Genomic DNA, 144,179 nt, shown 5'->3' with positions numbered 1-144,179 from the left:
CAGAGGTCATCCCAGTTTCCTGGAGCGCCCTCCAAATCCTCTCCTTCCTTCGCTTCTCCGCCCTTCTCTGGCGAGAAGGGGGACCCTTCTTTGCATTCTTCCCTTGCCCCTGTGCCCCATCGTCCCTGCCCGCACCCTCACCCACGGAGGCCTCCCTCCTTTCATCCTCCGCAGGTTTGGAACAGGCATTGACAACAGAGCGAGGACACCGACTGAACGGGTGACCTAAGTCACCACACAGGTTGCAGCGAATACGGTCACACGATGCGGCTAGATGACCAATCCCCCCACAATGAGCACACTTCTGCACCTTGCAGCCTGCACTCAAATGTGAGGGGTCGCCACACCGGTGACACAACTTCGGCTGCCCCTGGTAGAAGACAAGGATCCGATCTCTTCCCAGGAAAGCAGACGATGGTATGTGGGACACCGTCTGTCCCAGACGCTTTAGTTTAACCATGAACGTCCAGGCCCCTGACCAGATGCCAAACTCATCCATGTTCTTCCGTGGCATCTCTACTACCTCTCCGTACCTTCCCAACCAGGTCATGATATCAATACAAGAGAGTGACTCGTTACGGGTAAGAACGGTCACTCTCTTGGGACCACTTTGGCGAGAAATTGCTTGTGCAGCAAAGTCTCGCCAGCCAGGCTCGTCCTTCATCAGCTCGTAGTTCCCCCAGAAGACCTCAAGGCCCCCTAGGTGAACAAAGCTGATGTCAAACTCGACCGAGCCATGAGGATGTATCAAGGCAAAGATGTCACTCGCCTTGAAGCCCATCCCCAGCAGCAGCTCCACCACCCTCTTTCTGGGAGGGCACGCATCATTGCCACGCCACCGGAGACGGACCACATTCCTCCTGGCTACAGCCTGCCCGGCTGTTGGGAGCGACCACTGATCTCCTCGTTGCTCTCGGAAGGCATTTAGACCATATCTGTCTATCCAGAAAGACAGGTCCTTCTGCACTCCCCCTATGGTTAGGGTTTGCTTTCCCTCTCTTAAAGCGTCCAAGAGACGTTGTTGCAAGTTACCGTCCCCGGACCTTGAGGATGAAGATGGGTGGGCCCGCTGTCCCCCCGCTGCCACACCAGCATAAGACCTGCCGGATGTCACAGCAAGAGGAGCGCCAGGCCCATTGCCCCTGGTTGATACCCCATCCCCACCACCCACAGACACAGCACTCAACACCCCATTACCAGCAGACACTCCAGCAACTTTATTTACAGACACCTGCATACCCCCAGCAGTTTCCACATCCACAGCTGCAACTTTTTCATTTAACCCACCAGGTCCCCCTGCAGTCATCCTTCCGGCCAGGCCTGGTTCTATGTTATGTATTTTTTCTGTACATTTTGTGTGGGTAGACACTGCTTCAGTCTCCGCATCATCAGGGACCTTTGCAGGGACGCCACCAGATGTTATAAGCGATGTCCCCGCTGTGCCCTCCGCCTCATTAACCTCCATCTGTTCTATGCGCGGAACATTTTTGGGAAAGGGGCCACCGTCGCCCCCGACGCCAGCAGCTCCCTTCTCGCCTACACCACTTTTCAGCGATGCGGACGAAGGAGCCACTGACGTCACTGGAGCCGCCTCCGGCGCCGGACCACTCCCCCCTCCCACAGAGGAGTGGCCAACAGAGCCGGAGCCCCCTCTGTGACCGCCCTTGTCCGGAACGTATGACGGCTTTACTGCGACACCGACAGACTTCCGGCTTTCAGACACCACATCCGGTTTCTGGTTTACCCGTTCTCCCGACCCCTGACTCGCATCAAAGACCAGTTTCCCGGGCTCGCCATTCACCGGACACGGGGACACACCCCCTGGCGTCACCAGGCCACCAGTACCGCCCCCTTTGCAGGGGTTGGCGTCCGGCGCCATTTTGACCACCACGTGTTCTAATGCCGGACCCGTAACACTCTCCCCGCATTCCCGCTCCAGCCCCACTGCAGAGGCTTGAGCTGGGGGTCTTGCGGGACCTGCGCCCTGATCCTGACTTTCATCTGGCTCAGAGCACAGGAAGGATCTTGCTGTATACACCAGTTTAAATGAACCTTTAGCAGATTTTTTTTCCTTTTCCTTTTCCTCCTCTGCGGGTAACTCCGCACCAAAACAAAATCCCTGGAAGGATACCGGCGACTCCACGTTACGGATCTGAGTGAGTAATCCTGGAGGCCGCTCACTGTCAGTTTCAAAACACTCCTGATTATTCCCAGCTGTGTGTCCACCCTCCTCCTCCTCACTGCTCCTGGGTGCATCAGAATCTGTGCCTTCTCTGGACTTTACATTTTCATGCTCCATTGCCTCCACCACATTTTCCTTTGCTGTGTCTTCCTCCATAGTTTCTATTTTTATAGGTGCTGCCATCTCGTCAAACCTCTCTTCGTTTTTTAACTTTTCTCCAAACACCCCTCCGCCTGCTAAAATCTCCTCACGTCTCTCTTCCACTTCTTTTATTTCCTCCAACAAGGATTTCACATTTAGGCCTCATTTACACGAGCGTGTGCGTTTTGCGCACGCAAAAAAACGCTGCGTTTTGCGTGCGCAAAAGGCAATTGACAGCTCCGTGTGTCATCCGTGTATGATGCGCGGCTGCGTGATTTTCACCCAGCCGCCATCATAGAGATGAGGTAGTCGACGCCCGTCACTGTCCAAGGTGCTGAAAGAGCTAACTGATCGGCAGTAACTCTTTCAGCACCCTCGACAGTGAATGCCGATCACAATCTACACCAACCTGTGAATAAAAAAAGACGTTCACACTTACCATGAACTGCCTGCTTCCTCCAGTCCGGGCTCCCGGCCGTTGCCTTGGTGACGCGTCCCTCTCTTGTCATCCGGCCCCACCTCCCAGGATGACGCGGCAGGCCATGAGACCGCTGCAGCCTGTGATTGGCTGCAGCCTGTGCTTGGCCTGCGATTGGCTGCAGCTGTCACTTGGCCTGAATTGTCATCCCGGGAGGTCAGACTGGAGGAAGAAGCCGGGAGTTATCGGTAAGTCAGAACTTCTTTTTTTTTTTACACGTATATGTATATTGTGATCGAAAGTCACTGTCCATGGTGCTGAAACAGTTTAAGTCTTTCAGCACCGTGGGCAGTGACTGTCTCCTGACGTCGCGTACCCGAACATTTTTTGCCGGGTTCGGTTAAAACGAGTTCGGCCGAACCCGGTGAAGTTCGGTGCGCTCATCTCTAATTTGACACTCCGTTTGGATGTTTGTAACCAGAAAAGCACGTGGTGCTTTTCTGTTTACATTCATCCTTTTGACAGCTCTTGCGTGATTTTCGCGCATGCAACGCAGGACCGTCAGTGTGGCATGCGTTGTTTTCACGCACCCATTGAAGTCAATGGGTGCGTGTTGCGTGAAAAACGCAAGAATATAGAACATGTCGTGAGTTTTACGCAACGCACTCACGCTGCGCAAAATTCACGCATCGTCTAAACAGCCCCATAGACTATTATAGGTGCGTACGACACGCGTGAAAAGCACGCGCGTCGCACGCGCGTATAATACGCTCGTGTAAATGAGGCCTTAAACGGTATCGGGACCTCTTACCTCCTGTGGCTTTTGCAGCCCTTCCTCTGGCGACCGCCAAGTCCGCACGGAGCCGTTGCAGCGACTTCCTGAGGTCCCGATACTCCTCCAACCGCATAGCCAGCCGGGAGCTGAAGTTCTCCACCGTCTCTCCGGTCCTCAGCTGTCCCCATTCCTCCACACGACCGTCATCCAAATGTCCAGACAGTGCTGGTCCTTCTCCAGACGACAACACCTCTATCACCATGCCGGACCGCGTCTCCATACCCTTATCCAGGGTTCCAGCCTCAGGGGGAGCCAGGACAGCCTTGCCCCGAGATGATCTCCTCACCCCCGCGACCGTTTGCATATTCCCAGCCAGCTGGGATGACCCTCTACCCCCCGCTGGCATGCTCCGGGAGGTAGAGGTCTGAGGCTCCATCCTAGGATGGAACCCCCCTCAGGGTACTTTCCAAGCCCAGGCAGATGGTATGAGGCCTGGGCAGATAGGATAAGGAAAGTCCCTGGATCCAAGGCCTGCACGGAAGTCTCAGCAGCTCTCTCCACACGTCCTACTCCACCCACTCCAGAGCTGCACTGACTATTCTGCTGGTGGAGTCACTGTGTACATACATTACATTACTTATCCTGTACTGATCCTGAGTTACATCCTGTATTATACTCCAGAGCTGCACTCACTATTCTGCTGGAGGAGTCACTGTGTACATACATTACATTACTTATCCTGTACTGATCCTGAGTTATATCCTGTATTATACTCCAGAGCTGCACTCACTATTCTGCTGGTGGAGTCACTGTGTACATGCATTACATTACTTATCCTGTACTGATCCTGAGTTACATCCTGTATTTTACTCCAGAGCTGCACTCACTATTCTGCTGGTGGAGTCACTGTGTACATACATTACATTACTTATCCTGTACTGATCCTGAGTTACATCCTGTATTTTACTCCAGAGCTGCACTCACTATTCTGCACTTATCCTGTGCTCCGGTATGGCCCGGCTCTGCAGACGTTACACATTTGTTCTCTAGGATTAGGACGTTTCTTGCGGTCAGATCTGAGTGATTTCATTTATTTCCATGTGACCCACACACCCCACGTCCCACATGCAGCACAGAGGGGCGGCTGGCAGGTCGTGTGTGGTTTCCCTGTGGCGAAACTTTGTAGATGGGCGATTGTAAATTTCGTAATCTCCATCATAAGGATTGAACGTGATTCACACAACGAGCTCTTCAAGGTCACGGAGGACGTATAATCTCTCTACGTCCTAAATATCAGTCCTTGAGTCGTCCTCATATGGGAATGAATAGTCCGCCAGTGAGGATGAGGGTTATCACATGCACCCAGCTTTCCACAGACCCTGAATGGCATAGAAAAGCCACATTATGTACAATTACATCCTTCCCTCCCACCCTGACTGCTCTGCCTCAGTGTCATTCTTCACTGTAGTTCTAGAATTCTATTCATGAACCAGAATTCTCTTGGATGATCAAAGCTCTAGATCCCTTCCAGAGGAGATAAGACGAATCCATGATATAAATACCTTATCTGTGGCTGTGTCAGTCTTCACTGTAGTCCTGGCATTATATTCTTGAAGCAGGAGCTCAGGATAAACAGAACTATAGCCCCCCCCCCCATAAATATATTTTGTTGTTAATAATACCCAGCAGACCGTGCACTGGAGTGGTCTCCATTGGGAGCCGCACGTGAGGATTTCACACCAGGATTTCTATACTGAGGTCATGTGACCGCGATGAGATCCTGCACGGCTCGGCACAAAAAACACAACGCTGGAAACTGTTACTGTAACAAACCGTCCACCTATAAGCCCATAACATGACCAGGACAGATTTTCATCCAGTGTAAATAATGAATGTTCTAATTAAATGACAGCAAGCAGAGATCTTGAAAACGATGAGGAATTGAACTTGATTTACTTCTCATTATACAATGTAAAAAGCTTCTTTGCTTACACCGGATTATTCCTGATCTGTTATTACACGACAAATCAGACACGATCAGGTCACGTCACGACTTGTCACGAGGATCCGTCATAGTCACGTCTTCCAAGAAAGCCGACGATTCCTGACGGCTGACGTGTTCTTACCTGTTCTCCTGAATTGTCTGCCCATCCCCCAAATATGGGAGCTCTTCTAGGAAACCAGCAAAGCAGGAAAATGTCCACTAGGCGGAGCTGCTGCATATGTATTTATACTGCTCTCGTTGACTTTAATATCCACAGTAAAACTGGATGCGATGAGCGCCCCCTAGTGGCGGCAGCAGGCAGGCAGAAGTCTATACGTTTATGACATGGCTGCATAAAGGGAGGCACTGCCGGCAGTATTGTTTTCTGGCACTGTGTATGGGGCCACTGTAATGTTGCTGTTACTAGAGGGTTAGATACACTAGGACGTTATCCGATCCAACCCAGGGGCCAGGATTTTAAACGAAAAGATTTTTATTCACTTCAGTCAAACAATATCACACATGATAGGATTAGATACACAGCTCAGCAGACAGTATCACACATGATAGGATTAGATACAGGGCTCAGCAGACAGTATCACACATGATAGGATTAGATACAGGGCTCAGCAGACAGTATCACACATGATAGGATTAGATACACAGCTCAGCAGACAGTATCACACATGATAGGATTAGATACAGAGGCTCAGCAGACAGTATCACACATGATAGGATTAGATACACAGTTCAGCAGACAGTATCACACATGATAGGATTAGATACACAGCTCAGCAGACAGTATCACACATGGTAGGATTAGATACAGCAGCTCAGCAGACAGTATCACAAATGATAGGATTAGATACACAGCTCAGCACACAGTATCACACATGATAGGATTAGATACACAGCTCAGCAGACTGTATAACAAATGATAGGATTAGATACACAGCTCAGCAGACAGTATCACACATGATAGGATTAGATACAGCAGCTCAGTAGACAGTATCACACATGATAGGAATAGATACACAGCTTAGTAGACAGTATCACACATTATAGGATTAGATACATAGCTCAGCAGACAGTATCACACATGATAGGATTAGATACACAGCTCAGCAGAGAGTATCACACATGATAGGATTAGATACAGCAGCTCAGTAGACAGTATCACACATGATAGGAATAGATACACAGCTTAGTAGACAGTATCACACATTATAGGATTAGATACACAGCTCAGCAGACAGAATCACACATGATAGGATTAGATACATGGGTCAGGAGACAGTATCACAAATGATAGGATTAGATACACAGCTCAGCAGACAGTATCACACATGATAGGATTAGATACACAGCTCAGCAGACAGTATCACACATGATAGGATTAGATACACAGCTCAGCAGACAGTATCACACATGATAGGATTAGATACACAGCTCAGCAGACAGTATCACACATGATAGGCTTAGATACAGAGGCTCAGCAGACAGTATCACACATGATAGGATTAGATACACAGCTCAGCAGACAGTATCACACATGATAGGATTAGATACAGAGGCTCAGCAGATAGTATCACACATGATAGGATTAGATACACAGCTCAGCAGACAGTATCACACATGATAGGATTAGATACACAGCTCAGCAGACAGTATCACACATAATAGGATTAGATATACAGCTCAGCAGACAGTATCACACATGATAGGATTACATACCCAGCTCAGCAGACAGTATCACACATGGTAGGATTAGATACACGGCTCAGCAGACAGTATCACACATGATAGGATTAGATACACGGCTCAGGAGACTGTATCACACATGATAGGATTAGATATACAGCTCAGCAGACAGTATCACACATGGTAGGATTAGATACACAGCTCAGCAGACAGTATCACACATGATAGGATTAGATACACGGCTCAGGAGACTGTATCACACATGATAGGATTAGATATACAGCTCAGCAGACAGTATCACACATGATAGGATTAGATACAGCAGCTCAGTAGACAGTATCACACATGATAGGAATAGATACACAGCTTAGTAGACAGTATCACACATTATAGGATTAGATACATAGCTCAGCAGACAGTATCACACATGATAGGATTAGATACACAGCTCAGCAGAGAGTATCACACATGATAGGATTAGATACAGCAGCTCAGTAGACAGTATCACACATGATAGGATTAGATACACAGCTCAGCAGACAGTATCACACATGATAGAAATAGATACACAGCTTAGTAGACAGTATCACACATTATAGGATTAGATACATAGCTCAGCAGACAGTATCACACATGATAGGATTAGATACACAGCTCAGCAGAGAGTATCACACATGATAGGATTAGATACACAGCTCAGCAGACAGTATCACATATGATAGGATTAGATACACAGCTCAGTAGACAGTATCACACATGATGGGATTAGATACACCAGCTCAGCAGACAGTATCACACATGATAGGATTAGATACAGGGCTCAGCAGACAGTATCACACATGATAGGATTAGATACAGTGGCCCAGCAGACAGTATCACACATGATAGGATTAGATACACAGCTCAGCAGACAGTATCACACATGATATGATTAGATACACAGCTCAGCAGACAGTATCACACATGATAGGATTAGATACTGAGATCAGCATACAGTATCCAACATAATAGGATTAGATACACAGCTCAGCAGACAGTATCACACATGATAGGATTAGATACACAGCTCAGCAGACAGTATCACACATGATAGGATTAGCTACACGGCTCAGCAGACAGTATCACACATGACAGGATTAGATACACAGCTCAGCAGACAGTATCACACATGATAGGAATAGATACACAGCTCAGCAGACAGTATCACACATGATAGGATTAGATACACAGCTCAGAAGAGAGTATCACACATGATAGGATTAGATACACAGCTCAGCAGACAGTATCACACATGATAGGATTAGATACACAGCTCAGCAGACAGTATCACACATGATAGGATTAGATACAGCGGCTCAGCAGACAGTATCACACATGACAGGATTAGATACACAGCTCAGCAGACAGTATCACACATGATATGATTAGATACAGCGGCTCAGCAGACAGTATCACACATGATAGGATTAGTTACACAGCTCAGCAGACAGTATCACACGTGATAGGATTAGATACAGCAGCTCAGCAGACAGTATCACACATGATAGGATGAGATACACAGCTCAGCAGACAGTATCACACATGATAGGATTAGATACACAGCTCAGCAGACAGTATCACACATGATAGGTTTAGATACACAGCTCAGCAGACGGTATCACACATGATAGGATTAGATACACAGCTCAGCAGACAGTATCACACATGATAGGATTAGATACACAGCTCAGCAGACAGTATCACACATGATAGGATTAGATACACAGCTCAGCAGACAGTATCACACATGATAGGATTAGATACACCGCTCAGCAGAGAGTATCACACATGATAGGATTAGATACACAGCTCAGCAGACAGTATCACACATGATAGGATTAGATACACAGCTCAGCAGACAGTATCACACATGATAGGATTAGATACACAGCTCAGCAGACAGTATCACACTTGATAGGATTAGATACAGCAGCTCAGTATACAGTATCACACATGGTAGGATTAGATACACAGCTCAGCAGACAGTATCACACATGATAGGATTAGATACACAGCTCAGCAGACAGTATCACACATGATAGGATTAGATACATGGGTCAGCAGACAGTATCACACATGATAGGATTAGATACACAGCTCAGCAGACAGTATCACACATGATAGGATTAGATACACGGGTCAGTAGACAGTATCACACATGATAGGATTAGATACACGGGTCAGCAGACAGTATCACACATGATAGGATTAGATACACGGGTCAGCAGACAGTATCCCACATGATAGGATTAGATACACAGCTCAGCAGACAGTATCACACATGATAGGATTAGATAAACAGCTCAGCAGAGAGTATCACACATGATAGGATTAGATACACAGCTCAGCAGACAGTATCACACATGATAGGATTAGATACACGGGTCAGCAGACAGTATCACACATGAGAAGATTAGATACATAGCTCAGCAGACAGTATCACACATGATAGGATTAGATACACAGCTCAGCAGACAGTATCACACATGATAGGATTAGATACACAACTCAGCAGACAGTATCACACATGATAGGATTAGATACACAGCTCAGCAGACGGTCTCACACATGATAGGATTAGATACACAGCTCAGCAGACAGTATCACACATGATAGGATTAGATACACGGGTCAGCAGACAGTATCACACATGATAGGATTAGATACACAGCTCAGCAGACAGTATCACACATGATGGGATTAGATACACAGCTCAGCAGACAGTATCACACATGATAGTATTAGATACAGCAGCTCAGTATACAGTATCACACATGGTGGGATTAGATACACAGCTCAGCAGACAGTATCACACATGATAGGATTAGATACACGGCTCGGCAGACAGTATCACACATGATAGGATTAGATACACAGCTCAGCAGACAGTATCACACATGACAGGATTAGATACACAGCTCTGCAGACAGTATCACACATGATAGGATTAGATACACAGCTCAGCAGACAGTATCACACATGATAGGATTAGATACACAGCTCAGCAGACAGTATCACACATGATAGGATTAGATACACAGCTCAGCAGACAGTATCACACATGACAGGATTAGATACACAGCTCAGCAGACAGTATCACACATGATAGGATTAGATACACAGCTCAGCAGACAGTATCACACATGATAGGATTAGATACACAGCTCAGCAGACAGTATCACACATGATAAGATTAGATACACAGCTCAGCAGACAGTATCACACATGATAGGATTGGATACACAGCTCAGCAGACGGTATCACACATGATAGGATTAGATACACAGCTCAGCAGACAGTATCACACATGATAGGATTAGATACACAGCTCAGCAGACAGTATCAGACATGATAGGATTAGATACACAGCTCAGCAGACGGTATCACACATGATAGGATTAGATACACAGCTCAGCAGACAGTATCACACATGATAGGATTAGATACAGCAGCTCAGTATACAGTATCACACATGGTAGGATTAGATACACAGCTCAGCAGACAGTATCACACATGATAGGATTAGATACACAGCTCAGCAGACAGTATCAGACATGATAGGATTAGATACACAGCTCAGCAGACAGTATCACACATGATAGGATTAGATACACGGCTCAGCAGACAGTATCACACGTGATAGGATTAGATACAGCAGCTCAGCAGACAGTATCACACATGATAGGATTAGATACACAGCTCAGCAGACAGTATCACACATGATAGGATTAGATACACGGGTCAGCAGACAGTATCACACATGACAGGATTAGATACACAGCTCAGCAGACAGTATCATACATGATAGGATTAGATACACAGCTCAGCAGGCAGTATCACACATAAGATTAGATACACAGCTCAGCAGACAGTATCATACATGATAGGATTAGATACACAGCTCAGCAGACAGTACCACACATGATAGGATTAGATACACGGGTCAGCAGACAGTATCACACATGATAGGATTAGATACACAGCTCAGCAGACAGTACCACACAAGATAGGATTAGATACACGGGTCAGCAGACAGAATCACACATGATAGGATTAGATACACAGCTCAGCAGACAGTATCACACATGATAGGATTAGATACAGCTCAGCAGACAGTATCACACATGATAGGATTAGATACAGCTCAGCAGACAGTATCACACATGATAGGATTAGATACAGCGGCTCAGCAGACAGTATCACACGATAGGATTAGATACACAGCTCAGCAGACAGTATCACACATGATAGGAATAGATACACCAGCTCAGCAGACAGTATCACACATGATAGGATTAGATACACCAGCTCAGCAGACAGTATCACACATGATAGGATTAGATACACAGCTCAGCAGACAGTATCACACATGATAGGATTAGATACACAGCTCAGCAGACAGTATCACACATGATAGGATTAGATACACAGCTCAGCAGACAGTATCACACATGATAGGATTAGATACAGTGGCTCAGCAGACAGTATCACACATGATAGGATTAGATACACGGGTCAGCAGACAGTATCACACATGATAGGATTAGATACACAGCTCAGCAGACAGTATCACACATGATAGGATTAGATACAGTGGCTCAGCAGACAGTATCACACATGATAGGATTAGATACACGGGTCAGCAGACAGTATCACACATGATAGGATTAGATACATGGGTCAGCAGACAGTATCACACATGACAGTATTAGATACAGCGGCTCAGCAGACAGTATCACACGATAGGATTAGATACACAGCTCAGCAGACAGTATCACACATGATAGGATTAGATACACAACTCATCAGACAGTATCACACATGATAGGATTAGATACTCAGCTCAGCAGACAGTATCACACATGATAGGATTAGATACACAGGCTCAGCAGACCGTATCACACATGATAGGATTAGATACACAGCTCAGCAGACAGTATCACACAGGATGGGTTTAGATACAGCAGCTCAGCAGACAGTATCACAATGATAGGATTAGATACACAGCTCATCAGACAGTATCACACATGATAGGATTAGATACACAGCTCAGCAGACAGTATCACACATGATAGGATTAGATACATGGCTCAGCAGACGGTATCACACATGACAGACTTAGGCCTCATTTACACGAACGTAATATACGCGCGTGCGACGCGCGTGCTTTGCACGCATGTCGTACGCACCTATATTAGTCAATGGGGCAGTTTAGACGATGCGTGAATTGCGCTCAGCGCGTGTGCGCAGAAAAAAACTCACGACATGTTCTATAATCGTGCGTTTTTCGCGCACTCACGCACCCATTGAAGTCAATGGGTGCGTGAAAACCACGCATGCCGCACGGAAGCACTTCCGTGCGAACTGCGTGATTCGCGCAAGAGCTGTCAAACTCCTGAATGTAAACAGAAAAGCACCACGTGCTTTTCTGTTTACAAACATCCAAACGGATTGTCAAATTCGAGATGAGCGCACCGAACTTCACCGGGTTCGGCCAAACTCGTTTTGACCGAAACCGGTAAAAAATGTTCGGGTACGCGACGTCAGGAGACAGTCACTGCCCACGGTGCTGAAAGCGTTAAACTGGTTCAGCACCATGGACAGTGACTTCCGCTCCGAAAATCCATGAACCTGTAAAAAAAAAAAGACGTTCTGACTTACCGATAACTCCGGTCCGACCTCCCGGGATGACAGTTCAGTCCAAGTGACAGCTGCAGCCAATCACAGGCCAAGCACAGGCTGCAGCCAATCACAGGCTGCAGCGGTCTCATGGACTGCGGCGTCATCCTGGGAGGTGGGGCCGGATGACAAGAGAGGGACGCGTCACCAAGGCAACGGCCGGGAGCCCGGACTGGGGGAAGCAGGAAGTTCTTGGTAAGTATGAAAGTCTTTTTTTATTCACAGGTTGGTGTATATTGTGATCGGCATTCACTGTCGAGGGTGCTGAAAGAGTTACTGCCGATCAGTTAGCTCTTTCAGCACCTTGGACAGTGACGGGCGTCGACTAGCCTCATCTCTATGATGGCGGCTGCGCGAAAATCACGCAGCCGCGCATCATACACGGATGACACACGGAGCTGCCAAGTGCCTTTTGCGCACGCAAAACGCACACGCTCGTGTAAATCAGGCCTTAGATACAGCGGCTCAGCAGACAGTATCACACGATAGGATTAGATACACAGCTCAGCAGACAGTATCACACATGATAGGATTAGATACACAGCTCAGCAGACAGTATCACACATGATAGGATTAGATACATAGCTCAGCAGACAGTATCACACATGATGGGATTAGATACACAGCTCAGCAGACAGTATCACACATGATATGATTAGATACACAGCTCAGCAGACAGTATCACTCAGGAGAGGATTAGATACACGGCTCAGCAGACAGTATCACACATGATAGGATTAGATACACAGCTCAGCAGACAGTATCACACATGATAGGATTAGATACATGGGTCAGCAGACAGTATCACACATGATAGGATTAGATACATGGGTCAGCAGACAGTATCACACATGATAGGATTAGATACACAGCTCAGCAGACAGTATCACACATGATAGGATTACATACACAGCTCAGCAGACAGTATCACACATGATAGGATTAGATACACGGCTCAGCAGACAGTAACACACATGATAGGATTAGATACAGTGGATCAGCAGACAGTATCACACATGATAGGATTAGATACACAGCTCAGCAGACAGTATCACACATGATAGGATTAGATACACAGCTCAGCAGACCGTATCACACATGATAGGATTAGATACACAGCTCAGCAGACAGTATCACACATGTTAGGATTAGATACACCACTCAGCAGACAGTATCACACATGATAGGTTTAGATACACAGCTCAGCAGACAGTATCACACATGATAGGATTAGATACACAGCTCAGCAGACAGTATCACACATGATAGGATTAGATACACAGCTCAGCAGACAGTATCACACATGATAGGATTAGATACACAGCTCAGCAGACAGTATCACACATGATAGGATTAGATACACAGCTCAGCAGACAATATCACACATGATAGGATTAGATACACAGCTCAGCAGGCAGTATCACACATGATAGGATTAGATACACAGCTCAGCAGACAGTATCACACATGATAGGATTAGATACACAGCTCAGCAGAAAGTATCACACATGATAGGATTAGATACACAGCTCAGCAGACAGTATCACACATGATAGGATTAGATACACAGCTCAGCAGACAGTATCACACATGATAGGATTAGATACACAGCTCAGCAGACAGTATCACACATGATAGGATTAGATACACGGGTCAGCAGGCAGTATCACACATGATAGGATTAGATACATAGCTCAGCAGACAGTATCACACATGATAGGATTAGATACACAGCTCAGCAGACAGTATCACACATGATAGGATTAGATACACAGCTCAGCAGACAGTATCACACATGATAGGATTAGATACACAGCTCAGCAGACAGTATCACACATGATAGGATTAGATACACAGCTCAGCAGACAGTATCACACATGATAGGATTAGATACACAGCTCAGCAGACAGTTTCACACATGATAGGATTAGATACACAGCTCAGCAGACAGTATCACACATGATAGGCTTAGATACACAGCTCAGCAGACAGTATCACACATGATAGGATTAGATACATAGCTCAGTAGACAGTATCACACATGATAGGATAAGATACACAGCTCAGCAGACAGTATCACACATGATAGGATTAGATACACAGTTCAGCAGACAGTATCACACATGATAGGATTAGATACACGGGTCAGCAGACAGTATCACACATGATAGGATTAGATACACAGCTCAGCAGACAGTATCACACATGATAGGATTAGCTACACGGGTCAGCAGACAGTATCACACATGATAGGATTAGATACACGGGTCAGCAGACAGTATCACACATGATAGGATTAGATACACAGGCTCAGCAGACCGTATCACACATGATAGGATTAGATACACAGCTCAGCAGACAGTATCACACATGATAGGATTAGATACACAGCTCAGCAGACAGTATCACACATGATAGGATTAGATACACAGCTCAGCAGACAGTTTCACACATGATAGGATTAGATACACAGCTCAGCAGACAGTATCACACATGATAGGATTAGATACACAGTTCAGCAGACAGTATCACACATGATAGGATTAGATACACGGGTCAGCAGACAGTATCACACATGATAGGATTAGATACACAGCTCAGCAGACAGTATCACACATGATAGGATTAGATACACGGGTCAGCAGACAGAATCACACATGATAGGATTAGATACACAGCTCAGCAGACACTATCACACATGATAGGATTAGATACACAGCTCAGCAGACAGTATCACACATGATAGGATTAGATACACGGGTCAGCAGACAGTATCACACATGATAGGATTAGATACACGGGTCAGCAGACAGTATCACACATGATAGGATTAGATACACAGCTCAGCAGACAGTATCACACATGATAGGATTAGATACACAGCTCAGCAGACAGTATCACACATGATAGGATTAGATACAGTGGCTCAGCAGCCAGTATCACACATGATAGGATTAGATACACAGCTCAGCAGACAGTATGACACATGATAGGATTAGATACACAGCTCAGCAGACAGTTTCACACATGATAGGATTAGATACACAGCTCAGCAGACAGTATCACACATGATAGGATTAGATACACGGGTCAGCAGACAGTATCACACATGATAGGATTAGATACACGGGTCAGTAGACAGTATCACACATGATAGGATTAGATACACAGCTCAGCAGTCAGTATCACACATGATAGGATTAGATACACAGCACAGCAGACAGTATCACACATGATAGGATTAGATACACAGCTCAGCAGACAGTATCACACATGATGGGATTAGATACAGCAGCTCAGCAGACAGTATCACACATGATAGGATTAGATACAGCAGCTCAGCAGACAGTATCACACATGATAGGATTAGATACACAGCTCAGCAGACAGTATCACACATGATAGGATTAGATACACGGGTCAGCAGACAGTATCACACATGATAGGATTAGATACACGGGTCAGTAGACAGTATCACACATGATATGATTAGATACACAGCTCAGCAGACAGTATCACACATGATAGGATTAGATACACAGCTCAGCAGACAGTATCACACATGATAGGATTAGATACACGGGTCAGTAGGTTCCTGGGACATTATGAGACATTTTTCGTTTCCTGTCTGGGGTTTTCAGTGGTTTATTTTGGGACATTCCGTTTCTTGGGGTTTCTTATAATATCTGGGAGACATCGGGGTGAGTATTATGATGTGTCCGGGCGTCTGTACTCCGCAGGTAATAATCATTATTAGGGCAGGAACACAAGACGCGGATACACTGTGGATTTTCCGCAAAGGATTTCATTGTAGAGAATTCGCAGCGTAATACGGCGGCGGCGGCGGGGAGGATGAGATCTGAATAAATCTCCACACGCTGCGGAAAAACTCTGCCGAGAAAACGTTCATAAATTGAGCTGCGGCGCGGTTTTTTATTCCGCAGGATGTCAGTTTATGCTGCGGAATTGTTGCTCTCCTGTTGCGGTTTTTGAATTCAATGGGGAGATAAAACCCACAACTCAGAGCCGTGCGCTGCGACTATTGTGGCGGGAAAGCTGCGATTACGCTGCAGAAATCACAAATGAGGGGAAAAAAGTGTTTTTTTAATTTAAAATGAATAAAAAGTTGGTGCTTCCCCCGGCCGCAGTCACAGCGACGCGACTATTTGTTCTGAGCGCAGTCCAGTCGGATGTGGTTTTATTCCGTGTGACTGCTGCAGCCAATCAATGATTGCGGTGATATGGACTGCAGCGTCATCCGCGGAGGCCGGGCTGCGCGCGGACCAGAGGGACGTGTCGCCATAACAAGACCCGGGTGCTGAGTATAAACTTTTTTTTTTTCCCCGCAGCGGATATTCTCCCTGAAAAACTGCACCACAACTTGTACAGTTTTATCGGGTAGAATTCCCTGCGGTTTCCAGGATGTATACGATGTGTACGTTTATACAGCATATCCATCCTGTGTGTCCCTGTCCTTATAATCACTCAGGGGGGTGACAGTTATATAATCACTGGGGGCGTCACAGTTCTATAAACACTGCGGTACCGCCAGTAATCCTGTCTTCTGTGTAGTCTGGTCCTGCAGTCGTTCCTCCGCTGCGTCCTGTTCTAATAAAACAGGAGGCCATTTATCCCTGAGGAGCTGCATCACCTCCCAGAAAACCCAGAGTGTACGTCCCGTGACAGTGTGAGAGGAAAGACAAAGGACAGGGGAGACAGGAGAGACAGGGGAGACAGGGGAGAGACAGGGGAGAGACAGGGGAGAGACAGGGGAGACAGGAGAGAGACAGGGGAGAGACAGGGGAGAGAGACAGGGGAGAGAGACAGGGGAGAGACAGGGGAGAGAGACAGGGGAGAGAGACAGGGGAGAGAGACAGGGGAGAGAGACAGGGGAGAGAGACAGGGGAGAGACAGGGGAGGCAGGGGAGACAGGAGAGGCAGGGGAGAGGCAGGGGAGAGGCAGGGAAGAGACAGGGGAGAGACAGGAGAGAGACAGGGGAGAGACAGGGAGAGACAGGGGAGACAGGAGAGAGACAGGGGAGAGACAGGGGAGAGAGACAGGGGAGAGACAGGGGAGAGAGACAGGGGGGAGGCAGGGGAGAGACAGGGGAGGCAGGGGAGACAGGAGAGGCAGGGGAGAGGCAGGGGAGAGGCAGGGAAGAGACAGGAGAGAGACAGGGGAGAGACAGGGGAGAGACAGGGAGAGACAGGGGAGACAGGAGAGAGACAGGGGAGAGACAGGGAGAGACAGGGGAGACAGGAGAGAGACAGGGGGGAGGCAGGGGAGAGACAGGGGAGGCAGGGGAGACAGGAGAGGCAGGGGAGAGGCAGGGGAGAGGCAGGGAAGAGACAGGGGAGAGACAGGAGAGAGACAGGGGAGAGACAGGGAGAGACAGGGGAGACAGGAGAGAGACAGGGGAGAGACAGGGGAGAGAGACAGGGGAGAGACAGGGGAGAGAGACAGGGGGGAGGCAGGGGAGAGACAGGGGAGGCAGGGGAGACAGGAGAGGCAGGGGAGAGGCAGGGGAGAGGCAGGGAAGAGACAGGGGAGAGACAGGAGAGAGACAGGGGAGAGACAGGGGAGAGACAGGGGAGACAGGAGAGAGACAGGGGAGAGACAGGGGAGAGAGACAGGAGAGAGACAGGGGAGAGACAGGGGAGAGACAGGGGAGGCAGGGGAGAGACAGGGGAGAGACAGGGGAGAGACAGGGGAGAGACAGGGGAGAGACAGGGGAGGCAGGGGAGAGGCAGGGGAGACAGGAGAGACAGGAGAGGCAGGAGAGACAGGGGAGACAGGAGAGAGCAGCTTCACAGAGAACACCCAGTGAGCTCTGCACCTGCAGCCCCTCAAGCAGACACCTCAGTGTGAGAGAGGGAGGGGAGGTTTTCTACAAGATTTTGGGATCTGTAGGAATTTTTTCTCCTTCATCCAGACGATCATTTGTGAGGTCAGCCGCTGACATTGGGGAGGGGGCCGGGCTCGTAATCTCCGTCCTAGTTCATCACAAAGATGTTGGATGGGGTTCAGGTCAGGACTCTGTGCGACCAATCAAGTCCTTCCACCCCGAACTCCCCCGACCAACCAGCCAACTGACCAACCATGTCTTTATGGAGCTTGTGTACTGGGGCTTCATCCTACGCTTGGCATTGTGTTTGGTGATGTTAGGGTCAGTTCACACAGAGTTTTTTGGCGCTGGCCTTGACGTGGAAACCGCATTGGAATCAGCTGCAAAAAATGGCCAAAATTGCCCCCATTGAGTTCAATGGGAGGCAGAGGCGTTTTTTTGTTTCCCGGGCGGCTTTTGGTCGCTCACAGAAAAAAAAAGCAGCATGTCCTTTCTTGCCGCGGTTTCCACCTCTGATCTCCCACTGAATCAATGGGAGGCAGAAAAAACCTGTGGCGCTCGTTTCCGAGTGTTTTTTGCAGCGTTTTTCGTCCGATGTCTTTGCATCAGTTTCAATGGCCGTGGGCAAAAAACGCTGCGGAAAACGCTGAAAAAAAACTCTGTGTGAACAGGGCCTAAGGCTGCAATGCAGCTGCTCGGCCCCCATGCCATGAAGCCCCCGGGCACAGTGTGCGGATGGTAATACCAGAGGAGGTCTGTACTCTGCAGTTATGGAGTCAGCGGAGAGTTGGTGACTTTTCTGCACTTGCTCCTCAGCACTCGCCTCCCCCCCCCCGCTCTGTAACGTTACGTGTTCTGCACTTCGTGGCTGAGTTGCTGCGGTTACTTCCACTTTATAATAATATCAGTCACAGGTGATGGTGGAATATCCGGGAGGGGAGACATTTCCATAACTGACGTGTTACCACGGTGACGTCCTATTACAGGACCGCGCTGGAGGTCACTGATCTCTTTACTACGACCCGTTCTACCACTGATGTCTGTAACGTGACTGCAGGGCGAGCGCCAGATGTTATACACCGGGGGGGGGGGGGGGGGGGGGAGGGGATGGGGGAAACACACGAATACAATGATTAATTACATGATATTACATATGATGGATATTCTGTGATCCTGAGACACGTGTGATGGATATTCTGTTATCCCCAGACACATGTGATGGATATTTTGTGATCCCCGGACACATGTGGTGAATATTCTGTGATCCCCGGACACGTGTGATGGATATTCTGTGATCCCCGGACACGTGTGATGGATATTCTGTGATCCCCGGACACGTGTGATGGACATTGTGTGATCCTTGGACACCTGTGATGGACATTCTGTGATCCTTGGACACATGTGATGGATATTCTGTGATCCCCAGACACGTGTGATGGATATTCTGTGATTTCTGGTAATGTGTGATGGATATTCCGTGATCCCCGGACACACGTGATGGATATTCTGTGATCCCGAGACATGTGTGATGGATAAGCTGTGATCCCCGGACACGTGTGATGGATATTCCGTGATCCCCGGACACTCGTGATGGATATTCTGTGATCCCCAAACACATGTGATGGATATTCTGTTATCCCCGGACACATGTGATGGATATTCTGTGATCCCTGGACACGTGTGATGGATATACTGTGATCCCTGGACACGTGTGATGGATATTCTGTGATCCCTGGACACGTGTGATGGATATACTGTGATCCCTGGACACGTGTGATGGATATTCTGTGATCCCCGGACACGTGTGATGGATATTCTGTGATCCTTGGACACCTGTGATGGACATTCTGTGATCCTTGGACACATGTGATGGATATTCTGTGATCCCCAGACACGTGTGATGGATATTCTGTGATTTCTGGTAATGTGTGATGGATATTCCGTGATCCCTGGACACACGTGATGGATATTCTGTGATCCCGAGACATGTGTGATGGATAAGCTGTGATCCCCGGACACGTGTGATGGATATTCCGTGATCCCCGGAAACTCGTGATGGATATTCTGTGATCCCCAAACACATGTGATGGATATTCTGTTATCCCCGGACACATGTGATGGATATTCTGTGATCCCTGGACACGTGTGATGGATATACTGTGATCCCTGGACACGTGTGATGGATATTCTGTGATCCCTGGACACGTGTGATGGATATACTGTGATCCCTGGACACGTGTGATGGATATTCTGTGATCCCCGGACATGTGTGATGGATAAGCTGTGATCCCCGGACACGTGTGATGGATATTCCGTGATCCCCGGACACACGTGATGGATATTCTGTGATCCCCAAACACATGTGATGGATATTCTGTTATCCCCGGACACATATGATGGATATTCTGTGATCCCTGGACACGTGTGATGAATATTCTGTGATCCCCGGGCACATGTGATGAATATTCTGTGATCCCCGGACATGTGTGATGGACATTCTGTGATCCTTGGACACCTGTGATGGACATTCTGTGATCCTTGGACACCTGTGATGGACATTCTGTGATCCCTGGACACATGTGATGGATATTCCGTGATCCCCGGACACATGTGATGGATATTCCGTGATCCCCGGACACACGAGATGGATATTCTGTGATCCACGGACACATGTGATGGATATTTTGTGATCCCCAGACACGTTTGATGGATAATCTGTGATCCTTGGACACGTGTAATGGATATTCCGTGATCCTCGGACACACGTGATGGATATTCTGTGATCCCCGGGCACATGTGATGAATATTCTGTGATCCCCGGACACGTGTGATGGATATTTTGTGATCCCCGGACACATGTGATGAATATTCTGTGATCCCCGGACACGTTTGATGGATATTTTGTGATCCCCGGACACGTGTGATGGATATTCTGCGATTTCTGGACGGGTGATGGAAATTCTGAGATTTCTGGACGGGTGATAGATATTCTGTGATCCCCGGACACGAGTGATGGATATTCTGTGATCCCCGGACACACGTGATGGATATTCTGTGATCCCCGGACACACGTGATGGATATTCCGTGATCCCTGGACACACGTGATGGATATTCCGTGATCCCTGGACACGTGTGATGGATATTCTGTGATCCCCGGACACACGTGATGGATATTCCGTGATCCCCGGACACGTGTGATGGATATTCTGTGATCCTTGGACACCTGTGATGGACATTCTGTGATCCTTGGACACATGTGATGGATATTCTGTGATCCCCAGACATGTGTGATGGATATTCTGTGATTTCTGGACATGTGTGATGGATATTCAGTGATCCCCGGACACACGTGATGGATATTCTGTGATCCCGAGACATGTGTGATGGATAAGCTGTGATCCCCGGACACGTGTGATGGATATTTCGTGATCCCTGGACACACGTGATGGATATTCTGTGATGGATATTCTGTGATCCCTGGACACGTGTGATGGATATTCTGTGATCCTTGGACACATGTGATGGATATTCCGTGATCCCCGGACACACGTGATGGATATTCCGTGATCCCCGGACACGTGTGATGGACATTCTGTGATCCTTGGACACCTGTGATGGACATTCTGTGATCCTTGGACACATGTGATGGATATTCCGTGATCCCTAGACACATGTGATGGATATTCTGTGATCCCTGGACACGTGTGATCGATATTCTGTGATTTCAAACACGTTTGATGCATAATCTGTGATCCTTGGACACGTGTGATGGATATTCTGTGTTCCCCAGACACATGTGATGGATATTCTGTGATTTCTGGACACGGGTGATGGAAATTCTGCGATTTCTGGACGGGTGATGGATTTTCTGTGATTTCTGCACACGTGTGATCAATATTCTGTGATCCCTGGACGGGTATTGAATATTCTGCGATCCCTTGACACGTGTGATGGATATTCTGTGATCCCTGGACACGTGTGATGGATATTCTGTGATCCCTGGACACACGTGATGGATATTCTGTGATCCCCGGACACGTGTGGTGGATATTCTGTGATCACCGGACACGTGTGATGGATATTCTGTGATCCCCGGACACGTGTGATGGATATTCTGTGATCCCCGGACACGTGTGATGGATATTCTGTGATCCCCGGACACGTGTGATGGATATACTGTGATCCCGGACACGTGTGATGGATATACTGTGATCCCCGGACACGTGTGATGGATATACTGTGATCACCGGACACGTGTGATGGATATTCTGTGATCCCGAGACATGTGTGATGGATATTCTGTGATCCCCGGACACACGTGATGGATATTCCGTGATCCCCGGACACACGTGATGGATATTCTGTGATCCCCGGGCAAATGTGATAAATATTCTGTGATCCCCGGACACGTGTGATGGATATTTTGTGATCCCCGGACACATGTGATGAATGTTCTATGATCCCCGTACACGTGTGATCGATATTCTGTGATTTCTGGACACGGGTGATGGAAATTCTGCGATTTCTGGACGGGTGATGGAAATTCTGAGATTTCTGGACGGGTGATGGATATTCTGTGATCCCCGGACACATGTGATGGATATTTTGTGATCCCCAGACACGTGTGATGGATATTCTGTGATTTCTGGACACGTTTGATGGATAATCTGTGATCCTTGGACATGTGTGATGGATATTCTGTGATCACCGGACACGTGTGATGGATATTCTGTGATCACCGGACACGTGTGGTGGATAGTCTGTGATGCCCGGACACGTGTGATGGATATTCTGTGATCCCCGGACACACGTGATGGATATTCTGTGCATCCTGTTTAGTTCTTCTGTTCCTGCTCTGAATTTCCCTTTTTCTCTTGTGGTTCGCCTTCTATTTGGAGAATATACCTCATCAGTTCTAAATTTAGCTGGGAATCCCCGTCTTTCCCCAAATCTCCGTCTGACGCATTGTAGAAAAGTAACGTTTATCTGTAATGAGAGAAGAAAACCAATCATGTGACGGATATTCTGTTATTTCTGGACACGGGTGATGGATATTCCGTGATCCCTGGACACGTGTGATGGATATTCCGTGATCCCCGGAAACACGTGATGGATATTCCGTGATCCCCGGACACGTGTGATGGACATTCTGTGATCCTTGGACACCTGTGATGGACATTCTGTGATCCTTGGACACATGTGATGGATATTCTGTGATCCCCAGACACGTGTGATGGATATTCTGTGATTTCTGGACATGTGTGATGGATATTTCGTGATCCCCGGACACACGTGATGGATATTCTGTGATCCCGAGACATGTGTGATGGATAAGCTGATCCCCGGACACGTGTGATGGATATTCCGTGCTCCACGGACACACGTGATGGATATTCTGTGATCCCCGAACACATGTGATGGATATTCTGTTATCCCCGGACACATATTATGGATATTCTGTGATTTCTGGATGGGTGATGGATATTCTGTGATCCCCGGACACATGTGATGGATATTCTGTGATCCCTGGACACGTGTGATGGATATACTGTGATCCCTGGACACGTGTGATGGATATTCTGTGATCCCCGGACATGTGTGATGGATATTCTGTGATCCCTGGACACGTGTGATGGATATTCTGTGATCCTTGGACACATGTGATGGATATTCCGTGATCCCCAGACACACGTGATGGATATTCCGTGATCCCCGGACACGTGTGATGGACATTCTGTGATCCTTGGACACGTGTGATGGACATTCTGTGATCCTTGGACACCTGTGATGGACATTCTGTGATCCTTGGACACATGTGATGGACATTCTGTGATCCTTGGACACATGTGATGGATATTCTGTGATCCCCGGGCACATGTGATGAATATTCTGTGATCCCCGGACACGTGTGATGGATATTTTGTGATCCCCAGACACGTGTGATGGATATTCTGTGATTTCTGGACACGTTTGATGGATAATCTGTGATCCTTGGACACGTGTAATGGATATTCCGTGATCCCCGGACACACGTGATGGATATTCTGTGATCCCCGGGCACGTGTGATGGATATTTTGTGATCCCCGGACACATGTGATGAATATTCTGTGATCCCCGGACACGTTTGATGGATATTTTGTGATCCCCGGACACGTGATGGATATTCTGCGATTTCTGGACGGGTGATGGAAATTCTGAGATTTCTGGTAATGTGTGATGGATATTCCGTGATCCCCGGACACACGTGATGGATATTCTGTGATTTCTGGTAATGTGTGATGGATATTCCGTGATCCCCGGACACACGTGATGGATATTCTGTGATCCCGAGACATGTGTGATGGATAAGCTGTGATCCCCGGACACGTGTGATGGATATTCCGTGATCCCCGGACACACGTGATGGATATTCTGTGATCCCCAAACACATGTGATGGATATTCTGTTATCCCCGGACACATGTGATGGATATTCTGTGATCCTTGGACACATGTGATGGATATTCCGTGATCCCCAGACACACGTGATGGATATTCCGTGATCCCCGGACACGTGTGATGGACATTCTGTGATCCTTGGACACGTGTGATGGACATTCTGTTATCCTTGGACACCTGTGATGGACATTCTGTGATCCTTGGACACATGTGATGGATATTCTGTGATCCCCAGACACGTGTGATGGATATTCTGTGATTTCTGGACACGTTTGATGGATAATCTGTGATCCTTGGACACGTGTGATGGATATTCTGTGATCCCGAGACATGTGTGATGGATATTCTGTGATCCCCGGACACACATGATGGATATTCCGTGATCCCCGGACACACGTGATGGATATTCTGTGATCCCCGGGCACATGTGATGAATATTCTGTGATCCCCGGACACGTGTGATGGATATTTTGTGATCCCCGGACACATGTGATGAATATTCTGTGATCCCCGGACACGTATGATGGATATTTTGTGATCCCCGGACACGTGTGATGGATATTCTGCGATTTCTGGACGGGGGATGGAAATTCTGAGATTTCTGGACGGGTGATGGATATTCTGTGATCCCCGGACACGTGTGATGGATATTCTGTGATCCCCGGACACACGTGATGGATATTCTGTGATCCCCGGATACACGTGATGGATATTCCGTGATCCCTGGACACATGTGATGGATATTCCGTGATCCCCGGACACACGTGATGGATATTCCGTGATCCCTGGACACGTGTGATGGACATTCTGTGATCCTTGGACACCTGTGATGGACATTCTGTGATCCTTGGACACATGTGATGGATATTCTGTGATCCCCAAACACGTGTGATGGATATTCTGTGATTTCTGGACATGTGTGATGGATATTCAGTGATCCCCGGACACACGTGATGGATATTCTGTGATCCCGAGACATGTGTGATGGATAAGCTGTGATCCCCGGACACGTGTGATGGATATTTCGTGATCCCTGGACACACGTGATGGATATTCTGTGATCCCCGAACACATGTGATCGATATTCTGTTATCCCCGGACACATATGATGGATATTCTGTGATTTCTGGACGGGTGATGGATATTCTGTGATCCCCGGACACATGTGATGGATATTCTGTGATCCCGAGACACGTGTGATGGACATTCTGTGATCCTTGGACACATGTGATGGATATTCCGTGATCCCCGGACACACGTGATGGATATTCCGTGATCCCGAGACACGTGTGATGGACATTCTGTGATCCTTGGACACCTGTGATGGACATTCTGTGATCCTTGGACACATGTGATGGATATTCCGTGATCCCCGGACACACGAGATGGATATTCTGTGATCCCCGGACACATGTGATGGATATTTTGTGATCCCTAGACACATGTGATGGATATTCTGTGATCCCTGGACACGTGTGATCGATATTCTGTGATTTCTGGACACGTTTGATGCATAATCTGTGATCCTTGGACACATGTGATGGATATTCTGTGTTCCCCGGACACATGTGATGGATATTCTGTGATTTCTGGACACGGGTGATGGAAATCCTGCGATTTCTGGACGGGTGATGGATTTTCTGTGATTTCTGCACACGTGTGATCAATATTCTGTGATCCCTGGATGGGTATTGGATATTCTGCGATCCCTTGACACGTGTGATGGATATTCTGTGATCCCTGGACACGTGTGATGGATATTCTGTGATCCCTGGACACACGTGATGGATATTCCGTGATCCCCGGACACACGTGATGGATATTATGTGATCCCCGGAAACATGTGATGGATATTCTGTGATCCACAGACACACGTGGTGGATATTCTGTGATCCCCGGACACGTGTGATGGATATTCTGTTATCCCCGGACACGTGTGATGGATATACTGTGATCCCCGGACACGTGTGGTGGATATTCTGTGATCACCGGACACGTGTGATGGATATTCTGTGATCCCCGGACACGTGTGATGGATATTCTGTGATCCCCGGACACGTGTGATGGATATTCTGTGATCCCCGGACACGTGTGATGGATATACTGTGATCCCCGGACACGTGTGATGGATATACTGTGATCCCTGGACACGTGTGATCGATATTCTGTGATTTCTGGACACGGGTGATGGAAATTCTGCGATTTCTGGACGGGTGATGGAAATTCTGAGATTTCTGGACGGGTGATGGATATTCTGTGATCCCCGGACACATGTGATGGATATTTTGTGATCCCCAGACACGTGTGATGGATATTCTGTGATTTCTGGACACGTTTGATGGATAATCTGTGATCCTTGGACACGTGTGATGGATATTCTGTGATCACCGGACACGTGTGATGGATATTCTGTGATCACCGGACACGTGTGGTGGATACTCTGTGATCCCCAGACACGTGTGATGGATATTCTGTGATCGCCGGACACACGTGATGGATATTCCGTGATCCCTGGACACGTGTGATGGATATTCTGTGATCCCCGGACACACGTGATGGATATTCCGTGATCCCCGGACACATGTGATGGATATTTTGTGATCCCCAGACACGCGTGATGGATATTCTGTGATTTCTGGACACGTTTGATGGATAATCTGTGATCCTTGGACACGTGTGATGGATATTCTGTGATCACCGGACACGTGTGGTGGATACTCTGTGATCCCTGGACACGTGTGATGGATATTCTGTGATCGCCGGACACACGTGATGGATATTCTGTGCATCCTGTTTAGTTCTTCTGTTCCTGCTCTGAATTTCCCTTTTTCTCTTGTGGTTCGCCTTCTATTTGGAGAATATACCTCATCAGTTCAAAATTTAGCTGGGAATCCCCGTCCTTCCCCAAATCTCCGTCTGACGCATTGTAGAAAAGTAACGTTTATCTGTAATGAGAGAAGAAAACCAATCATGTGACGGATATTCTGTGATTTCTGGACACGGGTGATGGATATTCTGTGATTTCTGGACGGGTGATGGATGTTCTGTGATTTCTGCACACGTGTGATCGATATTCTGTGATCCCTGGATGGGTAATGGATATTCTGTGATCCCTGGACACATGTGATGGATATTCTGTGATCACCGGACACGTGTGATGGATATTCTGTGATCCCCGGACACGTGTGATGGATATTCTGTGATTTCTGGACACGTGTGATGGATATTCTGTGATTTCTGGACACATGTGATGGATATTCTGTGATTTCTGGACACGTGTGATGGATATTCTGTGATCCCCGGACACGTGTGATGGATATTCTGTGATCCCCGGACACGTGTGATGGATATTCTGTGATCCCCGGACACGTGTGATGGATATACTGTGATCCCCGGACACGTGTGATGGATATACTGTGATCCCCGGACACGTGTGATGGATATACTGTGATCACCGGACACGTGTGATGGATATTTCGTGATCCCTGGACACACGTGATGGATATTCTGTGATCCCCGAACACATGTGATCGATATTCTGTTATCCCCGGACACATATGATGGATATTCTGTGATTTCTGGACGGGTGATGGATATTCTGTGATCCCCGGACACATGTGATGGATATTCTGTGATCCCGAGACACGTGTGATGGACATTCTGTGATCCTTGGACACATGTGATGGATATTCCGTGATCCCCGGACACACGTGATGGATATTCCGTGATCCCGAGACACGTGTGATGGACATTCTGTGATCCTTGGACACCTGTGATGGACATTCTGTGATCCTTGGACACATGTGATGGATATTCCGTGATCCCCGGACACACGAGATGGATATTCTGTGATCCCCGGACACATGTGATGGATATTTTGTGATCCCTAGACACATGTGATGGATATTCTGTGATCCCTGGACACGTGTGATCGATATTCTGTGATTTCTGGACACGTTTGATGCATAATCTGTGATCCTTGGACACATGTGATGGATATTCTGTGTTCCCCGGACACATGTGATGGATATTCTGTGATTTCTGGACACGGGTGATGGAAATCCTGCGATTTCTGGACGGGTGATGGATTTTCTGTGATTTCTGCACACGTGTGATCAATATTCTGTGATCCCTGGATGGGTATTGGATATTCTGCGATCCCTTGACACGTGTGATGGATATTCTGTGATCCCTGGACACGTGTGATGGATATTCTGTGATCCCTGGACACACGTGATGGATATTCCGTGATCCCCGGACACACGTGATGGATATTATGTGATCCCCGGAAACATGTGATGGATATTCTGTGATCCACAGACACACGTGGTGGATATTCTGTGATCCCCGGACACGTGTGATGGATATTCTGTTATCCCCGGACACGTGTGATGGATATACTGTGATCCCCGGACACGTGTGGTGGATATTCTGTGATCACCGGACACGTGTGATGGATATTCTGTGATCCCCGGACACGTGTGATGGATATTCTGTGATCCCCGGACACGTGTGATGGATATTCTGTGATCCCCGGACACGTGTGATGGATATACTGTGATCCCCGGACACGTGTGATGGATATACTGTGATCCCTGGACACGTGTGATCGATATTCTGTGATTTCTGGACACGGGTGATGGAAATTCTGCGATTTCTGGACGGGTGATGGAAATTCTGAGATTTCTGGACGGGTGATGGATATTCTGTGATCCCCGGACACATGTGATGGATATTTTGTGATCCCCAGACACGTGTGATGGATATTCTGTGATTTCTGGACACGTTTGATGGATAATCTGTGATCCTTGGACACGTGTGATGGATATTCTGTGATCACCGGACACGTGTGATGGATATTCTGTGATCACCGGACACGTGTGGTGGATACTCTGTGATCCCCAGACACGTGTGATGGATATTCTGTGATCGCCGGACACACGTGATGGATATTCCGTGATCCCTGGACACGTGTGATGGATATTCTGTGATCCCCGGACACACGTGATGGATATTCCGTGATCCCCGGACACATGTGATGGATATTTTGTGATCCCCAGACACGCGTGATGGATATTCTGTGATTTCTGGACACGTTTGATGGATAATCTGTGATCCTTGGACACGTGTGATGGATATTCTGTGATCACCGGACACGTGTGGTGGATACTCTGTGATCCCTGGACACGTGTGATGGATATTCTGTGATCGCCGGACACACGTGATGGATATTCTGTGCATCCTGTTTAGTTCTTCTGTTCCTGCTCTGAATTTCCCTTTTTCTCTTGTGGTTCGCCTTCTATTTGGAGAATATACCTCATCAGTTCAAAATTTAGCTGGGAATCCCCGTCCTTCCCCAAATCTCCGTCTGACGCATTGTAGAAAAGTAACGTTTATCTGTAATGAGAGAAGAAAACCAATCATGTGACGGATATTCTGTGATTTCTGGACACGGGTGATGGATATTCTGTGATTTCTGGACGGGTGATGGATGTTCTGTGATTTCTGCACACGTGTGATCGATATTCTGTGATCCCTGGATGGGTAATGGATATTCTGTGATCCCTGGACACATGTGATGGATATTCTGTGATCACCGGACACGTGTGATGGATATTCTGTGATCCCCGGACACGTGTGATGGATATTCTGTGATTTCTGGACACGTGTGATGGATATTCTGTGATTTCTGGACACATGTGATGGATATTCTGTGATTTCTGGACACGTGTGATGGATATTCTGTGATCCCCGGACACGTGTGATGGATATTCTGTGATCCCCGGACACGTGTGATGGATATTCTGTGATCCCCGGACACGTGTGATGGATATACTGTGATCCCCGGACACGTGTGATGGATATACTGTGATCCCCGGACACGTGTGATGGATATACTGTGATCACCGGACACGTGTGATGGATATTCTGTGATCCCGAGACATGTGTGATGGATATTCTGTGATCCCCGGACACACGTGATGGATATTCCGTGATCCCCGGACACACGTGATGGATATTCTGTGATCCCCGGGCACATGTGATGAATATTCTGTGATCCCCGGACACGTGTGATGGATATTTTGTGATCCCCGGACACATGTGATGAATATTCTATGATCCCTGGACACGTGTGATCGATATTCTGTGATTTCTGGACACGGGTGATGGAAATTCTGCGATTTCTGGACGGGTGATGGAAATTCTGAGATTTCTGGACGGGTGATGGATATTCTGTGATCCCCGGACACATGTGATGGATATTTTGTGATCCCCAGACACGTGTGATGGATATTCTGTGATTTCTGGACACGTTTGATGGATAATCTGTGATCCTTGGACACGTGTGATGGATATTCTGTGATCACCGGACACGTGTGATGGATATTCTGTGATCACCGGACACGTGTGGTGGATACTCTGTGATCCCCAGACACGTGTGATGGATATTCTGTGATCGCCGGACACACGTGATGGATATTCCGTGATCCCTGGACACGTGTGATGGATATTCTGTGATCCCCGGACACACGTGATGGATATTCCGTGATCCCCGGACACATGTGATGGATATTTTGTGATCCCCAGACACGTGTGATGGATATTCTGTGATTTCTAGACACGTTTGATGGATAATCTGTGATCCTTGGACACGTGTGATGGATATTCTGTGATCACCGGACACGTGTGGTGGATACTCTGTGATCCCTGGACACGTGTGATGGATATTCTGTGATCGCCGGACACACGTGATGGATATTCTGTGCATCCTGTTTAGTTCTTCTGTTCCTGCTCTGAATTTCCCTTTTTCTCTTGTGGTTCGCCTTCTATTTGGAGAATATACCTCATCAGTTCAAAATTTAGCTGGGAATCCCCGTCCTTCCCCAAATCTCCGTCTGACGCATTGTAGAAAAGTAACGTTTATCTGTAATGAGAGAAGAAAACCAATCATGTGACGGATATTCTGTGATTTCTGGACACGGGTGATGGATATTCTGTGATTTCTGGACGGGTGATGGATGTTCTGTGATTTCTGCACACGTGTGATCGATATTCTGTGATCCCTGGATGGGTAATGGATATTCTGTGATCCCTGGACACATGTGATGGATATTCTGTGATCACCGGACACGTGTGATGGATATTCTGTGATCCCCGGACACGTGTGATGGATATTCTGTGATTTCTGGACACATGTGATGGATATTCTGTGATTTCTGGACACGTGTGATGGATATTCTGTGATCCCCGGACACGTGTGATGGATATTCTGTGATCCCCGGACACGTGTGATGGATATTCTGTGATCCCCGGACACGTGTGATGGATATTCTGTGATCCCCGGACACGTGTGATGGATATACTGTGATCCCCGGACACGTGTGATGGATATACTGTGATCCCCGGACACGTGTGATGGATATACTGTGATCACCGGACACGTGTGATGGATATTCTGTGATCCCGAGACATGTGTGATGGATATTCTGTGATCCCGAGACACGTGTGATGGATATTCTGTGATTTCTGGACACATGTGATGGATATTCTGTGATTTCTGGACACATGTGATGGATATTCTGTGATTTCTGGACACGTGTGATGGATATTCTGTGATTTCTGGACACGTGTGATGGATATTCTGTGATTTCTGGGTGGGTTATGGATATTCTGTGACCCCTGGATGGGTAATGGATATTCCGTGATCCCTGGACACATGTGATGGATATTCTGTGATCCCCGGACATGTGTGATAGATATTCTGTGATCCCTGGACACGTGTGATGGATATTCTGTGATCCCTGGACACGTGTGATGGGTATTCTGTGATCCCTGGACACATGTTCACTTTATTCTGCGGGGCACGATGGAGTGACGGAGGGGGATGCACTCTCTGTCCATGGGCTTAGATGCCGCAGTCGCTATAGTTAAATGGCGGGGATCGGAGAAGTGCCAGCTGTAATGTGCCGCGAATGCGGCCGCTTGCCCGGCTCAGTCCACATCCCTCCCATCACTAATGTGCAATTATTATAAATAGCAGACAGTTCTGGGGACCAGCGCGTTAAATTACACATTGTAACGACCCTCCCAATGTGCTGACTTACCCCTGACAGTCATACAGCTCAGGAATCAGGCTTATATTATTGTTGGCTGCTTCTCTACTGGGATGTGGCGTGATGATGGGGGTGGTTGTTGTGACTGGTGTTATGAATACTTGCTCATACACTTTAGATTCCTTATAGAGGAGCGTGTCAGGTGGAGGTGGATGTGGTGTGACGGTGGAGCCGCGGCAGGAATACCACGGAAAAGGATGAAGTAAAGTAGAACGTTAGTGCAAACACTTTAACCCTTTACAATATGTGCCGGTCATTTGCCGCTGCAGATGACGCGTTTCGCCAGAAATATTCTACACGTTCTTCCAGACGTGGGAGGCGCAGCACGCAGTCACAATTATATACAGGTGGAGCAGACTGGAGGAACGGTTGGCTTGTTATTCTGATTTACCGGGGCATGCACGTATCTTTGCAGGAGTTTAGCACATCCCGGTGCCAATGTTTGCTACACAACCGGCCGGATCCGCTTTACCTTATTTATAACAGTGTCAAAGTAGATGTCGCGGCCGGCACCTTCGTTGTCAGTGAGACGCCCAATCTTCTCCATATTACACGTTCCTTCATTTTGCATCTCTCGGCCAGTGAAGCCACACGCCAGTGCCTCCTCTAGTGGGGAAAACCACGGCACAGATACATTTCACATATGCAATGCATCCACTCAAACCGTTACACGTTATAGATCTATGTTGTGGGGATTTCTTCACAGATGGTGAGGTTAAGCGCTCCCGGAACCTAGAGCTTCTACAAAACCATGACACCAATATATGATAAAATGGTTTCTGCCTGCAGCCACCACTAGGGGGGGGGGGGCTCACTACATACAGAAATATACAGCTCCCATAGAGTTACATGATAACATTCTGCTGCCTGCAGTCACCACTAGGGGGAGCTCACTACATACAGATATATACAGCTCCCATAGAGTTACATGATAACATTCTGCTACCTGCAGTCACCACTAGAGGGAGCTCACTACATACAGATATATACAACTCCCATAGAGTTACATGATAACATTCTGCTACCTGCAGCCACCACTAGAGGGAGCTCACTACATACAGCTCCCATAGAGTTACATGATAACATTCTGCTGCCTGCAGCCACCACTAGAGGGAGCTCACTACATACAGATATATACAGCTCCCATAGAGTTACATGATAACATTCTGCTGCCTGCAGTCACCACTAGAGGGATCTCTCTACATACAGATATATACAGCTCCCATAGAGTTACATGATAACATTCTGCGGCCTGCAGACAACACTGGGGGCAGATCATTACATACTGATATATACAGCTCCCATAGTTACAGGATTACATTCTACTGCCTGCAGCCACCACTAGAGAGAGCTCCTCACATACAGAATTCTACAGCTAGAATCGGATTTAATAGGATCTGTATGCAGTAAGCTCCTGAGCTCCCTCTAGTTGTGGATGCAGGCAGAAATCATTTTATTATGTTACTCTGTCTAAGCAGGGGATTTGGAAAACTCTGTATCGGAAAAATAGAGCTCCGACTGCTATAAAGATGAAATTTGGGCTCACTCAGTACAGAATTTTGGATCTAGTTAGGTTTAAAAGGAATAAATAAGTATATGTGCGCTTTAACCCTTTACTAGACCACAACTATCCCTATCAATTCCTTCACCATCTAAAAGCACTGACAATATTAGGTCATATCCTCTGCTCCCCCTAAACCTCTGGGAATATTACTCTCAACGACCTAGACCACCAGTAACCTCCAACCAGGCTAGACCTCCAGAAATATTAGATATTAAGCCATCACAACGTAGAACATTGTGGATACTACTGTTAACCCATTCACCCCCCAAGACCCTTTTCAAACCTCTCCAGATATTACAGGAATACCCTCAGTAATCTGCTGTGTAACAACGTGTGCTATAGGACATGTCAGAAGGTGTATAATGGGAGGGAGATTCCTAACTTTGCTGTGGGACTCTATGAGATCTAGCTACGTCTTTGAGGCTAATAGGACATGGGAGGATAATACAATATCATATATGGCTGTGCTTACAGCCGGTGGGTGGGTGCCCCATGTTCTTCATATTATGGCTGAGCAGTCATATAATAGGCACGTGCTCTTACTGTATTATAATATTCAGAGCTCCGTCCAGAAAATGTCTGGAGAACCTGGATCTTCTGTGGAACCACACGGTAAATTACGATCACAGCCTCTCCCAAAACCTTCACGGATAAGAACGATCTCTTAGAGAAAGCTTCTTCCAGGATCCACTCCGCATGTTACTTGTGTTCAGACGTAACGGGAACACGACTGCTGGATAATATCGGACGTGAAGGATTTGACAGATTTCTGGATGTGGCACCAACATATTCTGCAGCGCTGTACAGATGGTTACACATCAGTCCCTGTCCGAATGCTGCTCACAATGTCATTTCCCAATCTCAGACTATTAACCCACCCGTATAATTCTGGGGTGCGGGAGGAATCTCCGGAGAACACGGGGAGAACATACAAGCTTCACGCAGATGTTGCACTTGGTCAGATTTGCCCCCAAGTCTACAAGGAAACAGCGACCACTGATCCCCAAGCCTTGGTGCAGATTTCTGAGAATCCTGGTGTTGACCAAATCAAGCCGAACCTTCCACCTGAACAAATGACTGGACCCATCAGCGCGCGATGATGACCAGTGACATGATGGACTGAGAACATCACAGGGATCATACACCCATCATTAGAAGGGTACTACCACTCTCATCATCATGAGTACGGAAACATGTGTCCTACACACAGCCGTGGTGATCGCTGACTCCTCGGTGGGGCACATTGCCCTTCCTCTCTTTGCCGTTTCATTGTGAGGACAGCTGGAAATATGTGAACCCTGACGTGACATGAAGTCATAACCACATGTAAGTCCTGTGACTAAACATCTGTAACCCCCGTGGCAGAGGAGCCTGGAGGGGTGACACATAGGAGGCACAGTGCCAAGGCGCGGGTCACTGCGGCCAGGAGTGCAGAGAAGATATTAGATTGTAAGTTCTTCAGGTTCAGTTCTCTCCCCATTCATTATTAGTAGATATCTGGTCACTGATATATAATATTTATCTGCAAGTCATAGAAATTCTCATGTGTTTATCCATGAACCTCATTATTACAGCACACGGCTTGGTCGGCACTTGGAGCACTGCACGAATCCAACGCTCAACACAATTTTGTTTATTTTCTTAGTAGCTAAAAATTTTGTGCTAATTTATTTCTTAATAAATCTTTCAAGCGGTCTGAGCTTCGTGTTTCTAAAAAAGAACCCTAAATCCCCTGCAAAGACTAATACATGATAACATTACAGTAGCCTGCAGCCACCACTAGAGGGAGCTCACTAAAAACAGATATATATACCGCTACCATAGAGCTACATGATAACAATCTCACTACGTGCAGCCACCACTAGGGGGAGCCCACTAACAACCGACATATACAGCTCCCATAGAGCTACATGATAAGAATCTCACTGTCATACCCATGGCCGCGGGGCGTCAGGTTCACTCTCCTCCTGACAGCCGCAGCCATGGATCTGTGAGAGCTGGCCCCATCTCCTCCTCAGGAGACGCCAGCGCTCACTTCCCCTTTTCCCGGCCGGGTCCCTAAGGGTGCGCTCGCACCTGCTCTTAAAGGGCCAGCGCGCGCACCTGAACTCAAGTACAAAATTAGCCCATGAGCACCCAGGACTATAAGAGGGGCCCAGGCCCCGAGCCACGTTGTCGTTATCTTAGTCTGTCTATGCAAATGGTCTCCTAAGTGTTTTCCAGTTCCCAGTGTTCCCTGTACCTGTCTCCTGTACTATCCTGGTCAAGTGGCGTGCCATGCTGTGTACCACGCCTGTCCTACAACTCCACACCTGACGTCTACCTGCTGCCTAGTTCCAGCCAAGCCTGCGCTACTGTCTGAGCTGCCACAGGTACCCTCTACGAACTATAGAATGTGACCTACGCCCTGTTGGCCAACTGCCACACCGTCAAGGCGCTACAGCCCAGAGGGTCCACATACCCAACGAGACACTCACTACCTGCAGTCACCACTAGGAGGAGCTCACTACATGTAGATATATACAGCTCCCATAGAGTTACATAGTAAAATTCTGATGCCTGCAGTCATCACTAGGGGGATCTCACGGCATACAGCGATATACAGCTCCAGTAGTTACATGATAACGTTCTGTTGCCTGCAGTCACCACTAGCGGGCGCTCACTACACACAGAAATATACAGCTCCCATAGAATCCCATAACATTCTCAATACCTGCAGCCACCACTAGGGGATACAGATATATACAGCTCCCATATAAGTACATGATAATATTCTGCTGTCTGCAGCGACCACTAGGGTGAGCTCACTACATGCAGATATATACAGCTCCCATAAAGTTACATGATCACATTCTGCAGCCACCACTAGGGGGAGATCACTACATGCAGATTTATACAGCTCCCATAAAGTTACATAATAACATTCTTCAGCCTGCAGCCACCACTAGGGGGAGCTCACTACAGACAGAAATATACAGCTCTCAGATGTAACTCAGGATCATTACAGGATAAGTAATGTAATGTATGTACACAGTGACTCCACCAGCAGAATAGTGAGTGCAGCTCTGGAGTATAATACAGGATGTAACTCAGGATCAGTACAGGATAAGTAATGTAATGTATGTACACAGTGACTCCACCAGCAGAATAGTGAGTGCAGCTCTGGAGTATAATACATTATGTAACTCAGGATCAGTACAGGATAAGTAATGTAATGTATGTACACAGTGACTCCACCAGCAGAACAGTGAGTGCAGCTCTGGAGTATAATACAGGATGTAACTCAGGATCAGTACAGGATAAGTAATGTAATGTATGTACACAGTGACTCCACCAGCAGAATAGTGAGTGCAGCTCTGGAGTATAATACAGGATATAACTCAAAATCAGTACAGGATAAGTAATGTAATGTATGTACACAGTGACTCCACCAGAAGAATAGTGAGTGCAGCTCTGGAGTATAATACAGGATATAACTCAGGATCAGTACAGGATAAGTAATGTAATGTATGTACACAGTGACTCCACCAGCAGAATAGTGAGTGCAGCTCTGGAGTATAATACAGGATATAACTCAGGATCAGTACAGGATAAGTAATGTAATGTATGTACACAGTGACTCCACCAGCAGAATAGTGAGTGCAGCTCTGGAGTATAATACAGGATATAACTCAGGATCAGTACAGGATAAGTAATGTAATGTATGTACACAGTGACTCCACCAGCAGAATAGTGAGTGCAGCTCTGGAGTATAATACAGGATATAACTCAGGATCAGTACAGGATAAGTAATGTAATGTATGTACACAGTGACTCCACCAGCAGAATAGTGAGTGCAGCTCTGGAGTATAATACAGGATGTAACTCAGGATCAGTACAGGATAAGTAATGTAATGTATGTACGCAGTGACTCCACCAGCAGAATAGTGTGTGCAGCTCTGGAGTATAATACAGGATATAACTCAGGATCAGTACAGGATAAGTAATGTAATGTATGTACACAGTGACTCCACCAGCAGAATAGTGAGTGCAGCTCTGGAGTATAATACAGGATGTAACTCAGGATCAGTACAGGATAAGTAATGTAATGTATGTGCACAGTGACTCCACCAGCAGAATAGTGAGCGCAGCTCCGGAGTATAATACAGGATGTAACTCAGGATCAGTACAGGATAAGTAATGTCATGTATGTACACAGTGACCCCACCAGCAGAATAGTGAGCCCAGCTCTGGAGTATAATACAGGATGTAACTCAGGATCAGTACAGGATAAGTTATGTCATGTATGTACACAGTGACTCCACCAGGAGAATAGTGAGCCCAGCTCTGGAGTATAATACAGGATGTAACTCAGGATCAGTACAGGATAAGTAATGTATGTACACAGTGACTCCACCTGCAGAATAGTGAGTGCAGCTCTGGAGTATAATACAGGATGTAACTCAGGATAAGTAATGTCATGTATGTACACAGTGACCCCACCAGCAGAATAGTGAGCCCAGCTCTGGAGTATAATACAGGATGTAACTCAGGATCAGTACAGGATAAGTAGTGTCATGTATGTACACAGTGACTCCACCAGCAGAATAGTGAGTGCAGCTCTGGAGTATAATACAGGATGTAACTCAGGATCAGTACAGGATAAGTAATGTAATGTATGTACACAGTGACTCCACCAGCAGAATAGTGAGCCCAGCTCTGGAGTATAATACAGGATGTAACTCAGGATCAGTACAGGATAAGTAATGTATGTACACAGTGACTCCACCTGCAGAATAGTGAGTGCAGCTCTGGAGTATAATACAGGATGTAACTCCGGATCAGTACAGGATAAGTAATGTAATGTATGTACACAGTGACTCCACCAGCAGAATAATGAGTGCAGCTCTGGAGTATAATACAGGATATAACTCAGGATCAGTACTGGATAGGTAATGTAATGTATATACACAGTGACTCCACCAGCAGAATAGTGAGTGCAGCTCTGGAGTATAATACAGGATATAACTCAGGATCAGTACAGGATAAGTAATGTAATGTATGTACACAGTGACTCCGCCAGCAGAATAGTGAGTGCAGCTCTGTTGATGTAGTGTCCATCCCCTCGTCTGTTTATCTCCCACAGCCTCTTGTGCTCCTATACCACCTCCTTTTACCCACAATTGGTTTGATAAACACATATATTATACTTTAACAAACTTGAAGATTTAGGGGGCTGTCGACTATTCATTTTAGTTTTTGAGGATAAACTATTATTGATGAGAGCAGGTGAAGGTGTTGATGAAATCTTTTAATTGACAATATAAAGACATTTCTTTATTAGATTCCAGACTAGTTTGTAGACATTACTGACCCATCTTCTAGAGAAGGCGGCCACACAATGGTGGGGTCTTTGGGTCGCTATGTGTACAGCAGGGGGTCTAAAGCTACTTTTTATAAGGATCAGCTCATTGTACATCGTGATGTGCTAGATCAAGCCTTTCGAAGAACTGAAAACTATTATTATTTCTCCCTTTAATTCTCCTTGGTTGAAATATCCTGTGCAATGGGGGTGGGGGTTGTTGTGACATTATCACCACATTCACTGCTACATCTACCAAGTAGGGTTTCTTATTGAGCACCAATATTTGTGTCGCCATGAACAGAGACATTGTTCCTATTTCTTCTTATATCAGGCACCGTGCACACCCTCGGTCGAGACTCCAGTGAGAGGGAGTGAAATTGGTGCAATTGTCAACAGGACAAGCAAACAAAGAAAAGTAATTACTGAAAAAAAACAAAAGTGAAGCAAATAATGAACTAAGAACCAGAAGTATAAATACAAAGGATACAGAACAAAACAGGTTTTTAAATTTCTCATTGCCGAGCAAAAAAACATCTATAGGATCTGTTTAAAGTGAGCTCACCCTGCAGGTAGTGCGAATGTTATCATGTAACTCTATGGGAGCTGTATAGATCTGTATGTAGTGAGCTCCCTCTAGTGGTGACTGCAGGCAGCAGAATGTTATCATGTAACTGTATGGGAGCTATATATATCTGTATGTAGTGAGCTCCCTCTAGTGGTGACTGCAGGCAGCAGAATGTTATCATGTAACTCTATGGGAGCTGTATATATCTGTATGTAGTGAGCTCCCCCTAGTGGTGACTGCAGGCAGCAGAATGTTATCATGTATCTCTATGGGAGCTGTATAGATCTGTATGTAGTGAGCTCCCCCTAGTGGTGACTGCAGGTAGTGTGAATGTTATCATGTAACTCTATGGGAGCTGTATATATCTGTATGTAGTGAGCTCCCCCTAGTGGTGGCTGCAGGCAGCAGAATGTTATCATGTAACTCTATGGGAGCTGTATATATCTGTATGTAGTGAGCTCCGCCTAGTGGTGACTGCAGGCAGCAGAATGTTATCCTGTAACTGTATGGGAGCTGTATATATCTGTATGTAGTGAGCTCCCTCTAGTGGTGACTGCAGGCAGCAGAATGTTATCATGTAACTGTATGGGAGCTGTATATATCTGTATGTAGTGAGCTCCCTCTAGTGGTGGCTGCAGGCATCAGAATGTTATCATGTAACTGTATGGGAGCTGTATATATCTGTATGTAGTGAGCTCCCTCTAGTGGTGACTGCAGGCAGCAGAATGTTATCATGTAACTCTATGGGAGCTCTATATATCTGTATGTAGTGAGCTCCCCCTAGTGGTGACTGCAGGCAGCAGAATGTTATCATGTATCTCTATGGGAGCTGTATAGATCTGTATGTAGTGAGCTCCCCCTAGTGGTGACTGCAGGTAGTGTGAATGTTATCATGTAACTCTATGGGAGCTGTATATATCTGTATGTAGTGAGCTCCCCCTAGTGGTGGCTGCAGGCAGCAGAATGTTATCATGTAACTCTATGGGAGCTGTATATATCTGTATGTAGTGAGCTCCCCCTAGTGGCGACTGCAGGCAGTCGAATGTTATCATGTAACTCTATGAGAGTTGTGTATGTACGTAGTGAGCTCCCCCTAGTGGTGGCAGTAGGCAGAGGTTTAACATGTTAGTCTATGGCTATATTATCTAATTAATCAGTGCAGAATTTCAGATTTATTTTGACCCCGACAACGTTTTGGTAAGTACAGACATATCTAAGAGTGATCGTGTTGTGTGATATGAGGAGATATGGACAATCAGCCGCTGATGCCTGGAGAAGCAGCGTCATTCCCGGTCCTCCTGAGCATGATCGGTTGTTTGTTAGCACCTGTTTAATAATAGAGGTCCCTGAGCGTAAGATTCCCCACCCCCTCTCCCTATGTGACGTCCTTAGGCCCTGTTCACATTTGCGTTCAGCTTTCCAGCAGAGGAGCAGAACGAAAACGCCAGACGCGCAGGAGACAACCGGCTCCTGATCAAACCTATTGATTTTAATGAGTTCCGTCGAGGCGTCTGGATTTACCAGAAACCACAGCGCAGAAGTTTTCCAGCTCAAAGTGTCGTTAGAATTTATTCTTGTTCTAATTAAAGCTTCATCGTATATTAATGCGACTGTGTTTAATTTCTTCACCGTTTAAGATTCCTGCTTGTCCTCAATGAATAGGGACATTATGGTTTACATTCATTGGCTGAAAACTTTTACAGACGAAATACTCACAGCTGAGGGTTTGTTACAATGTATCAGTGTACGTAAGAGCCCTCAACCTGGAAACCAGAACAGGAGAGAGATTTCCGCTGATACGATTATCTCTAAGACTGGTCTATCTACCGATACATTGTAACAAACCCCTAGAAGTGAGATAGATGTGTGCCGCTGCTGTGTTTATCTCACAGCTCAGGGTTTGTTACAATGTATCAGTAAATAAGACAATTCTCTGCAAGATAATCACAGCAGCAGCGGAAATCTGTCTCCTGTGCTGGTTTCCAGGTTGATGTCTCTTACGAGCATTGCCTTTAACTTCACTGATACATTGTAACGGTCCCCAACCGTGATACGCATCAGGTCAGGACAGGTGTTCAGTCTATGAATGTAAACAAGAATGCCCTATTCACCAAGAGCAAGCAGAGATCTTGAAAAGGGGTGAGGGATGGAAACAAAATGTATTAGACAAGGATTAAGCTTTATATAGGTGGTAACAGCGTTTGCTCACAGTGCAAGGTCTATTAACCTCTTGTAGGAGCCGGGACATCAGATATACACTATAAAAGGCCAAAAGTATGTGAACCCCCTCCAAGTTAGTCCCAGCAACCCCTTCTGCAAACAGGTGCCTAAAATCACGCACACAGCCACGTCACCTCCATAGACAGACATTACTAGTACGGAGAGCTCAGTGTGGACACGGTCATAGGATGCCCCCTCTATGGTGGGTGCAGGAGAACGCTACCCCCCGGACTCCATGGTGCCCACTGTAACATTTTGGGGTTCGTCCCTTTCCCGTTCCAGCAGGACTGTGACCCAGCGATCGCCCTATAGACCTGGTTGGAGGAGTTTGTTGTGGAGGAACTCGAGCAGCTGCACAGATACAGTTTTGGGATGAATTGGACCGGTAATTATGAGGCCGACCTTTTAGGCTGGTCTACGCTGGTCGGGGGTGCACAGACTTTTGGCCATACGTGGCAGGGACCGGTGACACTGTATCGGGGTCAGGAGTGTTCTCTCTACTTTATTCCTTTGCACAGTTCATCGTTACAGACATGATGGCGCCGGGCAGACGTTCGCTGCACACGGTGATGTAGAAAATCTCCGCGGTCAGGCCCCTCCCACAATAGAAAGATAAAATTCAAAACGCGTTTGAATAAAAAAAAACTAAATCCAACTGCGGCCGCGTCCAGCGTGACAAGACGACATGTTGATCCTCGTGTAACTTATAAATAACCCCTCCCCCTCCCGTGTAGGAAATGAAGAAACGGCGCAGCGACCACCACCTGGAATTTAACACAGAACCGGATCCTTTGGATTCTCATTAGACGCAACATGGAAACGGAATAAAAATAAAAAATGCCTCCAAACGCGGCGATGCCTAGACGGTGGGATCGTGTGAGGCCGGTGTTACCCGCCCCCGCTGCTTCCTGTGTCTTGGTCACTGGAGGCGCTTCCATTGCGGCACGAGATTTTCGGCACGTTTTAGTGGTTAAGAATTCAGGTAGCGCCAAATAAAACTATAGACAACGCGCAGTTCTAAATAAATAATACACCGGGGATTGTCCAAGACGGCGGCGACTAACACTGCGGAGCGTCCGAGCAGCTCCAATGGCTACAAAAAGGGGGGGGGGAACCAGCAGAAATCCAGAGCAGGCGCCGCCGGCACCGCTGCCTCCTCCCTCCGGGTGGGACCAGGACCTGCTCAGGACTGGGACGCGGTGGAGACGACTCATTCCAGCCCCAGGCAATAGTTGATGCCTTGCACCAGTCCGATGATGACCGGCTGCCACGCCACAAGGTACCGCAACCAGTCCAGCAGCTGCCCGTACATGACGTGAGGCCTCTCCCAGCTGAGCGCGAGTCAAGGAATCAGAGAACGTAAACCAGACAACTCCACTGACGGAGGGTCTAGCAAAAGTATTCACACCCCTGCCGGCCGTCACGTTGGCGCTTTAAATAAATCCTAACAATTAGTACACATAAAATAACCGCATGCATAAGTATTCACACCCCTTAATATTGTATGGTACGGCCCGCGGTGATCGCAGGAAGACCCTTATATCCGTATAGCGAGGCCTCGGTCACCTCTGAACACGCGACGGCAACTCTTCCCGTCGTTCTTTGCAAAACCGTTCACATCCATCAAGTTGTACGAGAAACACGACGCGGCGGTCAAATCCAACTACAAACTCATCAGGTCCGGACAGCGACAGGAGGATTTCTCAGGATTTTCCCCTTCTCCAGTTCCCCCAGCCGGACGCTGTGAGAAGCTTGTAGCTCCGTCAGAGTTGTCATAGGCACCTCGAGGGTCACGTGGATCGGCCTGCCGGCTGTGCAGTTCTCTCCCCCCGAGACGTTTCCGTTCTTCGTGGTTTTCCAGTGTATTTATACTGGAGTCCCCTTCCTCCGATTCCCCTGATTTCATAGTAAAGGGGGTGAATAGTTTTGCACTGAATTATCGCACGTTTAATAATTGAAGTGAAGATCAGCGATTAATGTTCTAGTGAGAAGCGGCGTCACAAAAGCCAAACGTAATCGGACGGCGCGACCCAAAATAAGACAAGGGTGTGAATACTTTATATAGATCCTGCAATAAACCCCCCCCCCCCCCCCCCATCCATTCTGCCAGACATGGCACTTCCGCCCTCACCCCCTCGTCATGGACTAAATGCCAACACTTGCCTGAATCTTGCTCTGCCAGGGTGAACAGGATCGGCCCGTCACCCCCCCCCCCCCCATCACAGACCGCTGCCGATCCTTCCACTGCTCACAGGAACGATGTAACAAACTGATGCAAAAGGGAAACATAGAAGATCAGTCGCCCATAACAACCAATCACATCGCTGCTTTTAGTTTGCAACGTGCCTGAAAGAAGTGGAGTCGGCTCGTTGATTGCTAGCGGCACCAGTTCTTCTATAGCTCCAGTTAGGCACAGAAGTAGAGCGCCCTCTGGTGGTACCTGCCTCATCCTCCATCATGCCCCCGTTATAGACCCTCAGCAAGGTATTCCATTAGACGAGGACCCCCCACTAAGAAATATGAAACTTTGTAACATTCTTGGCTTTAAAAATTTCCTCTGCCCCTCCCCCGTCTTATAATTGCAACGACACGGCCTCAGATCCGCGCCGACGTGATGACGCTTCGTCCACAGTAAAGTCACGTCTCAGTGATTGGCTGCTGCGGTCGTGACATCGCCATGTTGTCACAATCATAACACGGAATATTGGGGCGAGAATATTATAAAGTTTCTTATTTTACATTGGGGTGGGGGTTTCGGGGGGGGGGGGGGCTTCCTTTTGTCTATGAGACTCTTTAAGTAGCAGATCACTAACGTTAACCTTCTGAGGCCGCCATTATTAATCCCTTCACCTCCATGCAAGGAAAAGTAAAACCTCGTTCAGACCTGGTGGACTGGTTATGGATTCTCCATCCAGAAATCTGCAGCGCACGACAGCCCAATACACGTGGACGTCCCCTTAGTATATACCACATGCAGATTGTGCGGTGTGGATCCCTCCCCCTCCCATCTGTACGTGGCCACAGGAGCCGGGTCACCGCGCCATACTGAGCGACGGCAGCAGATTCCTGCTGATAACAGCACTGCCCCCCCCCCCCCCTAACAGGAGAGTCATCAGGCACAGGATACGGGTTGCTGAACATCCTCTTCAGGTCCACCTTCTCCTTGCAGTACGGACACGTCTGTTTCTTCCCCACAATGCACCAGCCTCGGATACAGAACTCGTGGAAACTGGAAACACAACGACGTTAAGGCAAATATCAGCAGAAGACAAACAAACCGTTCAAGGGGATGATCAGCGATGCACAGGACAGCTCAGAATTGTCTGATCACTGCGATCACGAGCGACGCCACCGCCAGCGATCAATAATGATCACCTGTTCTGTGGATAGGTCATAATTGTCTATTCTGTGAACATCCCACTAAGGATAAATGACATCCCCTGCCCCTGTATCGTATCACGTCCAGACAGAGTGGTCATCCAGGATTTTGGGAAAGCTGGGTGACCGGTCCTGCTGCAGCAGTAATGGCCGTCATAGTGGTATAACCCAGGAGAGAATTGAGGGGTGAACAAGGTCTGGGCTGACCCTACATATTAGACTGCGTTCAGACTTCAGTTGTTTAACCCCTTAGGCCGGGTTCCCACAGGTCAGATACGCTGCGTAAAAATCACGCAACGCGTCCGACCCGGAACCCGCAGGACATTCTATACCAAAAATATCGGTATTTTGGTGAGATTTTTTTTGGCTAGAGATTCCGCTGCGGAAGAAAGTCGTTCATACTTACCCACTCCCTCCTCCCTGGATGACGCGGCAGCCCATGTGACCGCTGCAGCCTGTGATTGGCTGCAGCTGTCACATGGGATGCAACGTCATCCCAGGAGGCAGGACCGCAGGAAGAAGGAGGGCATGATGGGTAAGTAGGATCAATTTTTTTCCGCCATTGTCATTTTTGCCACAACACTTGGCTTTCGGGTTTTGCATCCCATTGAATTCAGTAGGGAAACCCCGCAGTGCGAGCGTCACTAAATCTCACCCGCTTTGCAGTTACTGTAAACGAGGCGGAATTTCCACACACAATTCGGTTGCGGAAATTCTGCAACGTTTACGCTTCGCGGCCTTAAAGACGCAGGTTTTTTTGGCCTTCAGGACCGGGTCATTTCTTTTTTTCGGAGCCGCACTCTAGGAACGGTAACTTCGTTTTTCAGTCTGTAAAGCAATGTGAGGGTTTGCTTTTATTTGGGGCCAGGTCTAGTTTTTGGGGTGAAACCCTCAGAAATTCCGCCATCTTTATTTACATTTTTTTTCATCTAACGCCTCACACTCTGCAGTATAAACGACGTGTTATTTTTTCTCTAAGGGTCGTCATGATTCCGGTAGTACCACGTTAATATAGATTTTTTTCGGGGTGACTACTTTTTTTTAAAATTAAAAATAGTGATCTTTAACTTTCTTTTGTTCACCACTAGGGGACCGGACGCTACGAGCTTTTGTAGAATACTCCGGTGTACTTTCAATCTATTAAACAACGCCTCTGGTAGGGCAGAGTGGAAACCCATCGGCACTACGCAACGATAAGGTGTTTGACGGAGCGGGGCCCCCTCTGGCAGTCCTAGATGTTGCAGTCTCTACTCACTGCAGCATCTAAGGGGTCAAAGTTACAGGAACGGCGTTCCCACCGATCCCCGCAGGCTCCTGGCGCTGTTCTCGCGGTTCAGTGGAGGCACCCACGAGAGGATTGTGACATTAGATATATATATATATATATATATATCCACCAGAGAGCAGTTGGCATGTGACGGATATAAACCTCACATATCGTGAAGGGGTTAATGCGTAGGGTCAGTGTGGATGGAGCTTCCCAGCCTCTCCAGCAGGGGGCAGCACAGATGGCGCTCATCATTACAGTAAGGATACACATGGTTGCAGGACAGTCTGTACGTGTTCTCGATGATTCCTTCTTCGTTGACGTCGACAAATATCCTCTGCCCGCAAACGGCGCACACGCTGTCCGAGAGGTGCTTGGTTGGCATCCCCGACGCACTGTAAAACTGAGCAGACAATAGAGTCAGCGCACCGCATGACGGCCATCTGTACATAACTCATATACACTACATCTCCCACAATGCATCACTGCAGAACATGGGATTCTGGGAGTTGTATTGGGTGACGAGGTGATTGTGGGGGTCCTGCTGCCGTTGCCGCGTTGCAATAGAAGTGAATGGGAAATCTAGAACGGCGGTCTTGGTCTCCATTGTTCAGGACTGCTCTATGCATTGCTATGGCGGTGTGATCACATGACCGCGTGCAGCTCCGGCACCGGACACCAGGTTCTTCACATTGCGTTCCCATGGACGACCAGTACTTACACCTATGGTGGACGCCATGTAATCTGCGCACATTTCTGCAAAGTCCCGGCCCAGGACCCCATAATACAGTCCATAGAAGAGAAGGGAGATGCCGAAGTCCATGGCGTCCTCCGGTTTTATGCTGTGAAACAAAACGGAGAAGAACATGAGCGGTGGACAGAAAACATACGAGCTGCACAAAGACCCCACAGGAGAGATCCAGGGAACGCACCGGGGGTATGAGATATACTAGAGATTCTACTATAGTTCTGTGGATACTACAAGTCCTCTCTACATGTCATACCGGCGACCTCTAGTGGAGAGTGGTGGTAATGCATCTAGAGGTCAAGAAACCGATCACCCTAACATTCTGCTCTAGATAATGAGAATTGTTCTTCCGTTTTCTTGTCTCAGATGAACTAGGACAACTCCACCCATCAGACGCTTATTACAATGTCACGATCGTCTTTCTTCCTGCATCATTTTCTCTATAGCAGGTGGACGGCAGATTCCATTCCAGCATTATGGTTACCCACAGTATAAGGCTTTATTCAGAGCTCTGTAATGTGGCCCCAGGGCCCTATGCTGATCTAAGTTCAGTTCACTGGTACCACCTATGGGGGGGGGGGGGGGGGGAGATGTATTTATAACAAGTACGCTTAAAAACGGTTCCAGCCGACTAAATGAGGCCTAACGTGTAGACACAGACTTACCGGAACAGTAAATTCAGACCAAAGAGCGTAAACATGACGGCAATGTACCCCACGATGCCAGTGGCGTAGCTCATTTTATACAGCAGCAGGAACCATTTATACACCAGCCTGGAGGGGCAAGAGACATGGAGGTATACACAATAATCTGACGGGTTCACAGAGAGGACGGTGCCGCAGAGGAACAGATTCTCCAATGCAATAAATCAGACAAAAGAAAACATCACAAAAATGTCAGGAATAGTGAGTTCAGCTCTGGAGAATACAGGATGTAACTCAGGATCAGTACAGGGTAAGTAATGTAATGTATGTACACAGTGACTCCACCAGCAGAACAGTGAGTGCAGCTCTGGAGTATAATACAGGATGTAACTCAGGATCAGTGCAGGATAAGTAATGTAATGTATGTACACAGTGACTCCACCAGCAGAATAGTGAGTGCAGCTCTGGAGTATAATACAGGATATAACTCAGGATCAGTACAGGATAAGTAATGTATGTACACAGTGACTCCACCAGCAGAATAGTGAGTGCAGCTCCGGAGTATAATACAGGATATAACTCAGGATCAGTACAGGATAAGTAATGTATGTACACAGTGACTCCACCAGCAGAATAGTGAGTGCAGCTCTGGAGTATAATACAGGATGTAACTCAGGATCAGTGCAGGATAAGTAATGTATGTACACAGTGACTCCACCAGCAGAATAGTGAGTGCAGCTCTGGAGTATAATACAGGATATAACTCAGGATCAGTACAGGATAAGTAATGTATGTACACAGTGACTCCACCAGCAGAATAGTGAGTGCAGCTCTGGAGTATAATACAGGATGTAACTCAGGATCAGTACAGGATAAGTAATGTAATGTATGTAAACAGTGACTCCACCAGCAGAATAGTGAGTGCAGCTCTGGAGTATAATACAGGATATAACTCAGGATCAGTACAGGATAAGTAATGTAATGTATGTACACAGTGACTCCACCAGCAGAATAGTGAGTGCAGCTCTGGAGTATAATACAGGATGTAACTCAGGATCAGTACAGGATAAGTAATGTAATGTATGTACACAGTGACTCCACCAGCAGAATAGTGAGTGCAGCTCTGGAGTATAATACAGGATGTAACTCAGGATCAGTACAGGATAAGTAATGTAATGTATGTACACAGTGACTCCACCAGCAGAATAGTGAGTGCAGCTCTGGAGTATAATACAGGATGTAACTCAGGATCAGTACAGGATAAGTAATGTAATGTATGTACACAGTGACTCCACCAGCAGAATAGTGAGTGCAGCTCTGGAGTATAATACAGGATGTAACTCAGGATCAGTACAGGATAAGTAATGTAATGTATGTACACAGTGACTCCACCAGCAGAATAGTGAGTGCAGCTCTGGAGTATAATACAGGATGTAACTCAGGATCAGTACAGGATAAGTAATGTAATGTATGTACACAGTGACTCCACCAGCAGAATAGTGAGCGCAGCTCGGAGAAATAATACAGGATATAACTCAGCATCAGTACAGGACAAGTAATGTAATGTATGTACACAGTGACTCCACCAGCAGAATAGTGAGCGCAGCTCTGGAGTATAATACAGGATATAACTCAGCATCAGTACAAGATAAGAAATGTAATGTATGTACACAGTGACTCCACCAGCAGAATAGTGAGTGCAGCTCTGGAGTATAATACAGGATATAACTCAGGATCAGTACAGGATCAGTAATGTAATGTATGTACACAGTGACTCCACCAGCAGAATAGTGAGTGCAGCTCTGGAGTATAATACAGGATATAACTCAGGATCAGTACAGGATAAGTAATGTAATGTATGTACACAGTGACTCCACCAGCAGAATAGTGAGTGCAGCTCTGGAGTATAATACAGGATGTAACTCAGGATCAGTACAGGATAAGTAATGTAATGTATGTACACAGTGACTCCACCAGCAGAATAGTGAGTACAGCTCTGGAGTATAATACAGGATATAACTCAGGATCAGTACAGGATAAGTAATGTAATGTATATACACAGTGACTCCACCAGCAGAATAGTGAGTGCAGCTCTGGTGTATAATATAGGATGTAACTCAGGGTCAGTACAGGATAAGTAATGTAATGTATATACACAGTGACTCCACCAGCAGAATAGTGAGTGCAGCTCTGGAGTATAATACAGGATGTAACTCAGGATCAGTACAGGATAAGTAATGTAATGTATATACACAGTGACTCCCCCAGCAGAATAATGAGTGCAGCTCTGGAGTGTAATACAGGATAAGTAATGTAATGTATGTAGCTGATTATATAAATACTGATTACCACATCTGATCCCGCAGTCATATACACACTTGGTCACTGTGACAGAAACAACAGCCCTGTAACTATACCCAACACGGAGTGCAGGCAGCGGCGCTCACCTGGGGGTGGTCTGGTCCAGCGGTTTGCGCGTGGCTTTGTAGGTAATAAAGGCGGTGACTAGAGAGAAGAGGATCCAGATCCCCAGGAATCGCCACCAGTGCAGCTTTACGGTGAAGTACACGGGGACGATCCACATCTGGAACAGAGTCACCATCTGCAAGAAAAGAGAAGCATGAAGAGTCCAGTCACATCCAGAGCTGCACTCACAATCCTGCTGGCCGTCACATTAAGAATCCTTCAGCCTAGATTCCATAACTCGCTGATTTCTGTTGCATTGCATTTGGAGGGATGGAATATTATTTTATCATCAGGGTGCAGGAGAGGGTCTAATGTAACACTATACATTACAGGGGGTCAGGTAACAGGAAACCAGCAGATTGTTAAATGCAGCAGTGGATGTGAGTGGAGTATAAGACAATTGGAGATGGAACGGTCAGGGTCTGATTTAGCCCCAGGTTCCTGGAACTGGTGACAGACAGTGAGGGCCGTATTATATCTGAGCTCTGATACTACGAGTCACCGCATGTCATCGTTCTCAGGGCATGCTGGGAGTTGTGGTTGACCAGTAGCAGGAGTCCCTGACTACAGACCACTACACTGAAGGGCATTTATAAAAAGGGTGGTAAATAACTGCCCCCATCGTGGCTATGTTCTTGCCATAGGCCGGCTCAGCACAGCATGGACCTGCAGGTAGGGGGGAGGGTGGGGGGTGTCACGCCGAGCGGCACCGGACACGTCATCCACCTATCACTTCTCACATTGTAGGAGCGCGGGTGCCTCTGCTTCCACTGCACCAGCAGCAGCTGAGCCACCACCAGAGTGGCGATGAGGATGAGGACCATCTCCGCGTGCATGGCCTCGTGGCCCCGATGCTTGGCGTGCATCCTGGCATGTTCCACCCTGCAAACAGACAAAGGTGTGAAGACCAAATATTATACATAATAAAGACTATAATCACCGACTACTCTGCTGCATTATCCCGGGGGTCACCTGAGCAAACACTGACAGCTACTCCATCTATTACTACTGACAACCAGCCTGTATATCATGTGTGAGAGGTTGTCACAGCTCCGCCCCCTGTTACTGACATCACTGATATATAATATAATTACACTGTGATCAGACATGAGATCCACACATCTTATATACAGTCACAGCTATTCATCTATTACTACTGACAACCAGCCTGTATATCATGTGTGAGAGGTTGTCACAGCCCCGCCCCCTGTTACTGACATCACTGATATATAATATAATTACATTGTGATCAGACATGAGATCCACACATCTTATATACAGTAACAGCTATTCATCTATTACTACTGACAACCAGCCTGTATATCATGTGTGAGAGGTTGTCACAGCCCCGCCCCCTGTTACTGACATCACTGATATATAATATAATTACATTGTGATCAGACATGAGATCCACACATCTTATATACAGTAACAGCTATTCATCTATTACTACTGACAACCAGCCTGTATATTATGTGAGAGGTTGTCACAGCCCCGCCCCCTGTTACTTACATCACTGATATATAATATAATTACATTGTGATCAGACATGAGATCCACACATCTTATATACAGTCACAGCTATTCATCTATTACTACTGACAACCAGCCTGTATATCATGTGTGAGAGGTTGTCACAGCCCCGCCCCCTGTTACTGACATCACTGATATATAATATAATTACACTGTGATCAGACATGAGATCCGCACATCTTATATACAGTAACAGCTATTCATCTATTACTACTGACAACCAGCCTGTATATCATGTGTGAGAGGTTGTCACAGCCCCGCCCCCTGTTACTAACATCACTGATATATAATATAATTACATTGTGATCAGACATGAGATCCACACATCTTATATACAGTAACAGCTATTCATCTATTACTACTGACAACCAGCCTGTATATCATGTGTGAGAGGTTGTCACAGCTCCGCCCCCTGTTACTGACATCACTGATATATAATATAATTACACTGTGATCAGACATGAGATCCACACATCTTATATACAGTAACAGCTATTCATCTATTACTACTGACAACCAGCCTGTATATCATGTGTGAGAGGTTGTCACAGCCCCGCCCCCTGTTACTGACATCACTGATATATAATATAATTACATTGTGATCAGACATGAGATCCACACATCTTATATACAGTAACAGCTATTCATCTATTACTACTGACAACCAGCCTGTGTATCATGTGTGAGAGGTTGTCACAGCCCCGCCCCCTGTTACTGACATCACTGATATATAATATAATTACATTGTGATCAGACATGAGATCCACACATCTTATATACAGTAACAGCTATTCATCTATTACTACTGACAACCAGCCTGTCTATCATGTGTGAGAGGTTGTCACAGCCCCGCCCCCTGTTACTGACATCACTGATATATAATATAATTACATTGTGATCAGACATGAGATCCACACATCTTATATACAGTAACAGCTATTCATCTATTACTACTGACAACCAGCCTGTATATCATGTGTGAGAGGTTGTCACAGCTCCGCCCCCTGTTACTGACATCACTGATATATAATATAATTACACTGTGATCAGACATGAGATCCACACATCTTATATACAGTGACAGCTATTCATCTATTACTACTGACAACCAGCCTGTATATCATGTGTGAGAGGTTGTCACAGCCCCGCCCCCTGTTACTGACATCACTGATATATAATATAATTACACTGTGATCAGACATGAGATCCACACACCTTATATACAGTAACAGCTATTCATCTATTACTACTGACAACCAGCCTGTATATCATGTGTGAGAGGTTGTCACAGCCCCGCCCCCTGTTACTGACATCACTGATATATAATTACACTGTGATCAGACATGAGATCCACACATCTTATATACAGTCACAGCTATTCATCTATTACTACTGACAACCAGCCTGTATATCATGTGTGAGGTTGTCACAGCCCCGCCCCCTGTTACTGACATCACTGATATATAATATAATTACACTGTGATCAGACATGAGATCCACACATCTTATATACAGTGACAGCTATTCATCTATTACTACTGACAACCAGCCTGCATATCATGTGTGAGAGGTTGTCACAGCCCCACCCCCTGTTACTGACATCACTGATATATAATATAATTACACTGTGATCAGACATGAGATCCACACATCTTATATAGAGTCACAGCTATTCATCTATTACTACTGACAACCAGCCTGTATATCATGTGTGAGAGGTTGTCACAGCCCCGCCCCCTGTTACTGACATCACTGATATATAATATAATTACACTGTGATCAGACATGAGATCCACATCTTATATACAGTAACAGCTATTCATCTATTACTACTGACAACCAGCCTGTATATCATGTGTGAGAGGTTGTCACAGCCTCGCCCCCTGTTACTGACATCACTGATATATAATATAATTACACTGTGATCAGACATGAGATCCACATCTTATATACAGTAACAGCTATTCATCTATTACTACTGACAACCAGCCTGTATATCATGTGTGAGAGGTTGTCACAGCCCCGCCCCCTGTTACTGACATCACTGATATATAATATAATTACATTGTGATCAGACATGAGATCCACACATCTTATATACAGTAACAGCTATTCCTCTATTACTACTGACAACCAGCCTGTATATCATGTGTGAGAGGTTGTCACAGCCCCGCCCCCTGTTACTGACATCACTGATATATAATATAATTACATTGTGATCAGACATGAGATCCACACATCTTATATACAGTAACAGCTATTCATCTATTACTACTGACAACCAGCCTGTGTATCATGTGTGAGAGGTTGTCACAGCCCCGCCCCCTGTTACTGACATCACTGATATATAATATAATTATATTGTGATCAGACATGAGATCCACACATCTTATATACAGTAACAGCTATTCATCTATTACTACTGACAACCAGCCTGTATATCATGTGTGAGAGGTTGTCACAGCCCCGCCCCCTGTTACTGACATCACTGATATATAATATAATTACACTGTGATCAGACATGAGATCCACACATCTTATATACAGTAACAGCTATTCATCTATTACTACTGACAACCAGCCTGTATATCATGTGTGAGAGGTTGTCACAGCCCCGCCCCCTGTTACTGACAACCATCCTGTATATCATATGAGGGAGGTTCATCCTTTAGGTGGACCCTTCATATGTCTAGCACATGATATACGGGATTACGCTGCAGCTATATTCCCTCTGCAAATCCGTATTTGGACATGAAGGACGCACGTAAGGAAGAAGCGGTGATATACACAGCAGACAATATATATATATATATATACAGCGATGCAGCAGATGACGACGTTTCTCACCTCCATCGTTCCTCGGGGGCCAGTTCTGACAAATCCACCTGTTGGAGAGAAAGACAGTGAAAACCTCTAGGATGGAGACCACACAGACCGGCAGTCTAATGTGCTGCTGAACACACTATTGTCTGCTTTTATCAACCAATTCAGGCTGTGGAGAGGCCGACTGCAGTGCAGCAATGGAAAGAGTGACAGCAAGTGCAGAAACCCCTCCATGATCCCAACTTTATATCCCTAATCTCCAGCACTATTATATCCTCCAGAGACATTACATCATATGTGACTGATATCAGCCTCTCCTCTTATATCACTCCAGTACTATTATATCCTCCAGAGACATTACATCATATGTGTGACTGATATCAGCCGCCCCTCTTATATCACTCCAGCACTATTATATCCTCCAGAGACATTACATCATATGTGTGACTGATATCAGCCGCTCCTCTTATATCACTCCAGTACTATTATATCATCCAGAGACATTACATCATATGTGACTGATATCAGCCGCTCCTCTTATATCACTCCAGTACTATTATATCCTCCAGAGACATTACATCATATGTGACTGATATCAGCCGCTCCTCTTATATCACTCCAGTACTATTATATCATCCAGAGACATTACATCATATGTGACTGATATCAGCCGCTCCTCTTATATCACTCCAGTACTATTATATCCTCCAGAGACATTACATCATATGTGACTGATATCAGCCGCTCCTCTTATATCACTCCAGCACTATTATATCCTCCAGAGACATTACATCATATGTGACTGATATCAGCCGCTCCTCTTATATCACTCCAGTACTATTATATCCTCCAGAGACATTACATCATATATGTGACTGATATCAGCCGCTCCTCTTATATCACTCCAGTATTATTATATCCTCCAGAGACATTACATCATATGTGTGACTGATATCAGCCGCTCCTCTTATATCACTCCAGCACTATTATATCCTCCAGAGACATTACATCATATGTGTGACTGATATCAGCCGCTCCTCTTATATCACTCCAGTACTATTATATCCTCCAGACATTACATCATATGTGTGACTGATATCAGCCGCACCTCTTATAACACTCCAGCACTATTATATCCTCCAGAGACATTACATCATATGTGACTGATATCAGCCGCTCCTCTTATATCACTCCAGCACTATTATATCCACCAGAGACATTACATCATATGTGACTGATATCAGCCGCTCCTCTTATAGCACTCCAGTACTATTATATCCTCCAGAGACATTACATCATATATGTGACTGATATCAGCCGCTCCTCTTATATCACTCCAGTACTATTATATCCTCCAGAGACATTACATCATATGTGTGACTGATATCAGCCGCTCCTCTTATATCACTCCAGTACTATTATATCCTCCAGAGACATTACATCATATGTGTGACTGATATCAGCCGCTCCTCTTATATCACTCCAGCACTATTATATCCTCCAGAGACATTACATCATATGTGACTGATATCAGCCGCTCCTCTTATATCACTCCAGTACTATTATATCCTCCAGACATTACATCATATATGTGACTGATATCAGCCGCTCCTCTTATATCACTCCAGTACTATTATATCCTCCAGAGACATTGCATCATATGTGTGACTGATATCAGCCGCTCCTCTTATATCACTCCAGTACTATTATATCCTCCAGAGACATTACATCATATGTGTGACTGATATCAGCCGCTCCTCTTATATCACTCCAGCACTATTATATCCTCCAGAGACATTACATCATATGTGACTGATATCAGCCGCTCCTCTTATATCACTCCAGTACTATTATATCCTCCAGACATTACATCATATATGTGACTGATATCAGCCGCTCCCCTTATAACACTCCAGTACTATTATATCCTCCAGAGACATTGCATCATATGTGTGACTGATATCAGCCGCTCCTCTTATATCACTCCAGTACTATTATATCCTCCAGAGACATTACATCATATATGTGACTGATATCAGCCGCTCCTCTTATAACACTCCAGTACTATTATATCCTCCAGAGACATTACATCATATGTGTGACTGATATCAGCCGCTCCTCTTATATCACTCCAGTACTATTATATCCTCCAGAGACATTACATCATATGTGTGACTGATATCAGCCGCTCCTCTTATATCACTCCAGTACTATTATATCCTCCAGAGACATTACATCATATGTGACTGATATCAGCCGCTCCTCTTATATCACTCCAGCACTATTATATCCTCCAGAGACATTACATCATATGTGACTGATATCAGCCACTCCTCTTATATCACTCCAGCACTATTATATCCTCCAGAGACATTACACCATATATGTGACTGATATCAGCCGCTCCTCTTATATCACTCCAGTACTATTATATCCTCCAGAGACATTACATCATGTGTGACTGATATCAGCCGCTCCTCTTATATCACTCCAGTACTATTATATCCTCCAGAGACATTACATCATATGTGTGACTGATATCAGCCGCTCCTCTTATATCACTCCAGTACTATTATATCCTCCAGAGACATTACATCATATATGTGACTGATATCAGCTGCTCCTCTTATATCACTCCAGTACTATTATATCCTCCAGAGACATTACATCATATGTGACTGATATCAGCCGCTCCCCTTATATCACTCCAGTACTATTATATCCTCCAGAGACATTACATCATATATGTGACTGATATCAGCCGCTCCTCTTATAACACTCCAGTACTATTATATCCTCCAGAGACATTACATCATATGTGACTGATATCAGCCGCTCCTCTTATATCACTCCAGCCCTATTATATCCTCCAGACATTACATCATATGTGTGACTGATATCAGCCGCTCCTCTTATATCACTCCAGTACTATTATATCCTCCAGACATTACATCATATGTGACTGATATCAGCCGATCCTCTTATATCACTCCAGTACTATTATATCCTCCAGACATTACATCATATGTGACTGATATCAGCCGCTCCTCTTATATCACTCCAGTACTATTATATCCTCCAGACATTACATCATATGTGACTGATATCAGCCGCTCCTCTTATATCACTCCAGTACTATTATATCCTCCAGACATTACATCATATGTGTGACTGATATCAGCCGCTCCTCTTATAACACTCCAGTACTATTAGATCCTCCAGAGACATTACATCATGTGTGACTGATATCAGCCGCTCCTCTTATATCACTCCAGTACTATTATATCCTCCAGAGACATTACATCATATGTGTGACTGATATCAGCCGCTCCTCTTATATCACTCCAGTACTATTATATCCTCCAGAGACATTACATCATATATGTGACTGATATCAGCCGCTCCTCTTATATCACTCCAGTACTATTATATCCTCCAGAGACATTACATCATATGTGTGACTGATATCAGCCGCTCCTCTTATAACACTCCAGTACTATTATATCCTCCAGAGACATTACATCATATGTGTGACTGATACCAGCCGCTCCTCTTATATCACTCCAGCACTATTATATCCTCCAGAGACATTACATCATATGTGACTGATATCAGCCGCTCCTCTTATATCACTCCAGTACTATTATATCCTCCAGAGACATTACATCATATGTGACTGATATCAGCCGCTCCTCTTATATCACTCCAGCACTATTATATCCTCCAGAGACATTACATCATATGTGTGACTGATATCAGCCGCTCCTCTTATATCACTCCAGCACTATTATATCCTCCAGAGACATTACATCATATGTGACTGATATCAGCTGCTCCTCTTATATCACTCCAGTACTATTATATCATCCAGAGACATTACATCATATGTGACTGATATCAGCCGCTCCTCTTATATCACTCCAGCACTATTATATCCTCCAGAGACATTACATCATATGTGTGACTGATATCAGCCGCTCCTCTTATAACACTCCAGCACTATTATATCCTCCAGACATTACATCATATGTGTGACTGATATCAGCCGCTCCTCTTATATCACTCCAGTACTATTATATCCTCCAGAGACATTACATCATATGTGTGACTGATATCAGCCGCTCCTCTTATATCACTCCAGCACTATTATATCCTCCAGAGACATTACATCATATGTGTGACTGATATCAGCCGCTCCTCTTATAACACTCCAGCACTATTATATCCTCCAGACATTACATCATATGTGTGACTGATATCAGCCGCTCCTCTTATATCACTCCAGTACTATTATATCCTCCAGAGACATTACATCATATGTGTGACTGATATCAGCCGCTCCTCTTATATCACTCCAGTACTATTATATCCTCCAGAGACATTACATCACATGTGTGACTGATATTAGCCGCTCCTCTTATATCACTCCAGTACTATTATATCCTCCAGACATTACATCATATGTGTGACTGATATCAGCCGCTCCTCTTATATCACTCCAGCACTATTATATCCTCCAGAGACATTACACCATATATGTGACTGATATCAGCCGCTCCTCTTATATCACTCCAGTACTATTATATCCTCCAGAGACATTACATCATGTGTGACTGATATCAGCCGCTCCTCTTATAACACTCCAGTACTATTATATCCTCCAGAGACATTACATCATATGTGACTGATATCAGCCGCTCCTCTTATAACACTCCAGCACTATTATATCCTCCAGAGACATTACATCATATATGTGACTGATATCAGCTGCTCCTCTTATATCACTCCAGTACTATTATATCCTCCAGAGACATTACATCATATGTGACTGATATCAGCCGCTCCTCTTATATCACTCCAGTACTATTATATCCTCCAGAGACATTACATCATATGTGTGACTGATATCAGCCGCTCCTCTTATAACACTCCAGTACTATTATATCCTCCAGAGACATTACATCATACTATTATATCCTCCAGAGACATTACATCATATGTGACTGATATCAGCCGCTCCTCTTATATCACTCCAGTACTATTATATCCTCCAGAGACATTACATCATATGTGTGACTGATATCAGCCGCTCCTCTTATAACACTCCAGTACTATTAGATCCTCCAGAGACATTACATCATATGTGTGACTGATATCAGCCGCTCCTCTTATATCACTCCAGTACTATTATATCCTCCAGAGACATTACATCATATATGTGACTGATATCAGCCGCTCCTCTTATATCACTCCAGCACTATTATATCCTCCAGAGACATTACATCATATGTGACTGATATCAGCCGCTCCTCTTATATCACTCCAGTACTATTATATCCTCCAGAGACATTACATCATATGTGTGACTGATATCAGCCGCTCCTCTTATATCACTCCAGTACTATTATATCCTCCAGAGACATTACATCATATATGTGACTGATATCAGCCGCTCCTCTTATATCACTCCAGCACTATTATATCCTCCAGAGACATTACATCATATGTGTGACTGATATCAGCCGCTCCTCTTATATCACTCCAGTACTATTATATCCTCCAGAGACATTACATCATATGTGTGACTGATATCAGCCGCTCCTCTTATATCACTCCAGTACTATTATATCCTCCAGAGACATTACATCATATGTGACTGATATCAGCCGCCCCTCTTATATCACTCCAGCACTATTATATCCTCCAGAGACATTACATCATATGTTTGACTGATATCAGCCGCTCCTCTTATATCACTCCAGTACTATTATATCCTCCAGAGACATTACATCATATGTGACTGATATTAGCCGCTCCTCTTATATCACTCCAGTACTATTATATCCTCCAGACATTACATCATATGTGTGACTGATATCAGCCGCTCCTCTTATATCACTCCAGCACTATTATATCCTCCAGAGACATTACATCATGTGTGACTGATATCAGCCGCTCCTCTTATAACACTCCAGTACTATTATATCCTCCAGAGACATTACATCATATGTGACTGATATCAGCCGCTCCTCTTATAACACTCCAGCACTATTATATCCTCCAGAGACATTACATCATATATGTGACTGATATCAGCCGCTCCTCTTATATCACTCCAGTACTATTATATCCTCCAGAGACATTACATCATATGTGTGACTGATATCAGCCGCTCCTCTTATATCACTCCAGTACTATTATATCCTCCAGAGACATTACATCATATATGTGACTGATATCAGCTGCTCCTCTTATATCACTCCAGTACTATTATATCCTCCAGAGACATTACATCATATGTGACTGATATCAGCCGCTCCCCTTATATCACTCCAGTACTATTATATCCTCCAGAGACATTACATCATATATGTGACTGATATCAGCCGCTCCTCTTATATCACTCCAGCCCTATTATATCCTCCAGACATTACATCATATGTGTGACTGATATCAGCCGCTCCTCTTATAACACTCCAGTACTATTATATCCTCCAGAGACATTACATCATATGTGTGACTGATATCAGCCGCTCCTCTTATATCACTGCAGTACTATTATATCCTCCAGACATTACATCATATGTGACTGATATCAGCCGCTCCTCTTATATCACTCCAGTACTATTATATCCTCCAGACATTACATCATATGTGACTGATATCAGCCGCTCCTCTTATATCACTGCAGTACTATTATATCCTCCAGACATTACATCATATGTGACTGATATCAGCCGCTCCTCTTATATCACTCCAGCACTAATATATCCTCCAGAGACATTACATCATGTGTGACTGATATCAGCCGCTCCTCTTATATCACTCCAGTACTATTATATCCTCCAGAGACATTACATCATATGTGTGACTGATATCAGCCGCTCCTCTTATAACACTCCAGTACTATTAGATCCTCCAGAGACATTACATCATATGTGTGACTGATATCAGCCGCTCCTCTTATAACACTCCAGTACTATTATATCCTCCAGAGACATTACATCATATGTGTGACTGATACCAGCCGCTCCTCTTATATCACTCCAGCACTATTATATCCTCCAGAGACATTACATCATATGTGACTGATATCAGCCGCTCCTCTTATATCACTCCAGTACTATTATATCCTCCAGAGACATTACATCATATGTGACTGATATCAGCCGCTCCTCTTATATCACTCCAGCACTATTATATCCTCCAGAGACATTACATCATATGTGTGACTGATATCAGCCGCTCCTCTTATAACACTCCAGCACTATTATATCCTCCAGAGACATTACATCATATGTGTGACTGATATCAGCCGCTCCTCTTATATCACTCCAGTACTATTATATCCTCCAGAGACATTACATCATATGTGTGACTGATATCAGCCGCTCCTCTTATATCACTCCAGTACTATTATAGCCTCCAGAGACATTACATCATATGTGACTGATATCAGCCGCTCCTCTTATAACACTCCAGCACTATTATATCCTCCAGAGACATTACATCATATATGTGACTGATATCAGCCGCTCCTCTTATATCACTCCAGTACTATTATATCCTCCAGAGACATTACATCATATGTGTGACTGATATCAGCCGCTCCTCTTATATCACTCCAGTACTATTATATCCTCCAGAGACATTACATCATATGTGACTGATATCAGCCGCCCCTCTTATATCACTCCAGCACTATTATATCCTCCAGAGACATTACATCATATGTTTGACTGATATCAGCCGCTCCTCTTATATCACTCCAGTACTATTATATCCTCCAGAGACATTACATCATATATGTGACTGATATCAGCCGCTCCTCTTATAACACTCCAGTACTATTATATCCTCCAGAGACATTACATCATATGTGACTGATATCAGCCGCTCCTCTTATATCACTCCAGCCCTATTATATCCTCCAGACATTACATCATATGTGTGACTGATATCAGCCGCTCCTCTTATAACACTCCAGTACTATTATATCCTCCAGAGACATTACATCATATGTGTGACTGATATCAGCCGCTCCTCTTATATCACTGCAGTACTATTATATCCTCCAGACATTACATCATATGTGACTGATATCAGCCGCTCCTCTTATATCACTCCAGTACTATTATATCCTCCAGACATTACATCATATGTGACTGATATCAGCCGCTCCTCTTATATCACTGCAGTACTATTATATCCTCCAGACATTACATCATATGTGACTGATATCAGCCGCTCCTCTTATATCACTCCAGCACTAATATATCCTCCAGAGACATTACATCATGTGTGACTGATATCAGCCGCTCCTCTTATATCACTCCAGTACTATTATATCCTCCAGAGACATTACATCATATGTGTGACTGATATCAGCCGCTCCTCTTATAACACTCCAGTACTATTAGATCCTCCAGAGACATTACATCATATGTGTGACTGATATCAGCCGCTCCTCTTATAACACTCCAGTACTATTATATCCTCCAGAGACATTACATCATATGTGACTGATATCAGCCGCTCCTCTTATATCACTCCAGTACTATTATATCCTCCAGAGACATTACACCATATATGTGACTGATATCAGCCGCTCCTCTTATATCACTCCAGTACTATTATATCCTCCAGAGACATTACATCATGTGTGACTGATATCAGCCGCTCCTCTTATAACACTCCAGTACTATTATATCCTCCAGAGACATTACATCATATGTGACTGATATCAGCCGCTCCTCTTATATCACTCCAGCACTATTATATCCTCCAGAGACATTACATCATATATGTGACTGATATCAGCCGCTCCTCTTATAACACTCCAGCACTATTATATCCTCCAGAGACATTACATCATATGTGTGACTGATATCAGCCGCTCCTCTTATAACACTCCAGCACTATTATATCCTCCAGAGACATTACATCATATATGTGACTGATATCAGCCGCTCCTCTTATATCACTCCAGTACTATTATATCCTCCAGAGACATTACATCATATGTGTGACTGATATCAGCAGCTCCTCTTATATCACTCCAGCACTATTATATCCTCCAGAGACATTACATCATATGTGTGACTGATATCAGCCGCTCCTCTTATATCACTCCAGTACTATTATATCCTCCAGAGACATTACATCATATGTGACTGATATCAGCCGCTCCCCTTATATCACTCCAGCACTATTATATCCTCCAGACATTATATCATATATGTGACTGATATCAGCCGCTCCCCTTATATCACTCCAGCACTATTATATCCTCCAGACATTATATCATATATGTGACTGATATCAGCCGCTCCTCTTATAACACTCCAGCACTATTATATCCTCCAGAGACATTACATCATATGTGACTGATATCAGCCGCTCCCCTTATATCACTCCAGCACTATTATATCCTCCAGACATTATATCATATATGTGACTGATATCAGCCGCTCCTCTTATATCACTCCAGTACTATTATATCCTCCAGAGACATTACATCATATGTGTGACTGATATCAGCCGCTCCTCTTATAACGCTGTCGCTCTGTTACCGGCCCTTTAACGCTGCGTGACTTGTGTGGAGTATTAGGAGACGCTGAGGGATGAAGGTCAGAGTTGCTGTCGGTATCTATGGGGCTGTAAACCTCGTGCCTCCGGCTTCTTTCTTAATATCAACATTAAACTAAAACAAATATTTCAGGTGCCAACACAGCAGAGTAAACCACGCAAAAGTAAAACCAGCTCCGCCGCCCGCGGCACATACGAGGGGCTCAGCACTCGACTCCGGGAAATAAACTGCAATCCGTGTACAATGAGAAGTTCTGCAGATTTCTAATAGCCTTTGTGCTTATTCCCTCACATTCAAGATTTCTGCTTGCTGTCAGTGAATAGGAACAGTCTTGTTTACAGAAGTTGCAAATATGTCCTGACCTAACACTTCTCAGGGGGGGGGTCGCAGGCGGTGACAGGGGGGGGGTCCCAGGCGGTGACAGGGGGGGGTCCCAGGCGGTGACAGGGGGGGGGGGGTCCCAGGCGGTGACAGGGGGGGGGGGGGGGTCCCAGGCGGTGACAGGGGGGGGGGGGGTCCCAGGCGGTGACAGGGGGGGGGTCCCAGGCGGTGACAGGGGGGGGGTCCCAGGCGGTGACAGGGGGGGGGGTCCCAGGCGGTGACAGGGGGGGGGGGGGTCCCAGGCGGTGACAGGGGGGGGGGGGGTCCCAGGCGGTGACAGGGGGGGGGTCCCAGGCGGTGACAGGGGGGGGGGTCCCAGGCGGTGACAGGGGGGGGGTCCCAGGCGGTGACAGGGGGGGGGGTCCCAGGCGGTGACACGGGGGGGGGGGGGGGGTCGCAGGCGGTGACAGGGGGGTCCCAGGCGGTGACAGGGGGGGTCCCAGGCGGTGACAAGGGGGGGGGTCCCAGGCGGTGACAAGGGGGGGGTCCCAGGCGGTGACAAGGGGGGGGTCCCAGGCGGTGACAAGGGGGGGGTCCCAGGCGGTGACAAGGGGGGGTCCCAGGCGGTGACAAGGGGGGGGGGTCGCAGGCGGTGACAGGGGGGAGGGTCGCTGGCGGTGACACGGGGGGGGGGGGGGTCGCAGGCGGTGACAGGGGGGGTCCCAGGCGGTGACAAGGGGGGGTCCCAGGCGGTGACAAGGGGGGGTCCCAGGCGGTGACAAGGGGGAGGGTCGCTGGCGGTGACACGGGGGGGGGGGGGTCGCAGGCGGTGACAGGGGGGGGGGTCGCAGGCGGTGACAGGGGGGGGGTCGCAGGCGGTGACAGGGGGGGGGGTCGCAGGCGGTGACAGGGGGGGGGGTCGCAGGCGGTGACAGGGGGGGGTCGCAGGCGGTGACGGGGGGTCGCAGGCGGTGACGGGGGGGTCGCAGGCGGTGACGGGGGTCGCAGGCGGCGACAGGGGGGGGGGTCGCAGGCGGTGACAGGGGGGGGGGGTCGCAGGCGGTGACAGGGGGGGGGGGTCGCAGGCGGTGACAGGGGGGGGGGGGTCGCAGGCGGTGACAGGGGGGGGGGTCACAGGCGGTGACAGGGGGGGGGGGTCGCAGGCGGTGACAGGGGGGGGGGTCGCAGGCGGTGACAGGGGGGGGGGGGGGGGTTGCAGGCGGTGGACGTAGAGTGAAGGGTGCCAGTGATGGGGAGTACAGGGTTTGGTGTCGAGGGGCAGCCTGTGTATTAACAGCCTCTCTCGCACCTCCTTCATAGTAACAAGAACCGGCTGGTCTTACCTCCTCCACTGCCTCCCTCACCCCGGCTTCCCCGACTTCCACCTCCAGCACAGCCGCAGCCATCTTTCGCCACGACTGCGAGTTCCGGGAGACATGAACCAATCAGAGAACGTCTTCCGGCGCCGCCGCTAAACCAATCAGGGGCGCAGCATCGATCAGCTGATTAGACATTTCTTATCCACGTGATACATAATCATGAAAGATGACGTAGTGTTACGGCCATCTTTGTACACCCTTCATGGAGAATTGGATTAACGGTACTACAGTGTACGATTTCCCGTTGCTGCAGATCTTGACATGCATAAGCGTCCCCGGTAACAGCTATAGACTTTTACTGCACGCCATTTTGTCGGAGACCAGGAACATTTAGGATCATAGCCATTGTCTCAGGCAAGATGGGGCGCAGGAGGTGATGGTCAGTACGGCCTCTAGTGTTCGGGCGTGACATGTCTGTACGAGGAGGGCGTGGCTCTGGCTGGACGCGGGAAGTTTAGAGAACTGTACGGTTTGGAAAAGCGAAGACTGTGGTGATTTTACCGGCGATCAGGTGATTACTCACTGTCAGTACCGGATCTGTTCATCAGGAGCTTATGACAGAATATCCCGCGTCTTAGACCTGTTATGGCTGAGACGAATTTCTTGTGTTCCCTTGTAAAGTGTCATTTTTTCGATTTACAACATAGTGTTCAAATGGCGCTGAGAGGAGGAGGGGAAATGATAAAAACAAAACAAAAAACTAAGAATAAGACAACCCAGCGCTGGTTGTGCTGAAGCGGCGTCATTATCGGGGTCACCACATTACACGTCACTTGTAGATCCCCCAGTAGTCACAGCACGACCCGCTCCCCCGCCGCTGTACACCCCAGACACCTCCACCTGCAGGAACTCCCTCTAACTAGTTATACTGGTGCCCCCCCAAAAAAAACATTATTTCATCCCTTTCTTCCTCCATTAACTGCACCTCATGATCTGTCCCCAAACAGAAGCAGACGCCTCCCCCATAGTCACAGCGGTCCCCCCTCCCCCATAGTCACAGCGGTCCCCCCTCCCCATAGTCACAGCGGTCCCCCCTCCCCCATAGTCACAGCGGTCCCCCCTCCCCCGTAGTCACAGCGGTCCCCCCTCCCCCGTAGTCACAGCCGTGCCCCCTCCCCCGTAGTCACAGCCGTGCCCCCTCCCCCGTAGTCACAGCCGTGCCCCCTCCCCCGTAGTCAGAGCGGTCCCCCCTCCCCCGTAGTCACAGCGGTCCCCCCTCCCCCGTAGTCACAGCGGTCCCCCCTCCCCCGTAGTCACAGCGGTCCCCCCTCCCCCGTAGTCACAGCGGTCCCCCCTCCTCCATAGTCACAGCCGTGCCCCCTCCCCCGTAGTCTGAGTGGTCACCCCTCCCCCGTATTCACAGCGGTCCCCCCTCCCCCTTAGTCACAGCGGTCCCCCCTCCCCCGTAGTCACAGCGGTCCCCCCTCCCCCATAGTCACAGTGGTCCCCCCTCCCCCATAGTCACAGCCGTGCCCCCTCCCCCGTAGTCAGAGCGGTCACCCCTCCCCATGTGTAGTCACAGTGTTTTTCCATAGAAGCTAATGCTGCAAAAGTCGCCATGTAGATACCGGTGTGACGCCATCACCCGCAGCGGGCGCAGCCTTATTCTATAATCTGCTGTAGATGGGGGGGGGGTATTCGTAATTTCTATTTCCTGTATCAGTAACCTTTATACTTTTATCCTATTGCAGATTCTTCCCGGATGGCGCCAATCAAAATCCGTCACATTGTGTCCTACAGCTCACAGGTGGGACAGATCTAGTAGATAATAATATCACTTACAGGTGATCAGTGCAGATCTAGCAGATAATAATGACACTTACAGGTGACCGGGGCAGATCTAGCAGATAATAATAACACTTACAGGAGACCGGGGCAGATCTAGTAGATATTAATACTTACAGGTGACTGGGGCAGATCTAGTAGGTAATAATAACACTTACAGGAGACGGGGGCAGATCTAGCAGATAATAACACTTACAGGAGACTGGAGCAGATCTAGTAGATAATAATAACATTTACAGGAGACCGGGGCAGATCTAGCAGATAATAATAACAACACTTACAGGAGACTGGAGCAGATCTAGTAGATAATAACACTTACAGGAGACCGGGGCAGATCTAGTAGATAATAACACTTACAGGAGACCGGGGCAGATCTAGTAGATAATAATAACAACACTTACAGGAGACCGGGGCAGATCTAGTAGATAATAATAACACTTACAGGAGACCGGGGCAGATCTAGCAGATAATATCATCACTTACAGGAGACCAGGGCAGATCTAGCAGATAATAATAATAACAACACTTACAGGAGACTGGAGCAGATCTAGTAGATAATAACACTTACAGGAGACCGGGGCAGATCTAGTAGATAATAATAACACTTACAGGAGACCGGGGCAGATCTAGTAGATAATAATAACACTTACAGGAGACCGGGGCAGATCTAGTAGATAATAATAACACTTACAGGAGACCGGGGCAGATCTAGTAGATAATAATAACACTTACAGGAGACCGGGGCAGATCTAGCAGATAATATCATCACTTACAGGAGACCGGGGCAGATCTAGCACATAATAACACTTACAGGAGACTGGAGCAGATCTAGTAGATAATAATAACATTTACAGGAGACCGGGGCAGATCTAGCAGATAATATCATCACTTACAGGAGACCAGGGCAGATCTAGCAGATAATAATAACAACACTTACATTAGACTGGAGCAGATCTAGTAGATAATAACACTTACAGGAGACCGGGGCAGATCTAGTAGATAATAATAACACTTACAGTAGACTGGGGCAGATCTAGTAGATAATAACACTTACAGGAGACCGGGGCAGATCTAGTAGATAATAATAACACTTACAGGAGACCGGGGCAGATCTAGTAGATATTAATAACACTTACAGGAGACTGGGGCAGATCTAGTAGATAATAACACTTACAGGAGACTGGGGCAGATCTAGTAGATAATAACACTTACAGGAGACTGGGGCAGATCTAGTAGATAATAATAACACTTAGAGGAGACCGGAGCAGATCTGACTGATGATAATAACACATACAGGGGACTGGGGCAGATCAAGCAGCTAATAATCACACAGGAGACCGGCGTAGATCTAACTGATGATAATAACACTTACATGTGACCGGGGCAGATCTAATTGATAATAATAACACAGGAGACCGGGGCAGATCTAGCAGATAATAATAACACAGGGGATCGGGGCAGGTCTAGCAGATAATAGCACTTACAGGTGACCGGGGCAGATCTAGTAGATAATAATAACACTTACAGGTGATTGGGGAAGATCTACTAGATAATAATGACACAGGAGACCGGGGCAGCTCTAGTAAAGAATAATAACACAGGAGACCGGGGCAGATCTAGTAGATGATAATATTTACAGGAGACCGGGGCAGATCTAGCAGATGATAACACTTACAGGAGACCGGGGCCGATCTAGTAGATAATAATATTTACAGGAGACCGGGGCAGATCTAGTAGATAATAATAACAACACTTACAGGAGACCGGGGCAGATCTAGTAGATAATAACACTTACAGGAGACCGGGGCAGATCTAGCAGATTCTAATGACACAGATGACCGGGGCAGAACTAGTAGATAATAACACTTACAGGAGACCGGGGCAGATCTAGCAGATAATAACAATTACATGTGACTGGGGCAGATCTAGTAGATAATAATAACACTTACAGGTGACCGGGTCAGATCTAGTAGGTAATAATAACACTTACAGGTGACCGGGTCAGATCTAGCAGATAATAACACTTACAGGAGACCGGAGAAGATCTAGTAGATAATAATAACACTTAGAGGAGACCGGAGCAGATCTAACTGATGATAATAATACTTACATGTGACGGGCAGATCTAACTGATAATAATAATACAGGAGACCGGGGCAGGTCTAGCAGGTAATAATAACACTTACAGGAGACCGAGGCAGATCTAGCAGATAATAACGCAGGAGACCGGGGCAGGTCTAGAAGATAATAGCACTTACAGGTGACCGGGGCAGATCTAGTAGATAATAATAACACTTACAGGTGATTGGGGAAGATCTATTAGATAATGACACAGGAGACCGGGGCAGCTCTAGTATAGAATAATAACACTTAGAGGAGACTGGGGCAGATCTAGTAGATAATATTTACAGGAGACCGGAGCAGATCTATTAGATAATAATAACACTTACAGGAGACCGGGTCAGATCTAGTAGGTAATAATAATATTTACAGGAGACCGGGGCAGATCTAGTAGATAATAACACTTACAGGTCACCGGGGCAGATCTAGCAGATAACACTTACAGGAGACCGGGTCAGATCTAGTAGATTATAACAGTTACAGGAGACCGAGGCAGATCTAGTAGATAATAACACTTACAGGTGACTGGGGCAGATCTAGTAGATAATAACACAGGAGACCGGTGCAGATCTAGCAGATAATAACAACACAAGAGACCGGGGCAGATCTAGCAGATAATAACACTTACAGGAGACCGGGTCAGATCTAGTAGGTAATAATAATATTTACAGGAGACCGGGGCAGATCTAGTAGATAATAACACTTAGAGGAGACCGGGGCAGCTCTAGTAAATCATAATAACACTTACAGGACACCGGGGCAGATCTAGCAGATAACACTTACAGGAGACCGGGGCAGATCTAGTAGATAATAACACTTACAGGTGACTGGGGCAGATCTAGTAGATAATAACACAGGAGACCGGGGCAGATCTAGCAGGTAATAATAACACTTATAGGAGACCGGGGCAGATCTAGCAGATAATGATAACACAGGAGACCGGGGCAGGTCTAGCAGATAATAGTACTTACATGTGACCGGGGCAGATCTAGTAGATAATAATAATATTTACAGGAGACCGGGACAGATCTAGTAGATAATAATAACACTAACAGGTGACCGGGGCAGATATAGTAGATAATATTTACACGAGACCGGGGCAGATCTAGAGGATAATAACACTTACAGGAGACCAGGGCAGATCTAGTAGATAATAATAACACTTACAGGAGACAGGGGCAGATCTAGTAGATAATAACACTTACAGGAGACAGGAGCAGATCTAGTAGATAATAACACTGACAGGAGAACGGGGCAGATCTAGTAGATAATAATAACACTTACAGGAGACAGGGTCAGATCTAGCAGATAATAACACTTACAGGAGACCGGAGAAGATCTAGTAGATAATAATAACACTTAGAGGAGACTGGGGCAGATCTAGTAGATAATATTTACAGGAGACCGGAGCAGATCTATTAGATAATAATAACACTTACAGGAGACCGGGTCAGATCTAGTAGGTAATAATAATATTTACAGGAGACCGGGGCAGATCTAGTAGATAATAACACTTACAGGAGACCGGGTCAGATCTAGTAGATTATAACAGTTACAGGAGACCGAGGCAGATCTAGTAGATAATAACACTTACAGGTGACTGGGGCAGATCTAGTAGATAATAACACAGGAGACCGGTGCAGATCTAGCAGATAATAACAACACAAGAGACCGGGGCAGATCTAGCAGATAATAACACTTACAGGAGACCGGGTCAGATCTAGTAGGTAATAATAATATTTACAGGAGACCGGGGCAGATCTAGTAGATAATAATAACACTTACAGGAGACCGGGGCAGATCTAGCAGATAACACTTACAGGAGACCGGGCCAGATCTAGTAGATAACACTTACAGGAGACCGGGGCAGATCTAGTAGATAATAACACTTACAGGTGACTGGGGCAGATCTAGTAGATAATAACACAGGAGACCGGGGCAGATCTAGCAGGTAATAATAACACTTATAGGAGACCGGGGCAGGTCTAGCAGATAATAGTACTTACATGTGACCGGGGCAGATCTAGTAGATAATAATAATATTTACAGGAGACCGGGGCAGATATAGTAGATAATATTTACAGGAGACCGAGGCAGATCTAGTAGATAATAACACTTACAGGAGACAGGGGCAGATCTAGTAGATAATAACACTTACAGGAGACAGGAGCAGATCTAGTAGATAATAACACTTACAGGAGACCGGGGCAGATCTAGTAGATAATAATATTTACACGAGATCGGGGCAGATCTAGTAGATAACACTTACATGTGATTGGAGCAGATCTAGCTGATAATAATAACACTTACAGGAGACCAGGGCAGATCTAGTAGATAATGACACTTACAGGTGACCGGGGCAGATCTAGTAGATAATAATAATATTTACAGGTAACCGGGGACGATCTAGCAGATAATAATAACACTTACTCGAGACCGGGGCGGATCTAACTGATAATAATAACACTTACAGGAGACCAGGGCAGATCTAGCAGATAATAATAACACTTACAGGAGACCGGGGCAGATCTAGTAGATAATAACACTTACAGGAGACCGGGGGCAGATCTAGTAGGTAATAATAACACCTACAGGTGACCGGGCAGATCTGGTAGATAATAACACTTACAGGAGACCGGGGCAATCTAGTAGATAATAATAACACTTACAGGAGACCGGGGGCAGATCTAGTAGGTAATAATAACACTTACAGGAGACCTGGTCAGATCTAGTAGATAATAATAACACTTACAGGAGACCGGGGGCAGATCTAGTAGATAATAATAACACTTACAGGTGACCGGGGCAGATCTAGTAGATAATAATAACACTTACAGGAGACCGGGGCAGATCTAGTAGATAATAATAACACAAGTCACTGAGCTCTTCATTACCGCACATACTACTAGCAATATCTGTCTATGGAGATGACATGGCTGTGTGCTTAATTTGATGGGTGTGGCTGAAACACCTGAATATAATTAGGAGTGGGGGGGGGGGGGTCGTACATACTTTTGCCTATTTAGTCGATGTCTTTATGGGAGACTGGCAGTAAACACGGGGTTGTACTGTTAGTTGTGTGGCAGCGCTGGAGCCTAGATAAGCAGGTCACACACAATAACCAGGCGCATGTTTATATTTCACGTCTGTTCCAGGACCCTAAACACTCGGTGGAGAATCTGCTGATGGAGAACTCCATCCAGCCGTGGCTCAGTTGTCCCCAGGACCGCAGTCGACAGCTCAGGGTTGAGTTGCAGTTGGACCTGGCCTGTCCCATCGGTTACATTGATATAGGTATTTACAGTTGGAGCAGAGGTTGGTGTCCCTTCTCTCACGGCACCAGATACTGTTCGATTCACACCTTTACTGTGCATGCTACGTGACGATACTGCAGGCTGAGTGTGTTGTGTCCTCCCCCGTGCACAGGGAACAGTGGTTCGGCCTTCCTGCAGATTGACGTGGGCCGCTCCATCTGGCCTCTGGATAAAGCGTTCATCGCTCTCCTCCCCACGACCACGCTGATGTCACCGGCAGACTCCAGGATAATGAGGAACCACAGAGGAGTCCGGATGTTTAAGGAAGGTAAAACCACGGGAGCTGTCGGGAAACTAGCAGAATAGTGCCTGCAGCTCCGGATGTGACTGGAGTATAAGATATAATTGAACTAAATGCAGCCTTGGATGGGACTGGAGTATATGATGGAAGTCAAGATAAAGCAAAGGGGCCAGATGTCGCCGCCATGTCTTCGAGTTTGGAAACAAGCCGGGGAAGACTTTGGCGCGGGCTCTGGGCGTACGGAGAGCACGCTCGTTTATGCCTCATCTCAGATGAACGGGGTCACAAACTCGCCCTCTCCCCACGTATAGCAGAGCTTACTATGCTAAGCTTTATAAGATTACCCAGCCCCAGGCCCTTAAAGAGTGCCAACTTTCCCTAGATAACGATCTGCAGCGTGCCGGAACTATTAGTCTCCTCCTCCTCCTCCTCCTCCTCTATCCCGGCCGTTCTTCTCTCCACTGCTGCCGAGAAGGCCTCCGACCGGGTGGATTGGGGATTTCTTACCCAGACCTTGAAACACATAGGACTTGGATCCAACATGCTGCGATGGGTTGGTAGTTTGTACTCGCGCCCCTCTGCGGCATTTAATATTACCGGAGTCCTCTGATAATTCCCCTACTCTGCATGGTACCCGTCAGGGCTGACCCCTCTCCCCTCTGGGGCGGTCAATATTACCGGAGTCCTCTCTGATAATTCCCCTACTCTGCGTGGTACCCGTCAGGGCTGCCCCCTCTCCCCTCTGGGGCGGTCAATATTAATGGAGTCCTCTCTGATAATTCCCCTACTCTGCGTGGTACCCGTCAGGGCTGACCCCTCTCCCCTCTGCGGCGGTTAATATTACCGGAGTCCTCTCTGATAATTCCCCTACTCTGCATGGTACCCGTCAGGGCTGCCCCCTCTCCCCTCGTATTTTCGTTCTCACACTAGATCCTCTCCTTCGATACATTCGTCAGAATGTTGATATCCCAGGAATTCGGGTCGGGGACACTACCCATAAAATTGCCGCTCATGCCGATGACCTCTTATTTTTCCTATCCCAACCGTTTATCCCTCTTCCCAACCTCCTCGCCGACCTCTCGTGATCAAATTACAAAATTAACCTGCACCAATCAGAAGCCCTCAATATTTCTTTACCGCAGACAGCTCTTGCTTCCTTAGCAGCTTCCTTCCCGTTTAAGCGGTCCCCATGTACCCCACCATATCTGGGGGTTCTCCTCACCCCGCGTACGTCGGGACTCTACCAGGCCCACTTCCCTCGCCTATCGTGCTCGGTTAATAAAGACCTGGATAGATGGAGTCCGGGCACCTTCACGTGGTTCGGTCGCTGCTCCATACTAAAGATGAACGTTCTCCCCGGATTCTTTTCCTGCTCCAGGCCCCGCCCGTCTCGATCCCTCGTCCTTCTTCAGGCGTTGCTTCCTTCTTCTCCAAATTGGTGTGGAATAATAAACCAGCCAGAATCTCAGAGTTGTCGCTCTGTAGACCCAAAAGACGGGGGAATTGGATTAGCTGATATTTACGCATATTACAGAGCGACCCGTCTCGTTGGGCTCGTGGACTGGCATCGTCACGCTGATACCAAACTCTGGGCACCCATGGAATCACATTTCTGTTCTTCGCCTCTTCATATCTTACCCCAACTTCCCAATTTCTCTCTGCCCTCTCCCCCTCACCCCACCGTCTCCCCGACCTTGACAATAATCAGAAACTCTTCTGGGATCCGACTTCTACCCCGTCCTTCCCCATTACTCCTGATATTGGGCCGTCCTACCTTCACACCGAGCCCATCTGACCCCGTCCTTCAGAGATGGGCGTCTTCTGGCCGATATCGGGCCAACCATTTTTTGATAGGAGATTCTTGGCCGACATTGGAATCTCTCGCTCCCACACCTGACCCTTGTCCTTTGGGATTTTGGAGGGCGAATCAACTCTATCATTTCCTTGTCTCCCTTCCATCCCTTGTCTCTTTCCCGCTCCCCCATTGGAAACCCTCTGCTCTGGAACGGGTCCGGTGCGGCATGCCCTGTCCGCTATCTATCCCATGTTGGGCTTCCCTTTGATGCGGCCTCCGCCTCCCTTTGTGGGAGCGAGATTTGAATTGATCTCTTTCTCCTTTTTCTCTCCCTGATGTTGACTACCGGATTTTGTTAGTGGTTTGATGCAATATCGTGGCCCTGCGCGTCCTTGTCGCCCCCGTTTTCCTTTTTGGATCCCAGATTGATTTGTTCCTTGTTTGGAAAAAGTAAATAAATAAAGAATTTACAAAAAAAGATAAAGCAAAGGAATTGCAGAGTTACCCGGCAGGCAGCAGAGATCTTACAGGGTTTCCCGGGACTGTAATATTGATGGACTCTCCTTAGGATCAGTCATCAATATCTGACCGGTGGAGGTTTCGACTTTTGCCACCCGCTCCAATCAGTATAAAGGGGCTGCCGTCTACCAGCGAGTGCTGCGTCCCCTCCGTTTTTTACCCGGTGTGATGCTAAGCGATACGGTCACTATTTATTTATCTGATTGTGGGGGGTGCGGGGAGTCAGACCCCCACCGATCAGATATTGATGGCTTATCCTGCCCCTCATTAAACGGTTATACTCGCTGCTGTGAACCCCAGTGATTGGCTGTAATTTGTGGGAGAATCGGGCAGCAAGTGCTCCGTCTCCCTTCAGTGCCCCCACAGGTGAACTGAAGTATTACACCGCTCTCATTAAAATGTGCACAGATGTCCCCGGTTCTCTGGAGCGAGAAATACTCATTGCTCTGGTTAATAAATGATGGACATGAACGACGCACCCCCCCCCCCCCCCCCCGCCCGATTTATTAATTCAAAATTAAATAATAGAATTGAAGTTTTTTTTGGAAAATACGATTTGTAAACCAAACGATTCCTATAATCTCTGATTCTCCGTCTTCCGGTCATCACAGGAGACTTCTTAGAAGACGCAGCGAAGGAGAAGTGGGATCGTCTCCGTGTCACGTGCGGTCAGCCCTTCAACAAGCACGAGCAGTTCGGCCTGTCATTCATACGTATCCGATCTCCACTGAATGAGGAGGGTGAGAACAGGCGCCCGGCGGGGGGAGGGCCAACGCTACGCACGTCCAGTTCTATCGAAACACAAGTAAGAGAAGAAGTTAGCTACTTCCTCCCTCACTGATGTCACCATAAAGCTACACCTCCCAGCATTCCTTGTGTCTCATCTATAAACGAGGGTTATGTTTCTGCTCTGTCTGACATGTCCTTAATGGACACGAGGACGAGGATTTTCTCATTGTGACAGAGGGAGGGAGGAGCCTGTGAGTGACCGAAACATGAGCGCTCATACAGCTGATAACGGTCAGACAGCTACTTCCTGTCCCAGAAACTGAAGGAAGCAGCACAAGTAACAGGAAGGGACAGAGACTGCACACAGACACTGCACAAGAGCAAGAGACTGCACACAGTGACTGCACAGGAGGAAGAGACTGCACACAGTGACTGCACAAGAGCAAGAGACTGCACACAGACACTGCACAGGAGCAAGAGACTGCACACAGTGACTGCACAGGAGGAAGAGACTACACAGGAGAAAGAGACTGCACACAGACACTGCACAAGAGCAAGAGACTGCACACAGAGACTGAACAGGAGGAAGAGACTGCACACAGGGACTGCACAGGAGGAAGAGACTGCACACAGGGACTGCACAGGAGGAAGAGACTGCACACAGGGACTCCACAGGAGGAAGAGACTGCACAGGAGGAAGAGACTGCACAGGAGGAAGAGACTGCACAGGAGAAAGAGACTGCACACAGACACTGCACAAGAGCAAGAGACTGCACAGGAGGAAGAGACTGCACAGGAGGAAGAGACTGCACACAGGGACTGCACAGGAGGAAGAGACTGCACAGGAGGAAGAGACTGCACAGGAGGAAGAGACTGCACACAGGGACTGAACAGGAGGAAGAGACTGCACACAGGGACTGCACAGGAGGAAGAGACTGCACAGGAGGAAGAGACTGCACACAGCGACAGCACAGGAGGAAGAGACTGCACAGGAGGAAGACACTGCACACAGGGACTGCACAGGAGGAAGAGACTGCACAGGAGGAAGAGACTGCACACAGTGACTGCACAGGAGGAAGAGACTGCACACAGTGACTGCACGGGAGGAAGAGACTGCACAGGAGGAAGAGACTGCACACAGTGACTGCACAGGAGGAAGAGACTGCACACAGTGACTGCACGGGAGGAAGAGACTGCACACAGTGACTGCACAGGAGGAAGAGACTGCACAGGAGGAAGAGACTGCACACAGTGACAGCACAGGAGGAAGAGACTGCACAGGAGGAAGAGACTGCACACAGGGACTGCACAGGAGGAAGAGACTGCACACAGTGACTGCACGGGAGGAAGAGACTGCACACAGTGACTGCACAGGAGGAAGAGACTGCACACAGTGACTGCACAGGAGGAAGAGACTGCACAGGAGGAAGAGACTGCACACAGACTGCACAGGAGGAAGAGACTGCACAGGAGGAAGAGACTGCACAGGAGGAAGAGACTGCACACACTGACTGCACAGGAGGAAGAGACTGCACACAGGGACTGCACAGGAGGAAGAGACTGCAGACAGAGGGACGATTAGTGATTACATTAGACCAGTAAGCCCAGCGTAATGTAGGCGCAGCCGTAATGAAGGAAGCGCATGACTAGGTGTTTGGGAGTTCTAGGCTATTATGTTCTAGGTATTATGTTTTAGGCTATATTTATAGGGATTGGAGGGTTATGTGAAAGGGGCATGGGGCAAAATGTATCTATATGTGGTGGGTGGAGAGTAAAGTATATAAGTCCATGCGGGGAAGAGGCAGCCCTCTTTCCCGCTGGACAACAGGAGAAAGTTTTGTCCTGTTATTATAGTGAAAAAGTCAAATATACAGATAAATAATTTTACTTACCTGATGGAAGCGGCGATGGAGTCAACGATGGCCAGGATCCGGGATGCAGCGATGCAGCACGGCGTGGGATGGCTGGATGCGCTGATTGCCGGGGCTCTTCCTCCGGTTCCAGCGGCTGGAGAGGAGAGTGAGGGACGCAGCAGCAGGCGTTCCAGGCCTCAGGAGAGGCCTTCATCTGCAGAGACGCCTCGGTCTGGTCGGCGCCGAGGGAGCCCCTCCAGGGACCCTCCTCCTCCTGCTGGTCCGGAGCTGCACCCTGGCGACGGTCCACGGAGGTCAGGGAGGAATCCCATCAGGCGGGCGAGACCGGAGGTGACAGGAGGGGGGGGGGCCGCGGCGGCCATCTTCCTCCCTCCTGTCTTCAACAACAACGCCGGAAGTGGAGGCGGGACCGGATGCGCGCGCAAGACCGGATGCGCGCACAGGACCGGATGTGCGCGCTGGGCCGGATGCGCGCGCAGGTCCGGAAGTGACGGCTTTCTCCGGCGCCGATGCTCCAGGTGCCGGAGGAGCTCAGCGTACAGACATCAGGACACCAGCACCGACCCGCAGGAAGAGGCGGGCGGCATCTAGATGGGGAGCGAGATCGCCTCCTGCAGGAGCAGGGAGGCGTGCGGCGGCGACAGCGACCGGAGGTACCCGGGCAACTTCTTGGAGTGACGCCGGGCCCCATCCGGATGAGGGGGGGCAGCGGTCTGCTATACAGGCAGCGACGACGACAAGAAGATTTTATTTTGACAGCCCTGCAGAAGGACTGGATCGGCAGGGCTGTCGTTCTGAATATGCCACGCCACCAGGGGGTGGCAGGATCGTGGACGGGCCGCATTCCGCGGAGCCTAGAGCAGCAGCGACTGGAAGTGCGGGGAGCTACGGGGAGCGTGGGGTGCAGGAGCACCACTCCCCAGGATCGTCACGACCGACGCCTGGATTATCTGGAGTGATGGACGCGTCCGCTGGGAGGTCACCTCAGGGACGGCCGGGTGAGTCTACCACGGATGTGGTGCCGGGGATGTGGGGGGGATATTGTCAATGTCACAGATGCAATTGTTGTTTAGAGGGATGCAGGAGTATTTTATGAGAATTGTGCCAGGCGTAGAGCAGTCGCCAGCGAGGGTATGGGGCGCTGCTAGTGAGGCGTCTGCTAGTGCGGCAGGGAGTGCGGTTGCTAATGAGGCGATTTCTGGTGCGGCTGCGGCAGTGATTGCGGGTGTTAGTGAAGTGGCGCCGGTTGTGGGTGCCGTAGTGGCTGTGGGAAAAGCGGTTGACGAGGCGGATAGTACAGTTAAGAAGGTGGTGGAGGATGTGCGTTTGGCTGACGCCGCTAAAGGTGAGGTTTATGTGTGTTTTGAGGGCCCGCTGGGGGCACATTTGAAGGTGGAAATTAGGGAAAAGATATGGAAAGATGAATATGTTGAGATTTTTTCTTTGCTGCCGTTAGAGAAGTTTAATTTGGACCGGTGGAAACCGGATGAAAGTAAGAAGGAGGAGGAGGAGCGGCGGCGGTATCGTTTGATTCCACGGAATTTTGCGAATTGGCTGCAGGCCTTCGCTATCTTGGCTAGTGTGGTGGGTGAGAAGGCGCCGGAGAACTGTTCGGCGCTATTCTGTTATATGGATTCGGTAGGGGAGGCGTATCGTGTATACGGTGGTAATGCGTGGTTGCGGTATGACGAACAGTTTCGTCAGCGGAAGTCGGTGCGCCCGTCGTTGCGATGGGATCACAAGGATATCAGTTTATGGATGCGTCTGATGTCTGCGCCAAAACAGGGGCAGCAGCCCTTTCGGGATGCGGCCGGCGGTCAGGGGTCAGCAGCGGGTCGGTCAGGATCCTCAGGAAAGGGGTGTTGCTGGCAGTACAATGAGGGGCATTGCAAGTTCGGCCCAGACTGTAGATATAAGCACGAGTGCTCCGGTTGCGGAGGCGCCCATGGTTTGTCCAGATGCTTCAAGAAGCATAAGGGCAGGCAGGGAGATGCTGAGCAGAAGAGGGGCGACGCCGGTGAGGGTGGAAAGGATGCTCCCGTTTTTAAGGGGCTATCCAAATAGGAAAGTGGCGGAGTTGTTGTGGTTAGGATTTTCAGAAGGTTTTCGAATTCCTTGTACGTCGGTTGGACGTGATGGGGTAGTCCGTAATTTGTCGTCTGCTTTGGCGCGGCCTGATCTGGTTACGGATAAGCTGCTGAAGGAGGTGGCTTTGGGCCGCATGGCGGGGCCGTTTTCCTCCCCGCCTGTTCAGAATTTGCGTGTTTCCCCGTTAGGTTTGGTTCCAAAAAAGGAGGTGAATAAATTCCGCCTTATTCATCACTTGTCTTATCCGGAAGGCGAGTCGGTGAATGACGGCATTGATCCGGCCCTGTGCGCGGTTAGTTACACTAACTTTGATGCGGCGGTTGTTTGGGTTCGGAAATACGGGAAGGGCTCTCTGTTAGCGAAAACTGACATTGAGGCCGCTTTTCGTTTATTGCCGGTGCATCCGGATAGTTTTTGTTTGCTGGGATGTTATTGGCAGGAGGAATATTTTGTGGATTGTTGCCTCCCGATGGGCTGCTCCATTTCATGCGCTTATTTTGAGATGTTTAGCACGTTTTTGGAGTGGGTGGTCCGTCGGGAGGCGCAGGTGCAATCTGCCCTGCATTATCTGGATGATTTCCTGTTTATCGGTCCGCCGGGTACCTATGTGTGTGCGGGGTTGCTACACACTATGGAGAGAGTGGCAAAGGATTTTGGGGTACCTCTGGCGCCTGAAAAAACTGAGGGACCCACGACGGTCATTAAGTTTTTGGGAATCATGATTGATTCAGATAACATGGAGTGTCGCTTGCCTGATGATAAGTTGCTGGAGATGAGAGAGTTGGTGGTGAGTGCGCTGCGCAGGAAGAAGATACAATTGCGGGACTTGCAATCCTTGTTGGGGCATTTGAATTTTGCTTGTAGGATTATGCCCATGGGGCGGGTGTTTTGCAGGCGATTGGCGAGTGCTACCGCAGGGGTGCATTCCCCCCATCATTTCATTAGGTTGTCGGCGGAGTTGAAAGCTGATTTGTTGGTGTGGGGGGAGTTTTTGCAGACCTATAATGGGCGGTCGGTGCTCATGTATCAGCCGGTGTCTAGTGTGGACTTGGAGCTGTATACTGATGCGTCAGGTGCTTGCGGATTTGGGGCTTATTTCCAGAGGCAGTGGTGTGCGGGTTGGTGTGCGGGTTGGTGTGCGGGTTGGTGTGCGGGTTGGTGTGCGGGTTGGTGTGCGGGTTGGTGTGCAGGTTGGTGTGCAGGAGTTTGGCCTGATACATGGCATGAATGTGGTTTTGTCCGTAACTTGGCTCTGCTGGAATTGTTCCCGATTGTGGTGGCGGCGGAGTTGTGGGGGGATTGTCTGCGGGACCGGAGAGTGCGTTTCGTATGTGACAATCTGGGTGTCGTTCAGGCTGTTAATGCGCAGACAGCTAATTCTCCGCCAGTCGTGCGGCTATTGCGACATTTAGTTTTGAGAGGTTTGATGTTGAATGCGCATTTTATCGCAGTGCATATTCCTGGGGTGCTGAATTCTGTGGCTGATTCCCTTTCTCGTCAACAGTGGGACAGGTTTCGTCTGCTGGCGCCGGGGGCGGAGTCTCATGGCCTGCCGTGTCCAGAGCATCTGTGGAAGGTGGTGTGACAATGGCGATGTCGCTCGTGGAAAGGTCGGTTAGTGCGGTCACGTGGCAGAGGTACAGTGCGGTGTGGCAGGTATGGGAGGCGTTGTTGGATAATGTGCAGGCAGGTATTGCAGATCGGCAGGCGTGTTTGCTGTATTTTATAGGAAAGGCGTACAGTGAGGGGGCGTCTGCAGCAACGGTCGCTCGCAGTTTGTCGGCCTTGGCTTTTTGGTTCAAGAAGAAAGGTGAGGAGGACGTGACTAAGTCCTTTCTGGTGCGGCAGGCAATGAAGGGTTTCAGGAGGGGTTCCGCAGTTAGGGATCTCAGGAAGCCGGTGTCATTTGAGCTGTTGGTAGCAATTTGTGAGTTGTTGAGGGAGGTTTGTGTTTTGGCGTTTGAAGCGCGGCTATTTACACTGGCCTTTTCTTTGGCGTTCTTTGGGGCGTTCCGGATATCGGAGTTGGTGTCGGCCAGTAAGAATGTGGCTGGGGGTTTATTGTACGCGGATGTGGATTTGGATGGCTCCTGCCTTTCTTGTTTGCTCCGTAGATCTAAGACAGATCAGGAAGGGAGAGGTTTTGTGGTGCGTTTGTATGAGTTACCAGGGTCGCGGGTGTGCCCGGTCAGCGGTTTTCGGGAGTTTGTTGCGGTGAGGCCTGAGGGCCCGGCATCCTTGTTGGTTCAGGCAGACGGGCTGTCTCTGTCAAAATTCCAGTTTTCACAGGTGTTCAAAAAATGTATCCTGTTGTCCGGCAGAGGTGGAGCAGGTTTTAGCTCTCATTCCTTTAGAATTGGCGCAGCTACGGAAGCAGCTCGGTGGGGTTTATCCCCGGCGATGGTTAAGAAGATCGGCAGGTGGGAGTCAGACAGATATAGGTTGTATGTGCGGCCTCACTTGCTGTGAGGCGGTGGAGATAAGATGTGCTGGAGGTGGATATGGAGTAGTTACGTTGTTGTTTTGTGTTGTTTTAGGTGCAGGTCCCTGCTTGATTTGGATCATGGGGCACTCCTACGTACACTGGGGAGGTGTGCGTGCTGATGTTCGTCCGGCCGGACGGCAGTTGGGCATGGATCACGCAGAGGTGCAGGTCAGATGGTTGGGCCTGCGGGGCATGCTGTGGTGTAGGCTGTTACCAGAGGTACAATTTTATGCAGGTTTGGACAGGGCGCCGGATATCTTAGTGGTGCACCTTGGCGGCAATGATTTGGGCATTCGGTCGTCCAGGGATTTAGTGAGGGATGTGAAGATTGACCTTTTGCGGTTGTGGTCGGCGTTCCCAGGAGTGGTTATTGTCTGGTCAGATATTGTGGCTCGCAAGGTGTGGCGGCAGGCACGTTCCGTACATAGCTTAAACAAAGCGCGAGCAAAGGTCAACAAGGTAGTTGGCAGATTTGTGGCACGCAATGGCGGTGTTGTGGTGCGGCATAAGGAGTTGGAGGGCAGAGAGGTCGGTTTCCTCAGGGCGGATGGTGTTCATCTAAACGAGGTGGGTCTGGATATGTGGACCCTGGACATTAAGGAGGGCATGGAGAAAGCCCTGCAGTTGTGGAGGGACAATCATGTGTAAGGGGTCACACATGATTGTCGTGGCGGTAGGAGGAGGGGTCTTTGGAGGCACGGAATGGTAAGAAGGAGAAGCAACAATGGAGATTGTTGCAAGAGAACTCGGGGCGTTTAACCCGGGATAGTATTGGAGGGGCTGGGGAGTGGTTACCCAGCTCATATATATTCCTGATGGGCAGGGTCCCCAGGAAGGGAGAGAGAGGTCTTGGACATGGTTGGTGCCCTCGGGTCAGGTGCAGAACGGCTGTAGGGTAAGGGGTCCAGACCTAATAAGGAAACGATGGAGTTTAATGATTGAAGTGCCTTCAAGGATCCTTTATCTGGAGTTGGGAAATAGAGCAGGATGTTATCATGGAGTTATGATGTGTTTATGGTTATGCTCTTTTCAGAAAAAAAGGTGTGTTTAATAAATGGCTGCTGTGGCCTTTACACCAAAATTCATGTGTGGTCTCTTATTGGGGTTTGGGGTGTAAGGTCGAAGATAGCGGAAGCATCAAACATACCTTAAGTCATGCATTGGCTGTGCTGGGTGTCACGTGTTCTCTGCACCGGGTCTATGGAGGTCCTTGGATCCTGCAGTGATGTGACCTGATTGGGTGGAGGACCCGCAGTGTTATGAGTGGAGTCTCCTCTGCTTCTTACAGGCCGGCAGCTCCTCACCAGTCTCACCACCTCATCCCAGAGAGAAGTCCACGATGGACGTGGAGGAGCCGGAGGTCTGGTAAGAAGCTCTCAGATATTTCTCTTTTCTTTAGTTCAGGATTTCTAGGTCTCCAGAGATGACAGATCTGATACGTGTGTTATATAGGTGGCTGTATACTGTATATCTGTGTATTAGAGCCTGATGAGACGTGAGGTGGATTGCAGACTGCTGTTCTCTCCATCCCCCATGTTTTACCCTGCAGTTCTGCTCCATTAGGGCATAGCTATAAACAAGTACTCCAGCTTTGTTGCATTGCCAATTGAAGCTAAAGATAGTTTATAACCCACCACCTGTCTCAGCTACTTCCCCACTGCCTATACTTTACACTGCAGTTTTTCTCTATTAAAAAAAAAAAGGGAAAGATGGTGCAAATGTCACAGTAAAAATCTCCCATCCCCCACTCCTCTGGTTCTATACTGCAGAACCTCTGACACTCGGGAAGGTAGTCACGTGACCTCATGGCTCCCTCCTCCTGTGATTGGCTGTTACTGTCACATGGTGGTGGGTATTATTTCCGTCTCGAGGATGCAGGACACGTGCGCTGGTGTTTTTGGAGGTTCAGTCTCCTGCCCCCCTCACGTCTTATGTCTTTACCATTAGGAGTCGTATTGAGACGACACTGAGAGAAAAGCTCCAGAAAACGAGTTCCCTTCCCCCAGCCTGTGTCAGCCGCTCCGCACGTATGCTCCAGCTATCTGCGGCGAAATCCCGGAAACGCAGCCAACCAATCACAGCGCCTCCGAGTCCGCCCATCCCCCTGCATTTTGGAGACAGCCCCGTGTCATCCGGTGAGTACAGCGCAGTCATGACAGACCAGCAGTAAAGTATCGCTCTACTGTTCTCTGGTGTCACCTATCATCAGGCACAGTAGAAATGAGTAAAGGAAAGAAGAAACCAGCAGCAGCCGACGAAATATATAAAGATCCATTATTATACACCACAGAGCTAAACACGAGGGAAACATCCGAATAACACGTCTCATCCCCCCAGTGTCCCACCAAATGTGTAAAAACAACAACCCCCAACATGTATCCTCACTACAGAACTCATCATCATCACACCCAACACGTATCATCACTACAGAACTCATCATCATCATCACACCCAACATGTATCATCACTACAGAACTCATCATCATCATCATCATCATCACACCCAACACGTATCATCACTACAGAACTCATCATCATCATCATCACACCCAACATGTATCATCACTACAGAACTCATCATCATCACACCCAACACGTATCATCACTACAGAACTCATCATCATCATCACTACAGAACTCATCATCATCATCATCACACCCAACATGTATCATCACTACAGAACTCATCATCAACATCACACCCAACATGTATCATCACTACAGAACTCATCATCATCATCACACCCAACATGTATCGTCACTACAGAACTCATCATCATCATCACACCCAACATGTATCATCACTACAGAACTCATCATCATCATCACCACACCCAACATGTATCATCACTACAGAACTCATCATCATCATCACCACACCCAACATGTATCATCACTACAGAACTCATCATCATCATCACCACACCCAACATGTATCATCACTACAGAACTCATCATCATCATCACCACACCCAACATGTATCATCACTACAGAACTCATCATCATCATCATCATCACACCCAACATGTATCATCACTACAGAACTCATCATCATCATCATCATCACACCCAACATGTATCATCACTACAGAACTCATCATCATCATCACACCCAACATGTATCATCACTACAGAACTCATCATCATCATCACCACACCCAACATGTATCATCACTACAGAACTCATCATCATCATCACACCCAACATGTATCATCACTACAGAACTCATCATCATCACACCCAACATGTATCATCACTACAGAACTCATCATCATCATCACACCCAACATGTATCATCACTACAGAACTCATCATCATCATCATCATCACACCCAACACGTATCATCACTACAGAACTCATCATCATCATCATCATCACACCCAACATGTATCATCACTACAGAACTCATCATCATCACACCCAACATGTATCATCACTACAGAACTCATCATCATCACACCCAACATGTATCATCACTACAGAACTCATCATCATCATCACACCCAACATGTATCATCACTACAGAACTCATCATCATCATCACACCCAACATGTATCATCACTACAGAACTCATCATCATCACACCCAACATGTATCATCACTACAGAACTCATCATCATCATCACACCCAACATGTATCATCACTACAGAACTCATCATCATCATCATCATCATCACACCCAACACGTATCATCACTACAGAACTCATCATCATCATCACACCCAACATGTATCGTCACTACAGAACTCATCATCATCATCATCATCACACCCAACATGTATCATCACTACAGAACTCATCATCATCACACCCAACATGTATCATCACTACAGAACTCATCATCATCATCATCACACCCAACATGTATCATCACTACAGAACTCATCATCATCATCACCACACCCAACATGTATCATCACTACAGAACTCATCATCATCATCACACCCAACATGTATCATCACTACAGAACTCATCATCATCATCACACCCAACATGTATCATCACTACAGAACTCATCATCATCACACCCAACATGTATCATCACTACAGAACTCATCATCATCATCACCACACCCAACATGTATCATCACTACAGAACTCATCATCATCATCACCACACCCAACATGTATCATCACTACAGAACTCATCATCATCATCACCACACCCAACATGTATCATCACTACAGAACTCATCATCATCATCATCATCACACCCAACATGTATCATCACTACAGAACTCATCATCATCATCATCATCACACCCAACATGTATCATCACTACAGAACTCATCATCATCATCACACCCAACATGTATCATCACTACAGAACTCATCATCATCATCACCACACCCAACATGTATCATCACTACAGAACTCATCATCATCATCACACCCAACATGTATCATCACTACAGAACTCATCATCATCACACCCAACATGTATCATCACTACAGAACTCATCATCATCATCACACCCAACATGTATCATCACTACAGAACTCATCATCATCATCATCATCACACCCAACACGTATCATCACTACAGAACTCATCATCATCATCACACCCAACATGTATCATCACTACAGAACTCATCATCATCATCACACCCAACATGTATCATCACTACAGAACTCATCATCATCACACCCAACACGTATCATCACTACAGAACTCATCATCATCATCACTACAGAACTCATCATCATCATCATCACACCCAACATGTATCCTCACTACAGAACTCATCATCATCATCATCACACCCAACATGTATCATCACTACAGAACTCATCATCATCACACCCAACACGTATCATCACTACAGAACTCATCATCATCATCACTACAGAACTCATCATCATCATCATCACACCCAACATGTATCCTCACTACAGAACTCATCATCATCATCATCACACCCAACATGTATCATCACTACAGAACTCATCATCATCACACCCAACACGTATCATCACTACAGAACTCATCATCATCATCACTACAGAACTCATCATCATCATCATCACACCCAACATGTATCCTCACTACAGAACTCATCATCATCATCATCACACCCAACATGTATCATCACTACAGAACTCATCATCAACATCACACCCAACATGTATCATCACTACAGAACTCATCATCATCATCACACCCAACATGTATCGTCACTACAGAACTCATCATCATCATCACACCCAACATGTATCATCACTACAGAACTCATCATCATCATCATCACACCCAACATGTATCATCACTACAGAACTCATCATCATCATCACACCCAACATGTATCATCACTACAGAACTCGTCATCATCATCACACCCAACATGTATCGTCACTACAGAACTCATCATCATCATCACACCCAACATGTATCATCACTACAGAACTCATCATCATCACACCCAACATGTATCATCACTACAGAACTCATCATCATCACACCCAACATGTATCATCACTACAGAACTCATCATCATCATCATCACACCCAACATGTATCATCACTACAGAACTCATCATCATCATCACACCCAACATGTATCATCACTACAGAACTCATCATCATCATCATCATCATCATCACACCCAACACGTATCATCACTACAGAACTCATCATCATCATCACACCCAACATGTATCCTCACTACAGAACTCATTATCATCATCATCACACCCAACATGTATCATCACTACAGAACTCATCATCATCATCATCACACCCAACATGTATCATCACTACAGAACTCATTATCATCACACCCAACATGTATCATCACTACAGAACTCATCATCATCATCACACCCAACATGTATCATCACTACAGAACTCATCATCATCATCACACCCAACATGTATCATCACTACAGAACTCATCATCATCATCATCACACCCAACATGTATCATCACTACAGAACTCATCATCATCATCATCACACCCAACATGTATCATCACTACAGAACTCATCATCATCATCACACCCAACATGTATCATCACTACAGAACTCATCATCATCATCATCACACCCAACATGTATCATCACTACAGAACTCATCATCATCATCACACCCAACATGTATCATCACTACAGAACTCATCATCATCATCATCATCACACCCAACATGTATCCTCACTACAGAACTCATCATCATCATCACACCCAACATGTATCATCACTACAGAACTCATCATAATCATCACCACACCCAACATGTATCATCACTACAGAACTCATCATCATCATCACACCCAACATGTATCATCACTACAGAACTCATCATCATCACACCCAACATGTATCATCACTACAGAACTCATCATCATCATCACACCCAACATGTATCATCACTACAGAACTCATCATCATCACACCCAACATGTATCATCACTACAGAACTCATCATCATCATCATCACACCCAACATGTATCATCACTACAGAACTCCTCATCATCATCACACCCAACATGTATCCTCACTACAGAACTCATCATCATCATCATCATCACACCCAACATGTATCATCACTACAGAACTCATCATCATCATCACACCCAACATGTATCCTCACTACAGAACTCATCATCATCATCATCACACCCAACATGTATCATCACTACAGAACTCATCATCATCATCACACCCAACATGTATCCTCACTACAGAACTCATCATCATCATCACACCCAACATGTATCATCACTACAGAACTCATCATCATCATCACACCCAACATGTATCATCACTACAGAACTCATCATCATCACACCCAACATGTATCATCACTACAGAACTCATCATCATCATCACACCCAACATGTATCATCACTACAGAACTCATCATCATCACACCCAACACGTATCATCACTACAGAACTCATCATCATCACACCCAACATGTATCATCACTACAGAACTCATCATCATCATCACACCCAACATGTATCCTCACTACAGAACTCATCATCATCATCATCATCATCATCATCACACCCAACATGTATCGTCACTACAGAACTCATCATCATCACACCCAACATGTATCATCACTACAGAACTCATCATCATCATCATCACACCCAACATGTATCCTCACTACAGAACTCATCATCATCATCATCACACCCAACATGTATCATCACTACAGAACTCATCATCATCATCATCATCATCACACCCAACATGTATCATCACTACAGAACTCATCATCATCACACCCAACATGTATCATCACTACAGAACTCATCATCATCATCATCATCATCATCACACCCAACATGTATCCTCACTACAGAACTCATCATCATCATCACACCCAACATGTATCATCACTACAGAACTCATCATCATCACACCCAACATGTATCATCACTACAGAACTCATCATCATCATCATCACACCCAACATGTATCATCACTACAGAACTCATCATCATCATCATCACACCCAACATGTATCCTCACTACAGAACTCATCATCATCATCACACCCAACATGTATCATCACTACAGAACTCATCATCATCACACCCAACATGTATCATCACTACAGAACTCATCATCATCATCATCACACCCAACATGTATCATCACTACAGAACTCATCATCATCATCATCACACCCAACATGTATCCTCACTACAGAACTCATCATCATCATAATCATCACACCCAACATGTATCATCACTACAGAAATCATCATCATCACACCCAACATGTATCATCACTACAGAACTCATCATCATCATCACACCCAACATGTATCATCACTACAGAACTCATCATCATCATCACACCCAACATGTATCATCACTACAGAACTCATCATCATCATCACACCCAACATGTATCGTCACTACAGAACTCATCATCATCATCACACCCAACATGTATCATCACTACAGAACTCATCATCATCATCACACCCAACATGTATCCTCACTACAGAACTCATCATCATCATCATCATCATCATCACACCCAACATGTATCATCACTACAGAACTCATCATCATCACACCCAACATGTATCATCACTACAGAACTCATCATCATCATCACTACAGAACTCATCATCATCATCATCACACCCAACATGTATCCTCACTACAGAACTCATCATCATCATCATCACACCCAACATGTATCATCACTACAGAAATCATCATCATCACACCCAACATGTATCATCACTACAGAACTCATCATCATCATCACACCCAACATGTATCATCACTACAGAACTCATCATCATCATCACACCCAACATGTATCATCACTACAGAACTCATCATCATCACACCCAACATGTATCATCACTACAGAAATCATGATCATCACACCCAACATTTATCCTCACTACAGAACTCATCATCATCACACCCAACATGTATCATCACTACAGAACTCATCATCATCACACCCAACACGTATCATCACTACAGAACTCATCATCATCACACCCAACATGTATCATCACTACAGAACTCATCATCATCATCATCATCACACCCAACATGTATCATCACTACAGAACTCATCATCATCATCACACCCAACATGTATCATCACTACAGAACTCATCATCATCACACCCAACATGTATCATCACTACAGAACTCATCATCATCATCACACCCAACATGTATCATCACTACAGAACTCATCATCATCATCACACCCAACATGTATCATCACTACAGAACTCATCATCATCACACCCAACATGTATCATCACTACAGAACTCATCATCATCATCACACCCAACATGTATCATCACTACAGAACTCATCATCATCACACCCAACACGTATCATCACTACAGAACTCATCATCATCACACCCAACATGTATCATCACTACAGAACTCATCATCATCATCACACCCAACATGTATCCTCACTACAGAACTCATCATCATCATCATCATCATCATCACACCCAACATGTATCGTCACTACAGAACTCATCATCATCACACCCAACATGTATCATCACTACAGAACTCATCATCATCATCATCACACCCAACATGTATCCTCACTACAGAACTCATCATCATCATCATCACACCCAACATGTATCATCACTACAGAACTCATCATCATCATCATCATCATCACACCCAACATGTATCATCACTACAGAACTCATCATCATCACACCCAACATGTATCATCACTACAGAACTCATCATCATCATCATCATCATCATCACACCCAACATGTATCCTCACTACAGAACTCATCATCATCATCACACCCAACATGTATCATCACTACAGAACTCATCATCATCACACCCAACATGTATCATCACTACAGAACTCATCATCATCATCATCACACCCAACATGTATCATCACTACAGAACTCATCATCATCATCATCACACCCAACATGTATCCTCACTACAGAACTCATCATCATCATCACACCCAACATGTATCATCACTACAGAACTCATCATCATCACACCCAACATGTATCATCACTACAGAACTCATCATCATCATCATCACACCCAACATGTATCATCACTACAGAACTCATCATCATCATCATCACACCCAACATGTATCCTCACTACAGAACTCATCATCATCATAATCATCACACCCAACATGTATCATCACTACAGAAATCATCATCATCACACCCAACATGTATCATCACTACAGAACTCATCATCATCATCACACCCAACATGTATCATCACTACAGAACTCATCATCATCATCACACCCAACATGTATCATCACTACAGAACTCATCATCATCATCACACCCAACATGTATCGTCACTACAGAACTCATCATCATCATCACACCCAACATGTATCATCACTACAGAACTCATCATCATCATCACACCCAACATGTATCCTCACTACAGAACTCATCATCATCATCATCATCATCATCACACCCAACATGTATCATCACTACAGAACTCATCATCATCACACCCAACATGTATCATCACTACAGAACTCATCATCATCATCACTACAGAACTCATCATCATCATCATCACACCCAACATGTATCCTCACTACAGAACTCATCATCATCATCATCACACCCAACATGTATCATCACTACAGAAATCATCATCATCACACCCAACATGTATCATCACTACAGAACTCATCATCATCATCACACCCAACATGTATCATCACTACAGAACTCATCATCATCACACCCAACATGTATCATCACTACAGAACTCATCATCATCACACCCAACATGTATCATCACTACAGAAATCATGATCATCACACCCAACATTTATCCTCACTACAGAACTCATCATCATCACACCCAACATGTATCATCACTACAGAACTCATCATCATCACACCCAACACGTATCATCACTACAGAACTCATCATCATCACACCCAACATGTATCATCACTACAGAACTCATCATCATCATCATCATCACACCCAACATGTATCATCACTACAGAACTCATCATCATCATCACACCCAACATGTATCATCACTACAGAACTCATCATCATCACACCCAACATGTATCATCACTACAGAACTCATCATCATCATCACACCCAACATGTATCGTCACTACAGAACTCATCATCATCATCACACCCAACATGTATCATCACTACAGAACTCATCATCATCATCATCATCATCATCACACCCAACATGTATCATCACTACAGAACTCATCATCATCACACCCAACATGTATCATCACTACAGAACTCATCATCATCATCACTACAGAACTCATCATCATCATCATCATCACACCCAACATGTATCCTCACTACAGAACTCATCATCATCATCATCACACCCAACATGTATCATCACTACAGAAATCATCATCATCACACCCAACATGTATCATCACTACAGAACTCATCATCATCATCACACCCAACATGTATCATCACTACAGAACTCATCATCATCACACCCAACATGTATCATCACTACAGAAATCATGATCATCACACCCAACATTTATCCTCACTACAGAACTCATCATCATCACACCCAACATGTATCATCACTACAGAACTCATCATCATCACACCCAACACGTATCATCACTACAGAACTCATCATCATCACACCCAACATGTATCATCACTACAGAACTCATCATCATCATCATCATCACACCCAACATGTATCATCACTACAGAACTCATCATCATCATCATCATCACACCCAACATGTATCGTCACTACAGAACTCATCATCATCATCACACCCAACATGTATCATCACTACAGAACTCATCATCATCACACCCAACATGTATCATCACTACAGAACTCATCATCATCATCACACCCAACATGTATCATCACTACAGAACTCATCATCATCATCATCACACCCAACATGTATCATCACTACAGAACTCATCATCATCATCATCACACCCAACATGTATCATCACTACAGAACTCATCATCATCATCACACCCAACATGTATCATCACTACAGAACTCATCATCATCACACCCAACATGTATCCTCACTACAGAACTCATCATCATCATCACACCCAACATGTATCATCACTACAGAACTCATCATCATCATCATCACACCCAACATGTATCCTCACTACAGAACTCATCATCATCATCACACCCAACATGTATCCTCACTACAGAACTCATCATCATCATCACACCCAACATGTATCATCACTACAGAACTCATCATCATCATCATCACACCCAACATGTATCCTCACTACAGAACTCATCATCATCATCATCACACCCAACATGTATCATCACTACAGAACTCATCATCATCATCACACCCAACATGTATCATCACTACAGAACTCATCATCATCATCATCACACCCAACATGTATCATCACTACAGAACTCATCATCATCATCACACCCAACATGTATCGTCACTACAGAACTCATCGTCATCATCATCACACCCAACATGTATCCTCACTACAGAACTCATTATCATCATCATCACACCCAACATGTATCATCACTACAGAACTCATCATCATCATCATCACACCCAACATGTATCATCACTACAGAACTCATCATCATCATCACACCCAACATGTATCATCACTACAGAACTCATCATCATCATCATCACACCCAACATGTATCATCACTACAGAAATCATCATCATCACACCCAACATGTATCCTCACTACAGAACTCATCATCATCATCACACCCAACATGTATCATCACTACAGAACTCATCATCATCATCATCATCACACCCAACATGTATCCTCACTACAGAACTCATCATCATCATCATCATCATCACACCCAACATGTATCATCACTACAGAAATCATCATCATCACACCCAACATGTATCCTCACTACAGAACTCATCATCATCATCACACCCAACATGTATCATCACTACAGAACTCATCATCATCATCATCATCACACCCAACATGTATCCTCACTACAGAACTCATCATCATCATCACACCCAACATGTATCATCACTACAGAACTCATCATCATCACACCCAACATGTATCATCACTACAGAAATCATGATCATCACACCCAACATGTATCCTCACTACAGAACTCATCATCATCACACCCAACATGTATCATCACTACAGAACTCATCATCATCATCATCATCACACCCAACATGTATCATCACTACAGAACTCATCATCATCATCACACCCAACATGTATCATCACTACAGAACTCATCATCATCATCATCATCACACCCAACATGTATCATCACTACAGAAATCATGATCATCACACCCAACATGTATCCTCACTACAGAACTCATCATCATCACACCCAACATGTATCATCACTACAGAACTCATCATCATCATCATCATCACACCCAACATGTATCATCACTACAGAACTCATCATCATCATCACACCCAACATGTATCATCACTACAGAACTCATCATCATCATCATCATCATCACACCCAACATGTATCATCACTACAGAACTCATCATCATCATCATCACACCCAACATGTATCATCACTACAGAACTCATCATCATCATCACACCCAACATGTATCATCACTACAGAACTCATCATCATCATCATCATCATCACACCCAACACGTATCATCACTACAGAACTCATCATCATCATCATCATCATCACACCCAACATGTATCATCACTACAGAAATCATCATCATCACACCCAACATGTATCCTCACTACAGAACTCATCATCATCATCACACCCAACATGTATCATCACTACAGAACTCATCATCATCATCATCATCACACCCAACATGTATCCTCACTACAGAACTCATCATCATCATCACACCCAACATGTATCATCACTACAGAACTCATCATCATCACACCCAACATGTATCATCACTACAGAACTCATCATCATCACACCCAACATGTATCATCACTACAGAAATCATGATCATCACACCCAACATGTATCCTCACTACAGAACTCATCATCATCACACCCAACATGTATCATCACTACAGAACTCATCATCATCATCATCATCACACCCAACATGTATCATCACTACAGAACTCATCATCATCATCACACCCAACATGTATCATCACTACAGAACTCATCATCATCATCATCATCACACCCAACATGTATCATCACTACAGAACTCATCATCATCATCATCACACCCAACATGTATCGTCACTACAGAACTCATCATCATCATCACACCCAACATGTATCATCACTACAGAACTCATCATCATCACACCCAACATGTATCATCACTACAGAACTCATCATCATCACACCCAACATGTATCGTCACTACAGAACTCATCATCATCATCATCATCATCACACCCAACATGTATCATCACTACAGAACTCATCATCATCACACCCAACATGTATCATCACTACAGAACTCATCATCATCATCACACCCAACATGTATCATCACTACAGAACTCATCATCATCATCATCACACCCAACATGTATCCTCACTACAGAACTCATCATCATCATCATCACACCCAACATGTATCATCACTACAGAACTCATCGTCATCATCATCACACCCAACATGTATCTTCACTACAGAACTCATCATCATCATCATCACACCCAACATGTATCCTCACTACAGAACTCATCATCATCGTCATCATCACACCCAACATGTATCATCACTACTGAACTCATCATCATCATCATCATCATCACACCCAACATGTATCATCACTACAGAACTCATCATCATCACACCCAACATGTATCATCACTACAGAACTCATCATCATCACACCCAACATGTATCATCACTACAGAACTCATCATCCTCATCATCATCATCATCATCATCACACCCAACATGTATCATCACTACAGAACTCATCATCATCATCACACCCAACATGTATCATCACTACAGAACTCATCATCTTCACGTGTATAATGTCCGTCCGCCGTCCTTGAGTCTTTATCTTCTGACGTTATCATTTTTTGCTTTGCCGTTTCTCGGTTTTACCTGTTTTTTAGACGGTTGTGTGATAACCAATATGGCCGCCACCACTGCCCCTCCTCCAGGACACCCTTCATGTACCGGCGCCTTCAGGGAGCTGCGTGTTGGATGTAGTTGAGCCCCCCAGTTCAATATTTATACAGGGGCCGTCCCAGCGGGTCACATCCCTCTAATCCTCTTGGTGCTTCGCGCAGGTTCTTGCCCGGAGACCCTTACATCGCGGCTCGGCCCCTCACAGAAGGAACATGTGACTCCTCGTGCCTGTCGCGAGCAGAGAATGGCGGAGGCCCGAAGAAGGTGAGGCGACATACTCCATATGTGACCAGCTCGGGTTACTCCACCCAGAATGCATCATTCCCCCTTCACTCCCTTGGTTGTCCCTGAGATCATCCTGTCCGCTCATCAGTCACACGGTATAATCCATAATCTGTCACTGACCAGAGGTTGTCACAGCTCCGCCCACTTCACAACACTGAGTTATCTTTATACACGTAATACTGTCCATATAAATAAAGTTGTTCTGCCGTGTAATATAGAGGGTGACCACCCTGGAGTCCTGATGAGAGGGGGTGTCAACTCTGGAGGCGGGGCCTAATTGCAAATTTTTTGCCAGGTTACTTACATAAAGTGGGCGGAGCTTGTCAAGGGGTGGGGCCACCCACAGCCCTATACATTTACTATAATATATGCTATAAACTGACGTGATTGTAGTGAAAATCGACGCCAGCTCTTAGATTTCACGCAGTGCCGGACGGGCAGCCGAATATGCAACAAATTTATTAAGAGGCACCCGCGTCACACTGACCTCCTGCCTGGTCCTATTAGACTATTATATGATACACCAGGCACTGTACAGGTAGAGATCACTACATCTCCCGCAGTGCAGCAGAGTGCAGTATTTAGTGGAGGATGAAGCAGCTGCTGATATCAGGTACAGGACGATGTCAGGTGGAAGCCGCAAAGCACACGATAAAAGATGTGACTGGTTATATAGTGTATAATAATGTCCTATTCTCCGTTATCAGAAGGAGAGCGCAGACTCGTAACAGCGAGAGAAACCTGACACCGAAGAGAGAGCGCGACCGTCCCAGCACAGCGCAGCGCCCCCCCGAGACCGACACCAACACCTGTCCTATCTGTGCAGGTGAGAACGAGTCTCAGCACGTCGCGGCACTAAAAACAGCATTATATATCACTATTACAGGATGACACGTACATTATATATCACTATTACAGGATGACACGTACATTATATATCACTATTACAGGATGACATGTACATTATATATCACTATTACAGGATGACATGTACATTATATATCACTATTACAGGATGACACGTACATTATATATCACTATTACAGGATGACACGTACATTATATATCACTATTACAGGATGACAGGTACATTATATATCACTATTACAGGATGACACGTACATTATATATCACTATTACAGGATGACACGTACATTATATATCACTATTACAGGATGACACGTACATTATATATCACTATTACAGGATGACATGTACATTATATATCGCTATTACAGGATGACACGTACATTATATATCACTATTACAGGATGACACGTACATTATATATCACTATTACAGGATGACATGTACATTATATATCACTATTACAGGATGACATGTACATTATATATCACTATTACAGGATGACACGTACATTATATATCACTATTACAGGATGACGTGTACATTATATATCACTATTACAGGATGACACGTACATTATATATCACTATTACAGGATGACATGTACATTATATATCACTATTACAGGATGACATGTACATTATATATCACTATTACAGGATGACACGTACATTATATATCACTATTACAGGATGACACGTACATTATATATCACTATTACAGGATGACACGTACATTATATATCACTATTACAGGATGACACGTACATTATATATCACTATTACAGGATGACATGTACATTATATATCACTATTACAGGATGACACGTACATTATATATCACTATTACAGGATGACACGTACATTATATATCACTATTACAGGATGACAGGTACATTATATATCACTATTACAGGATGACACGTACATTATATATCACTATTACAGGATGACACGTACATTATATATCACTATTACTGGATGACAGGTACATTATATATCACTATTACAGGATGACATGTACATTATATATCACTATTACAGGATGACACGTACATTATATATCACTATTACAGGATGACATGTACATTATATATCACTATTACAGGATGACACGTACATTATATATCACTATTACAGGATGACACGTACATTATATATCACTATTACAGGATGACATGTACATTATATATCACTATTACAGGATGACACGTACATTATATATCACTATTACAGGATGACACGTACATTATATATCACTATTACAGGATGACACGTACATTATATATCACTATTACAGGATGACACGTACATTATATATCACTATTACAGGATGACACGTACATTATATATCACTATTACTGGATGACAGGTACATTATATATCACTATTACAGGATGACATGTACATTATATATCACTATTACAGGATGACACGTACATTATATATCACTATTACAGGATGACATGTACATTATATATCACTATTACAGGATGACATGTACATTATATATCACTATTACAGGATGACACGTACATTATATATCGCTATTACAGGATGACACGTACATTATATATCACTATTACAGGATGACACGTACATTATATATCGCTATTACAGGATGACACGTACATTATATATCACTATTACAGGATGACACGTACATTATATATCGCTATTACAGGATGACATGTACATTATATATCGCTATTACAGGATGACATGTACATTATATATCACTATTACAGGATGACACGTACATTATATATCGCTATTACAGGATGACACGTACATTATATATCACTATTACAGGATGACAGGTACATTATATATCACTATTACAGGATGACATGTACATTATATATCACTATTACAGGATGACACGTACATTATATATCACTATTACAGGATGACATGTACATTATATATCACTATTACAGGATGACATGTACATTATATATCACTATTACAGGATGACACGTACATTATATATCACTATTACAGGATGACACGTACATTATATATCACTATTACAGGATGACACGTACATTATATATCACTATTACAGGATGACACGTACATTATATATCACTATTACAGGATGACATGTACATTATATATCACTATTACAGGATGACATGTACATTATATATCGCTATTACAGGATGACATGTACATTATATATCACTATTACAGGATGACACGTACATTATATATCACTATTACAGGATGACACGTACATTATATATCACTATTACAGGATGACATGTACATTATATATCACTATTACAGGATGACACGTACATTATATATCACTATTACAGGATGACACGTACATTATATATCGCTATTACAGGATGACACGTACATTATATATCACTATTACAGGATGACAGGTACATTATATATCACTATTACAGGATGACATGTACATTATATATCACTATTACAGGATGACATGTACATTATATATCGCTATTACAGGATGACACGTACATTATATATCGCTATTACAGGATGACATGTACATTATATATCACTATTACAGGATGACACGTACATTATATATCACTATTACAGGATGACATGTACATTATATATCACTATTACAGGATGACACGTACATTATATATCACTATTACAGGATGACACGTACATTATATATCACTATTACAGGATGACATGTACATTATATATCACTATTACAGGATGACATGTACATTATATATCACTATTACAGGATGACACGTACATTATATATCACTATTACAGGATGACATGTACATTATATATCACTATTACAGGATGACATGTACATTATATATCACTATTACAGGATGACATGTACATTATATATCACTATTACAGGATGACATGTACATTATATATCACTATTACAGGATGACAGGTACATTATATATCACTATTACAGGATGACACGTACATTATATATCACTATTACTGGATGACAGGTACATTATATATCACTATTACAGGATGACATGTACATTATATATCACTATAACAGGATGACATGTACATTATATATCACTATTACAGGATGACACGTACATTATATATCACTATTACAGGATGACATGTACATTATATATCACTATTACAGGATGACACGTACATTATATATCACTATTACAGGATGACACGTACATTATATATCACTATTACAGGATGACATGTACATTATATATCACTATTACAGGATGACAGGTACATTATATATCACTATTACAGGATGACACGTACATTATATATCACTATTACTGGATGACAGGTACATTATATATCACTATTACAGGATGACATGTACATTATATATCACTATAACAGGATGACATGTACATTATATATCACTATTACAGGATGACACGTACATTATATATCACTATTACAGGATGACATGTACATTATATATCACTATTACAGGATGACACGTACATTATATATCACTATTACAGGATGACACGTACATTATATATCACTATTACAGGATGACACGTACATTATATATCACTATTACAGGATGACACGTACATTATATATCACTATTACAGGATGACACGTACATTATATATCACTATTACAGGATGACATGTACATTATATATCACTATTACAGGATGACACGTACATTATATATCACTATTACAGGATGACACGTACATTATATATCACTATTACAGGATGACATGTACATTATATATCACTATTACAGGATGACAGGTACATTATATATCACTATTACAGGATGACACGTACATTATATATCACTATTACTGGATGACAGGTACATTATATATCACTATTACAGGATGACATGTACATTATATATCACTATAACAGGATGACATGTACATTATATATCACTATTACAGGATGACACGTACATTATATATCACTATTACAGGATGACATGTACATTATATATCACTATTACAGGATGACACGTACATTATATATCACTATTACAGGATGACACGTACATTATATATCACTATTACAGGATGACACGTACATTATATATCACTATTACAGGATGACATGTACATTATATATCACTATTACAGGATGACACGTACATTATATATCACTATTACAGGATGACACGTACATTATATATCACTATTACAGGATGACATGTACATTATATATCACTATTACAGGATGACACGTACATTATATATCACTATTACAGGATGACAGGTACATTATATATCACTATTACAGGATGACCTGTACATTATATATCACTATTACAGGATGACACGTACATTATATATCACTATTACAGGATGACATGTACATTATATATCACTATTACAGGATGACACGTACATTATATATCACTATTACAGGATGACACGTACATTATATATCACTATTACAGGATGACATGTACATTATATATCACTATTACAGGATGACATGTACATTATATATCACTATTACAGGATGACACGTACATTATATATCACTATTACAGGATGACACGTACATTATATATCACTATTACAGGATGACACGTACATTATATATCACTATTACAGGATGACATGTACATTATATATCACTATTACAGGATGACACGTACATTATATATCACTATTACAGGATGACACGTACATTATCGCTATTACAGGATGACATGTACATTATATATCACTATTACAGGATGACATGTACATTATATATCACTATTACAGGATGACATGTACATTATATATCACTATTACAGGATGACACGTACATTATATATCACTATTACAGGATGACACGTACATTATCGCTATTACAGGATGACATGTACATTATATATCACTATTACAGGATGACATGTACATTATATATCACTATTACAGGATGACATGTACATTATATATCACTATTACAGGATGACACGTACATTATATATCACTATTACAGGATGACAGGTACATTATATATCACTATTACAGGATGACATGTACATTATATATCACTATTACAGGATGACACGTACATTATATATCGCTATTACAGGATGACATGTACATTATATATCGCTATTACAGGATGACATGTACATTATATATCACTATTACAGGATGACACGTACATTATATATCACTATTACAGGATGACGTGTACATTATATATCACTATTACAGGATGACAGGTACATTATATATCACTATTACAGGATGACACGTACATTATATATCACTATTACAGGATGACACGTACATTATATATCGCTATTACAGGATGACACGTACATTATATATCGCTATTACAGGATGACACGTACATTATCGCTATTACAGGATGACACGTACATTATATATCACTATTACAGGATGACACGTACATTATATATCACTATTACAGGATGACACGTACATTATATATCACTATTACAGGATGACACGTACATTATATATCACTATTACAGGATGACACGTACATTATATATCACTATTACAGGATGACACGTACATTATATATCACTATTACAGGATGACAGGTACATTATATATCACTATTACAGGATGACACGTACATTATATATCACTATTACAGGATGACACGTACATTATATATCACTATTACAGGATGACATGTACATTATATATCACTATTACAGGATGACACGTACATTATATATCACTATTACAGGATGACATGTACATTATATATCACTATTACAGGATGACAGGTACATTATATATCACTATTACAGGATGACACGTACATTATATATCACTATTACAGGATGACACGTACATTATATATCACTATTACAGGATGACACGTACATTATATATCACTATTACAGGATGACACGTACATTATATATCACTATTACAGGATGACACGTACATTATATATCACTATTACAGGATGACACGTACATTATATATCACTATTACAGGATGACACGTACATTATATATCACTATTACAGGATGACACGTACATTATATATCACTATTACAGGATGACAGGTACATTATATATCACTATTACAGGATGACATGTACATTATATATCACTATTACAGGATGACATGTACATTATATATCGCTATTACAGGATGACACGTACATTATATATCGCTATTACAGGATGACACGTACATTATATATCACTATTACAGGATGACACGTACATTATATATCACTATTACAGGATGACACGTACATTATATATCACTATTACAGGATGACACGTACATTATATATCGCTATTACAGGATGACAGGTACATTATATATCACTATTACAGGATGACACGTACATTATATATCACTATTACAGGATGACACGTACATTATATATCACTATTACAGGATGACACGTACATTATATATCACTATTACAGGATGACACGTACATTATATATCACTATTACAGGATGACACGTACATTATATATCACTATTACAGGATGACACGTACATTATATATCACTATTACAGGATGACACGTACATTATATATCACTATTACAGGATGACACGTACATTATATATCACTATTACAGGATGACACGTACATTATATATCGCTATTACAGGATGACAGGTACATTATATATCACTATTACAGGATGACACGTACATTATATATCACTATTACAGGATGACACGTACATTATATATCACTATTACAGGATGACACGTACATTATATATCACTATTACAGGATGACACGTACATTATATATCGCTATTACAGGATGACATGTACATTATATATCACTATTACAGGATGACATGTACATTATATATCACTATTACAGGATGACATGTACATTATATATCACTATTACAGGATGACACGTACATTATATATCGCTATTACAGGATGACAGGTACATTATATATCACTATTACAGGATGACACGTACATTATATATCACTATTACAGGATGACACGTACATTATATATCACTATTACAGGATGACACGTACATTATATATCACTATTACAGGATGACACGTACATTATATATCACTATTACAGGATGACATGTACATTATATATCACTATTACAGGATGACATGTACATTATATATCACTATTACAGGATGACATGTACATTATATATCACTATTACAGGATGACATGTACATTATATATCACTATTACAGGATGACACGTACATTATATATCCCTATTACAGGATGACACGTACATTATATATCACTATTACAGGATGACACGTACATTATATATCACTATTACAGGATGACACGTACATTATATATCACTATTACAGGATGACACGTACATTATATATCACTATTACAGGATGACACGTACATTATATATCACTATTACAGGATGACATGTACATTATATATCACTATTACAGGATGACATGTACATTATATATCACTATTACAGGATGACATGTACATTATATATCACTATTACAGGATGACACGTACATTATATATCACTATTACAGGATGACACGTACATTATATATCACTATTACAGGATGACACGTACATTATATATCACTATTACAGGATGACACGTACATTATATATCACTATTACAGGATGACACGTACATTATATATCACTATTACAGGATGACACGTACATTATATATCACTATTACAGGATGACACGTACATTATATATCACTATTACAGGATGACACGTACATTATATATCACTATTACAGGATGACACGTACATTATATATCACTATTACAGGATGACACGTACATTATATATCACTATTACAGGATGACACGTACATTATATATCACTATTACAGGATGACATGTACATTATATATCACTATTACAGGATGACATGTACATTATATATCACTATTACAGGATGACATGTACATTATATATCACTATTACAGGATGACATGTACATTATATATCGCTATTACAGGATGACACGTACATTATATATCGCTATTACAGGATGACACGTACATTATATATCACTATTACAGGATGACACGTACATTATATATCACTATTACAGGATGACACGTACATTATATATCACTATTACAGGATGACACGTACATTATATATCGCTATTACAGGATGACATGTACATTATATATCGCTATTACAGGATGACATGTACATTATATATCGCTATTACAGGATGACACGTACATTATATATCACTATTACAGGATGACACGTACATTATATATCACTATTACAGGATGACATGTACATTATATATCACTATTACAGGATGACACGTACATTATATATCACTATTACAGGATGACACGTACATTATATATCACTATTACAGGATGACATGTACATTATATATCACTATTACAGGATGACACGTACATTATATATCGCTATTACAGGATGACACGTACATTATATATCACTATTACAGGATGACACGTACATTATATATCACTATTACAGGATGACACGTACATTATATATCACTATTACAGGATGACATGTACATTATATATCACTATTACAGGATGACACGTACATTATATATCGCTATTACAGGATGACATGTACATTATATATCACTATTACAGGATGACACGTACATTATATATCGCTATTACAGGATGACACGTACATTATATATCGCTATTACAGGATGACATGTACATTATATATCACTATTACAGGATGACACGTACATTATATATCACTATTACAGGATGACACGTACATTATATATCACTATTACAGGATGACATGTACATTATATATCACTATTACAGGATGACATGTACATTATATATCACTATTACAGGATGACATGTACATTATATATCACTATTACAGGATGACACGTACATTATATATCACTATTACAGGATGACACGTACATTATATATCACTATTACAGGATGACACGTACATTATATATCACTATTACAGGATGACACGTACATTATATATCACTATTACAGGATGACACGTACATTATATATCACTATTACAGGATGACACGTACATTATATATCACTATTACAGGATGACATGTACATTATATATCACTATTACAGGATGACATGTACATTATATATCACTATTACAGGATGACATGTACATTATATATCACTATTACAGGATGACATGTACATTATATATCACTATTACAGGATGACACGTACATTATATATCACTATTACAGGATGACCCGTACATTATATATCACTATTACAGGATGACACGTACATTATATATCACTATTACAGGATGACACGTACATTATATATCACTATTACAGGATGACACGTACATTATATATCACTATTACAGGATGACACGTACATTATATATCACTATTACAGGATGACACGTACATTATATATCACTATTACAGGATGACACGTACATTATATATCACTATTACAGGATGACACGTACATTATATATCACTATTACAGGATGACACGTACATTATATATCACTATTACAGGATAACACGTACATTATATATCACTATTACAGGATGACACGTACATTATATATCACTATTACAGGATGACATGTACATTATATATCACTATTACAGGATGACATGTACATTATATATCACTATTACAGGATGACATGTACATTATATATCACTATTACAGGATGACACGTACATTATATATCACTATTACAGGATGACATGTACATTATATATCACTATTACAGGATGACATGTACATTATATATCACTATTACAGGATGACACGTACATTATATATCACTATTACAGGATGACACGTACATTATATATCGCTATTACAGGATGACAGGTACATTATATATCACTATTACAGGATCACATGTACATTATATATCACTATTACAGGATGACAGGTACATTATATATCACTATTACAGGATGACAGGTACATTATATATCACTATTACAGGATGACATGTACATTATATATCACTATTACAGGATGACATGTACATTACATATCACTATTACAGGATGACACGTACATTACATATCACTATTACAGGATGACACGTACATTATATATCACTATTACAGGATGACACGTACATTATATATCACTATTACAGGATGACATGTACATTATATATCACTATTACAGGATGACATGTACATTATATATCACTATTACAGGATGACACGTACATTATATATCCCTATTACAGGATGACACGTACATTATATATCACTATTACAGGATGACACGTACATTATATATCACTATTACAGGATGACACGTACATTATATATCACTATTACAGGATGACATGTACATTATATATCACTATTACAGGATGACATGTACATTATATATCACTATTACAGGATGACATGTACATTATATATCACTATTACAGGATGACACGTACATTATATATCACTATTACAGGATGACATGTACATTATATATCACTATTACAGGATGACATGTACATTATATATCACTATTACAGGATGACACGTACATTATATATCCCTATTACAGGATGACACGTACATTATATATCGCTATTACAGGATGACAGGTACATTATATATCACTATTACAGGATCACATGTACATTATATATCACTATTACAGGATGACAGGTACATTATATATCACTATTACAGGATGACAGGTACATTATATATCACTATTACAGGATGACATGTACATTATATATCACTATTACAGGATGACATGTACATTACATATCACTATTACAGGATGACACGTACATTACATATCACTATTACAGGATGACACGTACATTATATATCACTATTACAGGATGACACGTACATTATATATCACTATTACAGGATGACATGTACATTATATATCACTATTACAGGATGACATGTACATTATATATCACTATTACAGGATGACACGTACATTATATATCCCTATTACAGGATGACACGTACATTATATATCACTATTACAGGATGACACGTACATTATATATCACTATTACAGGATGACACGTACATTATATATCACTATTACAGGATGACATGTACATTATATATCACTATTACAGGATGACATGTACATTATATATCACTATTACAGGATGACATGTACATTATATATCACTATTACAGGATGACATGTACATTATATATCACTATTACAGGATGACACGTACATTATATATCACTATTACAGGATGACATGTACATTATATATCACTATTACAGGATGACACGTACATTATATATCACTATTACAGGATGACATGTACATTATATATCACTATTACAGGATGACATGTACATTATATATCACTATTACAGGATGACACGTACATTATATATCACTATTACAGGATGACACGTACATTATATATCGCTATTACAGGATGACAGGTACATTATATATCACTATTACAGGATCACATGTACATTATATATCACTATTACAGGATGACAGGTACATTATATATCACTATTACAGGATGACAGGTACATTATATATCACTATTACAGGATGACATGTACATTATATATCACTATTACAGGATGACATGTACATTACATATCACTATTACAGGATGACACGTACATTACATATCACTATTACAGGATGACACGTACATTATATATCACTATTACAGGATGACACGTACATTATATATCACTATTACAGGATGACACGTACATTATATATCACTATTACAGGATGACATGTACATTATATATCACTATTACAGGATGACACGTACATTATATATCCCTATTACAGGATGACACGTACATTATATATCACTATTACAGGATGACACGTACATTATATATCACTATTACAGGATGACACGTACATTATATATCACTATTACAGGATGACATGTACATTATATATCACTATTACAGGATGACACGTACATTATATATCACTATTACAGGATGACATGTACATTATATATCACTATTACAGGATGACATGTACATTATATATCACTATTACAGGATGACATGTACATTATATATCACTATTACAGGATGACATGTACATTATATATCACTATTACAGGATGACACGTACATTATATATCACTATTACAGGATGACACGTACATTATATATCACTATTACAGGATGACACGTACATTATATATCACTATTACAGGATGACATGTACATTATATATCACTATTACAGGATGACATGTACATTATATATCACTATTACAGGATGACATGTACATTATATATCACTATTACAGGATGACATGTACATTATATATCACTATTACAGGATGACATGTACATTATATATCACTATTACAGGATGACATGTACATTATATATCACTATTACAGGATGACATGTACATTATATATCACTATTACAGGATGACACGTACATTATATATCACTATTACAGGATGACACGTACATTATATATCACTATTACAGGATGACACGTACATTATATATCGCTATTACAGGATGACACGTACATTATATATCGCTATTACAGGATGACATGTACATTATATATCACTATTACAGGATGACATGTACATTATATATCACTATTACAGGATGACACGTACATTATATATCACTATTACAGGATGACATGTACATTATATATCACTATTACAGGATGACACGTACATTATATATCACTATTACAGGATGACATGTACATTATATATCACTATTACAGGATGACATGTACATTATATATCACTATTACAGGATGACACGTACATTATATATCACTATTACAGGATGACACGTACATTATATATCGCTATTACAGGATGACAGGTACATTATATATCACTATTACAGGATCACATGTACATTATATATCACTATTACAGGATGACAGGTACATTATATATCACTATTACAGGATGACAGGTACATTATATATCACTATTACAGGATGACATGTACATTATATATCACTATTACAGGATGACATGTACATTACATATCACTATTACAGGATGACACGTACATTACATATCACTATTACAGGATGACACGTACATTATATATCACTATTACAGGATGACACGTACATTATATATCACTATTACAGGATGACACGTACATTATATATCACTATTACAGGATGACATGTACATTATATATCACTATTACAGGATGACACGTACATTATATATCCCTATTACAGGATGACACGTACATTATATATCACTATTACAGGATGACACGTACATTATATATCACTATTACAGGATGACACGTACATTATATATCACTATTACAGGATGACATGTACATTATATATCACTATTACAGGATGACACGTACATTATATATCACTATTACAGGATGACATGTACATTATATATCACTATTACAGGATGACATGTACATTATATATCACTATTACAGGATGACATGTACATTATATATCACTATTACAGGATGACATGTACATTATATATCACTATTACAGGATGACACGTACATTATATATCACTATTACAGGATGACACGTACATTATATATCACTATTACAGGATGACACGTACATTATATATCACTATTACAGGATGACATGTACATTATATATCACTATTACAGGATGACATGTACATTATATATCACTATTACAGGATGACATGTACATTATATATCACTATTACAGGATGACATGTACATTATATATCACTATTACAGGATGACATGTACATTATATATCACTATTACAGGATGACATGTACATTATATATCACTATTACAGGATGACATGTACATTATATATCACTATTACAGGATGACACGTACATTATATATCACTATTACAGGATGACACGTACATTATATATCACTATTACAGGATGACACGTACATTATATATCGCTATTACAGGATGACACGTACATTATATATCGCTATTACAGGATGACACGTACATTATATATCGCTATTACAGGACGACACGTACATTATATATCGCTATTACAGGATGACACGTACATTATATATCACTATTACAGGATGACACGTACATTATATATCACTATTACAGGATGACAGGTACATTATATATCACTATTACAGGATGACACGTACATTATATATCACTATTACAGGATGACACGTACATTATATATCACTATTACAGGATGACACGTACATTATATATCACTATTACAGGATGACATGTACATTATATATCACTATTACAGGATGACATGTACATTATATATCACTATTACAGGATGACAGGTACATTATATATCACTATTACAGGATGACATGTACATTATATATCACTATTACAGGATGACACGTACATTATATATCACTATTACAGGATGACATGTACATTATATATCACTATTACAGGATGACACGTACATTATATATCACTATTACAGGATGACATGTACATTATATATCACTATTACAGGATGACACGTACATTATATATCACTATTACAGGATGACAGGTACATTATATATCACTATTACAGGATGACACGTACATTATATATCACTATTACAGGATGACACGTACATTATATATCACTATTACAGGATGACATGTACATTATATATCACTATTACAGGATGACATGTACATTATATATCACTATTACAGGATGACACGTACATTATATATCACTATTACAGGATGACACGTACATTATATATCACTATTACAGGATGACACGTACATTATATATCACTATTACAGGATGACACGTACATTATATATCACTATTACAGGATGACACGTACATTATATATCACTATTACAGGATGACACGTACATTATATATCACTATTACAGGATGACACGTACATTATATATCACTATTACAGGATGACATGTACATTATATATCACTATTACAGGATGACACGTACATTATATATCACTATTACAGGATGACACGTACATTATATATCGCTATTACAGGATGACACGTACATTATATATCACTATTACAGGATGACACGTACATTATATATCACTATTACAGGATGACACGTACATTATATATCACTATTACAGGATGACATGTACATTATATATCACTATTACAGGATGACACGTACATTATATATCACTATTACAGGATGACACGTACATTATATATCACTATTACAGGATGACGTACATTATATATCACTATTACAGGATGACACGTACATTATATATCACTATTACAGGATGACACGTACATTATATATCACTATTACAGGATGACATGTACATTATATATCACTATTACAGGATGACACGTACATTATATATCACTATTACAGGATGACACGTACATTATATATCACTATTACAGGATGACACGTACATTATATATCACTATTACAGGATGACACGTACATTATATATCACTATTACAGGATGACATGTACATTATATATCACTATTACAGGATGACACGTACATTATATATCACTATTACAGGATGACACGTACATTATATATCACTATTACAGGATGACACGTACATTATATATCACTATTACAGGATGACATGTACATTATATATCACTATTACAGGATGACACGTACATTATATATCACTATTACAGGATGACATGTACATTATATATCACTATTACAGGATGACACGTACATTATATATCACTATTACAGGATGACATGTACATTATATATCACTATTACAGGATGACACGTACATTATATATCACTATTACAGGATGACACGTACATTATATATCACTATTACAGGATGACACGTACATTATATATCACTATTACAGGATGACACGTACATTATATATCACTATTACAGGATGACACGTACATTATATATCACTATTACAGGATGACACGTACATTATATATCACTATTACAGGATGACACGTACATTATATATCACTATTACAGGATGACACGTACATTATATATCACTATTACAGGATGACACGTACATTATATATCGCTATTACAGGATGACACGTACATTATATATCGCTATTACAGGATGACACGTACATTATCGCTATTACAGGATGACATGTACATTATATATCACTATTACAGGATGACACGTACATTATATATCACTATTACAGGATGACACGTACATTATATATCACTATTACAGGATGACACGTACATTATATATCACTATTACAGGATGACACGTACATTATATATCACTATTACAGGATGACACGTACATTATATATCACTATTACAGGATGACACGTACATTATATATCACTATTACAGGATGACATGTACATTATATATCACTATTACAGGATGACATGTACATTATATATCACTATTACAGGATGACATGTACATTATATATCACTATTACAGGATGACATGTACATTATATATCGCTATTACAGGATGACACGTACATTATATATCACTATTACAGGATGACATGTACATTATATATCACTATTACAGGATGACACGTACATTATATATCGCTATTACAGGATGACATGTACATTATATATCACTATTACAGGATGACATGTACATTATATATCACTATTACAGGATGACACGTACATTATCGCTATTACAGGATGACATGTACATTATATATCACTATTACAGGATGACACGTACATTATATATCACTATTACAGGATGACACGTACATTATATATCACTATTACAGGATGACACGTACATTATATATCGCTATTACAGGATGACACGTACATTATCGCTATTACAGGATGACATGTACATTATATATCACTATTACAGGATGACACGTACATTATATATCACTATTACAGGATGACACGTACATTATATATCACTATTACAGGATGACACGTACATTATATATCACTATTACAGGATGACATGTACATTATATATCACTATTACAGGATGACATGTACATTATATATCACTATTACAGGATGACATGTACATTATATATCACTATTACAGGATGACACGTACATTATATATCACTATTACAGGATGACACGTACATTATATATCACTATTACAGGATGACACGTACATTATATATCACTATTACAGGATGACACGTACATTATATATCGCTATTACAGGATGACGTGTACATTATATATCACTATTACAGGATGACACGTACATTATATATCGCTATTACAGGATGACACGTACATTATATATCACTATTACAGGATGACATGTACATTATATATCACTATTACAGGATGACACGTACATTATATATCACTATTACAGGATGACACGTACATTATATATCACTATTACAGGATGACATGTACATTATATATCACTATTACAGGATGACATGTACATTATATATCACTATTACAGGATGACATGTACATTATATATCACTATTACAGGATGACACGTACATTATATATCACTATTACAGGATGACATGTACATTATATATCACTATTACAGGATGACATGTACATTATATATCACTATTACAGGATGACACGTACATTATATATCGCTATTACAGGATGACATGTACATTATATATCCCTATTACAGGATGACATGTACATTATATATCCCTATTACAGGATGACATGTACATTATATATCACTATTACAGGATGACAGGTACATTATATATCACTATTACAGGATGACACGTACATTATATATCACTATTACAGGATGACACGTACATTATATATCACTATTACAGGATGACACGTACATTATATATCACTATTACAGGATGACACGTACATTATATATCGCTATTACAGGATGACACGTACATTATATATCACTATTACAGGATGACACGTACATTATATATCACTATTACATGATGACAGGTACATTATATATCACTATTACAGGATGACAGGTACATTATATATCACTATTACAGGATGACACGTACATTATATATCACTATTACAGGATGACATGTACATTATATATCGCTATTACAGGATGACACGTACATTATATATCGCTATTACAGGATGACACGTACATTATATATCGCTATTACAGGATGACATGTACATTATATATCGCTATTACAGGATGACACGTACATTATATATCGCTATTACAGGATGACATGTACATTATATATCGCTATTACAGGATGACACGTACATTATATATCGCTATTACAGGATGACACGTACATTATATATCGCTATTACAGGATGACATGTACATTATATATCGCTATTACAGGATGACACGTACATTATATATCACTATTACAGGATGACACGTACATTATATATCACTATTACAGGATGACACGTACATTATATATCACTATTACAGGATGACACGTACATTATATATCACTATTACAGGATGACACGTACATTATATATCACTATTACAGGATGACACGTACATTATATATCACTATTACAGGATGACATGTACATTATATATCACTATTACAGGATGACACGTACATTATATATCACTATTACAGGATGACACGTACATTATATATCACTATTACAGGATGACACGTACATTATATATCACTATTACAGGATGACACGTACATTATATATCACTATTACAGGATGACACGTACATTATATATCACTATTACAGGATGACACGTACATTATATATCACTATTACAGGATGACACGTACATTATATATCACTATTACAGGATGACACGTACATTATATATCACTATTACAGGATGACATGTACATTATATATCACTATTACAGGATGACACGTACATTATATATCACTATTACAGGATGACATGTACATTATATATCACTATTACAGGATGACATGTACATTATATATCACTATTACAGGATGACACGTACATTATATATCACTATTACAGGATGACACGTACATTATATATCGCTATTACAGGATGACATGTACATTATATATCGCTATTACAGGATGACACGTACATTATATATCACTATTACAGGATGACATGTACATTATATATCGCTATTACAGGATGACACGTACATTATATATCACTATTACAGGATGACACGTACATTATATATCGCTATTACAGGATGACACGTACATTATATATCACTATTACAGGATGACACGTACATTATATATCACTATTACAGGATGACACGTACATCATATATCACTATTACAGGATGACACGTACATTATATATCGCTATTACAGGATGACATGTACGTTATATATCACTATTACAGGATGACACGTACATTATATATCACTATTACAGGATGACATGTACATTATATATCGCTATTACAGGATGACACGTACATTATATATCACTATTACAGGATGACACGTACATTATATATCGCTATTACAGGATGACACGTACATTATATATCACTATTACAGGATGACACGTACATTATATATCACTATTACAGGATGACACGTACATCATATATCACTATTACAGGATGACACGTACATTATATATCACTATTACAGGATGACACGTACATTATATATCACTATTACAGGATGACACGTACATTATATATCACTATTACAGGATGACACGTACATTATATATCACTATTACAGGATGACACGTACATTATATATCACTATTACAGGATGACATGTACATTATATATCACTATTACAGGATGACATGTACATTATATATCGCTATTACAGGATGACATGTACATTATATATCGCTATTACAGGATGACATGTACATTATATATCGCTATTACAGGATGACATGTACATTATATATCGCTATTACAGGATGACATGTACATTATATATCGCTATTACAGGATGACATGTACATTATATATCACTATTACAGGATGACACGTACATTATATATCGCTATTACAGGATGACACGTACATTATCGCTATTACAGGATGACATGTACATTATATATCGCTATTACAGGATGACACGTACATTATCGCTATTACAGGATGACGTGTACATTATATATCGCTATTACAGGATGACATGTACATTATATATCACTATTACAGGATGACATGTACATTATATATCACTATTACAGGATGACACGTACATTATATATCACTATTACAGGATGACACGTACATTATATATCACTATTACAGGATGACACGTACATTATATATCACTATTACAGGATGACACGTACATTATATATCACTATTACAGGATGACGTGTACATTATATATCACTATTACAGGATGACGTGTACATTATATATCACTATTACAGGATGACGTGTACATTATATATCACTATTACAGGATGACATGTACATTATATATCACTATTACAGGATGACACGTACATTATATATCACTATTACAGGATGACACGTACATTATATATCACTATTACAGGATGACACGTACATTATATATCACTATTACAGGATGACAGGTACATTATATATCACTATTACAGGATGACATGTACATTATATATCGCTATTACAGGATGACACGTACATTATATATCACTATTACAGGATGACACGTACATTATATATCACTATTACAGGATGACATGTACATTATATATCACTATTACAGGATGACATGTACATTATATATCACTATTACAGGATGACATGTACATTATATATCACTATTACAGGATGACACGTACATTATATATCACTATTACAGGATGACATGTACATTATATATCGCTATTACAGGATGACACGTACATTATATATCACTATTACAGGATGACACGTACATTATATATCACTATTACAGGATGACACGTACATTATATATCACTATTACAGGATGACACGTACATTATATATCACTATTACAGGATGACATGTACATTATATATCACTATTACAGGATGACAGGTACATTATATATCACTATTACAGGATGACACGTACATTATATATCACTATTACAGGATGACACGTACATTATATATCACTATTACAGGATGACACGTACATTATATATCACTATTACAGGATGACATGTACATTATATATCGCTTTTACAGGATGACACGTACATTATATATCACTATTACAGGATGACACGTACATTATAGATCACTATTACAGGATGACATGTACATTATATATCACTATTACAGGATGACACGTACATTATATATCACTATTACAGGATGACACGTACATTATATATCGCTATTACAGGATGACACGTACATTATATATCGCTATTACAGGATGACATGTACATTATATATCGCTATTACAGGATGACACGTACATTATATATCACTATTACAGGATGACACGTACATTATATATCACTATTACAGGATGACATGTACATTATATATCACTATTACAGGATGACACGTACATTATATATCACTATTACAGGATGACACGTACATTATATATCACTATTACAGGATGACACGTACATTATATATCACTATTACAGGATGACACGTACATTATATATCACTATTACAGGATGACACGTACATTATATATCACTATTACAGGATGACACGTACATTATATATCACTATTACAGGATGACATGTACATTATATATCGCTATTACAGGATGACACGTACATTATATATCACTATTACAGGATGACATGTACATTATATATCGCTATTACAGGATGACACGTACATTATATATCGCTATTACAGGATGACATGTACATTATATATCACTATTACAGGATGACACGTACATTATATATCACTATTACAGGATGACACGTACATTATATATCACTATTACAGGATGACACGTACATTATATATCACTATTACAGGATGACATGTACATTATATATCACTATTACAGGATGACACGTACATTATATATCACTATTACAGGATGACACGTACATTATATATCACTATTACAGGATGACACGTACATTATATATCACTATTACAGGATGACACGTACATTATATATCACTATTACAGGATGACACGTACATTATATATCACTATTACAGGATGACATGTACATTATATATCACTATTACAGGATGACATGTACATTATATATCACTATTACAGGATGACATGTACATTATATATCACTATTACAGGATGACATGTACATTATATATCACTATTACAGGATGACATGTACATTATATATCACTATTACAGGATGACATGTACATTATATATCACTATTACAGGATGACACGTACATTATAGATCACTATTACAGGATGACACGTACATTATAGATCACTATTACAGGATGACACGTACATTATATATCACTATTACAGGATGACACGTACATTATATATCACTATTACAGGATGACATGTACATTATATATCACTATTACAGGATGACGTGTACATTATATATCACTATTACAGGATGACGTGTACATTATATATCACTATTACAGGATGACGTGTACATTATATATCACTATTACAGGATGACATGTACATTATATATCACTATTACAGGATGACACGTACATTATATATCACTATTACAGGATGACACGTACATTATATATCACTATTACAGGATGACACGTACATTATATATCACTATTACAGGATGACAGGTACATTATATATCGCTATTACAGGATGACACGTACATTATATATCACTATTACAGGATGACACGTACATTATATATCACTATTACAGGATGACACGTACATTATATATCACTATTACAGGATGACACGTACATTATATATCACTATTACAGGATGACATGTACATTATATATCGCTATTACAGGATGACACGTACATTATATATCGCTATTACAGGATGACACGTACATTATATATCACTATTACAGGATGACATGTACATTATATATCACTATTACAGGATGACATGTACATTATATATCACTATTACAGGATGACATGTACATTATATATCACTATTACAGGATGACACGTACATTATATATCACTATTACAGGATGACATGTACATTATATATCGCTATTACAGGATGACACGTACATTATATATCACTATTACAGGATGACACGTACATTATATATCACTATTACAGGATGACACGTACATTATATATCACTATTACAGGATGACACGTACATTATATATCACTATTACAGGATGACATGTACATTATATATCACTATTACAGGATGACAGGTACATTATATATCACTATTACAGGATGACACGTACATTATATATCACTATTACAGGATGACACGTACATTATATATCACTATTACAGGATGACACGTACATTATATATCACTATTACAGGATGACATGTACATTATATATCGCTTTTACAGGATGACACGTACATTATATATCACTATTACAGGATGACACGTACATTATAGATCACTATTACAGGATGACATGTACATTATATATCACTATTACAGGATGACACGTACATTATATATCACTATTACAGGATGACACGTACATTATATATCGCTATTACAGGATGACACGTACATTATATATCGCTATTACAGGATGACATGTACATTATATATCACTATTACAGGATGACACGTACATTATATATCACTATTACAGGATGACACGTACATTATATATCACTATTACAGGATGACATGTACATTATATATCACTATTACAGGATGACACGTACATTATATATCACTATTACAGGATGACACGTACATTATATATCACTATTACAGGATGACACGTACATTATATATCACTATTACAGGATGACACGTACATTATATATCACTATTACAGGATGACACGTACATTATATATCACTATTACAGGATGACACGTACATTATATATCACTATTACAGGATGACATGTACATTATATATCGCTATTACAGGATGACACGTACATTATATATCACTATTACAGGATGACATGTACATTATATATCGCTATTACAGGATGACACGTACATTATATATCACTATTACAGGATGACATGTACATTATATATCACTATTACAGGATGACACGTACATTATATATCACTATTACAGGATGACACGTACATTATATATCACTATTACAGGATGACACGTACATTATATATCACTATTACAGGATGACACGTACATTATATATCACTATTACAGGATGACACGTACATTATATATCACTATTACAGGATGACACGTACATTATATATCACTATTACAGGATGACACGTACATTATATATCACTATTACAGGATGACACGTACATTATATATCACTATTACAGGATGACACGTACATTATATATCACTATTACAGGATGACATGTACATTATATATCACTATTACAGGATGACATGTACATTATATATCACTATTACAGGATGACATGTACATTATATATCACTATTACAGGATGACACGTACATTATATATCACTATTACAGGATGACACGTACATTATATATCACTATTACAGGATGACACGTACATTATATATCACTATTACAGGATGACATGTACATTATATATCACTATTACAGGATGACATGTACATTATATATCACTATTACAGGATGACACGTACATTATATATCACTATTACAGGATGACATGTACATTATATATCACTATTACAGGATGACATGTACATTATATATCACTATTACAGGATGACATGTACATTATATATCACTATTACAGGATGACACGTACATTATAGATCACTATTACAGGATGACACGTACATTATAGATCACTATTACAGGATGACACGTACATTATATATCACTATTACAGGATGACACGTACATTATATATCACTATTACAGGATGACATGTACATTATATATCACTATTACAGGATGACATGTACATTATATATCACTATTACAGGATGACACGTACATTATATATCACTATTACAGGATGACACGTACATTATATATCACTATTACAGGATGACACGTACATTATATATCACTATTACAGGATGACACGTACATTATATATCACTATTACAGGATGACACGTACATTATATATCACTATTACAGGATGACATGTACATTATATATCACTATTACAGGATGACACGTACATTATATATCACTATTACAGGATGACACGTACATTATATATCACTATTACAGGATGACACGTACATTATATATCACTATTACAGGATGACACGTACATTATATATCACTATTACAGGATGACACGTACATTATATATCGCTATTACATGATGACACGTACATTATATATCACTATTACAGGATGACACGTACATTATATATCACTATTACAGGATGACACGTACATTATATATCACTATTACAGGATGACACGTACATTATATATCACTATTACAGGATGACATGTACATTATATATCACTATTACAGGATGACACGTACATTATATATCACTATTACAGGATGACACGTACATTATATATCGCTATTACAGGATGACATGTACATTATATATCACTATTACAGGATGACACGTACATTATATATCACTATTACAGGATGACACGTACATTATATATCACTATTACAGGATGACATGTACATTATATATCACTATTACAGGATGACATGTACATTATATATCACTATTACAGGATGACATGTACATTATATATCACTATTACAGGATGACACGTACATTATATATCACTATTACAGGATGACACGTACATTATATATCACTATTACAGGATGACGTGTACATTATATATCACTATTACAGGATGACACGTACATTATATATCACTATTACAGGATGACATGTACATTATATATCACTATTACAGGATGACATGTACATTATATATCACTATTACAGGATGACAGGTACATTATATATCACTATTACAGGATGACACGTACATTATATATCACTATTACAGGATGACACGTACATTATATATCACTATTACAGGATAACACGTACATTATATATCACTATTACAGGATGACACGTACATTATATATCACTATTACAGGATGACACGTACATTATATATCACTATTACAGGATGACACGTACATTATATATCGCTATTACAGGATGACATGTACATTATATATCACTATTACAGGATGACATGTACATTATATATCACTATTACAGGATGACATGTACATTATATATCACTATTACAGGATGACACGTACATTATATATCACTATTACAGGATGACACGTACATTATATATCACTATTACAGGATGACACGTACATTATATATCACTATTACAGGATGACATGTACATTATATATCACTATTACAGGATGACGTGTACATTATATATCACTATTACAGGATGACGTGTACATTATATATCACTATTACAGGATGACACGTACATTATATATCACTATTACAGGATGACGTGTACATTATATATCACTATTACAGGATGACACGTACATTATATATCACTATTACAGGATGACATGTACATTATATATCACTATTACAGGATGACATGTACATTATATATCACTATTACAGGATGACAGGTACATTATATATCACTATTACAGGATGACACGTACATTATATATCACTATTACAGGATGACACGTACATTATATATCACTATTACAGGATAACACGTACATTATATATCACTATTACAGGATGACACGTACATTATATATCACTATTACAGGATGACACGTACATTATATATCACTATTACAGGATGACACGTACATTATATATCGCTATTACAGGATGACATGTACATTATATATCACTATTACAGGATGACATGTACATTATATATCACTATTACAGGATGACATGTACATTATATATCACTATTACAGGATGACACGTACATTATATATCACTATTACAGGATGACACGTACATTATATATCACTATTACAGGATGACACGTACATTATATATCACTATTACAGGATGACATGTACATTATATATCACTATTACAGGATGACATGTACATTATATATCACTATTACAGGATGACACGTACATTATATATCACTATTACAGGATGACGTGTACATTATATATCACTATTACAGGATGACATGTACATTATATATCACTATTACAGGATGACACGTACATTATATATCACTATTACAGGATGACACGTACATTATATATCACTATTACAGGATGACACGTACATTATATATCACTATTACAGGATGACACGTACATTATATATCACTATTACAGGATGACACGTACATTATATATCACTATTACAGGATGACGTGTACATTATATATCACTATTACAGGATGACACGTACATTATATATCACTATTACAGGATGACATGTACATTATATATCACTATTACAGGATGACATGTACATTATATATCACTATTACAGGATGACACGTACATTATATATCACTATTACAGGATGACACGTACATTATCGCTATTACAGGATGACATGTACATTATATATCACTATTACAGGATGACATGTACATTATATATCACTATTACAGGATGACACGTACATTATATATCGCTATTACAGGATGACATGTACATTATATATCGCTATTACAGGATGACACGTACATTATATATCGCTATTACAGGATGACACGTACATTATATATCACTATTACAGGATGACACGTACATTATATATCACTATTACAGGATGACACGTACATTATATATCACTATTACAGGATGACACGTACATTATATATCACTATTACAGGATGACATGTACATTATATATCACTATTACAGGATGACACGTACATTATATATCACTATTACAGGATGACACGTACATTATATATCACTATTACAGGATGACCTGTACATTATATATCACTATTACAGGATGACACGTACATTATATATCACTATTACAGGATGACATGTACATTATATATCACTATTACAGGATGACATGTACATTATATATCACTATTACAGGATGACATGTACATTATATATCACTATTACAGGATGACATGTACATTATATATCACTATTACAGGATGACATGTACATTATATATCACTATTACAGGATGACAGGTACATTATATATCACTATTACAGGATGACATGTACATTATATATCACTATTACAGGATGACACGTACATTATATATCACTATTACAGGATGACACGTACATTATATATCCCTATTACAGGATGACACGTACATTATATATCGCTATTACAGGATGACACGTACATTATATATCACTATTACAGGATGACATGTACATTATATATCACTATTACAGGATGACATGTACATTATATATCACTATTACAGGATGACATGTACATTATATATCACTATTACAGGATGACAGGTACATTATATATCACTATTACAGGATGACATGTACATTATATATCACTATTACAGGATGACACGTACATTATATATCGCTATTACATGATGACACGTACATTATATATCGCTATTACAGGATGACATGTACATTATATATCACTATTACAGGATGACACGTACATTATATATCACTATTACAGGATGACACGTACATTATATATCACTATTACAGGATGACACGTACATTATATATCGCTATTACAGGATGACACGTACATTATATATCGCTATTACAGGATGACACGTACATTATATATCACTATTACAGGATGACAGGTACATTATATATCACTATTACAGGATGACACGTACATTATATATCGCTATTACAGGATGACACGTACATTATATATCGCTATTACAGGATGACGTGTACATTATATATCGCTATTACAGGATGACACGTACATTATATATCGCTATTACATGATGACACGTACATTATATATCGCTATTACAGGATGACATGTACATTATATATCACGATTACAGGATGACATGTACATTATATATCACTATTACAGGATGACACGTACATTATATATCACTATTACAGGATGACATGTACATTATATATCACTATTACAGGATGACACGTACATTATATATCACTATTACAGGATGACAGGTACATTATATATCACTATTACAGGATGACATGTACATTATATATCACTATTACAGGATGACACGTACATTATATATCACTATTACAGGATGACACGTACATTATATATCACTATTACAGGATGACACGTACATTATATATCACTATTACAGGATGACACGTACATTATATATCACTATTACAGGATGACATGTACATTATATATCACTATTACAGGATGACAGGTACATTATATATCACTATTACAGGATGACACGTACATTATATATCACTATTACAGGATGACATGTACATTATATATCACTATTACAGGATGACACGTACATTATATATCACTATTACAGGATGACATGTACATTATATATCACTATTACAGGATGACACGTACATTATATATCACTATTACAGGATGACATGTACATTATATATCACTATTACAGGATGACATGTACATTATATATCACTATTACAGGATGACACGTACATTATATATCACTATTACAGGATGACACGTACATTATATATCACTATTACAGGATGACATGTACATTATATATCGCTATTACAGGATGACATGTACATTATATATCGCTATTACTGGATGACACGTACATTATATATCACTATTACAGGATGACACGTACATTATATATCACTATTACAGGATGACACGTACATTATATATCACTATTACTGGATGACACGTACATTATATATCACTATTACAGGATGACACGTACATTATATATCACTATTACAGGATGACACGTACATTATATATCACTATTACAGGATGACACGTACATTATATATCACTATTACAGGATGACATGTACATTATATATCACTATTACAGGATGACACGTACATTATATATCGCTATTACAGGATGACATGTACATTATATATCACTATTACAGGATGACACGTACATTATATATCACTATTACAGGATGACACGTACATTATATATCACTATTACAGGATGACACGTACATTATATATCACTATTACAGGATGACACGTACATTATATATCACTATTACAGGATGACACGTACATTATATATCACTATTACAGGATGACACGTACATTATATATCACTATTACAGGATGACATGTACATTATATATCGCTATTACAGGATGACATGTACATTATATATCACTATTACAGGATGACATGTACATTATATATCACTATTACAGGATGACATGTACATTATATATCGCTATTACAGGATGACACGTACATTATATATCGCTATTACAGGATGACACGTACATTATATATCGCTATTACAGGATGACACGTACATTATATATCACTATTACAGGATGACATGTACATTATATATCACTATTACAGGATGACAGGTACATTATATATCGCTATTACAGGATGACACGTACATTATATATCACTATTACAGGATGACATGTACATTATATATCACTATTACAGGATGACACGTACATTATATATCACTATTACAGGATGACATGTACATTATATATCACTATTACAGGATGACAGGTACATTATATATCACTATTACAGGATGACACGTACATTATATATCACTATTACAGGATGACACGTACATTATATATCACTATTACAGGATGACACGTACATTATATATCACTATTACAGGATGACACGTACATTATATATCACTATTACAGGATGACATGTACATTATATATCACTATTACAGGATGACATGTACATTATATATCACTATTACAGGATGACATGTACATTATATATCACTATTACAGGATGACACGTACATTATATATCACTATTACAGGATGACAGGTACATTATATATCACTATTACAGGATGACACGTACATTATATATCACTATTACTGGATGACAGGTACATTATATATCACTATTACAGGATGACACGTACATTATATATCACTATTACAGGATGACAGGTACATTATATATCACTATTACAGGATGACAGGTACATTATATATCACTATTACAGGATGACACGTACATTATATATCACTATTACAGGATGACAGGTACATTATATATCACTATTACAGGATGACACGTACATTATATATCACTATTACTGGATGACAGGTACATTATATATCACTATTACAGGATGACAGGTACATTATATATCACTATTACAGGATGACATGTACATTATATATCACTATACAGGATGACACGTACATTATATATCACTATTACAGGATGACACGTACATTATATATCACTATTACAGGATGACCTGTACATTATATATCACTATTACAGGATGACACGTACATTATATATCACTATTACAGGATGACAGGTACATTATATATCACTATTACAGGATGACATGTACATTATATATCACTATTACAGGATGACAGGTACATTATATATCACTATTACAGGATGACACGTACATTATATATCACTATTACAGGATGACACGTACATTATATATCACTATTACAGGATGACACGTACATTATATATCACTATTACAGGTGTATAATGTATAATCGGCATTTAATCCTATGTCTTTCTATTATTTCATTATAAATAACAGTTTCCTTTGTATTATTCTATAATGTATTATAAGGTCACTTTCCTGCTGGCCGTCTCCTGACCCACGCCGCCACCTGTGGAGAAGCCCCCGGGTTACACGTCATCGCTCTCTCTACTTCTGATGATGATGATTGGAACGATGTCTGGCAGGGGCCCGCCGCTCCTCACCGGCCCGCCGCTGCTCACGGGCCCGTGTCCTGGGTGCAGTGTCCATTGTGCGGCTTCCGTTTCCGGGACAATGAAATTGAAGAACACGCCAGCAGGTGCGGAGACTGAAGGTTTATGTTCCATGAGATGCTATCAGTGTGTCTGGTCTGGCCGGAGGCCTTGCAGCTGTCGGTGGCGGCCGGACGTGGACTCCCTGCAGCTCCTGCACTTATTTATTGTTGGAACGTCACCTGCCATATTTTATCTGAGTCAATGACGGTGATAAATTTCCAGAGCGGTGTTCTCCTATCACAGAGACGCAGCGAATACGTAACACGCGACGAGGCGCAGGAGCTGCTCTCCCTGACTAGTCGCCTCCTAAGCGGAGCAGACCGGGAACCAGCTTAATCTGTAACCTCATTGTAGGAGATCGGGGGCTGCTGCCGGGTTTTTCCGTTCACCACAAGTCGTAATACAAAGATTTATCCTCCAAATTTGTGGAAAGTGAAAATGATCATTTATAAAAATAAAAAAAGAGGACAAGCTACGTGCACAAAGAATAGAAAGGCAGCAGGTGCTATTTATATGTATATCGGGGCGTGATGACTTATGCAGTCCCATGTAAACACTTAATATATGCGAACATTCACCTGAAGTCAACCTGTGAATTGGGACTTATAAATAAATCTCTATTCTCTTCTTACTCATTGTCATGGGGTTCGTTAGGTTAATACACGATCACAGAGCCAGTGATGACAGGGCAACTTCAACAGGGTTTATTGTATCCAATGCTGACAGAACAAGTCGCCTTCACTGCAGGGACAGCGCACAGTCCCCAAAATCATCACAGGAACCTCCTCAGAGCCCCGGCCGCAGCTTCATCTCTCATTATATATCCAGGAGATCCCCCTCCTCTCCAGCACGACCCCTTATATACCCCTCAGGGGAGGAACATCCCCAGAGCCCTGGCCTCCGATTCAGCTCTCATTATACATCCAGGAGATCCCCTCCTCCCCAGGACAAGCCCTTATATACACCTCAGGGGAGGAACATCCTTAGAGCCCCGGCCACAGCTTCATCTCTCATTATACATCCAGGAGATCCCCCTCCTCCCCGGGACAAGCCCTTATATACCCCTCAGGGGGGGGGGACATCCTCAGAGTGCCTGCCGCAGCTTCAACTCTCATTATACATCCAGGAGATCCCCTTCCTCCCCAGGACAAGCCCTTATATACCCCTCAGGGGGAGGAACCTCATAGGCCTGGCCTCAGCTTCACCTCTCATACATCCAGGAGATCCCCCTCCTCCCCAGGACAAGCCCATATATACTCCTCAAGGGGAGGAACATCCTCAGAGCCGCAGCTTCATCTCTCAGTATACATCCAGGAGATCCCCCTCCTCCCCAGGACAAGCCCTTATATACCCCTCAGGTGGGGGACATCCGTAGAGCCCCGGTTGCAGCTTCATCTCATTATACATCCAGGAGATCCCCCTCCTCCCCAGAACAAGCCCTTATATACCCCTCAGGGGGAGGAACATCCTCAGAGCCCCGGCCTCAGCTTCATCTCTCATACATCCAGGAGATCCCCCTCCTCCCCAGGATCAGCCCTTATATACCCCGCAGTGGGGGGGGGGGCATCCTCAGAGCCCTGGCCTCAGCTTCATCTCTCATACATCCAGGAGATCCCCCTCCTCCCCAGGACAAGCCCTTATATACCCCTCAGGGGGAGGAACATCCTCAGAGCCCCGGCTTCGGCTTCATCTCTCATTATACATCCAGGAGATCCCCCTCCTCCCCAGGACAAGCCCTTATATACCCCTCAGGGGAGGAACATCCTCAGAGCCCGGCCTCAGCTTCATCTCTCATTATACATCCAGGAGATCTCCCTCCTCCCCGGGACAAGCCCTTATATACCCCTCAGGGGGGGGGAAACTCCTCGGAGCCCCGGCCTCAGCTTCAGCTCTCATTATACATCCCGGAGATCCCCCTCCTCCACGGGACAAGCCCTTATATACCCCTCAGGGGGAGGAACATCCTCAGAGCCCTGGCCTCTGCTTCATCTCTCATTATGCATCCAGGAGATCCCCCTCCTCCCCAGGACAAGCCTTTATATACCCATCAGGGAAGGAACATCCTCAGAGCCCCGGCCTCCACTTCATCTCTCATTATACATCCAGGAGATCCCCCTCCTCCCCAGAACAAGCCCTTATATACCCCTCAGGGGAGGAACATCCTCAGATCCCCGGCCTCAGCTTCATCGCTCATTATACATCCAGGAGATCAGCCCTTATATACCCCTCAGTGGGGGGGGGGCATCCTCAGAGCCCTGGCCTCAGCTTCATCTCTCATTATACATCCAGGAGATCCCCCTCCTCCCCAGGATCAGCCCTTATATACTCAGGGGGGGGGGGACATCCTCAGAGCCGCGGCCGCATCTTCATCTCTCATTATACACCTAGGAGTTCTCCATCCTCCCCAGGACAAGCCCTTATATACTTCTCAGGGGAGGAACATCCACAGAGCACCGGCCGCAGCTTCATCTCATTATATATCCAGGAGATCCCCCTGCTCTCCAGGACGACCCCTTATATACCCCTCAGGGGAGGAAAATCCCCAGAGCCCCGGCCTCCGCTTCAGCTCTCATTATACATCCAGGAGATCCCTCTCCTCCCCAGGACAAGCCCTTATATACCCCTCAAGGGAGGAACATCCTCAGAGCCCCGGCCACAGCTTCATCTCTCATTATACATCCAGGCGATCCCCTCCTCCCCAGGACAAGCCCTTATATACCCCTCAGGGGAGGAACATCCTCAGAGCCCCGGCCTCCGCTTCATCTCTCACTATACATCCAGGAGATCCCCCTCCTCCCCAGGATCTGCCCTTATTTACCCCTTTAGGGGGAGGGGACATCCTCAGAGCGCCGGCCGCAGCTTCATCTCTCATTATACATCCAGGAGATCAGCCCTTATATACCCCTCAGTGGGGGGGGGGGCATCCTCAGAGCCCTAGCCTCAGCTTCATCTCTCATTATACATCCAGGAGATCCCCCTCCTCCCCAGGACAAGCCCTTATATACCCCTCAGGGGGAGGAACATCCTCAGAGCCCCGGCCTCGGCTTCATCTCTCATTATACATCCAAGAGATCCCCCTCCTCCCCAGGACAAACCCTTATATACCCCTCAGGGGGGGAAAACTCCTCGGAGCCCCGGCCTCACCTTCAGCTCTCATTATACATCCCGGAGATCCCCCTCCTCCCCGGGACAAGCCCTTATATACCCCTCAGGGGGGGAGAACATCCTCAGAGCCTCGGCCTCAGCTTCATCTTTTATTATGCATCCAGGAAATCCCCCTCCTCCCCAGGACAAGCCCTTATATACCCCTCAGGGGAGGGGGAGGAGAACATCCTCAGAACCCCTGCCACAGCTTCATCTCATACATCCAGGAGATCTCCATCCTCCCCAGGACCAGCCCTTATATACCCCTCAGGAGGGGAACCTCCTCAGAGTGCAGGCCACATCTTCATCTCTCATTATACACCTAGGAGATCCCTCTCCTCCCCAGGCCAAGCCCTTATATACCCCTCAGGGGAGGAACATCCACAGAGCGCTGGCTGCAGCTTCGACTCAAATTATACATCTAGGAGATCCCCCTCCTCCCCAGGACAAGCCCTTATATACCCCTCAGGGGAGGAACATCCTCAGATCCCCGGCCACAGCTTCATCTCTCATTATACATCCAGGAGATCCCCCTCCTCCCCCAGGATCAGCCCTTATATACCCTCAGGGGGGGGGGAACATCCTCAGAGCCCGGCCTCAGCTTCATCTCTCATTATACATCCAGGAGATCTCCCTCCTCCCCAGGACAAACCCTTATATACCCCTCAGGGGGAGGAACATCCTCAGAGCCCCGGCCTCGGCTTCATCTCTTATTATACATCCAGGAGATCCCCCTCCTCCCTAGGATCAGCCCTTATATACCCCTCAGGGGGGGGGGACATCCTCAGAGTGCCTGCCGCAGCTTCAACTCTCATTATACATCCAGGAGATCCCCTTCCTCCCCAGGACAAGCCCTTATATACCCCTCAGGGGGAGGAACCTCCTCATAGGCCCGGCCTCAGCTTCACCTCTCATTATACATCCAGGAGATCCCCCTCCTCCCCAGGACAAGCCCATATATACTCCTCAAGGGGAGGAACATCCTCAGAGCCGCAGCTTCATCTCTCAGTATACATCCAGGAGATCCCCCTCCTCCCCAGGACAAGCCCTTATATACCCCTCAGGTGGGGGATGTCCTTAGAGCCCCGGTTGCAGCTTCATCTCTCATTATACATCCAGGAGATCCCCCTCCTCCCCAGGACAAGCCCTTATATAACCCTCAGGGGGAGGAACATCCTCAGAGCCCCGGCCTCAGCTTCATCTCTCATTATACATCCAGGAGTTACCCCTCCTCCCCAGGATCAGCCCTTATATACTCAGGAGGGGGGACATCCTTAGAGCCCCGGCCACAGCTTCATCTCTCATTATACATCCAGGCGATCCCCTCCTCCCCAGGACAAGCCCTTATATACCCCTCAGGGGAGGAACATCCTCAGAGCCCCGGCCACAGCTTCATCTCTCATTATACATCCAGGCGATCCCCTCCTCCCCAGGACAAGCCCTTATATACCCCTCAGGGGAGGAACATCCTCAGAGCCCCGGCCTCCGCTTCATCTCTCACTATACATCCAGGAGATCCCCCTCCTCCCCAGGATCTGCCCTTATTTACCCCTTTAGGGGGAGGGGACATCCTCAGAGCGCCGACCGCAGCTTCATCTCTCATTATACATCCAGGAGATCCCCCTCCTCTCCAGGACAAGCCCTTATATACCCCTCAGGGGGAGGAACATCCTCAGAGCCCCTGCCTCAGCTTCATCTCTCATTATACATCCAGGAGATCCCCCTCCTCCCCAGGATCAGCCCTTATATACCCCTCGGGGGGAGGAACATCCTCAGAGCCCCCGGCCACAGCTTCATTCCTCATTATACATCAAGGAGATCCCCTCCTCCCCAGGACAAGCCCTTATATGCTCCTCAGGGAAGGAAAATCCTCAGAGCTTCGGCCTCCGCTTCATCTCTCATTATACATCCAGGAGATCCCACTCCTCCCCGGGACAAGCCCTTATATACCCCTACGGGGGGGGGGGGGGGGGGCATCCTCAGAGTCCCGGCCTCAGCTTCATCTCTCATTATACATCCAGGAGATCCCCCTCCTCCCCAGGAAAAGCCCTTATATACTCCTCAGGGGGGGGGGGACAGTCCTCAGAGCCCCGGCCACAGCTTCATCTCTCATTATACATCCAGGAGATCTCCATCCTCCCCATGACCAGCCCTTATATACCCCTCAGGAGGGGAACCTCCTCAGAGTGCCGGCCGCAGCTTCATCACTCATTATACACTTAGGAGATCCCCCTCCTCCCCAGGACAAGCCCTTATATACCCCTCAGTGGAGGAACATCCTCAGAGCCCCGGCCTCAGCTTCATCTCTCATTACATATCGAGGAGATCCCCCTCCTTCCCAGGAAAAGCCCTTATATACCCCTCAGGGGGGGAGGAACATCCTCAGTGTCCCGGCCGCCCCTTCATCTCTCATTATACATCCAGGAGATCCCCATCCTCCCCAGGACAAGCCCTTATATACCCCTCAGGGGGGGAACCTCCTGAGAGTGCCGGCCGCAGCTTCATCTCTCATTATACATCCAGGAGATCCTCCTCAGGACAAGCCCTTATATGCCCCTCAGGGGAGGAACATCCTCAGAGACCCGGCCATAGCTTCATCTCTCATTATACATCCAGGAGATCCCCTCCTCCCCAGGACAAGCCCTTATATACCCCTCAGGGAAGGAACATCCTCAGAGCCCCGGCCTCAGCTTCATCTCTCATACATCCAGGAGATCCCCCTTCTCCCCAGGACAAGCCCTTATATACCCCTCAGGGGGGAGGGATCATCCTCAGAGCCCCGGCCTCAGCTTCATCTCTCATTATACATCCAGGAGATCCCCCTCCCCAGGACAAGCCCTTATATACCCCTCAGGGGAGGAACATCCTCAGAGCCCCGGCCACAGCTTCATCTCTCATTATACATCCAGGAGATCCTCCTCCTCCCCAGGACAAGCCCTTATATACCACTCAGGGGAGGAACATCCTCAGAGCCCCTGCCTCCGCTTCATCTCTCGTTATACATTTAGGAGATCCCCCTCCCCAGGATCAGCCTTTATATACCCCTCAGGGGAGGAACATCCTCAGAGCCCCGGCCTCAGCTTCATCTCTCATTATACATCCAGGAGATCCCACTCCTCCACAGGACGAGCCCTTATATACCCCTCAGCGGGGGAACATCCTCAGAGCCCCGGCCTCAGCTTCACCTCTCATTATACATCCAGGAGATCCCCCTCCTCCCCAGGACAAGCCCATATATACCCCTCAGGGGGAGGAACATCATCAGAGTCCCGACCTCAGCTTCATCTCATTATACATCCAGGAGATCCCCCTCCTCCCCAGGACAAGCCCTTATATAACCCTCAGGGGGGGGGACATCCTCAGAGCCCCGGCCACCGCTTCATCTATCATGATACATCCAGGCATTCCCCTCCCCAGGAGAGGCCCATATATACCCCTCAGGGGAGGAACATCCACAGAGCACCGGCCGCAGCTTTATCTCTCATTATACATCCAGGAGATCCCCTCCTCTCCAGGACGACCCCTTATATACCCCTCAGGGGAGGAACATCCTCAGAGCCCCGGCCACAGCTTCATCTCTCATGATACATCCAGGCAATCCCCCCCCCAGGACAAGCCCTTATATACCCCTTAGTGGAGAAACATCCTCAGTGCCCCTTTTCCTCCTCTTCATCTCTCATTATACATCTAGGAGATCCCCCTCCTCCCCAGGATCAGCCGTTATATACCCTTCGGGGGGGGGGGGGGGACGGACGACATCCTCAGAGTGCCGGCCGAAGCTTTATCTCTCATTATACATCCAGGAGATCCCCCTCCTCCCCAGGACGAGCCCTTATATACCCGTCAGGGGGAGGAGCATCCTCAGAGCTCCAGCCGCAGCTTCATCTCTCAGTATACATCCAGGAGATCCCCCTCCTAACCAGGACAAGCCCTTATATACCCCTCAGGGGGGGGGACATCCTCAGAGCCCCGGTTGCAGCTTCATCTCTCATTCTACATCCAGGAGATTGCCATCCTCCCCAGGACAAGCCCTTATATACCCCTCAGGGGGAGGAACATCCTCAGATCCCCGGCCTCAGCTTCATCTTTCATTATACATCCAGGAGATCCCCCTCTTCCACAGGATCATCCCTTATATACCCCTTAGGGGGGGCAGACATCCTCAGAGCCGCGGCCTCAGCTTCATCTCTCATTATACATCCAGGAGATCCCCCTTCTCCCCAGGACAAGCCCTTATATACCCCTCAGGGGTGGAACCTCCTCAGAGTGCCGGCCGCAGCTTCATCTCTCATTATACATCCAGGAGATCCCCCTCCTCCGCAGGACATGCCCTTATATACCCCTCAGGGGAGCAACATCCACAGAGCGCCGGCCGCAGCTTCATCTCTCATTATATATCCAGGAGATCCCCCTCTTCTCCAGGACGACCCCTTATATATTCCTCAGGGGAGGAACATTCCCAGAGCCCCGGCCTCCGCTTCAGCTCTCATTATACATCCAGGAGATCCTCCTCAGGACAAGCCCTTATATGCCCCTCAGGGGAGGAACATCCTCAGAGACCCGGCCATAGCTTCATCTCTCATTATACATCCAGGAGATCCCCTCCTCCCCAGGACAAGCCCTTATATACCCCTCAGGGAAGGAACATCCTCAGAGCCCCGTCCTCAGCTTCATCTCTCATACATCCAGGAGATCCCCCTTCTCCCCAGGACAAGCCCTTATATACCCCTCAGGGGGGAGGGATCATCCTCAGAGCCTCGGCCTCAGCTTCATCTCTCATTATACATCCAGGAGATCCCCCTCCCCAGGACAAGCCCTTATATACCCCTCAGGGGAGGAACATCCTCAGAGCCCCGGCCACAGCTTCATCTCTCATTATACATCCAGGAGATCCTCCTCCTCCCCAGGACAAGCCCTTATATACCACTCAGGGGAGGAACATCCTCAGAGCCCCGGCTTCCGCTTCATCTCTCGTTATACATTTAGGAGATCCCCCTCCCCAGGATCAGCCTTTATATACCCCTCAGGGGAGGAACATCCTCAGAGCCCTGGCCTCAGCTTCATCTCTCATTATACATCCAGGAGATCCCACTCCTCCACAGGACGAGCCCTTATATATCCCTCAGCGGGGGAACATCCTCAGAGCCCCGGCCTCAGCTTCACCTCTCATTATACATCCAGGAGATCCCCCTCCTCCCCAGGACAAGCCCATATATACCCCTCAGGGGGAGGAACATCCTCAGAGTCCCGACCTCAGCTTCATCTCATTATACATCCAGGAGATCCCCCTCCTCCCCAGGACAAGCCCTTATATAACCCTCAGGGGGGGGGGGGACATCCTCAGAGCCCCGGCCACCGCTTCATCTATCATGATACATCCAGGCAATCCCCTCCCCAGGACAGGCCCATATATACCCCTCAGGGGAGGAACATCCACAGAGCACCGGCCGCAGCTTCATCTCTCATTATACATCCTGGAGATCCCCCTCCTCTCCAGGACGACCCCTTATATACACCTCAGGGGAGGAACATCCTCAGAGCCCCGGCCACAGCTTCATCTCTCATGATACATCCAGGCAATCCCCTCCCCAGGACAAGCCCTTATATACCCCTCAGTGGAGAAACATCCTCAGTGCCCCTTTTCCTCCGCTTCTTCTCTCATTATACATCTAGGAGATCCCCCTCCTCCCCAGGACCAGCCCTTATATACCCCTCAGGGGAGCAACATCCACAGAGCGCCGGCCGCAGCTTAATCTCTCATTATATATCCAGGAGATCCCCCTCTTCTCCAGGACGACCCCTTATATATTCCTCAGGGGAGGAGCATTCCCAGAGCCCCGGCCTCCGCTTCAGCTCTCATTGCACATCCAGGAGATCCTCCTTAGGACAAGCCCTTATATGCCCCTCAGGGGAGGAACATCCTCAGAGACCCGGCCACAGCTTCATCTCTCATTATACATCCAGGAGATCCCCTCCTCCCCAGGACAAGCCCTTATATACCCCTCAGGGAAGGAACATCCTCAGAGCCCCGGCCTCAGCTTCATCTCTCATACATCCAGGAGATCCCCCTTCTCCCCAGGACAAGCCCTTATATACCCCTCAGGGGGAGGAGCAACCTCAGAGCCCCGGTCCGGCTTCATCTCTCATTATACATCCAGGAGATCCCCCTCCTCCCCAGGATCAGCCCTTATATACCCCTCAGGGGGGGGGGACATCCTCAGAGCCCCGGCCACAGCTTCATCTCTCATTATACATCCAGGAGATCCCCATCCTCCCCAGGACAAGCCCTTATATACCCCTCAGGGGGGGAACCTCCTGAGAGTGCCGGCCGCAGCTTCATGTCTCATTATACATCCAGGAGATCCCCCTCCTCCCGAGGACAAGCCCTTATATACCCCTCAGGGGAGGAACATCCATAGAGCGCCGGCCGCAGCTTCATCTCTCATTATATATCCAGGAGATCCCCTCCTCTCCAAGACGACCAATTATATACCCCTTAGGGGAGGTACATCCCCAGAGCCCCGGCCTCCGCTTCTGCTCTCATTATACATCCAGGAGATCCCCCTCCTCCCCTGGACAAGCCCTTATATACTCCCTCAGGGGAGAAACATCCCCAGTGCCCCGGCCTCCGCTTCAGCTCTCATTATACATCCAGGAGATTCCCCTCCTCCCCAGGACAAGCACTTATATACCCCTCAGTGGAGAAACATCCTCAGTGCCCCTTTTCCTCCGCTTCATCTCTCATTATACATCTAGGAGATCCCCCTCCTCCCCAGGACAAGCCCTTATATACCCCTCAGGGGGAGGAACATCCTCAGAGCCCCGGCCTCAGCTTCATCTCTCATTATACATCCAGGAGATTCCTCTCCTCCCCAGGATCAACCGTTATATACCCTTTGGAAGGGGGGGGGGGACGACATCCTCAGAGTGCCGGCCGAAGCTTTATCTCTCATTATACATCCAGGAGATCCCCCTCCTCCCCAGGACAAGCCCTTATATACCCCTCAGGGGGGGGGGGGGACATCCTCAGAGCCCCGGTTGCAGCTTCATCTCTCATTCTACATCCAGGAGATTGCCATCCTCCCCAGGACAAGCCCTTATATACCCCTCAGGGGGAGGAACATCCTCAGAGCCCCGGCCTCAGTTTCATCTTTCATTATACATCCAGGAGATCCCCCTCCTCCCCAGGATCATCCCTTATATACCCCTTAGGGGGGGCGGACATCCTCAGAGCCGCGGCCTCAGCTTCATCTCTCATTATACATCCAGGAGATCCCCCTTCTCCCCAGGACAAGCCCTTATATACCCCTTAGGGGGGGCGGACATCCTCAGAGCCCCAGCCACAGCTTCATCTCTCATTATACATCCAGGAGATCTCCATCGTCCCCAGGACCAGGCTTTATATACCCCTCAGGGGTGGAACCTCCTCAGAGTGGCGGCCGCATCTTCATCTCTCGTTATACATTTAGGAGATCCCCCTAATCTCCAGGACAAGGCCTTATATACCCCTACGGGGGGGGGGGGGCATCCTCAGAGCCCCGGCCCCAGCTTCATCTCATTATACATCCAGGAGATCCCCCTCCTCCCCAGGACAAGCCCTTATATACCCCTCAGGGGGAGGGATCATCCTCAGAGCCCCGGCCACAGCTTCATCTCTCATTATACATCCAGGAGATATCCCTCCTCCCCAGGACAAGCTCTTACATACCCCTCAGGGGGAGGAACATCCTCAGAGCCCCGGCCTCGGCTTCATCTCTCATTATACATCCATGGGATTCCCCTCTTCCCCAGGATCAGCCCTTATATATCCCTCAGAAGGGGGACATCCTCAGAGCCCCGGCCTCAGCTTCATCTCTCATACATCCAGGAGATCCCCCTTCTCCCCAGGACAAGCCCTTATATACCCCTCAGGGGGGAGGGATCATCCTCAGAGCCCCGGCCTCAGCTTCATCTCTCATTATACATCCAGGAGATCCCCCTCCCCAGGACAAGCCCTTATATACCCCTCAGGGGAGGAACATCCTCAGAGCCCCGGCCACAGCTTCATCTCTCATTATACATCCAGGAGATCCTCCTCCTCCCCAGGACAAGCCCTTATATACCACTCAGGGGAGGAACATCCTCAGAGCCCCGGCTTCCGCTTCATCTCTCGTTATACATTTAGGAGATCCCCCTCCCCAGGATCAGCCTTTATATACCCCTCAGGGGAGGAACATCCTCAGAGCCCCGGCCTCAGCTTCATCTCTCATTATACATCCAGGAGATCCCACTCCTCCACAGGACGAGCCCTTATATATCCCTCAGCGGGGGAACATCCTCAGAGCCCCGGCCTCAGCTTCACCTCTCATTATACATCCAGGAGATCCCCCTCCTCCCCAGGACAAGCCTATATATACCCTTCGGAAGGGGGGGGGACGACATCCTCAGAGTGCCGGCCGAAGCTTTATCTCTCATTATACATCCAGGAGATCCCCCTCCTCCCCAGGACATGCCCTTATATACCCCTCAGGGGGGGGGGACATCCTCAGAGCCCCGGTTGCAGCTTCATCTCTCATTCTACATCCAGGAGATCCCCATCCTCCCCAGGACAAGCCCTTATATACCCCTCAGGGGGGGAACCTCCTGAGAGTGCCGGCCGCAGCTTCATGTCTCATTATACATCCAGGAGATCCCCCTCCTCCCGAGGACAAGCCCTTATATACCCCTCAGGGGAGGAACATCCATAGAGCGCCGGCCGCAGCTTCATCTCTCATTATATATCCAGGAGATCCCCTCCTCTCCAAGACGACCAATTATATACCCCTTAGGGGAGGTACATCCCCAGAGCCCCGGCCTCCGCTTCTGCTCTCATTATACATCCAGGAGATCCCCCTCCTCCCCTGGACAAGCCCTTATATACTCCCTCAGGGGAGAAACATCCCCAGTGCCCCGGCCTCCGCTTCAGCTCTCATTATACATCCAGGAGATTCCCCTCCTCCCCAGGACAAGCACTTATATACCCCTCAGTGGAGAAACATCCTCAGTGCCCCTTTTCCTCCGCTTCATCTCTCATTATACATCTAGGAGATCCCCCTCCTCCCCAGGACAAGCCCTTATATACCCCTCAGGGGGAGGAACATCCTCAGAGCCCCGGCCTCAGCTTCATCTCTCATTATACATCCAGGAGATTCCTCTCCTCCCCAGGATCAACCGTTATATACCCTTTGGAAGGGGGGGGGGGACGACATCCTCAGAGTGCCGGCCGAAGCTTTATCTCTCATTATACATCCAGGAGATCCCCCTCCTCCCCAGGACAAGCCCTTATATACCCCTCAGGGGGGGGGGGGACATCCTCAGAGCCCCGGTTGCAGCTTCATCTCTCATTCTACATCCAGGAGATTGCCATCCTCCCCAGGACAAGCCCTTATATACCCCTCAGGGGGAGGAACATCCTCAGAGCCCCGGCCTCAGTTTCATCTTTCATTATACATCCAGGAGATCCCCCTCCTCCCCAGGATCATCCCTTATAT

General features: G+C 43.8%; 2 protein-coding genes across 4 annotated transcripts; one reads left to right on the top strand and one right to left on the bottom strand.

The window, feature by feature from the left end:
- Positions 1 to 44,137: 44,137 nt before the first annotated feature.
- Positions 44,138 to 67,238, bottom strand: RNF121 (ring finger protein 121). The gene is made up of 9 exons (XM_075851286.1): positions 67,124 to 67,238; positions 55,895 to 55,932; positions 52,255 to 52,396; positions 51,496 to 51,650; positions 49,070 to 49,177; positions 48,378 to 48,498; positions 47,926 to 48,059; positions 46,139 to 46,240; positions 44,138 to 44,342 (listed from the first exon to the last, which is right to left on the bottom strand). The coding sequence occupies exons 1-9, from the start codon at positions 67,184 to 67,186 to the stop codon at positions 44,222 to 44,224; spliced, it is 984 nt and encodes a 327-aa protein (XP_075707401.1). The 5' UTR covers positions 67,187 to 67,238; the 3' UTR covers positions 44,138 to 44,221.
- Positions 67,239 to 67,339: 101 nt separating this feature from the next.
- XNDC1N (XRCC1 N-terminal domain containing 1, N-terminal like) lies at positions 67,340 to 132,157 on the top strand. 3 transcript variants are annotated; one of them, XM_075851283.1, is made up of 10 exons: positions 67,340 to 67,670; positions 68,851 to 68,906; positions 74,221 to 74,359; positions 74,492 to 74,647; positions 77,546 to 77,739; positions 85,399 to 85,475; positions 86,058 to 86,245; positions 98,884 to 98,986; positions 99,715 to 99,833; positions 131,342 to 132,157. In XM_075851283.1, the coding sequence occupies exons 2-10, from the start codon at positions 68,862 to 68,864 to the stop codon at positions 131,581 to 131,583; spliced, it is 1,263 nt and encodes a 420-aa protein (XP_075707398.1). In that variant the 5' UTR covers positions 67,340 to 67,670; positions 68,851 to 68,861; the 3' UTR covers positions 131,584 to 132,157. The 3 variants fall into 3 exon arrangements, with proteins under 3 accessions (XP_075707398.1, XP_075707399.1, XP_075707400.1); XM_075851284.1 differs by having other exon boundaries at positions 67,340 to 67,683; XM_075851285.1 differs by lacking the exons at positions 98,884 to 98,986; positions 99,715 to 99,833.
- Positions 132,158 to 144,179: the final 12,022 nt, after the last annotated feature.

The sequence above is a fragment of the Rhinoderma darwinii genome, chromosome 2 (genome assembly GCF_050947455.1).
Source record: "Rhinoderma darwinii isolate aRhiDar2 chromosome 2, aRhiDar2.hap1, whole genome shotgun sequence".
Lineage (NCBI taxonomy): Eukaryota > Metazoa > Chordata > Amphibia > Anura > Rhinodermatidae > Rhinoderma > Rhinoderma darwinii.
This window is presented reverse-complemented; position numbering and strand designations above follow the sequence as displayed.

What these genes read in the sequence shown, in the direction of transcription:
- RNF121 (XM_075851286.1), bottom strand. Translation starts at nt 67,186, where the DNA reads ATGGCTGCGGCTGTGCTGGAGGTGGAAGTCGGGGAAGCCGGGGTGAGG. An exon ending in TGAGGGAGGCAGTGGAGGAG is followed by an intron (nt 55,933 to 67,123) that starts GTAAGACCAGCC and finishes TCTCTCCAACAG; the next exon opens with GTGGATTTGTCAGAACTGGC. An exon ending in AAGAGGATGTTCAGCAACCC is followed by an intron (nt 44,343 to 46,138) that starts GTATCCTGTGCC and finishes ACTCGCGCTCAG; the next exon opens with CTGGGAGAGGCCTCACGTCA.
- XNDC1N (XM_075851283.1), top strand. Translation starts at nt 68,862, where the DNA reads ATGGCGCCAATCAAAATCCGTCACATTGTGTCCTACAGCTCACAG. An exon ending in CCAGTTCTATCGAAACACAA is followed by an intron (nt 77,740 to 85,398) that starts GTAAGAGAAGAA and finishes TGCTTCTTACAG; the next exon opens with GCCGGCAGCTCCTCACCAGT. An exon ending in CACCTGTCCTATCTGTGCAG is followed by an intron (nt 99,834 to 131,341) that starts GTGAGAACGAGT and finishes ATGTATTATAAG; the next exon opens with GTCACTTTCCTGCTGGCCGT.